Genomic DNA, 144,179 nt, shown 5'->3' with positions numbered 1-144,179 from the left:
GGGATTTAGATAAAGTTATAGGAGCATTACAATAGCTAGTATGTCTCAAAATTGCACTAAGATGTGGGTTTTTTATTTGCACCAGCAAAAAAGGAAAAAAATGTGGGCCATAGTTTGTGATTCAACTGTGATAAGACATTCAAATTGGGCCATCGTGAAAATGACCTGACAAGAACATGTGTTCACTAATACAACCCTTCAACTCATTTAATAAATGAGTTAGGTCAAATTGTGTGTGAATTGACATAGATAGCCAGTTAATACTATTCTAACTTGTTAAACCCACTAACATGATTTTAACTCATTACACCTATTAGCACGATTATAACCCTTTTAGCCTATATAAAATTTTAAATATATAAAAATATTATTTTTAAAATACTGTTCAAGTCTTTTAACTTTCATCTTTTAATTTAAAATTTTTTTAAATCTTAAGTAGTTTAATTATTTAATTTAAATTATAATATATTTAGTGATATAGAAAATAAATTTTAATTTTAATTTTACACGTGTTTATTATTTGATTTAATGGTTTAATTATAAAATATTTCTTTACAATGAAATAGTAATTTAGTTAGTTATTTAATTTTTTAGCTCTATGATATTTATAATTACAAAAGCATTTTAAATTTTGATAAATTTTAAATATATAAAACAAATGAATTTATATGAGTTGAACGGGTCATAAACAGGTTGGGTCATAGACAGGTTGGATTATAAACAGGTTATTTTGACACGATTAAGTGAATGAGTTAGACAACTTGAAGAGTCAAACCTGAGCAAGACCCATTCATTAAACAGGTTAACACAATTATGGCATGAACATGATTACACCTACCCTAACCCCCAAAATTAGCAACATTTTCTAGTTGTATTATATCAAACTTGTCATCCCTATGGTACAAGACATGTGTTCTCCACTGGTCCTTGGTTCATCAGATTCTCAACCCTGAGTCCTTCCTCTTGGATTATAACCAGTACTTTAGGCCTTCACATTCTCACTCAAAGCCCTTCAGCAAGTCAAGCACATGAACACACCTCCAGCAGTTGGGATCTGAATCGCAGACCATTTGGTACCTTGGCTTTCCTCTGTTTTTTTTTTCTTTCCCAAATAAGAGCACTGATCTTTCCAATGGACTACTATTTTCAAATTTATATAGTATATTTTAAAATGAGGGCAAGGGCCTCACCCTGCAGTGCCAATTCATATGATGGTATCCCTTCAATCTGTTTCCAAACCTTAAACCATCACCTCCATCTCAAAGTAAAAGCTAAGCTAAATAGATTAACACATTTTTTGTGCCAGTGTCCGGTTTACTGCTAGTAAAAAAGTGAAGGCTAATCAACACAGTACCAATATTCTGTGTTGCAAGCACAAACGAATGATGGCTTTCCAAGTTGTAGGATCTACTTTTGCGGCTTTGCCACACCCCAAAACAAGGAATTACTCTATAGAAGAAATATAAGTAACTACAATTTATATTTTTCTAATGTACCAAATAAGAAATACTAAAACAAAGAACGAAATAAGGATAATTCGTACCTTCCTTCCTAGACTCAAGTGACCGCCGTGATTCATGCAAGATCTAAAAGCCAAACTCAAGTTTCAGTATATAGTCAAAACAAGAGACGGAAATTCATGAACTTGCACATAAACCACATCCAATTTGCTTACAGCATCTGAGGCACGGAGCTGGAATACAAGGCAAGAAATCACCAGCAAAGGAAACTGCAGACGCACCAGCTTCCCTTCCATGAAAACAATTTCATAAACCCTAAAAGTAGAAACCAACAGCAACTAATAAGGTTGTACACGGAAAGGAAAATCAAATTTTCGGTAAGGATTAACAGAGAAAAACAAAAATAAAATTCTCAGTTCTTGCTGAGAACCAAGGAGATGAAAAAGAAAATGAAAAATTGAGCATAAATGTAGAAATGCCATTTCCTATTCTACTTTGAGCAGTTGATAAACCTAGAAGGATAAATATGGTTGATGATCGTACACAAACCCTAACACTCTTGTAGTTGTAGGACAATTTCTATCAGTTTTCACAGTTTTCTCGGAAAGCAAACGGAAAATAAAAGATGTGGTCGGGAACGAGTATTCTGACCGTGTAATGGCTCAGCCCGGTCTCATTCCTCTTTGGAATTCGGTGACCCTCCGACTTGGGGTCTTGACCAACTGAGTCACTCCCGCAAAATATATTTGCAGATGCTTCAGTTGAATTGGGCTGATCGAGGCCTATTTTTGTCTTCTTATTTTTCCTTTCCAAGCCCAAATCCACCCATCGAAAAGAGTCCGAAATCAGTTATTCAGATTGGTACCAACATAAATGTCCTCGTGTCAGCGCGTGTCAGAGTTTGGTGGTGAATATTTATTTAGAGGATTTCAGTCTTGTTTCGTAGGAAGAAAGGCTTTGGATTTACTTAATTTTTTAAAACCTAATTAATCCTTTTTTTTAATCTATTTTTTTAGATGACTTTATTAAATAAAAAAAGAATATAATTTTAATATAGAATTTACATAAAAAAAAATTTAAGAAAAACCATTTTTTTTTTTTACTTATTTTACCTTATTTTTGTTTTTTAAAAAATTTGAGGAATAAGGGTAAGAAAATATAATAGAGAGAAAAATAAATAAATAGATTTAAAGTTAATAAATTTACATATTTATTTCAAGTATATTTAATTTATTTTTCTTTTCATATAAAAATTCAATAATCTAAAAATATATAAATTTTTAAATAATTTTTATTATATTTTATTTTTTTGGTATTTTTAATGGTAAATCAAATATGAAAAAATAATTTTCTTTCATTCTTTTTTAAATCAAATAAACTTAAAGTTAAATTAGAAAAATTTTGGGAATTTTAAAAATATTAGAAAATTTTATTTATTTAGATTTCTTATTGTAACTAGTTAAAAGAAAAGGAAAAAAAAAGTAAGGTAATAAGAAAACCACTCCACGATGATAAAGTCTCATCTTGTGTGGTGGCCAAAGTGACAATAGTCACATTTGTTTCTATAATATTAATATTTAATCTTATTATGCTCATTTATTTTGATAATAAATAATTATTTGCATTCTCTATTTTGTTTAGATAACATTAATAAATGATATTACCTTTAGAAAATCCCTAAAATACCCTTTACTATTAAATGAAAAAGCTAACTAGTCATCCCACCTTTCTCATTCTTTTTTTTTTTCTCTCTCTCTCACCCTTCTCTCACCTATTTATTAATGGGACCAAGTTGAATCATTTTTCTCCATCAAATTGAATTTGAAAGATAAATGGTTAAAAATTATTATTGCGAAATGCATGTTTGAAGTTAATAAACTTTTAAATACCCCATCAAATATTATTCTTTTTTTCCAAACTTACATAATATATTAAATATTTTTAAATACCTTGGAAACTTTCATAATATATAATAAATATTGTTATTTATTTCAAACTTATATTATTTCTCGTATATATTAAACAATTTTTAAACACTTCATAAAATATTAGTATTCTTGGTTTGTTGTAATTTGCAAATTAGACATCATCAATTTTTTTTTTTTTTTTTTTGCAAACTTATAGAATATATAATAAACACTTTTTAAATACCTTAGCAAATATTTTTTTTGTTTCTTACTTATAAAATAATAAATATGTTGTAAATTATTTCTTATATATTAAATAATTTTTAAATACCTTAGCAAATATTTTTTTTGTTTCTTACTTATAAAATAATAAATATGTTGTAAATTATTTCTTATATATTAAATAATTTTTAAATACCTTATAAATTTTATTTTTTTTCTAACTTGAAAATTAGAAACAGTGTTTATTACTTCTCATATTATTTCCGTGTTTACATTATTTCTATGATTAATTTACCAACCTTCTAATAATTTTGAAAGTGTAAATAGAGTAATGACATAATTAAAGTACATTCAAAATTTCTCCATTCCAAAATTACTTCATTGCTCCCCACTAATCTTAAATATTTTTTAAATAGAGATTTAAATATTTAAAACCATTAAAATAAATATTTTCTTATTAAAACAATTTTTTAAAAGTAATGAGATAAAAATCATGAAATCTTCAAAACTATAATTACAACAAATATTTTTAATTTTAAAACTAATTTCATAATTTAAATCAATGATTTAAAAAAATAAAAATGTTACAAAAATAATTTTTGATTATTTTTAATTCCATTTAAATATGATTTTTTTAATCTCTATTGATAACAATAAAAGTATCTCTATAAAGATAAAATAGTAATATGTATACAAGTGTATAAGAGTGTACAACGCTTCTCATAGGTTTTATATGATTTTTAAACAACTTGAACTTGACATTAAGACGATTATTGATAGTATTTTTTTTTTTACCACCAAATTATGTCATTAAGATTTTCTCTAAAAAAATTAACACACAGGAAATAAAATTAAAATCAATCATGTTTGAATTGTTCATTATAAGTAAACTAAATATATATATATATATATATATATATATATATATATATATATATATATATATATATATATATATATAATGTCAAGCTCAAGTTGTTTAAAAATTGTATAAAACCTATTAGAAGCTTTGTACACCCTTATACACTTGACACATTTCCCTTTGGAACTAGAAGACGTCTTAACACAAATCTTTGGGAAAGTGGCCACAACAAACCAAGCCCCCAAACGGTTAGTGTAATACCCTTGTGTAGTAATGCAAATTTCATATCCCTCCTAAGTTTTGTGTTCATATAGATGTGTTAACCATGTTTTTAATGGTTTGGTCAAGAAAATGTTGGATGACTTATGATCAAATCTTTTTCCCCAAATGTCATTATTGAGGAAAGTACTAGAATTTTCATGTGGGAATTAAATATAGTGTATGATGTAGGTGTACAATCCTTGGGTAACAAGAAAAATAAAAGAGTGATCTAGAATCGATTGAAATATTTCACAAAGGGTAGTCTTGTACATCCTTGTACACTTAGTATATTTTACTTATACACTTAGTGTAATACCTTTATACAATGACACAAATTTCATATATCTCCTAAGTTATGTGTCTACTATTTAACCATATTTCCAATGGTTTAGTTGAGAAAATTGTGGATAACTTAGGGTCAATTTTTTTCCCCAAATATCATTACTAGGAAAGTATTTGAATTTCCATATGAGAATTAAATAAAACGCATGACATAGGTGTACAATTCGAGGGTGATAAGAAAAATAAAGGAATGGTTCAAAATCGATTGAAATATTTCACAAAATGTAGTTTTTTACATCCTTATACACCTAGTACATTTTCCTTTTATAGTTAGTGTAATACTATTGTACAGTAACGTAATAAATGAATTAATGAAATTTAATTCTTTTTATTATTTTAATATAAAAAATAGTACTAAAACAAGGTTTTCAATTTTCATTTTTAAAAATAGTTTTCATTTTTTAATTAAATGTATTTTAAAAAAGAGATAATATAGAAAATAAAAATTATTTTTAAAATAAAAAATAAAAAAATATTTTTAAACCAAATTCAAACATAATCTATATAATTTTTAACTACCTATTTTAATCTAAAATGAGTAAATAGACATTTGAACCCTTTTATATAAGAAAAATTCAATCTCTATCATGTATTGATATAATCTACTTCTAATACAAAAACATTTTAATCGGGTATTTAAAATAAAACTTTTCATCCGTTCTCTTTCTTTCTTTTTCTTTTTCTTATTTTAATAAAATTTCAATTAATTCAAATCATTAAAAAAAAATCCTTGGTAAATAAATTTGCAACATTTCATATAACTTATTACTAAAAGTCATGTTCAAAACATTATTAACATAAGGAATGAAGAAAAAATAAAAAAAAATAAACTTTTTATTTTATAATAGTAAAAAAAAAAAAAAAAACTTTAGAATACTTTTTAGTGTAAAAGAAAATAAAATAGTGAATATATTTATTTTAAATACTATTTTAATCATTAAATTATTTACTTCTAAAATGTAAAAGATAATTTTTATTTATTTAAATTAACATTTTTTTAGAAAGTATTTTCCAAAATAGTATTTGAATCATTAATATAATTTTTTTTATTTATAATTTAAAAATAGAAAATAATGTTGATTTTTTAATTATTTATAAAAGAGTTTTAAAAAACAATGAAAAATTAAAAAATGGTTAAATAAGAAAGAATTTGTTGGTAGTGGCATGTGAAGAGTGGTAGAATAATGACAAAAATAAGTCAAAAAGGGTATTTTGATTCATTACTATTTCATATCTTTGTAATCAATTATGAGTGATTGAAGGACCTTATCTTAATTATCAAGCTCAACATGGCTCAAAACACAATTTCCCCTTACTAAATAAATTAATAATAAAGCCATGTGCAAATATTACTAATAATAAATAATAAATAAATTAATATTAAGGTATCTTTAATAATAAATTATAAATAATAAATTCATATTAATGTATTTTTTGTATTAAATAAATTAATAATAAATTCAATCCATGTATCTTTGAATAATTTTTGTGTGGATATGGAAGGGTTAAAAAATATCAATTATATTTTAAATTTATGACTCTTATTTATTTACATAATATATATATATATATTTGATAATAAATAATTTTTTGTATTCTCTTCTTTTGGTTATATAATATTAATGCTTATTATTTTGTATCTTTAATAATGATTTTTTTTAAAAAAAAAGAATTAAAAAATATAGGCTCAAATAATTTTGTGCACTTTCTTATTTAGTTACAGACGTCATAAATGAAGTGGTAAATGCCACCACATTTATTATATTAAATGTTAATTAAATATTATTTATGATTATCATTAATATTCATTAATGGAAGCCATTTGGAAAGCCCGTAAAAAAACTTCCAATCCCCTGTGTAATAGGCATCTTGAGTAAGAAAAAAATCATTCTCTTTCTCTCATTTTCTCTTTCTTTCAACTCTCCTACTTCTCTTCTCTAATTCTTTCCTCCCCATTATATATTATTATTAAAGTAATATATAGTTGTCTTTTCTTTAATTGCCAATCTACTAGGTCAAATACCAATCAAGAGGTCAAAAACATGTGAACAACATCTTTAATGATTATTTGATCCTTATCTATGATTGTCATGCATTAAGACCCACTCTAAAGGTGTGACAATCATTTTACACCTTAAGCTTAAAGACTTAAAAGTGTAATTGATTCGAACAATCATCTTGTAATTGGATGATTATTAATTAACAAATTCTTGTTTAGAATAGTATAATCCTATAAACTTGACTTAAAAAAAAACTAACACATCAATTATTTTGCTATTGTCCAAATAACTTTAAACTCAAACAATTCAAACAGTAATTAATCAAATACTATTTAAATAATGTATCAAAGTAAAAGTTTAAACCAAAAATCCTAATAAGGACTAATTCCCAATCTAACCATAACTCATCTTCTAAATCGAGAGTATCTAAAAAAATTGTTAATAAGAGGAAATGAGCTCAAAGCCTTTCATGCAAAAATGTATTAGATTCGTGTAACTAAAGAACATTTTATATAATTTGAAATAATGTATAAAAGATATATTTTTTTTCTTTACAAAATTTGTATTAATTCCCTTACCTCAAATAAAATCATAAAAGAATTAAAACCTAAAGAGCTTAATCCATACCTAACACACACACACACACACACACACACACACACATATATATATATATATATATATATATATTATTACTATTGACTATTTCTCTAGAACTATAAATTGACATTCTTAAGAATTTTACATATTAATATTATTAATCCAAAATTACCAACATTAATTTGAAATTCTTCCCAAATTTGTTTTCTAAGAATATACTAAGTTGATTTGATTAAACTAAAATTTTATTTCATTTATTAACTTTGTTAGAATATGTGGTTAATTTTATAGATTTGATTTGATTTTTCTTTATTTATTATATTTTGTACTTTAAGCAACTCTTAGGTTTTGGAGTAATTTTAGGGATTGCATATTTTTAGGATTTGATTTAGTTTTCTAATTTTTTTTTTTTTTAACATCTTGTTTATATATTTCCTTATAATCTCTCTATTTTTGGAATGTGAATAATTTATAAATTTTGTTTTCTTTTTCATGGTATCAAAATCTAACAAGAATTTTGGATAATTTTCTCTCTTTGAAGAAAAAAAAAATCTTCTTTCTTAGTCTTCATTGCCAATATTAAATTTCTTATTTTCAACATTCATTGTCGCTAGTTTTTCATATCTTTTTTGTCTATTATCTTCCTTGACCATGCCATAAATATCTAAAAATAACCTTATTGATGTCTCTTCATCTCAAACTAAAACTATCACTCATCTAGACAATTCGATGTTGCAAGCTACAATAAAAAAATTGAATGAAGAAAATTTCTTTGAGAGGTCCCAATCAACGAAACTTTTTCTTATAAGTAGAGAAAATATGAAATATTTATGTGGTACCATTAAGGAACCAAAGAAGTTTGATTTATCTTATGAATCATGGGAAGCCAAGAATTCCATGATTATTTCATGGTTGTTGAATTCTATGTTATCAGAAATTGGGGAACCATTCTTATATCTATCCTTAGCCAAAGAAGTTAGGATGTCATCTTACAAACCTATTCAAAGAAAGAAAACACTATTCAAATTTATTAGTTGAAGACTATGATTCATAACACAAAGCAAAAGTATCTCACTGTAACAATCTACTACAACACCTTGAAAATCTTGTGACAAGAGTTAGATCTTCATCAACACTTTGAGATGGAAGTGTCATATTCTTATGTATGTAGTGAAGAAAGTAGAAGTGTCATATTAGTACCGAACTCTTAAGAGAATTTTGCCCTTAAAGTTGCTTAGGACAGTAACCCTATTAGTCCTATTGGTTCCTTCAAACCATGGTAAAAAAAGGTTGGACATAAAGATAATAGATAGTGTGATTATTGGCATAAACTAAGACACACAAAGGTGACATGCTGGATGTTGAATGGAAAGCCATCAGTTGGTAATAAAGGAAACAACTAGCCTTTTAAAAAGACTTATCAAAGTGTTATTGAGAACTCAAAACCAAAAAGTGCTACTCAATCCTTGGAGAAGGCTCTTTTCACTAAGGATCAATTAAAGCTCTTGTATAAGATGATGGGATATACTAAGAATTCCACTAACTTATCCTCCCTCCTCGCATAATTAAGTAATATCCATGCAACCCTTAATATTCTTGAAAAATCTCCATCTAAGCCCTAGACCATTGATTCGGAGGCTTCAAATCACATGACCAATGAAACACATCATTTTCTAACCTATAATCCATGCCCCAAAAAAAAAAGAAAAAAAAAGGTAAAGCCACGATTGCAAATGGATCTTCTATCCACATTAATGGCAAAGGTTCAATTTATCTTTCTCCTTTATTGCCTTTAAACTTTGTTCTTTATGTACCTAAGATTGCTTGTAATTTATTGTTTATTAGCAGGGTGACAAAGTCCCCTAATTGTTGTGTAACTTTATATCCCACTCATTGCATTTTTTCAAGGCCTAGCTATGAGGAAGAAGATTGATAGCGTTGAATAGAGAGAAGGATTGTATTACTTAAGTCCTAAAGCCAAGAAAACTACGTAGGTTCATCTTTCAAAGATTGCTAATAATAAAGAAAAATAAGTTAGGTTGTTACATTATAGATTTGGTCATCCAAACTTTATGTCTCTTAAATTACTATTTCCTCAATTATTTATTGATTTTGAACTTTCCAAATTTCGATGTCAAGTTTGTGAGTTGTCTAAGAGTTATCATGTTCCTTTTCCTTTGAGCAATATAAAATATGAAATTCCTTTCTCTATGATTCATAGTGATGTATGGAGACCATCTTGAGTTGTTTCTTATTTAGGCAATAAATGGTTTATTAGTTTTATTGATGATTGCACTAGAACGACATGGATATACCTTCTAAATGAAAATTAAAAAATTTCTCCTTTCTTCAAAACATTTCATAAGATGATCTAAACCCAATTCCATACCAAAATCCAAGTGTTAAGGATCGATAATGGCAAAGAGTATTTCAATACTATTCTAGATTCATATCTTCTTGAAAATAAGATTTTACATCATTCTTCTTGCAATGATACATCCCAACAAAATATAGTGGTTGAGAGAAAAAATAGGCATTCATTTGAGGTAGCTAAAGCTTTGATGTTTACAAGAAATGCACTCAAAATTTACTTCACTGATGTTGTGCTTATTGTTGTCTATCTTATTAAGCGTATGCTATCAAAGCCATAAACATGAAAAGTTTTATCGATGTTCTTAAGTGCCATTTTCCCGATGTTAATGTTTTTGGTTCTTTTCCTCTTAAAATATTTGGGTGTGCTACCTTTGTTCATATTCATAGTCGGAAAAGGTTTAAACTTGATCCTAGAGCTCTTGAGTGTATATTAGGCTACTCTCCCCTATAAAAAGGGTACAAGTATTTCCATCCTCCAACAACAACAACAACAAACATCAAGTGGCACAACATCCGTAACCGGAAGAACATGAATCACCCCATCGAAAACCAGTTCTCCTGTGGTTAAGCAAGAAACTTCCTTTTCACTGATCCCTATACCCCAACCGACATAAGCACTCATAATAACTTCATTTATAACATAAACACAAGTTTTTCCATTAGATATAAAAGTATATAAGAACCCTATCAAATGCTCCTGTTTACAACAACAACAATAATAATAATAAATTGTGACTATGGATGTTAAATTTTTTTGAAGATCTCTCATACTATCCTAGGATAGATCTTTAGGGGAAGAAAAGTGGAGTTGAAGATTTGCCTTATTCCTTGAGTCAACCCTCTTCATTTGTACATTTAGTTATACATGACTTTTCTCTTCCAAAATTTGACTAACCTAGCAGTAAAAAAGAAGCTAGCAATGAGTTAGAACAATAACAAAATGAAGGAAATGAAAATGGACAACAACAATAACAACTTGATTTAACCTTAGGGGTTGCTTGTTTATATGTAGAACTTGAAAAAAATGACAAAGTGATGGAGAATAACATTAGAACTAGAAAGACACCATTGGTCTACTATAGATGGAAATAGGATAATGTGATAAATCTCATATTTCTCTCTCTCTCTCTCTCTCATAGTCAATCTTCAACTCTAGAAACAGGTACTGCATGTCCCTTGCTTTCTTCAAGTTCTTTCTTTGAATCCGACTTAGATATTCCAATTTAAAACTTGTACTAAACACCCTTTGTTTTATTTTGTGTCTTATCTTCATCTTAGTCTTAGTTATAAAGCCTTCACCACTAATTTGATATTAGAATCTATCCTCAACAATATATAAGAAGCTATAAAAGACCCTAAATGGAAGGAAGTTACATTTGAGAAGATGAGAGCCTTGCATAAGAATGAGAGTTGGGAAGTGGTAGAGTTGCCAAATGGGGAAAAAAAACAGTTGTCTACAAATGGGAATTTACCATTAAGTACAAGGCTGATGGTTCAATAGAGAGACATAAAGCTAGATTGATAGCTAAATGGTATACAAAAACTCTTGGAATTGATTATCAAGAGAAATTCGTTCTTGTAGCAAAGATGAATTTCATTAGAATCCTTTTATCTCTCTGTGTTAATCTAGATTGGTCTCTTTGTCAATTTGATGTGAAAAATGCTTTTTTTGCATGGGAATTTAGAGGAAGAAGTATACATTGACCTTCCACTAGGATTTGAGAATTTGTCTAATGATAAGGTGTGTAGGTTAAAGAAGTCTTTATATGAACTCACGCAATCAGTTGGAGCATGGTTTGGGATATTCACAAAGTTCTTGAAAACATATGACTTTATTCAAAGTCCAGGGGATCTACTTTATTTGTTAAACACTCATCACTCAAGAAAATCACTATTCTTATTGTTTATGTAGATGATATCATTGTTATAGATGATATCATTGTTATAGATGATGATATAGAAGAAATTAAAAGTGTGAAATATCTTCTAATAAAGGAGTTTGAGATAAAGGATGAGAAATTTGAGATATTTTCCTAGTATAAAGGTAGCAAGATCAAAGCATAGTATAACCATCTCTCAAATAAAATATATGTTGGATTTGCTTAAAGAGAACGGGATGATAGGTTGCAAACCCATGAATACTCCTATTGATCCTAATCATAAATTAGGATTTAATCTTGATTTTAATCTTGAAAGAAGTCTTATTGATAAAGGGAGATACTATAGACTAGTGGGAAAGTTGATTTATTTGTTGCATACTAAACCCGTTATAGCATACACAGTAAGTGTGGTAAGCCAATCTATACATTTACCAACAAAATGCCACATGTATGTTGTTCAAGGGATTCTTAGATACTTAAAAGGCTATTCCTAGAAAATGATATTTATTTTAAAAAAAAATGATCATCTTCTTGTTGAAGCATACACAAATGCAAATTAGGTATGTTACAAAAAAGATTGAAGATCAACATCAGGTTATTACACTTTTTTAGGAGGAAATCCTGTGACATGGGGGAGTAAAAAATAGCTTGTTGTAGCTAGATCAAGCATTGAAGTTGAATTTTGAGCCTTAGCACGAGGCATATGTGAAGTAATATGGATTAAGATCCTATTCAAAGAATTGCATATGGAACTTAAAGACCCTACGAAGATTTATTGTGATAATAAAACAACTATTAACATTGAAGATAATCCAATTCAACATGATCAAAACTAAACATGTTGAGGTGGATAGACATTTCATAAAGAGTAAGATTGAAACTTGAATGATTTCTATACCTTTTGTGACTACTGAACAATAGTTAGCATATATTTTCACAAAAGGGATCTCAAGTATCACATTTAACTATTTTGTTGGCAAATTGAGAATCCATGATATCCATGCCTCAACTTGAGGAGGAGTGTTAGAATATGTCATTGATTTTATATATTTTATTTTATTTTTATTTATTATATTCCATATTTTATAGACAAATATTAGATTTAGGAATAATTTTAGAAATGGTATATTTTTAGGATCTGATTTAGTTTGTAATTTTTTGTACAATTTGTTTACATATTTCCTTTTAATCTTTCCATTGGAATGTGAATTAAGAAAATTTATTTTTCTTTTCAAACTTAAATCTCAATATTATTATTTTTTATTATTCCATCCGTTACTCCTAACAACCTTTGTACTAAATCTTCATCGATGGCATCAAAAACTCCATCAAGTTGAAACCTTCCTTTTATTTATTGCTTCCGTTATTATATTCTACAATCTCACACACACAACCGTGGAATACATTTTTTCCCCCTTTTTCTTTATTGAAATCTCACACATATAGCCATGGAACACATTCTTTATTTTTATTTTATTTTTCCGTTCACATTTTTTTCTACACCTAGCACTACCTATGCATCATGCCGCCATCCAATGAGCATTCATTTTTTTTTAAAATTTTTTTTAGGAATATTTAAAATTTTCCATTCTCCATCAATAAATTTACCCATCTTCATATATTTTTCAAATTTTTATAAAATAAATAAATTAAACCCTAATTCAGATTTATATTTTCCCAAAGAATATTTAAACTATTCAAAATTGTTTAATAAATCCAAACTACTAGTTTTAGAATCTTACTTGGAACAATTGATATTTAAATCCTAAACTCTCAAATCTTTAGTTCTCCATCCCTTTTGCCAAGAAAAATATAAAAATAGAAAATAGAAAATCTAATTTATATTTAGGGTTTTTAATGTGAAAAGACTTTTCTATCATTTTTCAATTAATTTAATTTATTTCTTTATTTATAATTTATGGTCTTACCCTTGAAATTAAAATTAGGGCATTACATCCTCCCCTCAAGTTTAGTTTTCTAAACTTCACATGCCTAAGTTTCAAAATAGGTGTGACTGCCTATCCCTCATCTCTTCCTCTAATTCCCAATTAGCCTCTTCAATACTATGATTACTCCACAAGACTTTTATTGACTTGACAATAGCATGACATAATACCTTGTCCATCACATTGATAATTTGAATGAGTACTTTTTCATAACTAAAATCCTTTGAATTTGGATTAAGCTCTAACTCCACGACATGAGAGAGATAAAAAAACATAAAGTTGATACATGGAAAACATTATGGATCTTAGACAAGCTTGGGAGTAAAGCCACTTTATACACCAAAGTGTTGATCTTTCTAAGATTTCAAACGATCCTACAAACTAAAGATTGAGCTTTTCCTTTCTCCTGAATTTCATTATAGACTTCATAGGTGAAACATTGAAGAAAACATGATTACCAACCTTAAATGTCAAATCTCGCTTGCAATTATCAATATAATGCTTTTGTCTATTTTGAACTACTTTTAATCTTTCTTTAATTAAAGTAACCTTTCCAATAGTCAATTGCACAAGTTTGGCCCTAAAGTTTTTTCTTTGACATCATCTGGCATGCCCCAAAACCCACTCTAAGGGTATGATGATCATTTCACACCTCAAGCCTAAAGGCTCAAAGTGGAAACAACACAAACATTCATATTGTAGGACAAACATTGGTAATTACCAATTACCAAATTCCTATTCAAAGTAGTAGGACAAAATTCTAAAATCTCCAAGTATCAACTTTTAAAAAAACTAATACATCAACCAAAGTGTTATTGTCCAAATAACTCTAAACTCAAAATAATTCAAACGAGAATTAAGTTTTAACATCTAAACAATGTCCAAAATAAAGATAGTTTAAACAAATGTCCTAATAAAGCCAAATTTCCCTCTTAACGGTCATTCATCACCTAAACTGAGGTTACCTGAAAGATTATCAACAAAGGGGGATGAGCTCAAAGCCCAATAAGGAACATTAATACAATTTCATGGATCAAACATTTTCAATCATACTTGCAAATAAAAGATATAACATATACTTATTTTCATAAAAACTTTTGAGTTTAAAATACTAATACATTCAATTTTTTCAACAAAATTTTTTCATATCCATTTCAAAACAATTTCTCGTCAAAACCAAATCGAATACATTCAAAATATTTTTACTTTGGTTATCGTATGACAAATGGTGCTCAATTAGGTGGGACTTCACAATTGAGTAACTAGTTTCAAATTTGTTTCATTTAAGATGAACAAAACCAAATATCAACAATTATAATCCATTGACTAGGGTCATAAGGTCAACTATTATAACCCGTTGACTAAGGCCATACAAGCATCCAAATCACACAATTATTATTATTATTATTATTAATACTAATATCATTATTATCATTATTCTTATTAATCCAAATGTCTTCTCTTAACAAAATATCCCATGTACTTTTAACAACTCCAACAACCCGACCAACTCTACTCATTATTATTATTTTAATTTATTCCACTACCACCCTTTGCCTCTCACGGTTATATATAATTTTTTTTTGTCACCCTAACACAGTGCCTCAAATCTAAAATCCAGAAACATGCAATTCTGCTTCTTATTATTTTCCAATCCCTTAAGCCACATATAATCATATATTTATTTACTCATTTAATTTTTAAAATTTCATTGTTTAGATCTATTCATCTAAAAAAAATTTCGAATTTCCCTATTTTCATCAATGAAACAACCTATATTCATAATTTCAATTTTTTGATCTTAAAATAAATTAACTAAACTAACCCTAATCTAAATTAAAATTTTTTAAAGAATATCTAATGTGTTCAAAACTAACTGACGAATATAATATATTAATCTAGGGTTAGAATATTACCTAGAAAAATCTAAACTTCAAACTTTAAACCCTCAAACCTTTAGCCTTACGTTCTTCAATTCTCTAATTTTTGGTTAATAGAGTTTTCTAAATAAAGAAGACAAAAGGAAAATCTAATTTATACCAAGGATTATTAATTATAAAATGACTCTTTTACCTTTAATGAGTTTCATTAATTAATTAATTAATTTATAATTTACACTTTTGCCCCTAAAGTTTATTTTGGGGTGTTACATCATCCCAACAAATAGGAGACTGACATTTTCTATCATACAACCCCTTAAAAAGTGTTATCTCAACACTAGCTTAAAAGCTATTACTATGGGCAAACTCTACTAAAGGTAAGTAATCATCCCAATTACCTTTCAAGTATAAAACACAAGCTCTAAACAAATATTCCAAAACCTAAAATTAAAAAAGAAAAAAAAAGTCAAAGTTGAAAAAAAAAAAAAAAAACCAATTACGTGGCATCATGACTTGCAAAGTTGAGCATCGAATATGTATTGGGAAGTATAGTTTCAGACCCTTGTAAGGGTGTCTAAAAATATAGTTAGGGACCCCTTAAAGATGTTCGGAAATATAATTTTGAACAATGTTAAACTTTAAAAGTATTATGGTTATTTCATTAAGGATTAATTTTATCAAAAAAAAAAAAAAAATCTAGATTCTTATCCATTCTATATTTGGAGTTCGCTTGATAGTGATTAAAGAAAGCACTTCCAATATTTTTAACACTTGAAAAATTTTATCTTTCAAGTATTAGAAAAACTAAAAATGCTTACAAGAATCACAATCAAACAAACTCTTAATGAATACAAATATAACCTCTCCTAAAAAGGAACTAAAAAAACACACACAAATGTTTGTTCAGACATTGCTCTTTGTGCATCTCATTATATACTCAGCTCTCTACTTACTATGTGTCTGCAATCGAAATATGCTGTTCAACAATAATATTGATTATGGCCTGTATAATAATTTTTTTAGCCTAACGCTCTATGAAACATGCTAATACAAGAAATTTAGCATTCCTCTGACACTATATTTAGGCAAGCAGAAAAGGAAAAAAGTTTGAAGATATAAAAAATGTCTGAGAAACTGTTGGTTTTTTAAAAGATCTTTACTTAATTTAAGAGGTTTTTGGTTTTTTGTTTAGTTGTCTATACCAAACTCAGTGACAGAATTTTTTCTTTTTAAGTTATTTATTTATTTGTGATTCGTAATTTTTTTTTGTCTTTAACTGGCTTTAATCCTCTGATTTATTGGAATCTTTTTATTGATTATTTTTTATATCTATTTTTTTTTCAGTTTTATTTGTTTTTGCTCACTTTATATCTATTTTATTTTCATTTATACTAACAAAATTCAAGAAGAGAGAATTTTATAATAATTTTTTATTTTTTATTTTAAAAAGGTCTCATATATTATACAATTTTAAATTCTATCATTTGCTGAAGACAGAGCTCTGCCCATTTGCTATAGCCTTATTCATGACATAATAGTAAAATTTGAGCTTGAAGTTTTCTTTTTTAATGGTATGTCATTATTAAGATGGGAACTCTGGTATTTTTCAATTTTCAACACATTGATCATCATTTCTATCCTCTTTGTTTTACAGATTCTTCTGGTTTCTGATTTTCAACTTCTATTTTTTCCTGTGTGTGCAGAAAATCAGTGGCCATGCCATTGTTTGTTTCATTTACTATAGCTTTATCAACATTGTTCTACCTAGAAAGCAATTAACATGAAATAGCTTACAAGTCCTTTACCTGCAAAACAAGGAAAACAAAAGGATGAACAAGAAATAGGTGATACAACATAGAACTTTATAGCTTACATGGCTAAGAATACAAAACCCAGTCTCATATGAACTCAAAAGAGGCTCTCTTCTTTTTACAAATATTTTTGGCCAGGATTGAGGAATTCAAGCTATGAGTTCCAAGTTGTAGAATTACACATCTAAAATAGTATTTATGATGCATTTAAGAACAGAAGGTCTATAAACAAAAGTTAGAAGAATATTATGGTATTACTATCAACCTTTATCATGATACAAGTTACCAATAGACATATAAACATTCAACAAAAAAAAAAAAAAGGGATGGAGAAAGGGAAAAAATCAGCTTCTCTAGATACATACAGAAAATACAATACCTTGATTAGCAAAATTTCCAGGGATGTTTGAGTAGGAAATGTTCAATCTGCTTTTCGATATGGAGGCAAATTCGCTGAAGATATCACAATCCCATCTGCTTCATCCATAAGGACCACTTAACAGCCTCTAAAAACTCATCGTTTTTGCGCAGTGCATTGATGAGATTAATGTAGGTTATTCTGTCAGGTTGGATCCCATTTTCTCTCATTTCCTTAACCAAAACCACAGCATCTTCAACCATTCCTGCAATTCCGTATGCCTTTATCAATGTGTTATAGCTGCACAAATCAGGTCCCAGCCCAGATTCTTTCAACTCTGTCAGAACATTAGCAACTTCTTCAATCCATCCTTGCTCTCCATAAATATTGATCATAATGTTGTAAGTATAGTGGTCGGATGCACAACTTGATTCCTTCATTCTCCTCAAGACACTTCTGAAACTCTCTATTTGGCCTTCTTTCCCGTAGGAATCCAACATGCAATTATAGACTTCAAGGGAAACTGAAAAGCCATTAAATTGCATTTGTCGAACAGTTGATAACATTTTCTTTAAGTCTTTGCTTTGCCCATAGGCAGCTATAATGGTATTGTAAGAAATAACATCAACCAAGCCTCGTTTTCTGGCCAGCCAAAGCACCTTCCTAGCCTTTTTGAAAAGCCTGGATTTTCCATAAACATCAAGCATAACATTTAAGGTAATGGTATTGGGAGCAAACCCATGTAAAAGCATCTCATCAAAAAGCCTGGAAAGTTCATCAACTGGCAAAGCACGTGCACAGCAGTTTATGACACAGTTGTACATTTCAGAATCCCAAGTGACTCCCGTCTTCAAGATTCTATAGTACAGATCTTGTAATTTATCCAACATGCCACATTGTTGATAAATTCGAAGCATATCACAAAACAGGTAGATATCTGGAACAATGTTCTTTTGTTCATCCATTGTTTCTAGAACGGAGCAAGCATCTTTCAAAGACCCAGATTTTACATACATCCTTACAACAATGCTAAAGGCAATCATGTCCAAGGAAATTTCTGAAGATTTCAACTTCAGATAGAGGTTCTCTGCATCAGAGAATCGACCCAGGGTGCTGTAAATGTCAATCATTGTGCACATGATGTGCAAGTTTGGCTTCTTGTTGGGCATTTGACTGTATATCTTAACAGCATTTTCAAGACGACCCAATTCCTTACAGGAGCAAATTACCAAATGGTACAAGTTATCCTCAAAGATGGTATCCTTCCACTGTTTTTCCTGTAGGACTTTTATAGCATCATCCACCAAACAGTGTTTCACATATGCCATGACAAGAATTGAGCACGATGTTTGATTAACAAGAACATACTCATAGAAGGAACCTTTCAAAATTAGAGGCACTCTGTCAATCCTTCCAGCTCTCTCATATGCTTGTAAAAGGGTACCGAGGACAGAAGAATACTGGCAACCTATCCTCTTCATATCATCAAGAGTTCTGGCAGCATCCTCTCCATCTGCATACTTGGCTTGCAAGTTTATCATTGTATACAAGTTTGATGAGTTAGGTTTGAATCCCAACCGCTTGAGTTCATTGTAATACCATTCTGCCTCCTTATAATTTTCAGCACGACCCCAACCTTCAATCATGGACCTATAAGTACTTTCATCAGGCTCTAGTCCAACATTTTTGAGGTTCCTGAATATATGTTGAGCAGCATCCATATTGGATGCTTTCCCATACCCAGTAATCAACATGTTGTATGCAACTATATTTGGTGAAAACCCAGCATTCTGCATTGAGAACAGTACCCTTTCAGCCTCCTGTAGCTTCCCTTGTTGACTATAAGCATTAAGCAAAACCAACCAATTCTCCAAATTCAAAATCACCTTATCTTCTTGTATGAAGTCAATAACCTCTTCTGCTTTATCATACAAACTCATTCGGGTGTAAATTGTTATCATTGCTGAGTATGCAGACTGACATGTAATTCCAAAGCTCCTCATTTGAGAAAAAGCGTACTCTGAATCCGCAACATTCCAACCCTTCTGGTACAAACTCATGACCATACCAAAGGTTGCAACATTAGGCCGAACCCCATTCTCCAACATCAATCTGAACCACTTGGTACCCAACTCCACATGCCCCTGTTTATAACAAGCATAAATAAGTGTGTTGTAAACTTGAAAATTGACTTGACAATCTGAATCACCATTCATTTCCCAAATCATCGTCTCTGCTGCATCCCAATCTCCTCTCCTACCCAACACCCGGAGCGCCAAATTATAAGCACTCACATTCCCTTCCAATTTTCCATTTTCCCTCATCCACTCAAAAAACTTCATGGTCTTGCTATCACTACACCTCTCTAGCCCTTTCAAGATGGCATTACAACGCTCAACGCTCAACTCCGGCCCAATACCATATTCATTCACATCTATTTCATCATCAAAATGATTCACAGATTTTTGCTCTTCATGTCCATTATCATTCCTTATAGACCTAAATTTTGAATTTGGGTCTCTTCTCCTTACTCTCTTCACACCCTGAACCCGCCTCCAGATGTCATTTCGAAAATTTGAGCTTTCCAGAATCAAATTCTCACTACCTGAATCCTTATTCCAAGTTTTTATATTATCAACAACGGAGTTAGAATCGGAAGTGTCCCAAGACTCGGCCTCTAACCGAGAAATATTGATGGGTTTAACCCTAGCGAAAGAATTGATAATGGGCAGAGATGGGTTTACAGAGAAATGAAACTTGTTGGAATCATAGGTATCAACAGAAACGGAAAACTTCAGGGAGGCCATAAATTTGGGTAATTCAAAGGAAATGAGAAGTAAATTCAGCAATTTAAATGCAATGATTTACATACCTAGGGTTCCTAGGTTCAGAAGATAACGGAGGTCTGAAGCAGTGGAGGAAAATTTTCAGCTTTGTCCCACTGTCTATCTTCCTAATTTAGATATTTAATGGTCCATTCCGGACTTTCGTAGATAATGTAATGTTTGTGTTAAATTATTTACACTGTTCTTATATTTGATTTCTTTTAACCTTTAAAAAAAAATTGAATTATAAATATCTAGTGAATAATAAGCTTATGCTTCTCATCGATTTTCGAACAATTTTTTATTTTAAAAAACAAAAAAGAAAAACATGTTTAATAATCAAAAAACTATTTTCTATTTTCTATTTCCTATTTTTAAAAATAGAAAATTGAATATTGAATATTTTTAGATAATATTTTTTATTGTTTTTAATTTTCAAAAACTGTTTTAAAAAATAATTATATAAACATATAAAATGATTAAAAATAAAAAGTTAGATGTAAAAATTAATTTTAAAGCATATTTAAAATATTAAAAATAGGTTTAAAACATTTCAGTTCCTAAATAGGTTATTATTTTATGAAACTTCAAAATATAATTTTAAAAAATTGGTCTCCAAAACTGTTTTTAGCACTGTTTTAAAAAACAATTGCTAAATATGACTGAATTTGCTCCAATAAAGTCTATTTACTTACAAATAGAATGAAGGCTTCTACTCCCCTATAACAAAACTATTAACTTTTATCAAGAAACTAGGTTTGCTTGAATACATTTATTTTTTATTTTAAAAATAAAAATTTATATAATTTTTTTTATTTATAAAAAACAACTTTTATGCACAAAAATACACACTTAACTTATGTGTTTACAAATTTTAAATTTTGGATAGTAAAATTTTATTAATATCTCAATATTTTTAATTATTTTTAAAAAACTACTATGTATTGCAACATAAGTTTTTAAGTACATTTTATGTAGAAGTTCTATTCAAAGGAAAAAGGGAAAAAATAGAAAGTGCATTTCAATAGATACTTAATATCGGGTAGTTTGTTAGCTTTACAAGACAGTAAGTTGGTGGATGATGGAGGAAAACAAGAGGATGAAATGAGAGAAATGAAAGTGCTCGATGACGACGACCAAATTTGTGATCATCTTTAGTAAAGCTCCTTTAATACCATCTTTTTCCTAATCATAGAATATTTTGTATTAACTTACAAATTGACTAGAAGAATAATTTGAGACAGAATTTAATAATTTCTCTCAAAAATCAAGGATTTTTTTTTTCAAAGAGTGACGTATAAAGTCGATGAAGTTTTTTTTTTTTTTTTTTTTACTGCCATGATAACATAAGGATGAATTATAAGTTTAAAACTAAAGATAAATCTTCTTAATTTTATGAACATATTCCCATAAATACCAGAATGAAAAACATATGAAAAAAATATCCAACACTTAAATGTCCACCAGGAATGTTTGAAAGTTGAAAGAGGAAAAGTTGTCCAACTCTTAAATTCCTACAAGGAACATTAGAGAGTTGAAAGAGGATGATGAAACGTTACTTGGTGAGTGTTTGAATGTCTTGAAGGATATTTGAACATCTTGATGGACGTTTGAACGTTTCCTTCGGGCATTTGAATCTTATCCCCACAAAACATTTGTAGACTTCGTTTTCTATGCATTTGTCCAAACCAAACCCAAGTTAGATTTTTTTTTAGTCATTCCTTAAACCTTAATAAGTCTAAATATTTACATACCTCAAAATTTATTAATTCCAAAATTTCTACAGTTGATTGAGAAAGGAAAAGACCCTTGGAAGAATGATGGATTTTTCACACTAGCAAATGGAACAAAATTGCTAACCTAAAACTAATGCATAAATTCTAAAGTAGTGTTTTAAACACTTCCTATGTAGCAAACTCTTATCACCTATAAGCTGCATACACATAAACAACACATCATGAAGGATAATGCATGAAAAGAGAAAAAATTCTCTACCTATAAGCTACACACACACACACACACACACACACACATGTAAACAACACACCTGCAAAAGGCAATCTATAGTAAATTCTCATATATTATATCATGTCATCACTATACCCCACCAAAAATGCTTAATAATGTCACAACATCCCTACTTCCCCTTTTGATCACAAAAATGACAAATAAGAAAAAGAAAAATTAGAAATCTATAATAGTAATGAAGAGTAAGACAAACAATAAAGGAAACTAAATAATATAGTATAAATGGAAAAATATCGAAGGACATCATAGTATCCAAATAAGCAAAATACACCACAAATAGAGAGAGTAAAAGACATCACTATGAAAAAAAATCTCTTTCACTTAAAGCAACTACATCAAAATATCAAATCCCCTATGCTACTTCTAGTGGTGGAAATGACCAAGAACTCGATCTAGGCTATGAAGCAACTCATGAATCAATCACAGTGAGGCATCCCTCCACACCTTTCATCTTGATCTCTATCGAGCCTAAATAGGAGTTAATGGAGGTTGTAGTAACAACAATAACATCCACTATGTGAACTATTGACATAGCATATCAAGGATGGAGGGATTCATATTCGATGATGTGGGAACTGAAACTAGAGCATTAGTAGAACTTAACCAAGTGAAAAAAAATACATTGCTCCTTGACCAAATCCTCCAGCATAAGCAAGTGAAGACCGAATTAGTCTATTAGAAGGTTATATCTCATTAGACCTTTCTTGACAACTTGGATCTCATCCTCCTCATTTGTCTTAGCCTCATGTGCACTATATGACTCAAATGCTTAGACTAAGAGATATGATTGATGTAGCTGGCGAAAAACTACTAGTTCATGTAAAAAACTCAAGCACATGCTCTAAGAGAATGTAAGATATCAAAATAAAAAAAAATGATAATCTACCAACACGAGCGTCTAAGTTATTTGACCCAATAACATCTAAAATAAATCACCCAATGTATGTCTCTCTCCTTATAAGAACATGGTGAATAAACCAAGCAACATGGCAATAAAACTTAGGTATAATGAGAATTATGATATAGGATATTGCACCCAAATGTACTTAAGAACTAAGCTAACTTGACCACATCAATCGAGGGAATATAAATAGGCAAGAGATGAACCTCCTTATAAAAAGAATGAGCCACAACCTCACACTTAGTGGGTGAGAGAGTTGAGACATGAAGAATAATGGGTGAAGGAATCCCTTGGTAAAGTTTAATGCCTAAGATCGAGTAAATCATCCATAGAGTCACTATGAAGGTTAAACTATACATTGAAATGCTAAATTGGACTTTGAGAATGTACTCATAGATTTGGCATAGAACATCTAGGTATAATAAGGTTACATAACCCTCGAATAAAAGTAAGGGGCTCCTACCATTTCTTATGATAATATAGGGAATAGTAGTATCCTCTACATAAAAAAATGTCATTTGGAACTCTCACTCATCATATTTCTTGAAGAACCAATCATAAAAAGCAGTCTTATACACTATGGAGCTAAATTAATGGATTGGAAGTGTTTGAATATCTCAAAAAATCCATTCTAAGCACTACATCACAAGGTTGTATGTAGTTATCTTCCTAGGGACACTAGATCTAGACAATAGAAGAATTTTTTTCAAAAATATTTTAGATCTACGTGCTAAAAAATATCACCTTTGATGTGAATGTTCTCAAATCAATTCCAATTGATGAAACGGATAAAGAGAATCTCGAATACCTTATGATCTTCCATTCAATGGTCTCTTTTGGACCTTAGTACTAGAGAATTATGGAATTCTCTTTCTAAGAATGGAGGCTCGGGCTTTCTTTCTAGAAGATGGAATGGTTGGAAGTCCTAACCCTAAACTCGAAGGGGTTTATATAGACATTTGTTTAGACTTAAGTGGCTTAAACCCATCTTACGCTTCGGTTACTTAATTTAGCCCATTAATAGATCTATTAGAAGCAACAAAGTAATAGGTGGAAGCAGGTCAAATTGATGGCAAAGTGTAATAAGCATCATCAGTGGAAGCAGACCTAGCTACCTTGTCATTCTTTTCCTGTTCCATTAGCATAGCTAAATTTGAATAGGATGACTCAGCGTCAGGAAAAGCCCTTGCCTTGATTTAATTTGGCTTCGCTGTGCCCTGAATCAATCAAAAAGCTTATTGATTTGATTCATCCCATTTCATTTGGGCGAGAGGGAGGCTGTGAGTCACCTGGGCTACGGATTTGTCTTCTAATTATTTAATTAGCTTTGTTATGCTTCAATGAACTAATTAGTTTAATCCACAAAGAGCATTCATAATTGTGAAACCAAGGTTTGGTTAATCTCAGTTTTGATGATAAGAAAATAAGGTTTGAAACTAATGATTATATTTCAAGTGTGATTAGGCAAGAAGATTTCCAAAGTGACAATCACAAAGACAAAATCAAGGTAAAAGGAAATCCATAAGAAGAAAAAGACTTTAAAGATAAGTATTTTTCAGGACCTTAGTTTCCTAAGCATCTCTTTGTAAGGTTGTTGGTGCACTAGGTTTTTCATGCACTACTTTATTCATTTATGCACCAAAATCATCTAACAATTATTTTGTTTTAAATCTTTTAAAATTAGATGATTTCATGTTTTCAACTAAAACCTTGTGTCAAATGTTTTTCAATCTTGTTTAAAAGGTTTTAAGTTGAAAAAGATGGTTGTTGAGCCAAAAATGTTTCAACCGATTAAACCGGATGAGGAATCGGTCGATCAGTTCAACTTAACCAGTTGAAGAGTGCAAAAACTTTCTCTATCTTCCAGAATGCTTGTTCAACTGGCCGAGGTTGAACTTCAACCGGTCAAGGGGCTGTCGAGGTCCAACAATCACCTACCAAGCATTAAATGCTAACGACTAGTCAACTGGTCGACCCCCAACTCGATCGGTCAAATCCCCAATGGCTAGTTTGGTTGTTTTCCTCTATAAAAAGGCTCTAATCTTCATTGTTTCAAGAGCTTAACCTTCATAAACATTTCTTGAATATATTTGAGCCTTGGGAAAGTGTTTTTGAGTACACTATTATTCTAAAACTTGCATATCTTTAGTGCACTATTCAATCCTAGTTTTTCTTATACATTTGAGTTTAAAGTTTTGAACTAGGATTTTGTGAGAATATTTCCTATCTTCATTTGTAAATCTTTGAGAAGAAAAGTCTAAGTGTGAGGTATCACTTAGGGAGTCTCAAGTGTGGGGTATCATTTGATTGGTCGTTCAAGAGTGAGGTATCTTTTGGAGATTGTAAAGGGTGTTTGGAGCCAAAAGTCTAAGAGGATTAATTTGAACCATAATCCAATTGTATTGCTTGAAGGATTGGGTTGGAAACCATGAATTAGTGGAACTTAAAGCTTGGGATTGAAGTTAGAGGAAAGTGGATGTAGGCCGAGTTACACTGGACCACTATAAAAATCTTGTGTTTGCATTCTTTCTTCCATACTCTCTTACTTTATATGCAATTGTTTTTATATTATTTTATTATATATTTTCATATAATTGTCTATTGCATTCACATACTTTAAATTTGCAAAAATAGACCATCACCCTATTCACCATTCCTCTAAGGTGATTACCTTAGGTTGGATTAACCTAATTTTTCTAACAATAAGCTCTTATGTAATCTTATAAATTTATTGAAATACCATTATACACACATATGAATAAAGAACTTATATATCTTTCAAATGATATGCCACTAAGGACGAGTAGGGACTACTAAGACCTGTAGGAAAATTCTAGCTTCCTTAGAATTTAATTTTGAAATTGACTCAACATTTTCCTATAAAAAAGTCAATTGCACTCCAATATCATATTCTATTAAATCAATATATAAAGCTTGAGTTTTTGACCTACTAACCACTACATGCAAGCTCCTCATTAGTTGGTGTCTGTAGTATTGGCATCTTAGATCTAAGTAACAAAAGTAATACTAATTTTCAAAATTTGATCTTTAGTGTTAAAATACTAACCTTTAGGTTTTGGATGTTTCCAAACCATAAATTGCAAGTGTTGAAGACGACCTTGAAGTTGTTGGAAGTCTCGTAAACCCATGATTTTCCGCCCGATGACTCAACCTTGTTCTTGGCACCCTTTCGGTGGGGAGGAAGAAGAATGAAGTCTATGGTTCTCTTTTTCTCTTTAGTTGATAGAAGACTAAAAGTGTTGGAAACCCTAACCTCTAAGGGGTATTTGTAGGGTTCCTAACTGGGCTTAAGTGACTTGATCCCACATAGGCTTTAGTCACTTAATCTAGCCTAAATTGAGTCATAATTGATTAATTAACCTAACAGGGCCTAACAATTAATCAATTAGTCTAATTCAAAGACCTTGTTTACTTACTCCTATGCAACCTAGCTAGCTTAATTATCAAAATGTCCTTATGCAGAAAAGTGAACCTAAAGCAAATCCGACTTTCATAACTTGTACTACAAGGTATGTGAGCTCAGAGCGGGGACCACTATGACTAATAGAAGTACTGGCTCCCTTAGAATCCAATTTTGAAGTTGATCCAATATCCCACTATAGAAAATCAATTGAACTCCAACATCCTATGTACATAGCAACGAGACACTATATGCTCAAGTTTGTGACTTACTATCCATTGCATTTAGTCTCACTATGAACTTATGTCCATAGTTAATAAGGTGAAAGTTATCAACCTTTCAAGACGACTTTTGTTATCCACGAGTTACAGATTTTCCTATTATGTGTTCAATTGACATGTCTTAGCTCTCAAAGAGCCTATATTAAGTTTCACTCAAGGAACTACTATGACCATAGTTTTCATGAACACACCTCCTTAGGATTTCCTAAGTGGACATTTTGTCTCAATCTCATGAGATATCATGGTGCCTCTATTGAGAATATCTATTGTTACCGGTTTCTATCAATAGTGACTTAATCCATTGGGAATGTGTGATCAACTTACAATCTCACCCGCAAGTCAAAACCATTAGTAACTTAACACAAACTCAATTTTTTCTCAAGGTTGAGAGAAACAACATAATGAAGCAGCTTGGTGAGGTCATGACTACTTGATAGCCTTAAGTCATGACTCACTGTAAGTCTTATCCAATGTGTAATAATACACATTAGTGCACTCACCATGGGAAACCTAATAGCCAAGATTAGTCATCCCTCAAATTAGGAGGTTGTGCATTACAGTCTCTAATGGGTTGCTTAGACCTACAAATCGGCTATGAGCAAGTCATCTATTTGTAAGGAACCTAGACTTGGATCTTCCATGCAACTCCTAATGCACCCAAGTCATGTATAATGCAAAAAATGCAGACAAGAATGCTTATAAAGCATAATGCATGAAATAAGGATAAATAAAAGGGAAACTGAAATATCATTAAATGAAGAATTCTAAATTTTATTACATTATGTCATACTTTTAAGAGCTCTATCCTAATACATAATTTAACGAGGTAAATGATATACACCTCTCAAGATTATCTCTATGACCTTTAAGTATCAAATACTTCATTATATAATCAATTTACATACTTTAACCCACTAAGAGCATATGATAAATTTAACCAAAGGAATTACTATGACCATAAATTTTACGATTACATGCCCATAGCATCACCCAAGGGGGACACATTGTCAAAAACCTATGAAATATCATGGTGTCTATCTTGAGAATTCTTGTTGCTACATGCAGTAATTAATAGTGACCCAATCCATAAGAATTCTCAAGATGTTTTCTCAAAGATCTTGAGAGGTGTTGAGTAATTTGTTGAATTTTTGGTTAAGTTATTTTGCTAACAAATTTTTTTGCAAACTCTCTTTGTTTTCTCAAAGATAAATTCTCAAAAGTAAATGGGAGAAATTAAATTCTTATCTTATTGCCATAGTCTCAGAGTTTGTATTATGTTTATTAAAGTTGATAAATTGTTGAAGATCCTTTTGATTTCAATCTTAAGTCTTCCACTCTAATCTTTTCACACACTGAACACATTAGATTCCAGTTATAAGATGGAAAACTTTCTCACCCCCCTAAACTTAGGAAATTTTCGACTTGGTGCCATTGACTTCATTCTATTAGTGTTGGGACACCTTAGAAAAGGCCAATGTGTCTTATGAATAATTTTTGCTTCACTTGCTTTGAAACCCGAGCAAGGTCCGAGGGGTATATGGTGAAAATCTTTAAAGCCTGGTGCCCTAAGCCTTTACTGGTTGGGAGTCACTGACCTCACTGTTCGTTACATGGGTGGATGAGTGGAGTCCCTAAAAAAAAAAAAAAAAAAAAAGGGTGCGTTCTTAGCCTTTTATATATGAGTTAGTGTTGCTAAAGTTAGAGAAAAACCTTAGTTGGGGGGAAGAATATAGTTTGACATACTATAACTGGAAACTAAGCACCTTAACACTTAGATTTTTGTGGAAGATTAAGAATTGATCCGTTGGGAGTGGAAATTATTTTGATACTCCAATTTGCATAATGCCCGCTCTTTGCAAGTTGTGATAGGTAAGTTATTTGATAACTCTTGTTGATGATTGAGTTTTATATCCTTGACTTGCCATGTGAGAGTTTGATCCAATCATGCCACTTGATTATTTTTTGGAGTGATCAGCATGATTTTGTAAATTATTTTATTATCTATTTTTCTTTCTTTTTCTCTCATTCATTGCTCAGGGACTAGCAATGTGTCAGTTGGGGGGAGTGATTACTACCCAAAAAGTGTTATTTTACACCTTTAAGTCATTATGTTTTAAGCACTTTTGTGTAGTAATTCTTCATCACTTAGATTTTTGTGGAAAATTAAGAATTGATCCGTTGGGAGTGGAAATTATTTTGATACTCAAATTTGCATAATGCCCACTCTTTGCAAGTTGTGATAGGTAAGTTATTTGATAACTTTTGTTGATGATTGAGTTTTATATCCTTGACTTGCCATGTGAGAGTTTGATCCAATCATGCCACTTGATTATTTTTTGGAGTGATCAACATGATTTTGTAAATTATTTTATTATCTATTTTTCTTTCTTTTTCTCTCCTTCATTGCTCAGGGACTAGCAATGTGTCAGTTGGGGGGGAGTGATTACTACCCAAAAAGTGTTATTTTACACCTTTAAGTCATTATGTTTTAAGCACTTTTGTGTAGTAATTCTTCATCTTTATTCCAATTGGCATGTTAAGGACCTAGCAATGACTCCTAATCATATTTGTGGCTAGTTTTAGTGTTTTTGACATCTTTTTAGATCATTAAGACAAGCCATCCAAAGGAGAAAAGCAAAGAAAACCAAAGAGAAGCAAAGAGAAGCAAGGAGGAAAATAGAGGACAGAAGCTGCAGTCTTCTTTGGCACTTTTGGAGAACTTCCCGAAGTCCATTTTTTACATGCTATATACCATTTCAAAGCTCAGGAAGTCAAGAATCTAACGCTTCAAACCGTGTACGATTTGGAGCTGAAACGAGGAAGATATGGCCTTCGGAAGACAACTGCTCCAGGTGTGCGAATGGTGTGCGAAATTTGCACACCCCCTTAGCTGTGCGAATGGTGTGCAAAACTCGCACACCCCCCTCAAGTGTGCGAAAATTCGCACACCCCATGCGTGGTGCGAATTTTCCTCTGTTTTTGCCGACTCCACTTTAGATATTTTCTTTTGTATTTTTTTGATGTAATTTCCTTTCTTCTCCTTGTAACAAGCCAATCACAAGCTTTGCTTTTGTAAAAACTATATAAGGGGTGGAAATCACCTCTTGGAAGAACACGCGTGTTATGTTTTACACTTAGAAAAATATACAAAGCTCTCTCGTTTTCCCTTTTCTCTTTACTATTTTATTTTTCTTGGAAGCCAAACAACTTCTGAGGATGTTTTCTCAGAGGATGAGAGGCTAAACTTTTGGTTTCTTGGAGTGATGGAAGCTAGGTGAAAAGTCCAGATGCAAGGTGGAAAACGCTCGTGCCTTAAATACAGGTAGTTGAAGTTCATAAATGGCTTTTAAATCCAAAGTTTTGCTTTAAATCCCTTAGAATCACTTTGAATGGCCAATACATGGTAAGCTTCAGGTCTCTGTGGATGCTTATTGCTAGATCCATATCAGTCCATTAGTTATCATGTACGAGCCATTGGAAAGTGGTTCAAGGTGAAGACCCATAGTGTCTAAAGCCATTAATGGACCTTGACTACCATTTCTATTGATTTTTATGGATTAAATCTTCATTGTTAAACCTATACCGGTTCGGGAAATAACTATAGGTTAAATCCCCAATGCGAGGAGAAAAATCCGGAATTTTCCACTTTGCATTCTAAACTTGATCCTAGCAATCCTGAGCTCCGGGAGACTTTCTTTCTTCCATTTTTAATTAGTTTATGTTAATTTAGTTTCAAACGCTTTCAAAACAAATTTTATTTTCTTTTAAACTCTAAGTTTTTGATAAAGGAAATCATTAAATTCAATTCCTAATCATGAGTATATCACTGGTAGAATGAAAACCCATCCCAGAGTTCGACCCTAGAGCCACTATACTATAGTAGCTTTGCTACACTAGTATGAGGTCATAGGTTTTATAAATGTTTTTTATTAAATGACCCGACTGGATTTACATACGCGAATCAATTAACAACCACACCATTTTATGAAACATTATATTCATTGTTCAATCTATTATGAGATTAGGACATGTTAGTAATGTACTTGATTGGCACACATATATGTTCACCATATTGTTGGGACTATAGATGAAAAGGTATGTGAGCAGGCAAAGGAATGGATCCTTGGTTCCTTATTGTGTGGGTTCTTATCGATCATATATTATCAGTTTTATGGCCAATGTGACTTTTGAGTATATCATAAAGTAGGGGGTTGGTGTATGCTATCTTGGTGAGGTCACTTGGTCATGAATAATTCGACCTAAAGGAACATGTTCGGAAAGCAATTAGACAAAAAGGCTAAATGACATGAAGGCAAGAGAACGATCATTTAGTAACAGATCCTAATCTTATGCTCATTGTCAACAATTATGTTACACCAAGGGTATTGCAATATATCATCATGAGCAAATCGTTGAATGCATGAATGAAATATTTTTTCAAATGGATCAAAAAAGATGTTTAATCCGGAGTGACTAAATAGGTGCAAGGCATAATGAGACTCTTTTTCAAATGAACTATATTGGTTTCATGAAATTTGGTATAATACTCCCACATCTGTATTCTCTTAGTAATTGTAAGTGGAGATGAAAATTGAATAGCTAAAAAAGATGCATGACATTATTGTGGCTACAATGAGGGATTAGAGACGTTAATGATCATATTTTGAAGGGACACTATTCTTAGTGAGAAAGTCACTGGTTGAGAGCCAGAAACTAAGTATCATCCTAGTTGGATGAGAGTCCCAAATTTAAAATCTTTAGATTTTTCTATAGATATTAGAGGTGGAGCTTATCAGGCAGTATTTGAGTATGTCATGAGAAGTTCATCCTTATTTCATAGGCTCTATAAATAGTAATCTCTCTTTCTCTCTAAAGCATGAAAAGCTGTGACCAAATAGAATAGCTAGCTTTAGGGGTGAGTCTTCAGCAAGAGAGTCCCTTTGTGATTTTCTTTGTGAGGGGGCTTTTAGGTGGTCTGAGTATTATTAACATCATTGGGAAAAGTTGCACAGACGGTTCAAATTCTAGGAATTTGCTTTTCTTAGAACCTTCCTTAGAACATTATGACTAGAATTAGAGATGATGCCAGAGGTGTACCTTGGTGGATGGATGATCTATTCAAGTTTAGAACATAAAGCTCAATATAATGTTTGCACAGCGCAGGACAAGTGAAATACCAATAGAAGCACGGAAGAAAGCATCATTTGTTGGCATGGGAAACTAAAATATAGACAAGACTAAGAAATTAAAATGGAAGTATATAGGGGCGGTGCATATGATTGAGATGATAGGAACATGCTAAAATCCTTCTTCCACATGATAGGATTTTTTGGGTTCCCAAGTCTTCCAAATCAATTTTATCATAATTGATTACAAACTTACAATTGTATCTTGGAGGATTTATCTTGAGGTTAAATGATGGACCTCACTTGAGAGTTGTACAATCTAAAATGCAAGTGAAATGATGAGATCTCAAAACAAATCTTACGTATCCAATACAATATAAGATTTGAGGGTAATTTCATATGAAGTTGCAGACAAATTTAACAGTCCACATGGAGGCGACTAGTATGAGAATCAAGCCCTAATCCAGTGAGATCCATAAGAGATGATGGGCAGAGATACAAAAATGCAAGGACAAAATTGGTCCTTCATGTCCTTCCCATGTACCCTTTCCAAAGTCAACGTAGTGGGTTTTAAATAAGAGAAACCATCCTAGCTAATTCAATGCTCATTAGAAAAATTATCAAAAGTCAATTGTGCAAAGTCAACCAAAAAAGAAAGTTTGGTTTTGAGGAGTTATACATCACAATCACATTAGTTACCAGATATTAAATATTTTTCTCTTCATAATTGACCTTTCAATAGCTTAAAAAAATGAAAAAGTCGGTCCTTAGTCTATTTGAATTCTAAAAAAATATAACCATAACAAGAAAATACATGAATTTGTCCAATAGGGGGAGTGTGGTCACCATGTAGTTGCCATTACTGATATATACCACCTTCATCCTCCTCTCTCTCTCTCTCTCTCTCTCTCTCTCAACCAGTTGACTTTATTGATGAATTTTGAGTAATTTAATAAAGAAAAAAATCAAAAAAGATAAAGAACCCCTGGTTTAATTATAAAGGAATCCTTTGAAGGAAGGATAGAGGCATGCCATGAAATCCCAGGGGACATGGAAGATCCCATGCCTTGATACGTAGACTTCAATAATTTAAACCTCCTTCAGTTCTTTCACGATTATAATGCAATTTAATCAAATGTTCTGTATAATGAATTGTCTTGAGAAGACAGTTATGTAAGTTGACTTTTTGTAGGTGTATATATATAGACATGTAATCAAAGAGAAGATTCATGTGTAGATGCTTGGAGTGTTGAAAAAAGAGAAACTGAGGATGAGGATGAGCAACGAGGTGCAGTTGAACTGTGGGATAAAAATACCCATCATTGGATTTGGCACTTACAGCTTCCACAATGATAGAGAGAAAACTGAATTAGCAGTCCATATGGCTCTCAAGGTATATAATCTCATACAATGCCTTCTTTTTTTGTCTGGGGATTTTTTTTTTTGGAATGAATGAAACTGAATATATGGTTGTGGCACACGTACAGATGGGTTACAGGCACTTTGACACAGCAAAAATATATGGGTCTGAACCTGCAGTTGGAAAGGCTTTAACAGAGGCGATAAGGGATGGAAAGATAAAAAGAGAAGAGGTCTTTGTGACATCTAAGCTTTGGGGAAGCGACCACCATGATCCTGTTTCTGCACTGAAGAAAACCTTAGAGTAAGCTAATGCATGCATGCATATGTATACATATATATTAGAGAAGTAAGAAGTAAGAATGGATGAAATTTACAAGATTAATTTAAATGTATGCGTTTGCAGGAGGCTGGGGATGGAATATTTGGACATGTACCTAGTGCACTGGCCAGTGAAGTTGAAGGAGTGGGCATGCTACCCTGTGCCAAAGGAAGATGACTTCGAGCAATTGGATTTGGAGACAACTTGGAGCGGCATGGAGAAGTGCTTGGATTTGGGATTGTGTAGGGGCATTGGTGTCAGCAATTTCTCCTCCAACAAGATCCAACGCCTTCTGGACTTCGCCTCGGTTCCTCCCGCTGTCAATCAGGTTCCTCCTCTTTCACATTTCATTTTAGCATGCATCAAGAACCATGCCAAATGATCCCATATAGATTTTTGTTCCATTCATCACGAATGAATTATTGTGAGTCTTTGAATTTTTTTTTTCCCTTATGGCTTTGTACATGCAAATAAATAAAGAAGCTTTAAAATTATCAAGGTCAATTTATAAATATAAATTAAATAATATTGAATTTGAAAATGACAATTTTAAAAATCAGATGTAACATAGGATGGTATGAAGCATTGACCAAGAGATAAGTCAACGGAAACGCCCAATGATGATAAATCACAAACCTTACGTTATATACATTCCCATTAATTTTTATGAATTGTCTTGATAAAGTTTCAAACTGCCAACTGTTCCTTCATGTTTGGTTACAAAACCACCTCTTCAAGCCAGCAAAGGTTAATGGCATGATATTGTTTATTATTTTTATAATCTTGGTGATAGAAAATATGATGATGAGATGAATTGAATAATAAAACAGGTGGAAATGCATCCAATGTGGAGGCAAACAAGGCTTAGAGAGTATTGTGCAGAGGAGAAGATCCATGTGAGTGCATATTCACCCTTGGGTGGCCCTGGCAATTTATGGGGTTCTACTGCTGTGGTTGATAGCCTCATTCTTCACTCCATTGCCCTCAAACACAATGCCACTCCTGCTCAGGTACTCTCATTACAAATTTACAATACAAGAAGATTTCATCACTCTTCAGTTCTTACTTACATCTCTCTTCCCTTCATCCTACTCCTGCATCTATGAAGGTTGCCCTAAAATGGGGATTATCTAAAAGGTCAAGCGTGATCGTGAAGAGCTTTAATCAGCAAAGGATGGAGGAGAACATGAAAGCCCTTGATCTCAAACTGGACGCCCAGGACTTGCTTGATATAGAGAAGTTGGAGGAGAGGAAGATCATGAGAGGAGAGGTTTATGTTAATGAAACAACTAGCCCATACAAGTCAGTTCAAGATCTGTGGGATGATGACATTTGATGACACAAACACCTGCTATTTCACCATATATTGTTTTCCTTTTCTTTCATGAACTTGTCATGTAAATGTGGTTTCCCATCCCAATCCCATTAGGTTGTGTTGCCTCTTAAGGCTGTAACTTTAACTACCCTTATTTTTTTTTTTATTCAAGTTATAATTAATATATAAATGGTTATCCCAGTGGCATGAACAATTATATACTTTTCCAACAAACAGGAGGAGGGTTACGGATTAAGAGTTGGATGTCTCATGGCATCTTTCACAATTACAGGGCTCTCCATGATTGCTTTCCTTATCCCTAAGAGATTGTGGAAGGATCCTCAGGCCACCATGGCAATGATGCATTAGAACTATTAGAAAAGCAAACACAAACACAAAATAACAAATTTTGGGATAACTGTTTTGAAAAATAATTTTGAAAAATGGTTTTTAAGAATAATTTTTGAAAATTGTTCCTTAATGTTTTGTAAAATAAAAATATGTTTGGAAACTTAAAATAATTTTAACTTGTGTTTTATTTTTAATCATTCTATTATAATTATTTTTTTAAACAACTCTTAAAAAATAAGTGAAAATAAATAAAAAATAATTAAAATATATCATCTAAAAACAACATGTTTTTTGTTTTTAAGAACATAAAATCGAAAATAATTTTTGGTTATCAAAGATGTTTTCCTATTTTTTTTGTTCTGAAAAATAGAAAACTGTTCTGTGTACCAAACAAGCCCTTAGCTAATTTCAAAGCTAACAAATGATATATGTGCATGTATGTAGGAGTAGCTAAACTAACCACAACTAACAAAGCAATAGCTTACTAAATTAATTCTAACTAACAAGCTGCCTTAACAATCCCCCTCAAACCCAGAGTAGATAAGCTCTGTACCTTGAGTTGGGCTCTAATTTTGTAATTTTGTAAGTGCATCAATGGTCTAATCAAGCTAAGGAACATGTCATATATCAATCTTTTTGTTTTTTGTTTTTTGTTTTTTTTTAATAAACTTTTCTCTCACAAAGCATAGGGTCCAGCTCCATATGTTTTGTTCTTGTACGCAACACTGGGCTTGGGTTTAAAGATTGGGTCTCAGGACCACATTACTGGTGGTCTTGAAATTGAATATTTTAATTCTGATAGCAAAGACTTCTGATAGTAAGACTTCAATATTTGGCGTCAGTGCCCAATCTATAGATTGTGAGCTACTTCTTAGAGTGCGAGGAAACTAGGTTTGAACCAAAATAAACACAACCTAATGCAGATCACCTATCATCTGGGTTTGAAGCTCAATCAGCATCACCAAACCCAGTAAGATCAATAATAGGTGATTTCCTAAAATGTAATCCATATTCCAAAATCCCTTCCAAGTATCTAAAGAGTCTTCTATTAACATTATATGCAATTTCAAGTCAAGTGATTGATGCATGATGAAATGCACCAAACATGGTCCTATGCAACCACACATCTTGTACTGGATCACTTCTAACAGAAAGTTTTAGCCCACTGATCATTGGAGTGTTGGGACCCCTTGCCATGAAGTGACTTTATGTAATCTACAAACCAGATGAGGTGAAGACGGATCAACAAACCCCTCTGGTTGTTCCATGGAGACCTCTTCCAGTAAGGCCTATTCAAGAAAGCATTGTTTACATAAAGTTGATGTATAGACCAACAGTGTGAAGAGGTTCAAGTCAACATAATTCTGATTATAATATGATTAACCATAGGGCTAAACATTTCATTAAAGTTGAATTTTGCTTACTGATGGAAACCCTTTGCGAAAAACCTTGATTTATACTTCTAAATTGGATCCATCTAAATTCTCGTTTACTTTAAACATCCATTTACTGCTTTTTTTACCAGGTGTGGAGCAACCAAAGACCAAATCTAATTTCATAGAAGAGCTAAGAACTCATCCATCACTGGAGCCCCCCAATGCTCTTGCTGCAAAACATAAGAAACACCTATAGGTTTTGTTGCTGCAAGTAATACCTTAGGCTTAAAAATCCCTGACCAAGATCTGGTTATCATAGCATACCCATTGGTAGTAGCAGCTTGGTTTTGTACCTTAAGATTAAGAGCTGATTCAATAGAGTCAGTAGCAAAAGTAGGAGGATCTAAAGCATAATGATCAGGAACAGAACTTATATGAACTGACATATTTTGCTATTAACGAACATATTGGACATTTTGACAAGGGAAGGGAGAGCAAATAAATCTGAAATAGGTGTTGTTGGAACATCAACAGATTGTGACTTGTGACCAAGATTTTCTTAGTGAAGCAACTAAGGTAGGAATAATAGTGGGTGGAACACCTGTAAGTCCAGGAGTAGTCATTGATGTATTATGAAAGCAAGACTGCGAATGTTTAACAAAAAGAAAATGAAAACTCATCAATATAACATCCCAAGATATAAATAAAACGACCATTAGGATCAAGACATCTATAACCCTTACAATTCAAAGCTATAACCAAGAAAAGTACAACAGACTGATATATACCAAAGTTTATGTTCATTAAAAGACCTAATACCAAGAAAGCAAGCACCCAAACACTTCTGAGCATCAAATAATACGGTTGTGTTTTGAATAAGACCTGCAGGGGAGACTTGTTACCAAGGATTGCTTTAGGAAGCCTATTTGATAGAAAAACATTGGCACGAGAACCCTCATTTTTAAATTTAAAAATATACATGCAATGACTAAAAGAGTAAGTCCAAATTCAACAAATGAGGATTGGGTTCAACGCCTTTTTGTTCACGTGCATGAGGACAGGAATTCCTATGTATAATGCCATGAGACTCTAGATAATCAATGAAAATATGATAATCAACTCTGAAATTAATTTGAATTGACTTGATTTTGAGGCCAAGCTATAACTCAACTTGAGTTTTGAAATTCACAAAGGTTCGAAAGGTGTCTAATTTATTTTGCAAGAGATAACCAGAGAAAGTATCAGTATAGTGAATTTTTGCAACTTGTAACCCTTAATTATTGCAAAAACTTGTCAGCACCAAATCAAGAAATTATTATTATCGAGCTTCACAGAAATAGAATGCATTAAGGAAAAACATAAACATAAAAGAACCTGAAAATGGACTTTTCATTGAATTGAAATACAGATTACAATCTGACCTTAAATAGCTCTTTCAGTTGTAACAATCTTTAACCAATTTCAAAGCTAACAAATGACATGCACATGTGGTAGTCGCTAAACTAACTCTTAACTACCAAAGCAACAACTTTCTAAACTAACTCTTAACTACTGCCTTTACAAGAACCATTGCCAAGAAGGTGGTCTGAGGTTCTTTCAGCCTACATCCCACTGCCAGTTTTAGGCATAAGGAAAGCAATTCTGAAGGTTCATTTTTGTGTCACATTTCAAATAACACCAGATGCCCCAAGGGCTAAAAAATGCTACGTCTTGAATATTGACTGATGTTAGAAGGGCTAACAACTTATACACCACTTTGAATCTCCTTTAGTGATAATGCCAGTGATTATAATTCTATATGTTTGTATAAATTACTAATGAAGAGTGAGCATAATAAAACTAAATGCATTTCAAGGAAAAATGCAACCAAGTCATAAACATAATATGAAGTTAAGCAAAAATGCAGTCCTTCAAAAAGTGATAATTTATCTATCCATATTCCTAGGTCTTCTAAAATCCCCCTGAAATCAGGGATTTGGTCTGTCGAATGCAGCAGGTGATAAGTTTGTGAAGTTTCAGGTTTTGCTGTTAGAATAGTATAGGGAACAATCAGTGTACAATGGTCTTGCATTATGGAACACTCCTTCCAAAAGTAGAGACTTCCAGTTGTACTATGGAAGTCAATCTTACAAGAGGCGCTGGCCTGGTCCTCCAGTTTAACTTGTTTGGGGATTGGCTTTCTGGCATTTTAATCCTTCACGGTTGAGCAGGTTCACCCACATGGTTGCTTTCAGCACCCTCACTGGTTTCAGAATACAGAATTCCAAAAGCTTATCTACATGGGGAGAAGGAAAATATCAGAGAACAGATGACAAGAAAGAGAATAAAATTTAAAAAGTTGGTGACATGCTGGCCTTGCCAAGTTGGATCATAATTAGATCATGTTGAAGATAGCATTGATAGCAAGATTGAGGTGCCCAATTTAAACAACAAAAAGCTGCACAGGTTGGTGGGTCTTGGTTGAAGGAAAAATAATGGTTCTGGTGTCCTGGTACAGTTTATTGTTTAGGCTCACTGAAGGGTGCTACTACCATCCTTTCATAGGTAATCTTTTCTTTCCTTTTTTTTTTTCTTTTTCTTTTCCTCTTTATCCCTTGTAACATGGGATTGTATATGAAAACTCCCTTGTCCCGAACCCAACCCCTTGCTTCTTGAGCCAGGCCTCAAGCTGCTGTCTGGCAACATGTCAAACCAAACATAGTTTCATGCTAACTGATGGGCCTGCTTAAATTTTCTTGTTCTTGTCAACTCTAATTAAATAACTACTATAACATAACATTCAGTAACATCATATTCAATAGAAAATGGGTCTTGTTGGTCAATAGCATAGATTTTAAACTCATAAAACATATTGTGTATCATTTTTCTATTTTTCCATATTATGATCTTATCATATCATGTATTATAAATGAACACACACACACACACAATGAAAAATAAATAGAAAAATTATGCATAACATTTCTCATCTTTCTTTCCTTACCGAAAAAAATCTGAAAAAACCTAATATATTAAGTAAATGCATTACTTACCATCATTTTCAATGCAACTTTTAAATTATCCCAATGATAATTCTCCAATATCGATTTTTAAAAACTGTTTAAAAATGGGGTAGTAAAAGATTTTTACTGCTTCTAATTTTAAATTTTTTTAAAGTAATTTTTAAGAACACAAGGTAAACTTATACTTTTTGTATAAAAGTTTCTACTTTTTATATAAAAGTTATTACTATTTTCCATTTTTAAAAACAAAAAACAGGAAGTGTATCCAATCAAGCCTTATTTTCAATATTTCATGTGATTTTAACAACAGGTATATAGCTTGTATGTAGGATTATTTGACCCTTCTCTCCATTTTATAATCAATTTCTAATCTTAAATTACATTTTAAAAATTAATATAATAATTCTTTAAAAAAAGAAAAAAATTGAATTTGGTTTTCTACATAAACCATGAAAAATAGTTAAAGGTGTATGTCTTATTATATCATTGCATTATTGTACCATGTATTGTACTGTATATCAAATGTATTGTAGATATGCTTTAAGATAAAATAGGGACTGACCACAAGTATTAATTTCCCTAAAAAAATGTATTGCACTATTGTATTATATCATATATTGTACTTAACAACTATGGTCCATATCACATAGTTTCTATGGTAGAGCTCATTTGAAGTTGTTTGCTTGGCATAAAAGGGTTTGATTTGAGCTTTCTTGTATTTTTTCCCTTTTTTCTGGTATGAATCCTCTTTTATTTATTTGCTATTTAAAAAAAAAAAAAAAAAACTAACATGCAGTCGTAAAGAACTTAGACTATGTTTGGTTGATGGGATAGGATAAAATAGGATATGTATATCCTAAGATATCATATCCCATTGGATAGGATATGCATATTCTAAGATATGATTTCTGTTAAATAGTATACAGTTATTTAGGTTATTTACTTTTCCTTTTTCTTTTCTTTCCTTATTGTATTGTGGGTCCCACTAACATGTATATATATACCCAAGTTTAATGTATATTATGAACTGTTTTTCAATAACAAAAATTAGGGATTCTCCCTTTTCTCTCTTTTCACATGATATCAGAGCCTAGGGAGAAAAAAACCCTAATTATTTCTGGTTTATCCGTGAATCCATTCTGGGAAATCTTTTAGTAACCGTGTTTCATTCCGGTCACCTTTCCCATCTCCTAAAACTTTCCGATCAATCGTATCGCTGTCAAAAAACCCTCACCGTCGGCGACTTTTCCGGCGAAGTCCTTTTCCGACACCGACCATACCATCAAGTGCGCAAGGAGGAGATCTTCAAGTTTTCTCAAAGCACCGGAGGGAGATTCTCAGCCATGCGTCGGCCACGCGAGTTTCTTCTCCGACGGCCTGAATCTCACACGCCGGCGCGTGGAGCACTTTCCGGCCACGTGCTTTCACCTCAAGCCTCGCCTGACGCCGTCTAGCCACTCTCCATCTGTGCTTGTGCCATCCGAGCCCTGCAAGTGCATTTTTTGGGTTTTCTTTGTCTTCGCCGGCCCTCTAAACGCCTTTCCGGTGACCTCTGGTGACTTCCTCTCCACCCCGAGCCCTGCACGTGTCTTAGGAAGTGTTCTTCTACCCTTCCAGTAGTGTCACATTTGTTTTTCTTTACTATTTGGTCTCTCACAACCGCGGATCCTCGGTTTTTCTTCTTTTAGCCGCGATCTGAAGTCGTATTAGGGCTCTCTTCGATCCAAACATATTTCGTTCTCCAGATAAGTAGATATGGCTACTAAAAGTTCCACTTTCTCCTCTGTCATATCTGGATCTCCTATGATTATTTCGGATAAATTGGTTGACAGTGAAAATTATTTGTCCTGATCTGCCTCTGTGGAGCTTTGGTTTATGGGTCAAGATTATGAGGATCACCTTGTTACGCAGGAGGCGGATATCCCTGAGGTTGACAGATTACAATGGAGGAAGATAGATGCACACTTATGTAGTGTGTTATGGCAATTAGTTGATCCTAAGATTCTGCTTCATCTTTGAGCTTACAAAACATGCTTTAAATTTTGGAATCAGGCGAAAAGGCTATACACGATATCCAACGTCTTTATAAGGTGGCTTCTTCTATTGTCAATGTCAGACAACAAGACATAGATTTATCTACTTATATTGGCCAGATTGCTTCTCTTAAGGAGGAATTCTTGACCGTGATGCCTCTTACTATTGATGTTGGGGATCAACGAACACAGATTGACAAGTTCTTCATGGTTCTTACGCTTATTAGCCTCCGTCTAGATTTTGAGACCGTCCGCGATCAGATTCTTGGCAGTTCCTCCGTTCCATCCTTGGATGATGTGTTTGCTCGCCTCCTCCGTATCTCTTCCACTCAGACTTTGCCATCTGATAACACTTCAGATTCTTCTGTGTTAGTTTCTCAACCTAACTCTCGAGGAGGACGCAATGGTAACCGAGGTAGAGGCCAACGTCCTCATTGCACCTATTGCAATAAGCTTGGCCACACTCGTGATCGGTGTTATCAGTTACATGGGCGGCCTCCCCGCACTGCCCATGTGGCTCAGTCATCTGATCCTCAGTCGCCTTAGCCTCCCAGTTTCTCCACATCTCAGGGTATTTCCCTCATTGACAGTGAGTATGATGACTATCTCCGCTATAAGGCCACCAAGTTAGCTTTTGTTGCTTCTGTTGCCCAGACTGGTAATGCTTCTGCTTGTCTTACCCACACATCTTCTCTTGGACCTTGGATTCTAGATTTTGGCGCTTCTGATCATATATCTGGTAATAAGGATCTTTTCTCTTTTATTACTACTACCTCTGCCTTACCTACTGTTACTTTAGCTAATGGTTCCCAAACTATGGCTAAAGGTTTTGGTTTAGCTCATCCTCTCCCTTCCCTACCTCTTCATTTTGTCCTTTATGCCCCTGAGTGTCCTTTTAATCTTATTTCCATCAGCAAAATAACTCGCACTCTTAACTGTTCTATCACTTTCTCTGATAAATTTGTGACCTTGCAGGACCGGAGTACGGGGAAGACGATTGGCATAGGACGTGAGTCTCAAGGCCTCTATCACCACACCTCGCCTTCAACTCCTGCAGTTTGCATTTCCACTTATGTTCCCCTCCTCATCCACAGTCGCCTGGGCCACCCTATTCTATCCAAGTTCCAGAAAATGGTCCCTTGTTTTTCATCTTTGTCGTCGCTTGCGTGTGAGTCCTGTCAGCTTAGGAAACATACTCGTGTCTCGTTCCCAAAGCGTTTGAATAATTGGGCAAAATCTCCTTTTGAACTTGTCACACTGATGTTTGGGGTCCTTGTCGGATCGCGTCTACTTTAGGATTTTAGTATTTTGTCACTTTCATTGATGACTATTCTCGATGTACTTGGTTATTTTTAATGAAAAATCGAGCTAAGTTATTCTCTATTTTCCAGAAATTTCATGCTGAAATCCAAACCCAGTTCAGTATTTCTATTCGTGTGTTGCGTAGTGACAATGTCAGGGAATATTTTTTTGTACCATTTACTTCATTTATGTCCCAACATGGGATCCTTCATCAGTCTTCTTGTGCTCATACTCCTCAACAAAATGGGGTAGCTGAACGTAAGAATCGACATCTTGTTGAGACAGATCGTATTCTCCTTCTCCATAGTAATGTTCCTTTTCGTTTTTGGGGGGACGCTGTTCTTACAGCATGTTATTTGATTAATTGTATGCCCTCATCTATATTACACGATCAGATTCCTCATTCCCTTCTTTTCCCTGACCAACCACTTTATTTCCTTCCTTCTCGTGTTTTTGGTTGTACTTGCTTTGTTCATATTCTCACTCCTAGACAGGACAAACTTTCTGCTAGAGCCACAAAATGCATCTTCTTGGGATATTCCAGACTTCAAAAGGGTTATCATTGTTATTCCTCTAAGACTCATCGCTACTTTCTCTCCGCTGATGTTACTTTCTTTGAGGACTCATCATTCTTCTCCACCTTTGAGTCTCTTCCTGTTTTTGAAGTCTTACCCTTTCCCATTATCTCCCAACCTGATGCAGTGCCTTCTTGCCCACTTCAGGTTTATCATTGTCGTCATCGTGTCGTTGTTCCTCCTTCTTTGGCCGAGGTACCTGCTGACTCACTTCCTATCCCTTCGGCTTCTCCTACCCCCGACTCTACCTCTTTCTGTTGACTTACCCATTGCTCTTCGGAAAGGTAATCGATCTACTCGTAATCCTCATCCCATTTACAATTTTTTTGAGTTACCATCAATTATCTTCACCCTATTTTGCATTTGCTTCTACTATATCTTCTATTTCTCTTCCCAAGAGCACCCCTGAGGCTCTTTCCCATCCAGGCTACCAACAGGCAATGGTAGATGAAATGGCTGCTTTACACTCCAATGGCACTTAGGATCTTATTGTTTTACCCTCTGGTAAATCTACAGTTGGTTGTCGTTGGGCCTACACAGTTAAGGTTGACCCTGATGGTCAGGTTGATCGCCTTAAGGCCCGCTTAGTTGCTAAAGGCTATACTCAGGTTTATAGTTCTGATTATGGTGACACATTCTCTCCTGTTGCCAAGATAGCTTCTGTTCGTCTATTGCTCTCCATGGCTGCTATGCGTTCTTGGCCTCTTTATCAATTAGATATTAAAAATGCTTTCCTTCATGGGGATCTTGCTGAGGAAGCTTATATGGAGCAATCACTTGGTTTTGTTGCTCAGGGGGAGTCTGGTTTAGTGTGCAGGTTACGCCGTTCTCTATATGGCTTGAAACAATCTCCTCGAGCATGGTTTAGCCGTTTTAGTACTGTTGTTCAGGAGTTTGGCATGTTCCGTAGTACAGCAGACCATTCCGTTTTTTATCATCATAACTCTTCGAGGCAGTGTATTTATCTGGTAGTTTATGTGGACGACATCGTCATTACAGGCAGTGATCAGAATGGTATTCAGAAACTAAAGCAACACCTTTTCACCCACTTTCAGACTAAAGACTTAGGGAAACTCAAAGTATTTCTTAGGGATTGAGATAACTCAATCCAGTTCTGATGTGGTTCTTTCCTAAAGGAAGTATGCTTTAGACATCTTGGAAGAAACCGATATGTTAGATTGTAAACTGATAGACACTCCTATGGATCCAAATGTCAAACTTATACCAGGACAGGGAGAGCCTTTAGGAGATCCTGGGAGATATCGACGACTTGTAGGTAAACTGAACTACCTCACCATTACTTGTCCAGACATTTCTTTTCCTATAAGTGTTGTTAGTCAATTCCTACAGTCACCATGCGATAGCCATTAGGATGCTGTAATCCGCATTCTTCGATATATCAAAAGCACACCAGGCCAAGGTGTGTTGTACGAGAACAGAGGTCATACCCAGGTTGTTGGTTACACAGATGCAGATTGGGTTAGCTCACCCACAGATAAACGTTCCACTTCCGGGTATCGTGTTTTTATTGGAGGTAACCTAATATCCTGGAAGAGTAAGAAACAAGATGTAGTGGCCAGATCTAGTGCTGAAGCCGAGTATCGAGTTATGGCTCTAGCAACATGTGAACTCATATGGCTGAAACATCTTCTTCGGGAGTTGAGATTTGGAAAGGATGAACAGATGAAGCTCATCTGTGACAATCAAGCCGCTTTGCATATTGCATCCAATCCAGTCTTCCATGAAAGGACCAAACACATTGAAGTTGATTGTCACTTCATTAGAGAGAAGATCGCATCAGGATGTGTAGCGACTAGTTTTGTCCATTCAAATGATTAACTAGCAGATATTTTTACTAAATCTCTCAGAGGTCCTAGAATTAAATACATTTGTAACAAGCTTGGTGCATGTAACATATATGCTTCAGCTTAAGGGGGAGTGTTAGATAGTGTATAGTTATTTCGGTTATTTACTTTTCTTTTCTTTTTTCCTTATTGTATTGTGGATCCCACTAGCATGTATATATATACCCAAGTCCAATGTGTATTATTAATAGTTTTTAATAACAAAAATTAGTGATTCTCCCTTTTCTCTCTTTTCACAATTTCCAATGGGATATAATATCATTGGATATACATATCCATTATATTTTAAAGTAGCATATCCAATAGGATATGTTATATTATCTTATATTTATATTTAATTTGTGAAATGAATAAAAAATAATTTGAAATATGTTGAAATAATGCCAAAGTTAGGACTTTAATTTAGGAATAAAAAAGGAGAGATCATTTAGGATATTTCCTTATGATTTAGTTTCCTAATTTTAGGAGAGAATTAAGCTAGATTGATTTTTTCTTATTTAGTCATTTGTGTATATATATGTGTATGGTGTGTACCGATTTATATCAATAAAGGAGTTCAGAAATTCTTCATGGTATCAGAGCCAGTTTTCTGAAACCCTAATCCCTTCAGGCCACCTCTTATTCAGGCCATCACTCATTCCGGCCAAATCTCTCTGGCCATATCTCAATCCGATCATCTCTCTCTCTCTCTCTCTCTCTCTCATTCCGGTCATCAGTCCCTGTTCTCAGAGCCAAGGGAGAAAACGCTTTCCAATCAGTCGAATCGTCGTCAGAAAACACTCACCGCCGGCGAACTTTCCGGCGACGGTTTTTTTCTACACCGCAAGGAGCGCATGGAGGAGATCTCCAATTTGTCCCAAAGCACCGGAACCAGAAACCCATCCACGCGCCGCCCACGCGCGTTTTTCCGACCGGCGACTGCATCTCACGCGCCGGCGCGTGAGGGCGCGTGAGCCACTTTCCGGCGACGCGCTTCCTCCTCCAGGCTCGCCTGACGCCGACCAGCCACCCTTCCTACCTGTTTGTGCAATCCGAGCCCTGCACGTGCCTCTTTTGGGGTTCTTTTGCTTCCGCGGGCCCTCTGATCAGATTTTCCGGCGTCCTCCGGCTATTTTTTCTCAACTCCAGTCCCTGCACGTGCCTTGAAAAGTGTTCTTCTACCTTTCCGGTCCATGACAAAATACGGAATGGCATCATCACAAGTATCCAGCGTCACGTCACCAGAATCAGGGGGCAGATCTGAAATTCCAAACCTTGGTGGCAATGATTCCTCTCCTATTCTCATCACAGGACACAAATTAAATGGCCATAACTATTTACAGTGGTCACAATCTGTGTTGCTGTTCATTTGCGGTAAAGGAAAGGATGAGTACCTCACTGGAGAAGCAGTCATGCCAGAAACTACAGAACCGGGTTTCAGGAAGTGGAAGATTGAAAACAGCATGATCATGTCATGGCTTATCAATTCCATGAACAATGACATAGGCGAAAATTTCTTGCTGTTTGGGACTGCAAAGGACATATGGGATGCAGCCAAAGAAACTTACTCAAGTTCTGAAAATACTTCAGAACTGTTTCAGGTTGAATCAGCTCTACATGACTTCCGCCAAGGAGAGCAGTCAGTTACTCAGTATTACAACACACTCACAAGGTATTGGCAGCAACTTGACTTATTTGAGACTCACTCATGGAAATGTTCGGATGATGCAGCAACATACAGGCAAATTATGGAACAAAAGAGACTGTTCAAGTTCTTCCTAGGACTAAACAGGGAATTGGATGATGTGAGAGGCCGAATCATGGGCATTAAACCCCTGCCAAGTCTCAGGGAGGCTTTTTCAGAGGTTAGGCGTGAAGAAAGTAGAAAGAAAGTGATGATGGGATCAAAAGAGCAACCTGCCCCAACATTGGATGCCTCTGCCCTTGCTGCTCGGTCATTTAATAGTAGTGGTGGAGATCGTCAGAAACGGGATAGGCCTTGGTGTGATTATTGTAAGAAACCAGGCCATTATAAGGAGACTTGCTGGAAGCTTCATGGCAAACCTGCTGATTGGAAACCAAAGCCACGGTTTGACAGAGATGGCAGAGCACACGTGGCTGCCAACTCTGAGAGCACCTCTGTTCCCGAGCCGAGTCCATTCAACAAAGAGCAGATGGAGATGCTACAGAAATTATTAAGCCAAGTTGGCAGTGGCAGTACTACCGGTGTAGCCTTCACTACTAATCGAGGAGGAATGAGGCCGTGGATAGTAGACACAGGTGCTTCTGATCACATGACAGGAGATGCTGCCATTCTTCAAAATTACAAGCCAAGTAATGGTCATTCATCCGTCCATATTGCTGATGGTTCTATAAAACTTACTAAAGACTTATATCTTGACTCTGTCCTCCATGTTCCAAACTTGGATTGCAATCTTTTGTCCATTAGCAAATTGGCTCATGATCTCCAATGTGTTACTAAATTCTATCCAAACTTGTGTGTTTTTCAGGACTTGAAATCGGGGAAGATGATTGGCAGTGCTGAACTGCGTTCCGGGCTCTACCTCCTTTCATGTGGCCAATTCTCAAACCAAGTCTCTCAAGCAAGTTGCGTACAGTCTCAGAGTATGTCAGAGTCTTTCAATTCTGTGTCAAATTCTAAGGTCAATAAAGATAGTGAGATTATAATGTTACACTATCGCCTTGGTCATCCTAGCTTTGTTTACCTTGCAAAATTGTTTCCCAGATTATTTATCAATAAAAATCCAGCATCTTATCATTGTGAAATTTGTCAGTTTGCAAAACATACTCGAATAGTATATCCTCAAATCCCATACAAACCTTCGACTGTTTTCTCTCTAGTACATAGTGATGTGTGGGGTCCCTCCCGGATAAAAAATATTTCTGGCACTCGATGGTTTGTGACATTCGTTGATGATCATACTTGGGTAACATGGGTTTTCCTTATGAAAGAAAAGTCAGAGGTCGGGCACATTTTTCAAACCTTCAATCTTATGGTTCAAAATCAATTCAATTCCAAAATACAAGTCCTCAAGTCAGATAATGCAAAGGAATACTTTACTAGTAGTCTCAGTACTTATCTTCAAAATCATGACATTATCCACATAAGTTCTTGCGTTGACACCCCACAACAAAATAGGGTGGCCGAACGCAAGAATAGACATCTCTTGGAGGTTGCCCGGTGCCTTATGTTTTCCTCTAATGTTCCAAACTATTTCTGGGGGGAAGCTATTCTCACAGCTACCTATTTGATTAACCGTATGCCATCCAGAGTGCTTACCTTTCAATCCCCACGTCAACTTTTCTTAAAACAGTTTCCTCACACCCATGCCGCCTCTTCTGATTTACCACTCAAAGTATTTGGTTGTACGGCATTCATTCATGTGTATCCTCAAAATCGTAGCAAATTTGCTCCTCGAGCAAATAAGTGCATTTTTCTAGGGTATTCTCCAACCCAAAAAGGGTACAAATGCTATTCTCCAACCAACAAAAGATTTTACACCACCATGGACGTCTCTTTCTTTGAACATGTCTTCTTCTATCCCAAATCTCATGTTCAGGGGGAGAGCATGAATGAACATCAAGTTTGGGAGTCTTTTCTTGAGGGTGTACCTTCTTTTCACTCAGAGTCACCAAATCCTTCCCAATTCGCGCCCACTGAGTTGTCCACACCCATGCCGCCATCAGTTCAGCCAGCCCAGCACACAAATGTTCCTTCTCCCGTGACCATCCAGTCTCCCATGCCTATTCAACCTATAGCCCCACAACTTGCTAATGAGAACTTACAAGTTTACTTAAGGAGGAGGAAAAGACAGGAATTAGAGCACGGATCACAGTCAACATGTGGCCAATATATTGACTCCAATTCAAGTCTTCCTGAAGAGAACATAGGTGAGGATAGGGCTGGAGAGGTGTTAATTCCCAGCATTGATGATTCTACTTTGCCAATTGCATTGAGGAAGGGTGTTAGGAGATGTACAGATCATCCAATTGGGAATTATGTTACGTATGAAGGGTTATCACCATCTTACAGAGCATTTGCTACTTCTCTTGATGATACTCAGGTTCCCAACACAATACAAGAGGCATCAAAAATTTCAGAATGGAAGAAGGCAGTACAAGATGAGATTGATGCACTTGAGAAGAATGGGACGTGGACTATCACAGATTTGCCGGTTGGGAAGAGGCCTGTGGGGTGCAAGTGGATTTTCACCATAAAATACAAAACAGATGGATCAGTCGAAAGATTCAAGGCTCGTTTGGTAGCTAGAGGGTTTACACAATCCTATGGGATAGACTATCAGGAGACTTTTGCTCCTGTTGCAAAACTAAACACTATCAGGATCCTTCTCTCATTGGCTGTCAATCAAGATTGGTGCTTGCAACAACTGGACATAAAAAATGCGTTTCTAAATGGGGACCTAGAAGAGGAAGTCTACATGGAAATACCACCTGGTTTCGAAGAAAGTATGGCAAAGAATCAGGTTTGCAAACTCCAAAAATCATTGTACGGCCTTAAACAATCTCCTCGAGCCTGGTTTGATAGATTCACAAAAGCAGTCCTGAAGCTAGGCTACAAACAAGGTCAGGCTGATCATACTCTATTTGTCAAGAAATCTCATGCCGGGAAATTGGCCATATTGATAGTCTATGTCGATGATATTATTCTATCTGGAAATGATATGGGGGAGTTACAGAATTTGAAGAAGTATTTGTCAGAAGAGTTTGAAGTTAAAGACCTTGGAAATTTGAAATATTTTATTGGTATGGAAGTGGCTAAATCAAGGAAGGGAATCGTAGTCTCTCAAAGAAAATACATACTCGATCTTCTTAAGGAGACCGGTATGCTTGGATGCAAACCGATTGATACTCCTATGGATAGTCAGAAGAAACTTGGTATCGAGAAAGAAAGTACACCGGTAGACAGGGGGAGATATCAGCGGCTTGTCGGGCGCTTGATTTATCTCTCACACACTCGGCCAGATATTGGCTTTGCAGTGAGTGCTGTAAGTCAATTCATGCACAGCCCCACTGAGGAACACATGGAAGCAGTTTACAGGATTCTTAGATATTTAAAAATGACACCAGGGAAAGGCCTATTCTTCAGAAAGACAGAGAACCGTGACACTGAAGTATACTCAGATGCGGATTGGGCAGGAAACATCATTGACAGGTGGTCCACTTCCGGATATTGTTCTTTTGTCTGGGGAAATCTTGTTACCTGGAGGAGTAAGAAGCAATCAGTTGTAGCCAGAAGTAGTGCAGAAGCTGAGTACAGAGCTCTTGCACAGGGAATCTGTGAAGGGATTTGGATAAAAAGGGTTCTTAGTGAACTGGGACAAACGAGTTCATCTCCAATTCTGATGATGTGTGATAATCAAGCAGCTATAAGCATAGCAAAGAACCCCGTGCATCATGACAGGACCAAGCATGTTGAGATTGACAGACACTTTATCACAGAGAAGGTGACTAGTGAGACGGTCAAATTAAACTATGTTCCTACCAAGCACCAAACCGCAGACATCCTCACCAAAGCTTTACCTAGGCCTAACTTCGAAGACTTAACTTGCAAGCTGGGATTATATGATATATATTCTCCAGCTTGAGGGGGAGTGTTGAAATAATGCCAAAGTTAGGACTTTAATTTAGGAATAAAAAAGGAGAGATCATTTAGGATATTTCCTTATGATTTAGTTTCCTAATTTTAGGAGAGAATTAAGCTAGATTGATTTTTTCTTATTCAGTCATTTGTGTATATATATGTGTATGGTGTGTACCGATTTATATCAATAAAGGAGTTCAGAAATTCTTCAAAATATATATTATTTTCAATGTTTAAGATAAAAATTATATCACATTTAAATATTTTTAATTTTAAAAATGAAAATTTGGTCATATTTAACAATATTCATGATTAAATTATTTGAACTTTACAAATAATTTTTTTATATTACATTATTTAATATATAAAAATAATTTATATATCATATATTAATATTTTTTTTAGTTTTTCCTTTTTTAATCATAAATTTAATTTGTAAAATGAGTATTTTAAAAAATAAAAAATTGATAAAAAAATTAATTTATCATACATAGGATATCTATCTCTCATATCTTACCATGAGATTAACATATCCCATGTAAAAGGGATAAAAAAAAAGAGGGTGGATAATATATCCCATCACTTATCTTATCCTATGTTTGGTTGAACATAGGATAGGATAAGTGATGGGATAACTTATCCTATCCCATCACCAACCAAACATGGGATAGGATAAAATATCTCATCTCTTATCCTATCCCATGCTATATCTGGCCAACCAAACATGGCCTTAGAATTTTTTCGTCCCTTGACAAAACAATCTAGTGCAATCATTTTAACAAATCAAAATATCCTCATCAACGTGCAGGAAAATCCATGCATCTGAACTAGCATGCTACCTTCCCCTATCCAAGATGTGATTGGAATAATGTAACATTCTCAGAGTAATCCATATTTATATCAGTTTTGGAGCCAATACATGTAATTCATACCTGTCGCTGATCAAGCTTAAACCTGCATGTAATCTAGGTTTCAGCTTGCCTACTACTTTCACTGGACTTGGATGAAATACCTTGCTCAATACACTGGATGGAGAAAACAAGTGCCAGGAAGAGTATGAGAATGATAATATCAGTAAGACTAAAAACAAAGAGAACGAGAGCACTAATATACACTCCGAAGCAACTGATAATGGTAAAGAGAGAAAAAAAAAAAAAACCAAAAAACCATAAGACAGCTCTGTTTATAAGAACAGTGCCATCAACAGCTAAGAAGTTACAAGTTTTAACCATTTATGATACCTCAGGGTAGTTCCTGTACTAAATATGAATCATAAAAGTATTTGTGGTTTTCTTGAGTTAAAAAATGCAATACAAGTATATTTTGTGCAGCCCGTTGTATGATTAAGGGGTGTGTTAGCTAAATATATGCCATAACAACTATTTAATGTAGAAGTTTTTCCCAAATGAAAATAATGATTCAGGGCGCACTACCATCTCTTCAAATCAATGGCTGGAAAATATAATGGCTAGTGTTGAGAAAGGAAGATCCCAATGATGACATGCATGATGCAACCCATACTTTTAAGATTCCTCAATAAGTCTTTGGAGAAGAAACTTTTTCCCCCTTTTCTTGACAACAGGAGTTTTTCCTCTAACATTACAATAGATTTGGGCTCTATAGCATAATATAAGAGCTCACTACCATGTTTTCATACCTTCTCCACAGTTTCAAACTTGACCACAACATCTTAATTTTCCCTGCCTTTTTTAAGGTCATAAGCATGTATGTGTCACCACAAGCGGGCATTCTTTCTATGCATGGCATGATGGCAATCAACATGGCAATGCAGAAACAATAGCTTACATGACCAATCTTTTACTGCATTTAAAAAATACACTGTGATTAAAGAGAATGCAACTGCTGAAAATCAATTTCTTTTCTTTTAGTATGCAAAAGAACCAGAGTGGAGGCAACCCATGGACATAGAAGTATATTTGAATCACACTAACAACTTCTAACGAGTGAAAGTTCCTAGCATAAAAGATTGTTTTTTCTTAAAAGGTGGATTCAGCTTAAATCTCCATTTGATGACCAACCACCACCTCCATTCCATAGACTACAGCTAACCTGAGGGACAAACTACCTGACACCTCCACTGTGCCAAAAAAATCCTACCAAAACTCATTAAATTCCCTCCATGAATTCAATACCCTTGAAAAAAGTGCTATCTCATGGTTTTCTTAACAGTATAACCATTGGACAATCTGAAAACCACAGCAGGCCAGATTCCATCTATAAGCCCAACACAGAACACATGTAGGCTATACTACTCCTTACAGCCCCAAAATCAATCACTCAATAAAACTTAATTAACTGTGTTTATAGCTGTACAAATTTGGTGAATCACTTCCCCTTAGAGCTGAGCCCAAAATCCACTTAATGTTATGTAAACCCCACCTCCTCCCTCACCCCATAAGAAATTCTACTGCATTTAACTAAATCCATAAAAAATTATTAAAACCCATTTGAGAGTGAGTCTGGTTAAAGCACTTTTTAATCTGTAGAGCTTTTGTTAGTAGTAATTCTATTATAAGTGATTTTAAGGAAAATCACTTAATATTTAGATATAAACAAAGCAAGTGCTTTGACAATATTTTTGATAATGTTATATAACCAAAAAAAAAAAAAAAATGATTTTTAGAAAAGTCACCTAACAAGTGATTGTCTAGAAATCACTGTAAGTGATTTTCTAGATTTTTAAAAGTTTTTCAAACACCTGATTTCTATAACAAAGCACTTCCAAACATTAGGAAGCAATTCTAACACTCAAAATCACTCCCAAACAAGCTCTAAGTTTCCCTACTAGTGGATTTCACAAGATTCCCTCACTTGATCAATTTTAATGATCAGTCACCACTTCTACAGAAGCAACAAAAGTCAATCTAGAAAACAAACTATCATATGCGCACCAAGAATCCTTCCAAGACTGATCTTCAATTCTATCCATGAATCTGTCCCCTTGAACTTGGAAAAAACATGGGAGAATCCAATAACCCACAGAAGGCCTGATTCTATGCTCAATAATAAATGTGTACACTCTTCCTATTTACCAAAGGATCAAAATAACTACTCAACAAGTCTGATGAACTACGCCAATAGCCCTAACACTCAGCCTCTTCCACTTGGAGGTGAGTTCTGATTCATTTAGTGTTATTTAAAACAAACGCCAAATAAAACCATTACTAACCACCCTGTCCATGCCAAATATTGGCAGCTATAATAATTGTCAACATTGGGATGTACAATGCAGAAAATATCCATGCAAACTTTTCCAATGGCTTTTGAAATTACTACATCAAATATTTCCCTTCCGAACAGTTTCATCCAAAATAATCGATTCTCATGCTATGAAACATTTTAAGGTTGAAACATGTGTTAGAAGATTTTCATAATCAACATTCAGACTGCTCTTTTTGCAAAGTCAAAATACATTCCAGAAAAGCAAAATTTGAGCCTCTTCTTCAGTACCAGGATTGATGTGAGGGCATCCACTCTCTGAGGAGGCACATCTTGGACACAAGTGTTAAACCAAACCACAATGTTTAGAAAAGAAGAGATACATGGAGTGTAAAGAAGTCACTGTGATCTTTGTGATTATTACTATCTGGAAGAAGAATAACTCCGTTCCATGGTCCCAGAGAAAGCTGTCATTTCTTTCATTCAAGGGTAGAGGACATGAATGAGAAAATAGAATAACTAATTATATTCACAGGAGGGTGAATGAAAGTAATGAAGATCTAACATTCTATATTTGTTTCCAACCCAGCACAACTGGCTTCTACTGTCTAGTGATGACAAACTTGGTTGGCTTTGTGGATTCTCATGTATAGGCACAGGTCTACAGTGTTTAGTAGCAGTTTTGTTCTTCTGTGTAGGCCCTGTTTAAACAAGGTGCATCAAAACACTGATGACCAACCCCGGGGGTGGGGCGTTGTTGCACAGAAGCATCAGCCACATGGCCTGGAACACACAGCATTATGGAAAAGTTATTAGAAGACGAGTATACCTGAAGAAGATAACTATGCAGCCAATCCAATGTTTGTGGGAATGTTGTTGCTGATATATTTACAACTGTCAAACCCTGTTCAACAACAGACCAAAAAAGAAAGAATAAAAATAAAAAACTTTATAAGTCGCACAAAGAGTAGCCTATTCTGTTCATTAATATTTCCTATTGAAAGGGCCTTTGGCATACATTGCCTAAATATGGCTAATATGGCAAGACATAACAAGACAATTTTTCTTTTATGGGCAAATTAGAGATGTATACTGATAAAAGAAGACTAGAAAAAGAAAAGTTGTAACCTTAGAACAAAGGAAATACACAGGGCACACTAAGAGCCAATAATAGAAACAAAAAGAAGCCATACAAACAGCCTAAAAAGACCTACTCCCCAAGCAATATGTAGGAATATTGATAGAATCATGACTTATTTCATTTTTCCTTAAACAGATTGTGTAATGGTCTACAAATTATTTTATATTCCTAAAAATCAGATGTAAATAGAATAGACTAGTTGCATTTCCTTTCTTTGGTCCAAAGAGAAGGCAACTCTGTATGTATCATATATGTGTACTATTCAGAGGAATGATAGACCAGTTTCCATTTTTCAGCCATTATGGTATCATAGCAGGTTGATACCTAAGTTTTTCTCTTCTCCATTATTGCTGAGAACACCTTCTCTGTGATTAGCCTTCATCATTGATCTAGTCCTTGGCCTTGATCACCATTTCATTATTAACCTGGACCTAATCTTCTCTCATGTTATCCCTTGAGAATGTCAGAAACCTCTGAAACAGTTACTTTCACCAATTCCACACTCAATCCTAAACTTTTTTTCTACTGGAAATCCTACTCTGAAAATTACAATTTCAAAATTGAATCAGTTCAATTTCATGACATAGCCCCAATCAGCCAAAATATTCTTGAAAAGCAAAAGGACAATGAACTACATATTGGGCAGCTCATTTCCACCAACTGATGATCCTTGGCCTGAGACCTGGGATGCAGAAAATTCAATGGGTGATGTTCTGGCTATTGCACTCTATTCAGCCTGAAATCAGTAAGACCTATCTCATACTAACATTCACAAAAGACATCTGGGAGGATGTCACTCATATGTGTTCTAAGAAGGCAGTTGCTAGAATTGGATCCATGAAACAAGGAACCAAGTCTATCACAGAATATTTCAATATTCAAAAAAGGACTTTGGCTAGAATTGAATCTTTATCAAGATGTGGAAATGGGGTGCACAAAAGATACAAAGAAGTTAAAGGATATGATGGGGAAAGAGGGACCTTCTTCTCTCTATGAGAGAGGTATTTGCTTACGTTTGAGGGGAAGAAGGCTGAAAGGGACTAATGCTTTGTAGACCTGAGAATCCAACCTCCGAAAGCTTTGCATTGGCAACCTCAAAATTTGCTTCATCTAATAGAAGGAAACCTAGAGACAAGGATGACCTTGGCAGCCTCAACAAACATCTATACTCAAGGAATCTCTAGAAACTTTCCTGAACAAAAATGATGTGGAGAGGTTGAAGAAGCGGTGATTCAGTTGGAAAATCCAAACTCAACCACAATTCCTATTCCATAGCCCAAGCCAAATAGGTAATATTTACACTTTAAATACCTCCAAAGCAAGTTGTTCCCACACTGGGATTATTGATTCAGGTGCCTTTAACCTACTCAAATTCTGCATTGTTCTATTGTATTTATCTCCTCTAGTCGTATAGCAACATTTCTAAGGCTTGAAACAATCACCAAGGGCATGGTTTGAAAAATTCCTCAAATCAATTTGCAAGACAGAATATGTTCAAAGCCAAGGTGATCATACTATGTTCTAAAAACATGTCAAGGGAGAAAATTACAGTGTATGTTGATGACATAAAATTAACTGGTAATTGACGCGGCTGAAATTGAGTGGTTAAAGAAGATACTTGCACAGGAGTTTGAAAAAAATTGGAGGACCTCAGATATTTCCTTGCAATTCAAGTCTCGATCAAGGGAAGTTTGTCACAAAGAAAGTATGTCTGAAACCCCTTGAAAGATGTAGGAATGTTGAGATGCAAGCTAGGAGATGCACCAATAGATGTAAAGGACAAAATTGGAGCATCAACAGAACATACTGCAGTTAATAAACTAGTTGGTAATTCAATTGGCACATACTAAACCTAATATTGCATTTAGTGTTGTAGTTAGTTCATGCATGCTCCAAATGATGAACACATGAATGTGGTGGTAAAGATCTTGAGATATTAAAAAAGGACTCAAAAGTGTCTTCACTAAAAATAGTCATCTAGAGGTTGAAGCTTACTATGATGCAGATTAAGCAGATACTATAAATAATAATAGATCTACTCTCAGGTATTGTACCTTTGTTGGAGGAAATTTGGTGACTTACAGAAGAAAAAAAACAAGTTGTGTTTAGATCAGTGTTGAAACAAAGTTCAGGTCTATGACATAAGGAATTTGTGAACTAATGTGGCTAATGTCTCTAATTAAGGAACTCAAAATAGGTAGTGTTGGGTCTATGAGGCTGTATTGTGACAATAAAGCAACTAATAACATAGCACACAACCAGGTTCAGCGTGATAGTACAAAACATACTGAGATCAATCAACATTTCATCAATAAAATGCTAGATAATGGCCTATTTGTATACCATTTGTCTCAATGAAAGAACAATTTAAAGGCTTTCTAAAACAATTATTTCAATCCATGATCACCAAGATGGGAATGATGGACATATTTGAACCAGCTTAAGAGAGTGTTGAGGATATTATGTTGATTCTGTTGAGAATATTGTGCTAATTCCTGCTGCAAATGAGAACTAATCAAAGATATTTTTGTGTTGTATCCCAGGAAATCAAAATGGAATTAGTATAGGCTAGATGTTTTTCCTTGTTTAGCTCTACTTAGTCAAACTATTCCTTATTATTTAAAGCATTGTACTCATTCAAAAAAGTTAGAAAGAATTTTTCCAAAGCTTTCTTCAATATGTTTGCTTGAATTCAATTAAACTAAAAAAATGACAGTATTATTTTTTAAAAGCAATAAAAAAGGAAAATGATAAATATTAAGAATTGATTTTTAAATAATAAAATGATTTATTTAATTTAAAATTGATTTTTATATAAGATTATTTAAATTTTAAATATCCATAATTTAGTCATTACACATGTTCACGGCAATGTAATAATCTGGTTTTGTCAAACACTTAACTGTTGCTTCTGAAACCATTATTTACCAAATGTTCAATTGTTTTTCATCACAGTTGATTTTTCATTTACCATAGCTAAAAGTGAATTCCTAAAAGTTGCAGCAATACCAAACTGAGCATAGCTACTAATTGTATACAACAAAAAACAGAAAACTTGATGACAACTCAACTTCCATTATTAGCTGAAAGAAATATCCATCAACAATGATACCTGGGACTTGAACGAACAAAGATAATCCTGGATTGTTTTTAAATTGCTTATTAGCTTATCCTTGTCCTGTAAAAGGCAAGAAAGGAAGTTACATTCTGGTTACATACATGTAAGTAATTGCGCAGTAAAGGAAAATGACATGTAATCAACAATGGAACGGACAAAATATGCTTGACTAAATATCCAACTCAGACATAAAGGAATATCGCATATAATCAACAACACAGTCAAATGAAATAAAAGGGATTGAAATAATCATCATAAGCATTCAACGGTAAAGGAAAACATCTCTGATGAGAAACAATTGTGTACAGATCTAGCATACACACAAAATTTGGAATGCAGGATCTAATGACCACAGGAAATCTTGTTATGAAAACACAATTGTCTAAAATACAAAAAACTGCAATAAAATTGTCTAAATTATTGAGAACTCCCAAAATTAACAAAAAAATTTCTCATTAAGCCACAGTTTGTTTCCATGTGAAGAAAGTTTATAGAGAATTGATAAAATAGCTAACTATATTTGTTTTCTCTCTCTTCAATCTGAAATAAGAAATTCGTTGAAATGATAATGTCTGATTGGTGCTTGATTTTGTTCACATTCATCACAGCTTTAGCATTAAGTTTGACCAATTAATCAAGAATAATTGAGCTTGTTGAGACTAAAATTGAGTAATTAATATTGTTCTATTGTAGGTTAATAGGTGTATAAGGCAGCCTTGCACCTATCTTGACAATGTTCATCACAAGAGATAATTCACGTTTTTCAGATCTTAACTCTTTAGTTACAAACTTAAAAAACAACCACAAGCAACAATATAGGGACCTGTTTCACGTAGCTGTAGCTTACAGTTGAGTGTTTCTTTGAAGAAGATCTATGTAAACGAGAGGTTCACATTTAAAATGTTAAAAATTTTGAAATTTGGAATACATACTAAGTATTCTTAAACAACGTCTAAAACTCAGCTTCACTGAAAGGATCTCTTGGGCTCCAATCTCATTTATTTTAGAGTACTTTCGGGTGTGAGGAAACATGGTGTAATTGACTTTAACAATCACAAAGAGCTTTTAGGTAATTAAAAACTGCATCAACCTTGGACTCATAATACAATTATACCCTTTTATTATAGAATCTATTGGATCCTAATATTTATTGTAGAATCACTTACAACTTCATTATCTCACCTGATGATTCTTATGCACACAAAAACTCAAAATAAAAAATGATATATTGAACATATAACAAAGTTCACATGCACATAACTCTGACCCTGCATCTAATTTTGGGAAGTTGCTGCTTCCAACACCACATGTCTATGTCAAAACATTGCACCTGAGCACATGTTCAAAAACACACCCTTTTACCCTCTCAACTAATGTTATGAAATGGAACCAAACAGGCTGACAAACTGGGTTAGATCAGCATTGACCATTTTCCTGCTTTTAATTGAACCAATAAGCAAAATGTGGGGTAAAAACCAGTTTAGAGGGAAAAAAATAAAAAACAAAAGTAATAATAATAAATTACAAAAAAAAAAAAAAAAAAAGAACAGGAAAGAAAAAACAGGCATACTGATTGAGCAGGAAATTTAAACAAGAGCATTTTGAATTTCATTACGAATGTGAAAAAATAAAATAAACTTTCAATTGTGAAATGAGGAAGATAATGTGTTTGCAGAACTTTATATAATTTCCAATCATAGCAGCTATATTTTGATTTGCGTGCTGGAAAACATTTCAAACCATATTTCAATAGTGGGAGAAAGCAACGCCCGCCCACCCCCACCAACACAACACAAGACCTACCACCACACACAAAAACTGGAAAAAAAGAAAAGGAGTGAAAAAAACCAAATGCCAAAAGCTTACAAAGCCCAAATCAAGTAATAAAATTAGTCTTAGTTAAATATCTAGCAGCAGCATACACCATAATAAGAAATTTCATCTGTGCTTCATTATTTGCTTAAATAAAGGTAAAATGATTTGCTTTAAAGTAGGAGGCCTGGGACAGATGTGTAATGCCTATAGGGAGTTAGGAATCAGGCTCATTGAGTGAAAGCTTATTTCTAACAAACTTTGGTAGAGATTGTTTTCCCTAAAAGGTATCCTTTCATTGGCTACTAGAGATTTTTTTTTTGGATAGGTAAATGAGAAAATATATTAAAAAGCACTAGCAAAAAGGCACAATAAAGTACATATCGAAGTATACAACACACACCAAAAGGCTAGCAAGAGAGAAAAGGAAAAACCAACCACCCTAAAACCAACCAAACCACAACATCCTAAAACAACTGGACTCTCCTTAGCAGGAAACAACAATGTTAAAAGCACAATCCACACCCAAAAAACCCCTAAAGCCTAGCAAGAAATAGAGAACGCATCGGAGACCTTCTAAAGCATAAAAACTGGAACCCAATTGGTATCAAAGAAATTGACCTCAAAAAGAAGAAGATTAGACCCCCAAAGCCCCTCCCCCTTACCTTGACCAAGACAGAAGAACAATCGTAATTGCCTGGGCATTCAAGTTTTAGGATCTCCCTCTCCAAATGAGTAGCCAAAAATGATTTCTTCTTTCCACCTACAACCTTAACCCCACGACCTTTTCTTGACTCTATTTTCCTGAGAAGGGAGTTAATTTCCTTTTCAAATCCCACCACAGGCAAGCCCAAATAGTTGTTGAAAGTAACTAACTTGTTGAGGAGGCTAATAGAACCGAGCTTCTCCTCCTCTTAAACCTTACCAGTTTGCAAAGCTTTGCTAGCCTCCAATTCCACTTCCCTAACTGCCAAATCCTTACCTAAGGAATCCTTTGCTGCACTTCTTGTGAAGAACACCAACCTCCCAACTTAAGGCATCAAATTTAGCAGTTGGAGGCTCGACCTCGGAGACCCCAAGAAGGCCTCACTATAGCATCACACTTTGCGCCGAGGAAAGGAGACCTAGTCGAAGGAGGAAGAGTGGGGGAAGATGTTGGAAAACAAAATCTTTTTAATATTTCTTTGAAAAATTAGTACAAATATATATATATAACTTTCAAACTTGTACATTAAATGGAAATAGAATAAGACAATTGACCTATTCCTAAAACTCTTCCTACAAATCCTCTAAATTACAACTTCCCTAATTTATATAGTTAACTAATTTAAATATACAGAAAATATGCACAAATTTAGGAATAAATAAGTCAACTCCATGAAATTAAGAATAATTATTGGATTCCAACACTCCCACTCAAGCTAGTTCAAAGATATCTTTTATTCCCAGCTTGCTAACCATAGAGTTGTATGTAGGATTCTAAACACCCTTTGTGAAGACATTAGCTAGTTGTAGTTTGGATGCAACAATTAAATTAAGAAAATAAAAAATTGAAAAATAAATATCCATATCATATTAACAAAAAATATGCACATGAGAGTATTTTTTATTTCTTTATTTTTATTTAGTAAAATTTTCATGTCAAAATAAAATATGTATTTTTTTTACAAAAAAAAACCAATGAGAGTTATGAGACAAGAACGGAAAAAAATGCAAAAAAGTGAAGAAAAGACAAAAATACCAAGGTCCTAGCAAAGGTACGTCCATTTTTCCTCCTCATCTTTGTCTTCTTCACATCACAGCGGAGGCTAGGGCAAAATTTGGGGTGTCTTCGGGTTGAAAACAACCAGAAAAGGGGGTTGGAATGAGATCTTCAACTGTATCGCCATTAGAAAACCCTCACCGCTGACGACTTTTCTGGCAACTCTTTTTGGCGACGTCCTTTTCCAACACCGACCATACCATCAGGTGCGCAAGGAGAAGATCTTCAAGTTTTGTCAAAGCACCGGAGAGAGAATCTCAATCACGCACCGACCACGCGAGTTTCTTCTCCGACGGCCTGAACCTCAAGCGCCGGCGCGCGAGGGCGGGTGGGAGCACTTTCTGGCAACGCGCTTCCACCTCCAGCTTCGCCTGACGCCGTTTAGCCACTCTCCATTTGTGTTTGTGCCATCCGAGCCCTACAAGTGCATTTTTTGGGGTTTTTGTCTCCGCCGGCCCTCTAAACAGCCTTTCCGACGACCTCCGGTAACTTCCTCTCCACCCCGAGCCCTACACGTGTCTTAGGAAGTGTTCTTCTACCCTTCCAGTAGTGCCACATTTGATTTTCTTTACTATTTGGTCTCTCATAGCCGCGGATCCTCGGTTTTTCTTCTTTCAGCTGCGATCTGAAGCCGTATTAGGGCTCTCTTCAATCCAAACATATTTCGTTCTCCAGATAAGTAGATATGGCTACTAAAAGTTCCACTTTTTCCTCTGTTATATCTGAATCTCCTATGATTACTTCGGAGAAATTGGTTGGCAGTGAAAATTATTTGTCCTGGTCTGCCTCTATGGAGCATTGGTTTATAGGTCAAGGTTATGAGGATCACCTTGTTACGCAGGAGGCGGATATCCCTGAGGTTGACAGAGTACAATGGAGGAAGATAGATGGACAGTTCTGTAGTGTACTATGGCAATCAGTTGAATCTAAGATTCTGCTTCATCTTCGGGCCTACAAAACATGCTTTAAATTTTGGAATCAGGCGAAAGGGCTATACACGAATGATATCCAACGTCTTTATAAGGTGGCTTCTTCTATTGTCAATGTCAGACAACAAGACATGGATTTATCTACTTATATTGGCCAGATTGCCTCTCTTAAGGAGGAATTTTTTACCATGATGCCTCTTACTACTGATGTTGGGGATCAACGAACACAGATTGACAAGTTCTTCATGGTTCTTACGCTTATTGGCCTCCGTCCAGATCTTGAGATGGTTCGTAATCAGATTCTTGGCAGTTCCTTCGTTCCATCCTTGGATGATGTGTTTGCTCGTCTCCTCCGTATCTCCTCCACTCAGACTTTGCCATTTGATAACACTTCAGATTCTTCTAGGTGAGTTTCTCAAACTAACTCTCGAGGAGGACGCAATGATAACCGATGTAGAGGTCAACGTCCTCATTGCACCTATTGCAATAAGCTTGGCCACACTTGTGATCGGTGTTATCAGTTACATGGGCGGCCTCCCCTCACTGCCCACGTGGCTTAGTCATCTGATCCTCAGCCGCCTCAGCCTCCGAGCTCCTCCACATCTCAGGGTATTTCCCTCACTGACAGTGAGTATGATGACTATCTCCACTATCAAGCCACCAAGTCAGCTTCTGTTACTTATGTTGCCTAGACTGGTAATGCTTCTGCTTGTCTTACCCACACATCTTCTCTTAGACCTTGGATTCTAGATTCTGGCGCTTCTGATCACATATCTGGTAATAAGGATTTTTTCTCTTCTATTACTACTACCTCTGCCTTACCTACGGTTACCTTACCTAATGGTTCTCAAACTGTGGCTAAAGGCATTTGTTTGGCACATCCTCTCCCTTCTCTACATCTCACTTCTGTCCTTTATACTCCTGAGTGTTCCTTTAATCATATCTCCATCAGCAAAATCACTCGTACTCTTAACTACTCTATTATTTTTTCTGATAAATTTGTGACCTTGTAGGACCGGAGTACGGGGAAGACGATTGGCATAGGACGTGAATCTCAAGGCCTCTATCACCTTACCTCGCCTTCAACTCCTGCAGTTTGCATTTCCACTGATGCTCCCCTCCTCATCCACAGTTGCCTGGGCCACCCTAGTCTATCCAAGTTCTAGAAAATGGTCCCTCGTTTTTCATCTTTGTCACCGCTTGCATGTGAGTCTTGTTAGCTTAGGAAACATACTCGTGTCTCGTTCCCAAAGCGTTTGAATAATTGGGCAAAGTCTCCTTTTAAACTTGTCCACATTGATGTTTGGGGTCCTTGTCGGACCACGTCTACTTTAAGATTTCAGTATTTTGTCACTTTCATTGATGATTATTCTCGATGTACTTAGTTATTTTTAATGAAAAATCGAGCTGAGTTATTCTCTATTTTCCAAAAATTTTATGCTAAAATCCAAACCCAGAAATCCAAACCCAGTTCAATATTTCTATTCGTGTGTTACACAGTGACAATACCAAGGAATATTTTTCTACACCATTTACTTCATTTATGTCCCAATATGGGATCCTTCATCAGTCTTCTTATGCTCATACTCCTCAACAAAATGGTAGCTGAATGTAAGAATCGACATCTTGTTGAGACAGCTTGTACTCTCCTTCTCCATAGTAATGTTCCTTTTCGTTTTTGAGGGGACATTGTTCTTACAGTATGTTATTTGATTAATTGTATGCCCTCATTTGTATTACACGATCAGATTCCTCATTCCCTTCTTTTCCCTGCCCAACCACTTTATTTCCTTCCTCCTCGTGTTTTTAGTTGTATTTGCTTTGTTCATATTCTCACTCCTGGACAAGACAAACTTTCTGCCAAAGCCACAAAATGCATCTTATTGGGATACTCCAGACTTCAAAAGGGTTATTGTTGTTATTCCTCTGAGACTCATCGCTACTTTCTCTCCGCTGATGTCACCTTCTTTGAGGACTCAGCATTCTTCTCCACCTCTGAGTCTCTTCCTATTTCTGAAGTCTTACCCCTTCCCATTATCTCCCCACCTGATGCAGTGCCTTCTCGCCCACTTCAAGTTTATCATCGCCGTCATCGTGTTGCTGTTCCTCCTTCTTTGGCTGAGGTACCTGCTGACTCACTTCCTATCCCTTCAGCTTCTCCTGCCCCGGCTCTGCCTCCTTCTACTAACTTACCCATTGCTCTTCGAAAAGGTAATCGATCAACTCGCAATCCTCATCCCATTTACAATTTTTTGAGTTACCATCAATTATCTTCACCCTATTCTGCATTTGTTTCTGTTATATCTTATATTTTTCTTCCCAAGAACACCCCTGAGGCTCTTTTCCATCCAGGCTAGCGATAGGCAATGGTAGATGAAATGGTTGTTTTACACTCCAATGGCACTTGGGAACTTGTTGTTTTACCCTCTGGTAAATCTACAGTTGGTTGTCGTTGGGTCTACATAGTTAAGGTTGGCCCTGATGGTCAGGTTGATTGCCTTAAGGCCCACTTAGTTGCTAAAGGTTATACTTAGGTTTATGTTTCTGATTATGGTGACACTTTCTCTCCTGTTGCCAAGATAGCTTTTGTTCGTCTCTTGCTCTCTATAGCTACCATGCATTCTTAGCCTCTTTATCAGTTAGATATTAAAAATGTTTTCCTTCATGGGGATCTTGCTGAGGAAGTTTATATGGAGCAACCACCTGGTTTTGTTGCTCAGGGGAAGTCTGGTTTAGTGTGCAGGTTACGCCGTTCTCTATTTGCTTGAAACAATCTCCTCGAGCATGGTTTAGCCGTTTTAGTTCTGTTGTTCAAGAGTTTGGTATGTTTCGCAGTACAGCAGACCATTCCGTTTTCTATCATCATAACTCTTTGGGGCAATGTATTTATCTTGTAGTTTATGTGGATGACATCGTCATCACAGGCGGTGATCAGAATGGTATTCAGAAATTAAAGCAACACCTTTTCACCCACTTTCAAACTAAAGACTTGGGGAAACTCAAGTATTTCTTAGGGATTGAGATAGCCCAATCTAGTTCCGGTGTGGTTCTTTCCTAAAGGAAGTATGCTTTAGACATCTTGGAAGAAACCGATATGTTAGATTGTAAACCGATAGACACTCCTATGGATCCAAATGTCAAACTTATACCAAGACAGGGAGAGCCTTTAAGAGATCCTGGGAGATATCGACGACTTGTAGGTAAACTGAACTACCTCACCATTACTTGTCCAGACATTTCTTTTCCTGTAAGTGTTGTTAGTCAATTCCTACAGTCACCATGCGATAGCCATTAGGATGTTGTAATCCGCATTCTTCGATATATCAAAAGCACACCAGGCCAAGGTGTGTTGTACAAGAACAGAGGTCATACCCAGGTTGTTGGTTACACAGATGCAGATTGGGCTAGCTCACCCACAGATAGACGTTTCACTTCCGGGTATTGTGTTTTTATTGGAGGTAACCTAATATCCTGGAAGAGTATGTAGTGGCCAGATCTAGTGCTGAAGTCGAGTATCGAGCTATGGCTCTAGCAACATGTGAACTCATATGGCTGAAACATCTTCTTTGGGAGTTGAGATTTGGAAAGGATGAACAGATGAAGCTCATCTGTGACAACCAAGCCACTTTGCATATTACATCCAATCCAGTCTTCCATGAAAAGACTAAACACATTGAAGTTGACTGTCACTTCATTAAAGAGAAGATCGCATCAAGATGTGTAGCGACTAGTTTTGTCAATTCAAATGATTAACTAGCAGATAGTTTTACTAAATCTCTCAGAGGTCCTAGAATTGAATACATTTGTAACAAGCTTGATGCATATAACATATATGCTTCAGCTTGAGGAGGAGTGTTAGATAGTGTACAGTTATTTCAGTTATTTACTTTTCTTTTTTTTCCCTTATTGTATTGTGGGTCCCACTAGCATGTATATATATACCCAAGTCCAATGTGTATTATTAATAGTTTTTAATAACAAAAATTAGTGATTCTCCCTTTTCTCTCTTTTCACACTTCTTATTAGGGAGCTTTTGTGTATGCCCAAGTACAAGTTTGTTTTTCCTTTTCTTTTTGAAAAGGAAATACCTTCCTTGCACACTTGTTTCCATATTATTTTATTTGTTAAAGAAAAATATTCATTGCAACCATTAGAACTTGATGATTCTGAATACCTGGAGCAAGCATTTATCACTGAATGTACGAGTTGAAATCCACTCCTCTAGCAATGCCTGCGCAAGATAGAAGCAACTCAATAAAATGTTTCAAGATTGAAAAAACACAAAAAGATATCAACGAAAGAATAGTATGTTATCCTAATAAAAAGAAACTATTTTAGCCCAGGTGCATTAAGAATATTGTGATTTTATATATAATTATGATTTTGTCCCAAAACCTTAAGCCTCAAGGATTGTTTTCGCTCATTTTCATTCCCTTACATTAGCTTTACTCTTTAAAAGAATAGAGGCAAGCAATATTGTCAACCATGGAGAAAGGCGTATATGGAATACTTTATCCTCTATTTTTCTTGTGCAAGTGAATAGAGAAGAAATAATTTTCTATAGAACAAAAAAGACAGATTTATAGATATGGACAACCCATTATTATTTGTTCTTAAATAAGTCTCGCCCCAAAACCCACTCCAAGGGCATGACAATCATTTCACACCTCAAACCCGAAGGATCAAAGTGAAAACGACACAAACATTCATTTTGTAACTAGATGGTTTCCAATTACCAAATTCCTATTCAGAGTAGTAAAATAAATAAATTCTATAATCCTCAAGTCTCAACTTTAAAAATTAACACATCAACCAAAGTATTATTGTTCAAATAACTCCAAACTCAAATAATTCAAATGGGAATTAAATTTTAACATATAAACAATGTCCAAAATAAAGTTTGAACCAAAATCCTAATAAAGAAAAATTCCCTAGCCTAGCCATCACTCCTCGCCCAAACTGAGAGAACCTGAAAAATTATCAACAAAGGAACATGAGCTTAAAGCCTAGTAAGGAACATCAATACAATTTCATGAATCAAATAGTTTCAATCATACTTATAAATAGGAGATATGGGGTACAATCATTTCCATAAAAACATTTGAGTTCAAATATGCTAATACATTTTAAACTGTTTAACTAAATATATTCATATATATCAAAACCATTTCACATCCAATCCAAATCAAATACATTTCAAATATTTTCGCTTTGGTTATCATGTAACAAATGGTGCCTAATTAAGTGAAACTTTACAAATGAGTAACTAGTTTCAAATTTGTTCCATTTAAGGTGAACAAAACCAAAGGTCAATAATTATAATCCATTGACTAAGGTCATAAGGTCAACTATTATAACCTGTTGACTAAGGTCATATAATATCAACTATTATAACCCATTGATTAAGGCTGGATATGTCAACAATTATAACCCGTTGATTAGGTCCATAAAAATGTCAACAATTATAACCCGTTGACTAGGGCCATATAATATTACCTATTATAACTTGTTGATTATGACCGAAAATTTCAACAATTATAACCTGTTGACTAAGGCCATAGAAACTAGAATCAAACACTTTATTTTATTAATTCAAACTCACAAAACAAAATTTCATATCTCCACAATTATGTTTTTTTTTCATAAACAAAGAAAATGATCAAACATATTTCCCATGCAACATAGAAATTAAAATAATATTTTTACACATTTCAAAATACAATATAAAAAGAAAATTATTTTCTTTCACAAAATTTGCATTAATTTCTCTTACCTTAAAGAAGCACTCAGAAACCTTAGAAAATTAATCCCGAAGAATCCACTCTTCACCAAACATTACATGAAAAAAAAAAAAAAAAAATCTATTACTATTAACTATTTATCTAAAATTATAGGTTCGAAAATCCTAATAATTTCCTATGTTATGTCACCTATATTATTTTTAACTTCTTAATCAATAAAAATTTAATTCGTGAGTTTCTAAATTCTTATAAAGTTGGTTTCTTTCCAAGATTTTTCCTAATATTCTATTAATTTATTATTATTATTATTTTTAAACTAAATCTCTCAAAAATATGTTTTTTCTATTTATTGCATTAAACTATTATTATTACTAATATTTCATTTATTAGCTTAAAACTAAATATTATTATTTTTATTAATTTTCATATTCAATGCATAACCAACCCATTACCCTTCTAACTTCACATTCTCTTACCTTTTGATTATTATTAATACTACTTTCCTCCATAATCAGTACACAATTTGGCTTTTGTTTATTATTAATACTATTTACTTCCTTTCCTAGGTCAACATGCAGGCCTTTCCTTGGCCTTTTTTTTATTTTTTATTTTTTTTTCAACATACCTAATCCTTCCTACCTACACACATCTTTCATCTGTTTTTTTTTTTTTTTTTCTCTTATCTCAAAAGTTCAAACTCTTAACCTCCATATTCATAAATTTTATGTATTTTTCACATTCAAAACTATATAATTTTTTTGTTTTTAATCTAGATCTATTCATTTGAGTAATCAAAATTTGTCAATCTCCATTAAACGAACGCTAATCAAAATTAAGATCCTCCAACAAACTTTTAAAATATTCACTATTTAACGAATAAAAAAATATTAATATAAGGGTTAAAATCTTACCTGGAAAACTGATATTTAACTCTAAACCTCTAATTCTTCAGTCCTACGCTACCCTACGTTCCTCGATCTTTCTAATCTCCATGTAAAAGGGTTTTCTAAATGAAAAAGATAGAGAAAATCTAATTTATACCTAGGGCTTTTAAAAGCGAAAAGACTTTTCTACCCTTTATTAAATTAATTTAATTAATTTAATTATTTTAATTCTTTTAAATTATAATTTTACCCTTAAATTGGGTTTGGGGTATTACATAAGCTGTCTCTATCAATCATTTATGAAGAAAATCAAATTTTCTCCTTTTAAATATGCAACACCATTTGTGCCTCTCTCTACCCAAGTCTCCATAACCATGTGTCTCAAAATATATCTCCATTTAAGTGCACCAATCTCCTGAACCCCAATTCCCAATATCCCTCCACATGATCTATATTGCTAAACCAGAATTGCCTCTACAACTCGTCCAATCAATCTGCAAAAGGAACTGGAGTGGTGAAGACTAATAAAACATAAATGATAGGCTAGAGACCTGTTTTTTGTAATGAGTCATTTCCCTCATTTTATAAATTCTATTTATCCCAAAACACTATCCTCTAATATAATATTTCAACAAAAGTCCAGCACCCACTCAGCCTTGAGAAATAAACCTAGTAACAAACCTAGATAACATAAGGAGAACCTCATACACACCCCAGAGGTGAATTTGCAAAAGAATGAAATGCCTAACCCCAAGAATCAAACTCATCCTCCCTAAGCCATAGGACTCAACTTGTCACCACCACCCCCATCCATCAATACACCACAAAAAAAAAAAAAAAAGCCGTAAATATCCACAAGGAATCCCACCTTCCTTTACCAAATAAAAATAATAATAATGATTAAAGAGATCTATTAACTAAAATGAAGAATCCAACCATGAAACTAAGTTTATTGGATTCAAATGTAAGTATCTAAGGGTCAGATTCTTTTAACTCTAAAATTTAGGATGCAAGAAATTGGCTAAAAAGGATCCAAAATTTAAATATGGATACAAAGACCTACAATAAACTTCAAGCAAGGTCAAAGATAGGTTTAAAGGGTCAAAGGACATGGAAGAGGATCATAATGAAATGGAGGATTTTTTTTTTATAGGAAACGACAAAGGAATATATTGATAAAAAGGATGTACAAGAGAAGGATAAGGAATCCTCCCACCAAAGAAAAACAAAACTATAAGGAATCAAATACAAGAAAATACAAAGTAAAAACAAGCAAACTCTCTAAGTTAGGCCAACCCAGTAGGATTACACACCCCTAACCAATCAAGTTGTAACACGTTAAGGGGAATCCCCTTAAAAACCTTAGAACAAAAAGCCCAAAGAGAAGCAAGGAAATGAATAGAATCCCAAAGGTTCTCTAAATTCCTTGCTTTATCCTCAAAAATCCTTGCATTTCTTTCCCGCCACACCACCCAAATTAAAGCAATGCACGCAGCTTGCCATAAAACAATCCCTCTCTTAGAAGATCCAAAACCGTTAAAATTGGTAGATAGCATGTCAAAGATGCTCCTTGGGGGAACCCAATCCATCTTTGCTAACTGAAATAATCTGTGCCACAACCCCGTCGTCAAAGAGCAATGGAGAAAAAGATGATCTATTGTTTCTCCATATTTCATGCACAACTTACAAATGTCAGGACTAAGTGCTTTGTAAGGTCTTCTCAACTATAGCAAGTCGTTAGTATTTACCTTCTTGTGTACCACTAACCAAACAAAGGACTTGACTTTGAAAGGGACTTGAGAATTCCAAACAAACTTAGTAGGGAAAACTGGAGGCAAACCAGAAAATTGGGATAAGGCAAAAAAGAAAGATTTGACTGTAAAAAGTCTTGAAGGAGATAAAGATCAGGATCTCATATCTGGAACCGAAGGTCATAAATGTAGACAATCAAGAGACCGCATGAGGCCTTCTAAATCTTCTATCTCAAAATCGGAAAGGTTACGACGAAAATTAAAGTTCCAAGAGAAGAGGCAAGTAGAGCCGAGAATTGAAGAAATATAAGTATTTGTATCCGTGACTACTCTAAGTAGTCTTGGATATTGGACCCCCAAAGGTTGGTCCCCCCACCACAAGTCTTCCCAGAACCGAATTCTTTCCCCATCTCCTACCACAAACCGAGTAAACTTGGAAAACTCTTGGGAGACTTGTGCAATAGCCTTCCAAAGACAACGATGTGACCATCTGACTATAGTGTTGGCATCCCAACCATTGGAGTGTGATCCATAAATGCTTAAAATAACCTAATGCCACAGAGCTAAACCCTTCCTACGATATCTCCACAACCATTTCCCTAAGAGAGCGAAATTCCTTATGGAAATCTTTCCAAATCCCAATACCCCTTTCGCCTTCGGATTATACACTACATCCCAGCTAACCAAATGATCTCTTTTGCCTTCCCCAACCCTTGACCATAAAAAAATCTCTTTGCAATCTCTCAATTTTTGTTGCCACTGAGGCGAGAATCTTAAACAAGGAGAGGAAGTAACAGGGCATATGGGTGAGACAAGATTGAATGAGAGTTATCCTGCCTCCAAAAGATAAATACGCCTTTTGCCACCCATCTAATCTTCTCGAGATCCTCTCAATCACAGGATCCCAAAAGCCACAAGCTTTGGGATTCCCTCCCAAAGGAAGACCCATGTAGAGTATAGGTCACCCTAAAGCCTTGCAATTGAGCAACTCGACCAACCTAGAGAGACGATTCTGTTCAACATTAATGCCATAAATATTACTTTTGTCAAGGCTAACCTTCAGCCCAGAAATATGCCCAAACACTAGCAAAACACTCTTGAGGACCACATATCCTCTTCTTGAGTGCTAGAAAAGAAAATGGTATCATCTGCAAATTGTAAATGGGACACCCTTGTCCTGTTCCTACCCACCCTAAAACCCTCCGAAGCATTTCTTTCCTCTGCTCTCAACAACATCCTGCTCAATACATCTGCAATTAAAGTGAACAAAAAAGGGGATAAAGGGTCTCCTTGTCTTAAACCTCTAGATGCCTTAACCCACCCTTTAGCGTTTCCATTCACTAAGACTGCAAAAGATATCGAGGACAAATAGCCTCTCATCCATTTCCTCCATCTAGGACTAAACCCCTTCTTCTCCAACACATGATCCAAAAAATCCCAACTCACATGGTCATAAGCCTTTTCAAAGTCAATTTTGAAGACAACTCCTTCCTCCCCTGATCGTCTTTTCTCATCCAGTATCTCATTGGCTATGAGAACTGCATCCAAAATTTGTCTCCCTTGAACAAAAGCTCCTTGAGTAGAATAGATAGTTTCATGAAGTACCCCTCTTAGACATCCTGCTAACACTTTGACTATTATCTTGTAAAGACTAGTGATCAAGCTAATAGGTCAATAGTCTGAGATTTTCTTTGACATGCTTTTTTTAGGTAACAGAACTATGAAGGAAGCATTAGTGCTTTGATTGATAATCCCGTTCCTATGAAACTCTACAAACACTCTCACTAGATCCTCTTTGATCACATCCTAATAATCTTGAAACACTGCAATGGTAAAGCCATCAGGCCCCAGTGCCTTATCCCTATCCAACTGAAAAATGGCCTTAGAAATCTCTTCTTTAGTAAAAGGGGATTCCAACCTAGACGCACTCTCTCCAGAGATAAGGACCAATCTAAGCCTTCAACTCTTCAAAACTCTTCAGAAGGGCTCGCGTAGAGCTTTTCAAAATACCTTAACATCTCATCTTTGATTCTCTCTGAATTATTCAACACTAGGTCTCTTTCATTCTCCAACACCTTAATATATTTCCTATTTTGCCTGCCATTAGCCACTTTATGAAAAAATTTTGAGTTACAATCCCTTCCTTAACCCATTTCACCCTAGCTTTTTGTCTCCAATGTATTTCTTCCCTCAAAATCAACTCCTCTAACTCCTCTTTTCTTAAAGCTCTCTAGACTAAAAGTTCAAGGGAGAGACCCCCTTCTTGCTCCAAGGTATCAAAGTTAGCTAAATCAAACAGGATACTTTTTTCCCTTTCATTTAGCTCTCCAAAAGAAGCCTTATTCCACTCTTTCAATTTGGCCTTAACAAATTGTAATTTCCTCATGAATTTGTGACCTTCCCACCTATTTCCTTGAAACTCTCTCCACCAACTTCCAAAGCGCTCCTTAAAACTAGGATGTTGCAACCACATATTCTCAAACCTAAACGGTGTTGGGCCCCACTTGAACGGATTGGTTTCCAAGACTATCGGCAATGAAATGGAGGATTTTCAGTCTACTATTAATGAAAGTGATGATAATTTGAATTTCAATGATATGATGATAAAGTCTAAAGCTTTTCGAGGATGTTCATTCTCTTGTTTTCTTTTTTATTTTGATTATTAGATGTTTGGGAAATTAAGATATGCATTTGAACAAAATGAATTTATGTAGAGAATATGATGCTTCTTATGATATGGGGTATCATTGTATTTAATATTTTGAACTATTATTACTATCTTGTTGATTATAGAAGACACCATGAGGGATGAAAAATTCATAGTTAATTGTTGAAGATTATCTTAAGTATAAGATTGGGTGACTAAGTACTAGGATTAGGTAAATATATGTATGCTCTTTATCACCTTGCTATGCTCATATTATTTCCTTCTTTTCCATTTTCAACTCAAGCAAAAAAGAGTCCTATCGCCTTGGCATGACCTTTTGTCTTTGACAACACAATATCTAGTGCAACATTTGAAAATCATATAACAATTTAGACATGGAGCTACATCTTGAGGTGATACAAGAACTGGATCTTTATTTCTTTTGACTAAGCATACACAACATCATTCTTCTTAGCATCCCTTTAAAACAACTTGGTAAGAATGAACAAAGGCTTTCTTTTTTAGTTTCAGCAACATTGTTTTGCTTCACTTAAGGATGTACCAACGTCAACCAAGTAAATATGTGCAAGAAGCATATGGATAGCATCACACCATATGAATCATTACAATGACCATGAGAAATAGAAACCAAATATTGGTTTGTTACCAAAATAGAAATACCATAATCCATGCTACCTTACAAGGTTAAGGATGTTGCTTCATGGGCAACTTGAAGCTTGCAATGGTAGCTTTGGATACTACATTTATGCAACTGCCCGCACTGATGGAGGTAAGCTACACATCTTCACTTTTTTGTTTTAATGCAGGAAGAATACGTCTCACCAGTTTGTCTTGTTTTTTTTTTTTTTTTCAATGAAGAAAGATCATTGCTTGCTTCTTGAAAATCATCAGTCTCTAAAAATATAAAATCCACAGAGGGGAATCCCCACAGTTTTGATCAGTCAATTCTGTTTTAGAACTCTAATAGTTTCTAGTTGCCATGGTAGGGTCCAACAACAAGTTCAATGCAAACAGTTAAATTTTTCAATGCTATATAAGTTCTTTTTTCTTTTTTTTTTTTTTTTTTTTTTGAAGGTAAATGACATAGCAATCACAAGTAAAAATGGAAATTGAAAATTGGGGCGAGAAAACATGAAATGTGCTGAAACTCCAAGAATATATTAAGGGACTTCTGAATGCCCTTCAGCATTTGAACGCCCCCACTAGGGGAACGTTGAAACACAAACCCACCCCACATGCGATTATTTTTTTCAATGAAATCACAATTTTTTTTTAAAATGCTTAAAATTCCTGTTTGGTAATTTTGCACTTCCCAAATCCACTCTGAGTAAGTCTTCTACAGTTTCTCTCATAAAACCCAGTTTTTGAACTTATAACATTGATGCATACATTGAAGATATAGCCATTGGTCCACCCCAATCTTTTAAATCTCAAATCTTTCAGGAACTAAAATATGTAAGTCCTTTCGGTGGAAAAGCAAGGTCTTGCCTCAATTTGCAAGCCTAAATATAGGATTGAGGTGATTTACCAAGGAGTATTAAGTGTTGCATCAAGAACATTAAAGAAGCATATAGGTACTGACTGGTATAAGATCCTAGGAATACATGCATCCAGACCAAATAAAACTGTGTACCCTCTTTTCATATTCAGTGGATTTCATCTGTGATCATTTGACCAATGGGTCTTACATCTGTAAGGTTTCTACCAAGACTTGTAGGTGGTCCATAGATATCTTGTATATATCATTTTAGGTTAATTTTCTTGACATTCCGATTATTCTTGGTTTGAACAAATTGATATTGAATTAATTGGAATACAAATAAATTGGATAAATTTTAAATTAGACATTGAAAAGCTTAGACTACCTATTCAACCTCCCCTTCCCCTCCTAATTCTCTAGGTAGTTCCGTAAAGAATACACTTTCAGAGATAAAAGAGATCAAGGATGCAAGAGAAAATAATTCTTGGCAATCACAATAAGATTCCTAAATAATCACACTAAGGAAAAGGAAATTACACCTTTCAAAGAAGCTAGGTAGCTACTAAAAACACTTAATAAATTTGAAAAACCTACAAAAGTTTATATAGACTTCAAAAAATTACATGAATTTATATAGACTTTTATTTATTTATTTATTATGTAATAAGACTAAGATGCATTTCCCAATGGGAATATGATTTCCCTCCTTAATTAGATTAGAATCTAACAAAACCATGTACTACTAATCATACTCTTCCAATAAGGGAAGTTCTATTTGTACACCTTTGAAGACTAAATCTATACCCTAGTTTTTTTATATGTATAAAAAAGAAAAAAGAAAAAGAAAGAGCATGTGAAAAGACAAGGTTGCCCTCTCCGCAAACCTCCACTTTCCCCACTCAATCTCTAACATTGCAGCCAACAAAAAGCAATGCTATTGCTCAAAGATGTACATGTTCTAGCACTTCTTCATCCAAGCAACAAAATACTCCTCCCTCAACCACATATTTCAAAATTTGAAACGGACTCCTCCCACCAAAACAACTCTCAACATGCAAGAGAATATCAATGTAATTAGAAGTTGACACCAAGTGCAAACTTTGGATCACCTATTAGATCTGCAGCGACCTGAGAAATCCTCCTACCTAGAAGCTAGAAGAAAATAAACAATTGTGGGTATTGAGGCCACCCAAAACATCCCTCCCTTCAAAGGCATATCACAAAGGTGACAAGACTTGTTACACTCTTAGTAAGTTCCATAGCAGCAGAAATCCTCCCCCACGAACGGATCCTGACATCACCCTCCTACTGCTATCAGCTCCTCTTTCAACGCCCATCATCATTTCATGCATAGACTCCTAGAAAACCAAAGTGAAACCAATTTCTGCATTTCTGGAAAGATGAGGAACTGAACAGCATCCCACCTCTCAATCTGTATTGGCATTCTACCATCTCCTTCCATACCTAAAGTTCTCACCATACCAGTGAGCACAAATATTTTTAACCATAACCAATATGCCAAACAAAACAAGAGGGACTAATAATGATTTTGTTACTAATGATAATGTAAGTGGGAAGAGGATATCAAGCTTGGTGATGGTCTTTCTAATTTTCTTATTTTTCTGATATCATCTTCTTTCCTCTCAATTTCTTTGTCCTGTCATGATATCCCTCTGTTTTAAAAACCCTGCTTTAGAAAAATTTAACTCTTTAACTTACCTAAGGAACTGAATGAAATGGAAGGATGAGTTCTCATTGAGCTCAATATGCTGTGTTCAAGTAAAAGCAACATTAAACAAACTATATACATCACAAAAGAAAATTGTTCAAGAATTTAACCAAACCTTATGGTCAAATTCAGCCATCTTCAGAACTATAGGTACAATTATTGGTTCAGCAACAGACTTTTCCTTCCCAGCAGGAGGATTTGTATCTGTCTCTGGATCTTTAACAGCTTCACCTACATGCCCAGAAATGCAGTTAAAGAAACAACCATCCTTCCAAGTTGCCCTCTCCACTGACTTTCTAGTCAAATGAGGTACAAAAAACAATTTCAAGGGGCTAGATGAAAATTAATGTGTTGGCAGAATAAAGAATGGAAGATACCTTTATTCTTAGAAACATGTCCTGTTAAGTTAATTGATTCCAAGAAATCTGAAACTTTATCCACTTGGTCAGCAGATATCTTGTCTTCTGCCTTTGTGTTCTCAGAAGCATCATTGCTATTTTTACTCTGTCTTGCACAAGCATTTTCAAAATTATTTTCCATTACCTTTGCAGTATTATCATCTGACTTCACAGATAGAGAATTTGGCTCTTCAACTTTTGTGGTCATGTTAGTTGATAATTTACTATCATCATCCATCAAGTAGATGCTTGGATCCAAATGTATTCCCTGCCATCATAACAAAACCAATCTGCATCAGTCTCAATAAGCACACAAGTTTCAACATATTTCTAGTATAGATTCTTTAAGACAAATAAGATAATGCAACAGACATCCTTTGATACTTGCAACACTGGTAAAATTAGATATGGTGATACAGTTTGCATACCCCCAAAGAATCGTAAACTTTTCTCTTCTAGGACAAGTTGTGAGGTTAGTGTTTTAGAGCTGGCTTGATGGCAACATAAGATGTTCTGTATTTGAAACCCAAAAAATAAATGACAGAGAAAAGAAGTTTGGTAACATGCTTTCAAAAATTGTTTTTGAAAACATTTTCTGAAAATGGACTATCTTTAGAAAACATTTCAGAAACACAAACACAGTAAATAATTTGAACACAATCCAAAAACAGACATATTCATTGTTTTCATTTTTGAAGATGAAAATGTTTCTCAAAAAACCATTCATATCTGCTACCAAACCTGCCCTTAATTATTTTCGCTTCTAAATTTAGAATTAGAGGAAGCTATCCCTTTAGAGCTGTACTTCCCATTAAATTGCTGAAGTCTGGCAAACAGCAGCCACAAGCTAGATGTATGCACTTCCTGCTTCAGCTCACTGAGTGGAGATTCTTATGTCTGAGTTTCCATATATATAACCAACTGGATGTCTTCTCATAGAAGGTTTTCCCTACCTGATAATTGAGATCTGCTGAGATTAACATTCTTTGTTTTATGTCTCTATATAATTAAACTTCTCTTGCTTTAGTGCAAAAGATGGCTGATATCATACTTTAGCTAGAACTTTCATGGCTGACTGCCTTTTAGGTTTATTATCTAACTAAAAAGAAAAGTACTAGTCAAGGACCAAAGCGTGATCTTTCACTTCTGCACCTACCCGGCATAGGAAGATGCATGATCTGGGCACAAAGGAATCTAGGTGGTGAATCAGGTTAAAAGTGAAAGTCATCAAAAAGTATTGGAATGCTCTCGAAACCAAATTATATTCAGCAAGACAAACGAGAGATGGAAATTTGTGTGTAGGGTGAAATATGGAGATCTACAAAGGAACACCAAAAGCAAAGGCAACTCTCTGTCTCCCAACCAACACTGGGGGGCATAAGCATGCGGAGCAAACAGGAATAGATACCTAATGACCCATGCCGTAAATGACAATTTTTTATAGTTGATCTATGCGAATCAGGGCCCAGCTAACATGTAATTAAGCAGCTACTCCTCCATAGGGTTGTAGAGGTGGGAGTTGTCACCAGCAACTGGTATGTACAACTAAGCCCACCCACCTCAACAAGCCCGGAACTCTAGTCACCTCCAACAATTTCTAAATGCTATGTTCAACTATGCCCACCCGCCTACCACAAGGAAGGGGGGATTTGTAGAAAGAGCTCCCTCTCTACCTGCCTTCAACGTGTGCCTCCAACAATTTCCAAATGCCAACTATGCCCACCTGCCTACCATAAGGGGGGATCTGTAGTAAGAGCTCCCTCTCTACCTGCCTTCAACATGTGTGTGTGTGTGTGTGTCTATATATATATATATATATATGTATGTATATTACATTGGCGATATTGCTCCAAATGCACTGGGCCCATTGCCAAATACTTCTACGGGACTTATCAACTTCAAAAATAAAAGTAAGACTCAAGGAAGTGAAGTAATTAAGGTAAATATTTTCTATTTATTCTCACTTTCCTAAATTTTAAGGACTTATAAATCTAGACTACCTAGGGTTCATGTGTTGATATAAAGATATATTTTAATTACATAAACACACAAGAAAAATATAATTTTCCCATTACTTTTTCTATGTTCCTAAACTCTCAAAACTCTTTTAAGTTGAATCTTGAAAGTTATTTTAATGGAAAGGCAAGATTGGTCTGTGGCATGCCTTTAGGATTGAGGTGGAATCCAATAAGGACAATGAGGTGCCTTGGAAGAAGGTTGCAACTAGGCCAAGTAAAATTGCCTACTTCTTTATTGGTGAATTTTACCAAGGCCGACTAGATTCATGGTTTTACCTTATGAAAGAATTTGAAGAGGATTTTCACATATATCACAAGTCATCTTCTTTGCCCATTGCAATTATTTTTCCTAATCATATGTGAACAAATCTGATTAATAATTGAACATGCTGGTAAAGATTAAAGTTTTAACATAATTCATTAGGAGTACTTATTCCACACCTCCTCCAACCCCCCCCCAATCTCCATAACACACACCCAAAGGCCAAAATGATTTTCTTTCCAAATACCAACAATATCTCTATTCTCTTTGCCAAGAATAAATCTCATTTCCTTCTTTACAAATATTAACAATATCTTGATTCTCTTTTCAACAGTAAATTAAGGAAGAGGGACCAACAAGCTACTGACAACTGAAAACTAAATAATGAACTAGACGAAACATCAATAAGAACCCTAACAGAGCACAATGTAATATAAAGCCATAATGCAAAAAATGAGGAAGACTAACTATACCTCAATGATAATCGGCTTTCCATCTTTCATTGCTTTCTTCAAATCACCAGCCAAACCTAGAAAAGAGGAGAAATCAAGTTCCAAATATTTTGCAAAACAAACTGATGAAAGATCAACACTTTTAACAGGAAAATGAGTAAAATGCAAGGAGTTTCATCTAGGTTGTTCATCTATTTGCAAGCACACAATGATGGGATTTTGGTGCCTAAGAGAGAAGAGGAAGGGGGGCTGGTCGAACAGTAGAGAGAGATAGAGAGAGATTTAGGGAAGGCGTCAAAAAAAGACTCTAGAGAGATTACACTCTTCCATTTCTATACTAACCTTTGCGAACAATTCTGCATTGTCTACAAAATTCAGTGATTAATTCCTCGGAGGAACTGAATTCTCTTGCCCATACAGGAGTAGATGCCAATGGTGCACTGAATTTAACATAAAGAATAACTTTTTCAGATTAATGCATCCACTACCACTAGCATTATTATCATTTGCCTACATTAATTATTACCAATAACTTTTTTCAAACACATCCATTAATTGCAAACATCCCTTACAGATTCTCTTAATAATAGTAAAGCTTAATAAGAGCTCATCTCATACCAACATGGGAACAAAGCTAAGTACTTCCTTGGTCATGTTTTTTCAGTTCAACATCCTTAGCAAGAAGGGAAATGTAGTTATTCATGCCAGTTATTTATATTTGGAAATCTAAATTTTATGAGTAATAAACTTCTTGTATTATAAAAAATGTATGTATGAAAGAAAGAAGCTAAGTTTGCTACATACTCTGTTGAGGTGCGCAGTAATTCATACACCATATCTGTCTGTAGAATAGAAAAAGATAGATGATAAAGGCATCAGTACAAAAATAAGACACAGCTAATAAATACACAGTGCATGCAAGCATGCACAACCACACACTCAAGGCAGACACACATTCACAGGATACGGGTGCAGGTGTGCACACACAGGCACACATGTACATTCACACAAGGATATGAGTGAGAGAGAGAGAGCATCGCTGCAGAAATATGTAAGACAGGCTCACCTGTAAAACATTCGGCAAGTTCAGCCTCTGAGCAAGTTGCGTAGCGATGGTAGACTTCCCAACACATGCAGTCCCACAAACGAGAATCACCAATGGTACTCTTTGATGATGAAATCTAATAGGAAATTGAAAAAGAAAATTCACATCAAAATACAATGCAGCATCTTATAGCTTTTCCTCATTTCCTTGTTGACCCTTATTGAGTTATTTAAAGTATAGATTAATTAAAAGAATAAAAAGACAATGTGGGTTTAAACCTCTTATGGACATTATGAAACTAAATCTACCGTTAATGACTTCCCACTTAAGAGCTTGTGGTTAGAATGCATAATATCTTGACCAAAATTACAAATCAAATCTATCTCTAAAAGTGCATGCTGGAGAAGACTCATTTGTAAAATCAACACAAAAGGGACACTTTCTCAGGTATGGCCAAATTCCACACCTTTCTTGATGGAAAAAGTTCCAACCTATTGGAAGGAATCATTTTGATAAAGACTTAAAGGTCCAGCTCTTCCAGGAGCCACTTCTGATCCTCCAAATGAAAGTTCATCTTGGACTTGTTCCAAGTATACTAATAACCACATTTCTAACACCAACCAAAAGAGTTAAGTTACATTCACAAATGAGTTCAAAGTTACAAACCCAACCCCCCCACCCCTATTTCATATCCTTTAGAGTATGATTCTCAAGAACGTATAAAGGATGGATGAGACAAATGATATGAACTAGAGCTATGGCACACTAAACCAAATAGTATCTAGGCCTGTTGTTGGGAATAACAAATTTGGATCTAGAAGAAAAAGGAGCAAGTGAAAGAAATAAAGGTTTAGATATCCCTACATCCAACCATACGTACTAAGGTCAAAGCCTATTCCAACATATGTTGGGAAAGACACCATGATGGATACATGGAATTGAAACTAAACAAATTGTAGGAGAGAGATGGAAAGAATACAAGATAAAAATTATTTTCCTTAACTTCTTTCTATACAGAGACTCACATATTTATATAAAAAAAATCCTAGCACCTATATAGGAACTTTCCTAACTTAATTACAACAAATCCCTGTGATCATGGGATTACCTAATTCTCTCTACAAAATGACAATTTCACTAACTTCATTCTTCCACACTCTCCCTCAAGCTGGTGAATAGATGTTTTCCATTCCCAGCTTAGATACACTTGATTAAAACTTTGTACTACTTAAAACTTTTGTAAATATGTCTGCAAGTTGGTGGTTGATATATAAATAAGGAGTACAGATCAATCCACCATCTAGTTTCTACTTAAAACTTTTGTGAATATCTCTGGGAAAAGGTCGGTGGGAGGGATTCAGATGGGATTGGAGTTCTGGAATCCAAGGTCTGGGTGTTTGGAGGAAGGGGAATTAAGGAATCAAGCCTGGGTGAGGATTCTAGGTCTTCCAATCTCGTTGTGGGTTCCGTCCATTTTGAGAAGAGTGGGGGAAGTGTGTGGTGGGTTCTTAGCCATCGACCCACTGACGGAGAAAATGGAGGAACTACAGTGGGCTCGGATTTTAGTTAAATCGAACGGCGAAGACTTGCCAAGCTCGTCGGAGATTAGGGTAGAAAAGGCGACCTATCACCTCTCCCTGTGGTGGGAGGTCTTGCCGTCGCTAAGGCAGAATACGAAGAACTGTAGTGGGTCGACTGATCGACCAAGTGGAGAGGTTAGGGGTGAAGTTGATGCACGCGTCTGCCCGCGAGTGGAAGAGATGGAAAATGCGCAGCTCGAGACGCAGTTCCAGTCAGCGGATGGAACTAGAGGGCAGGTGAACGGGGCAGGTATTGAAGCGATTGTAAATCGGGTCCAAAATGGGTCGATGACCCGGCCTTCGTTTAACTTTTCGGTTGCTGGGCCGTCTTCGGCTGGCCTTGTCGTGGGTCTCGAGGGCTCAAAGAGGGTTGTTGGGCCTAGTTCGCAAAGCCCATCATTAAAGGAGGATGTGGATGGGGGCGTTGGGCCAGCGTCTGGGCTGTCGTGTTCCAAGGGTAAGGGGTGGGCCGCCATTGAGGTGAACGCGTCGCCTATTGAGCCTTCTTTCCTGCTAAGGGAAAGCCCTGGCCAGTCCCAGGCCCAACTTACTGCAAGTGGGCTTTCTTTGAAGGCTCAGTCCTCAATGTGCAACTCGGAGCTTGAGTTTATTAAGATGCGAGAGAAGGAAGATTGAAGGAAGCAGCAGGTGGATTTTCACCCCACATTGACAGACCGTGCACTAGTGGAAGAAGCCTCAAGGTATGGGTCAGATTCTAATTCGTGGGGCTTAAGGGTATCGGGGTCTTCTCCTCCTAATTCTTTTTCTTTTGGTCGGACTCCAAAGGGGGAGTATTATGACCATTCTGGGGTGTTAAGGGAGGATATTCAGGAAGATAAATTGGTAAGCATCCCAAACGCAGATGGGCAAGATGAGAATGGCAATGGTGGTTGGAACTTGGTTAAGGTTAATTGTGTTGGATATTCGACAAGGGATTTGGAGTGGGGGTCAATTCAGTCTAAACCCCAGGAAGTAAGGGGTGAAAAGGAGGGTCATTAGGAGGAAAGCGGTCTGGCTAAATTCAGCCCTTTTTTGGGGTTCTCAACTGTATGTCTGGAGAAGGAAATCCTGAGTTTCTTGGTCAAAATCAGAAAAATGAGGGAAAGGATACACAGTAAAGATCTTTTGGAGAAATCAAAATTTGAAAGGGAGCTCAAGAGGCTGGAGTGTTCAATTAACTATGAGGGGGAATCTAGGAAGAAAGGCCCTCTTCAGGGCAGAAGGAGTCAGCTAGCAGATGTACAATGAAACTAAAAATTTTGAGTTGGAATGTGAGGGGAGCGAATGACAGTTCCAAAAGGAAGATAATAAAGTCTGTCATTAGAAAACAAAAAGTGGATTTGTTGTGTATCCAGGAGACAAAGATTCAAGTTATGTCTGAAGGGGTGGTGAGAAGCTTAGGATTGGGGAGATTTTTAGATTGGAGAACCTTGGATGCTACTAGGGTGGCAGGGGGAATTTTGATTTGTTGGGACAAAATATCTACAGAAATTTTGGATTGGGAGGTGGGCCAGTTTTCCATCTCCTGCAGATTCAGGAATGTGAAAGATGGTGTAGTCTAGGTATTTATGGGAGTCTATGGTCCTTTTTCCAGAGAAGAAAGGGAGGGCTTGTGGGAAGAGATTTGGGCGATTAGAGGAATTTGGGAAGAACCCTGGTGCCTAGGGGGTGATTTTAATATTATTATCTCTCAAAGCGAAAGGAGTAGACAAGAGAGAATTACTTCAGCAATGAGGAGATTTGCTCAGATTATAGACAAATTAGGGCTTGTTGACCTTCCGATGCAAGGGGGATTATTTACTTGGAGCAGGGGTCTTAATAATCAATCCTGAGCCAAACTGGATAGATTTCTCGTGACTCCCAGTTGGCTAGACCAGTTCAGTAGGGTACTCCAGAAAAGATTACCTCGGCCTACCTCGGATCACTTCCCAGTCCTTCTTGAGGGTGGTGGTCTAAGAAGAGGGCCCTCCCCTTTCAGGTTCGAAAATATGTGGCTCAAAGTTGAGGGGTTTAAAGATATGCTTCGTTATTAGTGACAGGGGATGGTGGTTAGAAGCAGTGTTAGCTATAGACTGGCTGCTAAGTTGAAGGAGATGAAACATAATCTAAGAATTTGGAATAGCAAGGTGTTCGGGAGACTGGAGTGTAATAAAGATGCAGCCCTCCAACAAGTGGAGCTCTGGGATCTGGTGAAAAGGGAGAGAAGTTTGACGGAGGAGGAAACAGTCTGTAAAAAGGAAGCCAATGAGGGATATGTTAAGTGGATGTCCATGGAAGAAACCCATTGGAGACGGTTATCAAGGGAATTATGGCTAAGGGAAAGGGATAGAAATACGGGTTATTTCCATCGAATGGCAACTGCGCATCAAAGAGTTAATTCCCTAGTCAGAATCAAGATAAATGGGGTGTGGTTATCAGAGGAACAAGAAGTGAGGGAAGGGGTAGCGAATGCCTTTCAGCAACTGCTCTCAGAAAATTCGGATTAGAAGGCGAATATAGGGGGATTGCAGTTAAAGCAAATCAGCCAGCAAGAAGCGGAGTTGCTGGAGCTCCCTTTTTCTGAGTCTGAGGTCCTTGCTGCTTTAATGGATATGAATGGGGACAAAGCCCCAAGACCGAATGGATTCACTGTGGCTTTTTGGCAAAGCTGTTGAGATTTCGTAAAGGAGGAAATATTGGATATGTTTAAGGAGTTTCATGAGTAGAGTTCTTTCCTTAGGAGCCTCAACAATACGTTTCTGGTATTGTTACCGAAGAAAGGGGGGCTGAGGACCTTAGGGATTATAGACCCATCAACCTTTTAGGGGGGCTTTATAAATTGTTGGCTAAGGTGCTAACTAATAGACTCAAGAAAGTGATAGGAAAAGTGACTTCCCCCTATCAGAATGCATTTGTCACGGGGAGACAGATTCTAGATGCCTCTTTAATTGCAAATGAGGTGATTGATTCATGGCTAAAAAGGGGAAAGAAAGGCCTAATTTGCACATTGGATATAGAGAAGGCGTATGACAGCATTAAATAGCAGTTTCTGCTAAAGGTTTTGCAAAAAATGAGGTTTGGATCGAAGTGCCTGGGATGGATGTGGAGTTGTATATCTACAACCAAGTTTTCAGTCTTGGTGAATGGAGTACCAGTTGGGTTCTTTCCAAGTTCCAGGGGGTTGCATCAAGGGGATCCTCTTTCCCCCTATCTATTTGTTATGGGAATGGAAGTGTTGAGTGCTCTAATTAGGAGAGCTGTTGAAGGGGGTTTTATGTCTGGGTGTAGCATACGGCGAGGTAGAAGACAAGATGTCAATATTTCACACCTACTATTTGCTGATGATACAGTCGTTTTTGTGAGGCAAAGAAAGAGCACATAATGCACTTGAGTTGGATTCTCTTTTGGTTTGAAGCTGCTTCAGGGTTAAGGATTAATTTGGCCAAAAGTGAAATTTTACCGGTTGGAGAGATAGAAGAGGTAGACGAGATGGCAGTGGAACTAGGGTGTAGGGTGGGATAGCTACCTGCAGTTTACTTGGGGCTGCCATTGGGGGAGCCAAATAAGGCCTCTTCTGTGGGATGGGATGGAAGAGAGAGTGAGGAGGAGACTGGCCCTTTGGAAACGTCAATATATATCCAAAGGTGGAAGAATTACTGTTATAAAGACCACGATGGCTAGTATGCCCTTGTATCAAATGTCCCTTTTCCGCATGCCAAAGATAGTGGCAAGGAGGTTAGAAAAGTTGCAAAGAGATTTTTTGTGGGGAGGGAGTAATCTGGAAAAGAAAGCCCACCTAGTCAATTGGGAGGTGGTTTGTGCGGATAAGGAAAAAGGGGGGCTTGGCTTAAGAAAGCTAGCCCTCTTGAACAAAGCCTTGCTTGGAAATGGTTATGGAGACTTACTTGTGTCAAGGAGGATCTTTGGAAGCAGGTGCTTATGGCAAAGTATGGGCAAGAGGATTTTGGTTGGAGGACAAAGAAAGCAAATGGGGCGTTTGGAGTAGGGGTTTGGAAGGAGATTATGAAGGAATCTGTTTGGTGCTGGTAAAATTTGGCGTTTAAAGTGGGAAAAGGCACCAAAATCATATTCTGGACTAATCTTTGGTGTGTGTGTACAGTGTTGTCTCAAAGATTCCTGCATCTTTATGCTATGGCTATGCACAAGAATGCCAGGGTGGAAGAGATGTGGGACCAGAATTTCAGCCAAGGTGGCTTGAATTTAAGGTTCCTTAGGGACTTTAATGATTGAGAATTGGACATGGTTGGCAATTTGCTTCTTGATTTGAGGGGTCATAGGATTACTATGGAGGAAGACTCAGTTTTTTGGAAGGAAGGAAGAAACGGGCAGTTAGTGTCAAGAAAGTGTACAGCCTGTTAGCAAGCCCCATTGCTGCCGTTTCTCCAAAAAGTAATGTTTGGGTGGATAGAATTCCAACCAAAATTGCGTTTTTTGCGTGGGAAGCCACTTGAGGGAAGGTGCTTACTCTTGATAGGCTTCAGAAAATAGGGTGGCAGCTTCCTAATTGTTGTTTCTTATGTGGGTGCGAAAAGGAAACGATAAATCATATTCTAATACATTGTACAGTGGCCAGAGTGCTGTGGGATATTGTTCTTGGTTTGTTTGGCGTTCAGTGGGTTTTTCCAGAAAATGTAAAGGAGGTTTTATTTAGTTGGAGGGGCTCTTTTGTGGGGAAAAAAAGGAAAAAGATTTGGAAATTCATTCCGTTGTACTTTTTTTTTACGGTTTGGAAAGAGAGGAATAGACTAGCTTTAAGGAGGGGGGGTATTAGCAATTCAGAAGCTTAAAAATTCTTTTGTTTGTAATTTATGGGGTTGGGCTAAACTGTATATTGGAGAGGGGTCGCTCTCCCTTATAAGCTTTTTGGAATGGTTAACTGAGTTAAGGGTCGGTGAGTTTTGCTTATCTTTTTTTGTTGCGAGGCCTTAGCCGCCTTGTATACTCTCTGTATGCTTTGTGGCCTTTTTGCCTCTTGTTAATACATGATGCGTTTATCTATCAAAAAAAAAAAATTGTCGTATCACAAATGTGATACAATTGTATTTCAGCTGCTATGGTTGTATTTCCTATTCTGATTTTATGAGAGACTCTCTCTCCTAAACTCAAGAATTAGATTTCTTTTTTAAGGAGATGGCATCAGCCATTCATGTATAAATATCGATACAATAATCAGTTTGAAAATAAGAGAAAAATAAAGAAGTATTTTTTTCTCCCTCAAATTTCTTCATAGGATAATCAAATTCTAGTTTTTCAAGAAAAATAATTTTTTGTCTTCATTTCATTCATTTTGAAGATATAAAATGTTTGTTGGAGCGTACATATATAAAATATTTGTTGGAATGTATCTACATAAAATAAACAATCATAATGTTTGTTGGAACGTATTGATATAAAATGTTTTTCCAACTTTTTCCTTTATAAAACAAACAATTAATGAAATTCATAAAAGGCCTATAGGTTATGATTTTAGTTTTTCATTTATCTTAAATAAGCAATGAGTTTTACAAAGGACCGGAAGGTAATGAACAAAAGTACATGAGATCATATTTTTTCACAATAAAGAATATTTTTCCAATAATTAATTTGATCCCCGGCACCTAAGGGTCTTCCTCTCATTGTTATTTAGCTTGACTAATATCCGGTGTGTAAGCCATAAGGCTTAGTTTTAGAGAGGAGAAGAGAATTGTTTCAATTTCTATTTTATAGAGGTGTGTTAATACTCATGGAGGGCTAAGAGGTTTTATGTTGTATATCCTCATATGGGTTCTATACGGATATATAGGTCATTTTAGTGTTTTGAAAAGGGTTTAATCCTCCATTTTTTATATCAGTTTTTATAAATTTTGGGAGGATTCCTCATCCTTCCCATGTAATTTCCTTTTTATGTTGTATATCCGTTAATACTCATGGAGGGTTAAGAGGTTTTATGCTATATATCCTCATATGGTTCTATATGGATGTATAGGCCTTTTTAGTGTTTTGAAAAGGGTTTAATCCTCCATTTTCCTAATCAGTTTTTTTGTATCTCTCTCTCACTCTCTATATGTGCGTGCTCGCATGTGTGTGTGTTTGGTCCCCACCATTGTTATGGATTACTAGAGAGTTTAATGCACTTATAAATCAATTGTATTTAAACATTTCACCTTACATAGATGGTTAAATAGTTAGGTAGCATTTGTTTCATTGTCTTAAATATTAATATACCTTAATTAAACTTAAATCTTAATAAAACTTAATATAGTTAATATTAAGTTGTTTGGTTTTATTAATGTTTGAATTCTATTAAGTATTAAATTCTTTATTTGTATTAATGTCCTAGTGTTGTTATGTGTTAAATAAATCATCTTTATCCTTACAAAAAATATTTATGTTTTTGTTATTTTATATAATTAACATAGGATACTTAAAGACTAATATTTTGAAAAGAAAAATAGTAATTTAGCATATTCCCAAATATCCCAAAATAACTCGATGAATTGCAATGATAGAAAAATTATAATAATGACTCATCTAAGTAGTTAGGAAATTGGTACAGAACAGTAATTAGGGTTTCAAATTATGTTTGGTTGTCAAGAAAATGTTCCAAATTTTTTTAGGTTAAATTTCATTGATTACGCAATAATTTCTATATGATACATATTTGGATCTATGAATTTATGATTAAAATATGTTAAATTAATTCATCAATTTTTGGATTTCCAGTCAGGGTAATTAAAAACATTAATTAATTTGCAGAGTTCCAATTAGGGAAATTAAGAACATCAAATTCTAACTTTTTTATTTTTCAAAATTAATTGAAATTGTTGATTGTAGTAAATATTTAAAAAAGTGTGAATTATACTTTGGAGGAGAAAATGTATTTGAGTTGATGATAATTGATTTATTCCATTTTTAGTGTATTATAAGTCTCACCTTTGAAAAAATGTAGTAAATTTATTTGTCATCCCAATTTTATGATTTTAATGTCGTTTTCTCCTGCAATTTATATTATATTAAACTATATATAGATATATATAATATTTAAAACAAAAAAGGTAGTTTGCCCCTGCAATTTTACCATACTAATACCCTTCAAGTCAGTAAGTAAATCAGCTAGGAGGAAAAAAATGAAGGCTTGATTTTAAATCAGTAGAACATATATTTAGTGATAAGGCATCCAAGTTAAATGAGACAACTTATAACAGGAAAAGGTCAAATTTATCCCAGAAATCTTACTGACCTGGTCATCATCCTATAACGGTTAATATACTCTTGTCCATAGCCACGTCGCTCCATCAGCTGCAAATAGAGTCCTATAAGGAGGCTTCTTGTAATTACTCATAAATTTTGGAAGTTTTCTAACGGTTTTCAGTGACATTTATTCCGTTGCAATCATATAAAAATAACACAAGCTTAAAGACTAAGCCACTCAGACAGACATGAAAGGTCAACGTTCTTCCATTTCAGAGATATCTTCACTTTTAGAGAGAGAGAGGGAGAGTGAGAAAGGGAGAGAGAGAAGGGGGAGAGAGAATCAATTGCCTAATGTGGTAACAATTGATCAATTAGAGAAGACATTGTTAAATAGAAGCAGTCAATGTGTTTTAAATCACTAATGAAATTGCTGACTCCAACACATGTCCTCTCTCAAACTTTACCTGCTAGGAACTCTAAGAGTTCTAACATCCTTTCTTAAAAGACAAAACCCTCAAGTAAATCAAACTTTGCAACATCTTGGAGAATAGATGATTTCCTCTCACCTAGGTCTCCAAACAAGATAATATTCCAAGACGTCAATTCAACTTTGACAAAGTTGGCTTTTGTATAAATTTATAACCTTCCTACCCTAATCCAAGCCTCATTTCACCATTTCCTTAGAATCTCCAAACCTAAGGTGAGATGAGTGCATGTATTCAAACCTGCAAGTCCTGGGGCCCCATCTGAGATTGCCACTCACCACAATAGGACGCAAGTCTAAATATGACTTCTTGAGTCATATAAGGAGGTTTTCATCATTGGAAAACAAAAATCTGTAAAGCCATATATACAAATTGAAGAAATTTTGACAATTGAAGAATTGTTTTCCTTGATCCTTATTCTCATCTTTAACTACCTGCATCAATTGTGCATACATTTATGCAAAACCATAAAAGCTCTATTTTCATATCCCAAAATTTATTTCTACCTTTAGGCCACCACCCAGACACCCAATACACTAAATTAGTTACTGTTAGGTGTTGATAGCCAAATAATAGGGTGACACCTAGCTATTACCAGCCAGCATGTGGCAAGGCAAAATTATCAAGGCAATTTGAAGTTCAGAAAACTATGGATCATTCATGAAATGAAATGTGGCCCACCAGGCATTTTACATAAAAATATGGCTAATAACCTATATTCCTCATGCATTTTGATGCTTAATACATGTCAGATCCTTGTTAGGGTTTAAGGATCTTGAGATATTCTAGAACCCAGTGGTAATTTTTCTAAATCAAGGCATAAGAAATTTGACACCCTTAATCAAGATGAGACAGTTTGAGTGTTTTGCCTTTGTGGGTTGAATGGGGGCTAACTGAAATGGTTGAATGTCCTGAGCAAGTACCTTCCCATGCAGTCTTCTAAAAGGGGAGCAAATCAAACAACAGCATATATCCAATCTTATATCTAATCAACCCTTGAGACATGTCAAAGCTCATTGGCTCATGCATGATCATCTTATCCTGAAGGAATCTCTTGGCAAACATTTCTTAACCTTTCATATTAATTGGCATATCCTCAAAGAGGAGAGACCTTTTAGAAGAACAATTTCCAAAGCCTAAACAATTTCTTGGAAAAACTGAGGGAAAAAAGGAAAAGAGATCTTAGTAGAACCCTATTAAAAAGACCCAAAGAGATTGTAAGGTAGAGAACTCAAAGATGGTTCAGAACTATCCTTTTTCATTAAACCTAGCCACCTAAAAGCTTGAAAAACAGACTAGAAAATTCTTCATAATCCTTTGTCCTCTAGCTATTGCCACCCTACATATCATGCTCCATTCAATTGCCTCACTCTCCAGACAAGCCAAGTATTCTCAACTCTCCAAGTCATCTTATCACCTCACTATCAAAGAGCTACATCATCACTGTAGTGCTAGGTCATCATCTCCCCACACTCTTAAAATTAACTGCTATATGTCAGCCTCCTCTAACAAAAGAACCCTTAATTCACCAGGAATTTCATAAAATTGTTTTTCAGAATTCCATTGACTATTTATGTTCAAAACCTTGTTGCATAAAACCCTAATAATTTTCTTCTATCTTTAAAATCATCAAAACCTTGGCATTCCCTAGTTCATAGATCTTAATTAAGTGATTGCAAACAGCATAATTCTAGAAGTTAAGAGTTGTTTTGAATCACCTCCCAACTTTGTTTCCACAAGCATTTGAATCTAACACAAAGGAAACGACCACAATATTATTGGTACATTAGGATATGCAATTTAAGACTAACAATTTTGTTTCATTCATTCTGACTTAGGATCTTTTGAGATTGTGTTTTACTTTCCATTGAAGACCCAAGTTTGCAGCATGATCAACCAAGATGACACAAGTAAGTATAGAAAGGTCCAAAAAAGGCAAATTAGGCTTAATAAAGCATGGTATAGACCAATGGTTTAAAATTTGAGCTAAAAGATTTTTAAAATTGTTTTAAAAATCTCCTCGAGCACTCTAGCACCAATGGTAGAATTCTCTAAAATTCTGGAGATTCATTTTTCCAATTTTTAAAAAGCTTTAGTTTTGGTAAAATTCCAAATCCAGCCCACCAGATTCTTTGGCCTATACCCTACCTAAAAAGGTTTTTGGTTTGATGCAAATCTTTTTAAAAACCTAATTTGTCTTCTCATTCCCGAAACTCTCATAGAAGATTGTTTTCGATTCTATTGGATTGAGAAGAAGATCTACATCCCCTCAAGCGCTAAGGTGAGATCCACTAGAAGCACATATGGTGCTGCATCACAGATTAAAAGTGTTGCGTAAGTGTTAGGGAGTAAGACATATGGATAGTTTTCTATAGGTAAAACTATGTATTGTACTTTCATATGATGGCTTAGTAATTTGAGATCTATAACCCCATGGTTTTTACATCTACATGTGGTGTAGGTGGTTTTCCACGTAAAAAATCTTGTCTCTTTTATGTTGATTATTCTTTGAGCTTCCCATAATTAAAAAGAGAGTTAAATAATTAAAGATATTAATTTTGGTTTAAAAAGGGTTCAAACACCTATTCACCCCCATCTAGATATTACTTAAACTAGATCTAATAACTTTCAATTGGTATCGGAACGGGAAAAATTATTAAAAATCAATTTTTTTTTCGATCCTACTAGATCTAGTTATGGAACAACAAAGGATAGGATCTTCCATTAATCATCTACCCTATTTTGATGGTAATAACTATCCCCAATGGAAGGCCCATATAGAATTGTTCTTGAAAATGAAAGGAGAACAAGTATGGAATTTAGATGGGGGCCACCATTAAAATTGAATGGAACTAGAAGAGCAATTAGAGAACTCAAGCTCAAAAAAAGAATAAGACAAACTAGATAATGAGGGCAATGAGGCTAATGCTCGGGCTCTCTACAACATTTTTAATAGGGTTGATCCTAATGAACTTCGCAAGATAACCACATGTAAACGTGCTAAGGAAGCCTGTGAGACATTCTCTCAGTAACCCATGAGAGCACTGAGAGAAGATACTTGAGTCGAAAGTTATAAGAAAGATTTAAAATCTCTCCTGAGAGATTTAGACCCAAGGACATGGTCATAGAGGAAAGCAAGGACATCAATTCTATGAGAGTTGATTAACTTGTAGGATCACTTCAGACCTATGAGTGTCTCTACTTTTTTTTAGATAAGTGAGCGCAAATATATTAAGGGGCGGAAAGCCACAAAACATACAGGAAGTATACATAGCAACCTAAGCAAAAACACATGAACAAAACACTCACCACCCCTTAAGGAACGGCAGCCATTCCAAAAAACCTAAAAGCGAAGAGGACTCCTCTCCCATATACACCCTAACCCAACTCCACAAGTTACAAACAAAAGAATTTTTCAACTTCTGTATAGCTAGAGAGCCCCCCCTCTGAAAGCTAATCTATTTCTTTCCTTCCAAATCGTCCAAAAAATACACAACGGAATGGAAGTCCAAATCTTTTTCCTCTTTTTCCCCACAAAAGGGCCCTTCCAACTAAGTAACATCTCTTTGACTGTCTCTGGGAATACCCAATTAGCCCCAAACAAGGTAAGGACAATCTCCCAGAGAACCCTTACAACTATACAGTGTAAAAGAATATGATTTACATTTTCCCCTTCACAACCACACAAAAAGCAACGATTTGGAAGATGTCAGCCCCGTCTTTGAAGCCTATCCAAAGTTAGGACCTTCTCTTAAGTAGCCTCCCAAGCAAAAAAATCAACTTTGGTTGGGACCTTGTCCACCCAAATACTCTTTTTCGGGAAGGTGATGGCACTAGGGACTGTCAGCAGCTTGTAAGCATCTCTAATCTGAAAAACACCGTGTCCCCCTCCTTTCCATATCAATGAATCCTCTTCAGGAGAAATCCTCAAGTCCCTCAACATATGAAACAACTCTCCTAAAGCGTCCAGCTCCCAATCGTTAGAGTTTCTAGAGAGTCTTATATTCCAACCTCCTTGGCCAAGGCTAGAATCCCACATCTCATTTACCGAGGCGTTCCTTTGGGCCGCCAAGGCAAACAACTGGAGGAAAGTTTGGGACAACGCCTCATTACCGCACCACTAATCAGTCCAGAAATTAACCTTGGTCCCTTCTCCCACCTTGAACTCTATATTATCCCAACACCAATACGACTCCTTCAAGATTTCCTTCCAAACCCCCACTCCAAACGTTCCACGAGCCTCACTAGTTCTCCAACCAAAACCCTCATAGCCATACTTCACCCCAATCACCTTCTTCCAAAGGATTTGTTTTTCAAAGGCAAATCTCCAAATCCATTTGCCCAACAAGGCCTTATTCAAGAGATCAATCTTCTGAATGCCTAGACCCCCTTTCTCCTTTTAGGTGCACACCACCTCCGAATTGATTAAATGGATTTTTCTTTCCAAGCTTCCCCCTCCCCAAAGAAAATCCCTTTGTAATTTTTCGAGCCTTTTTGTAACTAGCTTGGGCATTCGAAAGAGAGACAATTGGTAAATAGGTATACTGGCCAAAGTGCTCTTAATGAGGGTAATTCTCCCGCCCTTTGACAAATATTGTCTTTTCCAAAGGGCTAACCTTCTTCTCATTCTTACTTCCACCCCATCCCACATAGCCGTGGCCTTGTGATTGGCTCCAAGGGGCAGCCCCAAATAAACAATAGGAAGGGCCCCCACTCTACACCCTATCTCCACAGCCAATTCGTCGATGTCTTCAACCTCCCCAACCGGAATTATTTCACTCTTAGCTAGGTTTATTTTAAGACCAGAGGTTGCCTCAAACCACGCCAAAATCCAGCTTAGATAGGTAAGGTGATCTTGCCTTGCTTCACAGAAGATAATAGTGTCATCAGCAAATAGTAAATGGGACACATTCATCTCCATTCCCCCCCTTCCTCGAAGACTACAGCCGGAAATGAATCCCCCATCAACAGCCCTTCTTAAAAGCGCACTGAGCACTTCCATACCCAACACAAAAAGGTAGGGAGAGAGTGGATCTCCTTGGCGCAACCCCCTGGAATTGGAAAAATAACCTGCTAGCACCCCATTAACCAAAATAGAAAAATTTGCAGTTGAAATACACCACCATATCCACTCCATCCAACGAGCTCCAAAACCCATCTTGTGCATGACCTTCATGAGGAACTTCCAATTAATGCTATTATAAGCTTTTTCGATATCCAATTTACAAATCAACCCTTTCTCTTTACGTTTAGGCCAGAAGTCAATCACCTCATTGGCTATGAGCGAGGCATCCAAAATCTGTCTTCCCTTCACAAAAGCATTTTGGTCCGCAGAGACCACCTTGTCTAAAACCTTCTTCGGCCTATTGGCCAACACTTTGGCCAAGAGCTTATACAATCCCCCTAGCAAACTAATGAGCCTAAAATCCCCAAGGTCATCAACCCCCCCTTTCTTGGGGATGAGGACTAGGAAGATAGAATTGAGACTCTTAGCAAAGGACTTCTCCTCAAAAAACTCCTTGAACATATCCACAATCTCCTCCTTCACAAAGTCCCAACAAGATTGCCAAAAGGCCACCATGAATCCATCCAGACCTAAAGCCTTATCTCCATTCATTCCCATCAGAGCAGCATGAATCTCTTCCTCAGTGAATGGCTGTTCCAAGCCTTCAGCTTCAATATGGTTTAACCTTTGAAGATTCAGCCCCTCAATATCAGCTTTCCAAGCTGGCTCCTCTAACAACAGCTGCTGAAAAGCATTCACAACCCCTCTCTCACCTCCTGCTCCTCTTCCAGCCACCTCCCATTGATCTTAATCTTTTCCATGGAGTTATTTCTTCTATGGGCATTAGCCATCCGGTGAAAGAACCCTCTGTTCTTATCCCCTTCCTTAAGCCAGAGCTCCCTTGACATTTGTCTCCAATGCGTTTCTTCCAAAAGCACCCATTTTTTAAAGACTTCCTTAGCTTCTCTTTTCAACTCCGTCTCTCCTTCAGTCAGGCTCCTTTCACTCTCCAACCCATCCCAAAATTCTACTTGTTGAAGTGCTAAGTTTTTATTGACTTCCAACCTTCCAAACACGTCCCTGTTCCATCCTTTGATTTTGTCCTTCAAGACCTTCATCTTTGTAGCCAATCTAAAGTTGGCCCTCCCTCTCCCCCCCGCCTCCTGCCACCAACCCCGAAGAAGCTCCTTAAACCCGTCAACTTTGAGCCACATATTTTCGAACCTAAATGGGGAAGGGCCCCTTCTGATCCCTCCACCTTTCAGCAAGATGGGAAAATGGTCAGAGGTGGGTCTGGGTAACCTACTCTGGACAACCCCACTAAAACAGTCAAGCCACTAGAAAACGGTCCAATCTAACCCAAGATTGATTGTTCCTGCCCCCACTCCAAGAAGCCACCCCCCCTTGCATAGGAAGATCCAGGAGCTCTAATTCGTCAATCACCTAAGCAAATCTTCTTATGGCGCCAGTCAGCCTCCCCTGATTACTCCTTTCCCATTGGGATAGGGTAACATTGAAATCGCCCCCTAAGCACCAAGGGTCATCCCAGATGCCCCTTATAGCCCCTAGCTCTTCCCAAAGAATCTCCCTATCTTCTTTGGCGAACGGCCCATACACTCCTATGAAGATCCAGGCCTTCCCATCTTCTACATTCCTAAGCTTGCAAGAGATTGAGAACTGCCCCATCTCCATCTCAAGGACCTCCAGGGTTCTTTTGTCCCAACATATCAGAATCCCTCCTGCAACTCCCTGAGCACCCATGGCACCCCAATCAAGGAATCTCCCAGAACCCAAACTCCTCACCAAACCCTCTGTCATTGACTTAATTTTCGTTTCCTGGACACAAAACAAATCAACCTTCTGGCTTCTGATCATGGCCTTTATCACTTTCCTTTTAGAGTTATCATTGGCTCCACGCACATTCCAACTCAATAGCCTTATCTTCATTGGACTTCCATAATCTGGCACCCTCTTTCTTGCACAGTACACTTCTTCTTCTTCCCCCCCTCATAATTGACAGAACATTCAAGCTTTTTCAACTCCCTTTTGAATCTCGATATTTCCAGCAGAACTTTGCTGTGAACTCTTTCCCTCCTCTTTCTAATTTTGACCAGGAACTCCAAGATATCTTTCTCTAATCCCTCTGTCGAGAATCCTAAAAACTTACTGAACCTAGCCAAATCACTTTCCTCCCAGCTTGCTTCCACCCATCCTCTTTCTTCTTGTGGCATAGACCGGGCAAGGCACAAAGCCTCTCTGCTCTCTTCCATGCTGTCATTATTGACCTCTATCAATTCCCAACACTTCCCTTCTTCCTACTCTATAGACCCAAAACCATTGCACGGTCTATGAGTAACCCCCTGGGTTATGTCCAAGATAGCCCCAGAAAGGTCGTAAAACTCCCCTAAAGGAGTCCGACCAAAAATAGAAGAGGGGGAAGAAGGAGGATCAGAAACCACCATTCCAAAGGAGGAATGGGCGTTTTCATACCTTGCAACTTCCTCCAACATAGCACAGTTAGTCTTAGAGGTCCCCTCCGACTGAGTCTCCTCCTCAGAAAGCCTTCACAGACCATCCTTCACCCAGAATAGGGAAATACCAGCGTCTGGGCCCCTTATTGGGCTTTGGCCACTTACCAAAGCAGGATGGGCCTCCTCCACCTGGGCCTTAACCATAACTAAAGGAGATGGTCCTCGGTTGTCCAGCCCAACCCTCGCAGGAAGCCCCAAAGTCTTAGCCCGCTCAGTGGACTTCCAAAGCGACAACCCAGGATTAAATGGCCCATTTACATTTGGGAGGTCCGATAGAGGAGTGAGCCCAGTGGGCTCAGAAACCTTAGACCGCCTAGAGGGCTCTGCTAGGCCCAACAATGCAAGCCCACCCGAACCTTGTGGCCCACCCGGAGGCCCGTCGACGCTTCGAATAGGGTCCATGACTTGCCCCAACCCGCTTGACTAACCTTGCGTCCCATCGGCAGGCAGCAACAGGGCCTCAAGCCTCGAACCTTCCTTCGCCTCCATCATGCGCTTGCTCGCGCGTGTACATGCTTCACCCCCAACCTCCTCTCCCGTTGCGACGGTCTTCCCTCTCTTACCTGTCGTCATCACTTTCATAACTGGCCTGACCTCCCACCGTAGAGTTACCGAGTAGCATAGCTCTTCAACCCAGACCTCCACTGCATTGGGGAGTTCCTTGCCGTTCCGCTTCACCAAAAGTCGAGCCCACTATAACTCCTCCATTTTCCGTTTGGGAGTCGACTGCGAGAAATCCCCCGCACTCCTCCCCTATCCTCCTCAAAATGTCCCACTCCCATAAGGAAACGGGTAAGCCTACAACCCGCACCCAAGCTTCACTATTATTCTCCCTCTCCCTCAGGCATCCCGTCTCAGGCCTCCATTTCTCCAATCGAAGAAATATCCCCCCGACCGAGATACTTCCAAGTTTAGTGGCTTGCTCTACTTCTGTTAAAAGTTCAAACTCCATCAATACCTTGCCCCTCTCCATTTTTGCTAACCCTAGGTTGCCCTTCAGACTCCAGATTTTCGCTAACTGGATCCCCTAACCTCTGAGGTCGTCCCCCTTTGCTACGCTAGGGTTCCATGTCCCAACCATACAGTGATCTAGTTTATTTAAGTTCCGACCCAATTCCTTCTTTGTGACCTCCACCCTTACTGTTGCTCTCTCTTTACCCCTCAACATATTGGTCACTTCTGCAAATGTCTTCGCCATGTTTGGCTTCGAGCGTGGCCTTTCTTCCTTTTGGCTTGTCATTCCTCTGTCTGCACAGCCCAAACACCATAACGTCTCCACCATTGAGGCCCAACCACCCTTTGCTCCTCTTCCTTTGGGAATGAAGATGCTAAATCTCTTGCTCTCCAAATCCACAACACCCAGTCAGAGAAAGTACCCCCCTCTGTTATAGTCACACACCAGAGAGTAAGCCCTCCCATTTTCCTGCCACTTTCTTACCCATTTAGCCGTCCTCACATCCTCAATGCTCAGAACCAGGCACTCAAGGAATACCCCAAGACTCGCCGGTCCCAGCCTAATCCACGATGAAATCCCTCCTTTCCTTTCCACAATCGTGGCTTGCAGTCTACCTCTCTTCTCCTCCACCTCAACCTCAAACGATTTCGATTCCACTCCAAAGCCACCCTTCTTGACACTCTTCCCAAGCCTCGCATGAACCTCGCCCTCCACAATCTCGGTCGCTCTCAAGGAGTCTCGCACTCCTCCAACGCTCTCACTCTCTCTCATGCTCTTTCTCCCTCTAACCCTCTCTCTCTCCTCCATTGTCATTTAGAATCCTTAAAATTATGAGTGTCTCTACTTGATACTCAAAAGCCACAAGAAAACGCTTTTAAGGTTTTTATGAATGATGGAAAAGAGACTGAAAACTTTAAGTTTGTAAGAATGGAAGCACTTACTTTAATGCTTAAATGAATTAAAGATACCATGAGATTTCAAAGAAGGCTCTTTACGAAACAAGACTCAAAGAAGGAAAAAAGAGTTGAAAATTCTTTTTAAGGAAAAGGAAAAGGGCTCCTCTAAGGGAAAAACAATTGAATGTTATAAATGTGGTGCGCTAAGACTTGTTTCTTCTAACCATCCTAGCCCTAAAGATGTTAAAAAGTCTATACAAGCAACTTGGAGCAACACCGACTCAAATGAGAGCGATTCTTTGACCCCTAGAGACACTAGGTATGGTGAACAACACTACCTTGCTTTTATTACTTTAATTGGTTCTAATCATGATACTGATGGTGATTGTAATAGTGAATTTAATCATAATACCTCCATAACTAAAAAGTGGTGTGAAGAGTATCAGTTTTATTGAAGAACCGCATCAAAGTTACTGTAGCTTATGAACCACAAAAAAACTAAGCTTGGTGTGTTCAATGAAGAAAAACCGATTCAATTTCTTAAGATTGAACATAAATCCCTTCTTGAGAAAAACAATGCTCTAACTCAAGAGATTAAACACCAAAATAAAGTAGGTTCTTCAAAAAATGAGATCATTCACCTTGGGACAAAAATCTTAAATGAAATAATTGACAAATGGAAATCCTATGAAGATAAGAGAGGTCTTACCTACATAAACAAAAGCACTCTTGGGAATCAATAGGAATGAGGATCAAACCTCTAGGTTGGCATCAATGTTTGGTTACAACGTCTCTAACTGGCCTTTGTCCACTTAGGTCTTCCATCAGGTGGAAGAATAACTTCAATTCAATCCTATTTGTCTTATATTCCTAACTATTTCCTCTCTTTTTAAGATTTCATCATAAGTCATGTCTACAATTAAGAAATTGCAAAGGGATTTCATTGGTCAAGGGTGGGAAAGGGTAAGAGAGACCACCTCATCAGCTAAGACTTAGTATGCAAGCCAAACACAAAAGGGGATTTGGGCTTTGGGAGGATTCTTTTTAAGGAATTGAGCCCTTTTAGGGAAAGAGCTTTAGAGGTTTCCAAGGAAAAGTTCTATTGTTTGGCACTGGGTAATTTAAACATCTATGAGACAACCCAACAAATGGGATCCAACATTCTAGTCAAGTGGTCACACCAAACTCCCTAAAAGGCCATTGCTCAAATTTTTCATGATTTTTTTTCAGATTAACTCATTCTATAGCAAGTGATGAGGTAAGAATTCATTTTTGAGAAGATTTGTGGCAGGGAATCAACCATTGTGTTCTCAGTTTACTAGACTTTTCAGAGTTTTCATAGTTAGAAATCTTCCTATCTTAATTATCCTTAGTTTCTCTTCCCCTTTCCCTTGGAACTTAAATTTTTGTCATAACCCCAATGACTTGGAAATAAACGATCTTAAAAGACTCATGTCCTTTCTAACCTATGTACAATTGTCACCATTTGTTCCAAAATAGTTTGGTCATTATCTTCCTTAGGCTTATTTTCATAAGTCTTTTTTCTTAGCCTTGTCCAATTACAATTTCTTTCTTTACAACTAAATTTCTATAGAAATCTAAAGTCTCGTCTAAAGTCAAAACCTTTGTTTGCCTAGTGGCACATAAGAAGGTAAGCACTAATGACATACTACAATGAGGAAGACCTTACAAAACTCTTAGCCTTAAATGGTGCATTTTATGCTCAAGGAATGGAGAAACAATAAACAATCTCTTTTTACATTACCCGATGACTTTAGGCCAATAGTAAAGGCTATTCAAAAATTATACAATTTGGATTTGGTTCCTCCTAAGACCACATGTGATATGAAGACCATCTCTTATATGGGTTTAGGGAGCTCCATCAGAGGCAAATCCCTTGTCTTTGGTTGATATGGTCTATGTGAAGAGAAAGAACCCTAGGGTTTTTGTGAACAAGTGGAGAACTTCAGAGACAATTTGGATCTAATTTATTTTTGTTCGTCTTCAATGCCTCTTTATACCATGGAATTCATGGGCATTCCTCTCAATGTTGTTTAACTTGACTGGAATTCAACGTGAGTCATAAGGGGTTTGAATAATGAGGAAAGGAGATTTGTTCTAGCCCTATCCAATCAAGATGATGGTATTCCTCATGGATGTTAAGATGTATAAAACTTCATTCAATTGAGAGGTACTGTACTAATTTTTCTCTTATGGTTCTACATAAATGTACAAGTCTTACTAGTATATTGGAGTAGGTGAATCTTTCTTTTCTTTTCTTTTTTCTTTTGTTTAGCTTTTGTAAATTTGGGGAGGATTCCTCATCCTTATTATGTAGTCACTCTATCCAGTTCTAATACATTCTTGTTTCTAATAAAAAATAAAATAAAATAATAATAATAACGCAAGTATTAAAAAAATGCAAAAAGATCGCAAGAGTATACAGGTCATATACAAGTAAAACAAGCAAAAAATAGAAAAGAGGGTATAGAAAAATACTCCCTCCCTCACCCAATACCCAACCACTCTATGAAATCAATCAAATGTGTATACCCATCACCTATATACATCCTAACCCACGTCGAGAAATGGTTTAGGAATAAACTTTTTAGCCTTTGATTAGACGATTCCTTACTATCATAAAGTCTCCTATTTCTTTCCTTCCAAAGCATCCAAAAAATGCAAGTAGGGGCTGCTCTTCAAGCCTTATTATGCCTTTTCTCTATAAAAGTCTCATTTCACCCTAGAAGGGATTCCATAACTGTCTCAAAAATAACCCACCGAACACCAAAAATGGAGAACCCATCTGCCATAGTAATCTCGCCTTGTCACAATGAAGAAGGATATGGTCTATGGTCTATGGTCTCTAACTCTGCTTTGCATAAAGCACATCTATTGGCCAAAGTCCACCCTCTTTTTTGAAGTTGGTCCAAAGTCAAAGACTTTCCCCAACAAACCTCCCAAGTGAAAAAACTCACCTTTGATGGAATCCAAGGGTTCCACACTATTTTTAAAGGGAACAGGGTTGTACAACCATTCTCTAACACAGAATAAAGCCCCTTAACAGAGAAAACCCCTTTGTTCCCACTCTTCCATACCACTCTATCCTCTTATTCCCTTTTCACTGATCCTTGAAGTAAAGAAAGAAAGTGTTCCATGGCACCCAACTCCCAATCATTTAAGTTTCTAACAAAACGGAAATTCCAATTACCACCTTCTCCTCTATGCTCCCACAGATTAGCTACCCATGCCTCTTTGGAATTAGATAAGGCAAACAAGGACGGAAAAATCTCACATAACGGCTCCTCACTACACCACCTATCTTTCCAAAACTTCACCCTCCTCCCATTATCCACCACAAAGGAAATCATAGAATTAAAAAGCTCCCAATGCTTCTCAATCTCTTCCATACCCCAACTCCATAGGAATCTCTCACCACTCTTGCCCTCCACCCCCCTTCCTCCTCCCCAAACTTACCCTTAATGATTTTCTTCCATAAAGAATCTCCTTCACTTGCAAAACGCCAACACCACTTACAAAGAAGAGCCTTGTTGAACAACAAAAGAGAACAAACCTCAAGTCCTCCTGTTGACTTTGTCTTACAAACAATTGACCACTTGACTAAATGAACTTTCTCCTCTAAAGCCCCTCCTCCCTATAAAAAAAATCCCTCTGAATCTTCTCTAATCTCAATTTTACCAATCTAGGGATAGTGAACAAGGACATAAAATAGATTGGCAAACTGACTAAAGTGCTCCGAAGCAGAGTAAGTCTTCCCCCTTTTGAAAGGTAGTGTCTCTTCCATAACAAAAGCCTCCTTTGAAAATGTTCTTCCACAACATCCCACACTGCCACAGACTTATAAGAGGCCCCCAAGGGAGCCCTAGGTAAGAAGAGGGTAGTTTTCCCACCTTACAACCAATTTCTACAAGCCAACTCTTCCAACAAGTCCACCTTCCCTACTGGGATCACCTTACTCTTTTCAAAATTGATTTTCAACCCCGACATAGCTTCAAACCACATAAGCAACCAACACAAGTGGGTAACTCGCTCTTGAGAGGCCTCACAAAAAATAATAGTATCATCCGCAAAAAGGAGTTGAGAAATTTCCTCTCCATCACCCCCTCTTCCCCTAACCTAAAAACTCGAAATGAAACCACCCTCTTGAGCTTTCAAAATCATCCTACTAAGGGCATCCATAGCGATCACAAACAAGTAGGGAGAAATTGGGTCCCCTTGCCTCAAACCCCTAGAACTTTGAAAAAAATCCAAAAAGGGTTCCATTGATTAGAATAGAAAAGCTTGGAGAAGAGATACACTACTTTATCCACTTTATCCATTTGTGCCCAAACCCCATTTTAGCAAGGATTGCTACTAAGAAATCCCAATTTACATGGTCGTAAGCCTTTTCAATGCCAAGCTTGCATATTAAACCACTACCATTCTTCTTTAGCATTGAATCAATTACCTCATTTGCTATTAGCACTACATCCAAAGTTTGTCTTCCCTCCACAAAGACATTTTGAAAATCGGAAATCACCTTTCCCATTACTTTCTTCAGCCTATTGGCCAATACTTTTGTCAACCACTTATAGAGACTCCCCACCAAACTTATCGGCCTACAATCCTTGAGGTTGGCAGCCCCTTTCTTCTTGGGAATCAAAACCACAAAGGTCGTATTAAGGCTTTGAACAAATCTACCATGTTCATGGAACGTATTAAAAAAAATTCAACACATCGAATTTCACAAACTCCCAACTAAAACGCCAAAAAACCATCAAAAAGCCATTCGAGCCTGGAGCTTTGTCGCTATTCAATTCCAACAGTGCTCCCAGCACCTCCTCCTCCAAGAAAACCCCCTTTAAATTCGTCTCCTCCTCTTATTCCAACACCTCAAAAGATAACCCTTCAATATCAAGCCTCTAGCCCCCTTCTTCAGAGAAAAGAGATTTAAAAGCCCCCATTACTCCCTTTCTCATCTCCCTGTCACCTGTAAGCCATTCCCCATTCACTTTAATCTTGGCAATGAAGTTTTTCCTTCTGTGAGCATTAGTCATCTTATGAAAAAATTTAAAATTTCTATCCCCTTCCTTTAGTCATATTTCTCTTAATTTTTGTCTCCAAGAAACTTCTTCCATTAGAGCCCATTTTTTAAACTCCTCCCTCGCAAAATTTCTTGTTTCTACCTCGGTTGAAAATAAAACTCCTTCCGTTTCCTTTGCATCCTAGACAAGTTTAGGCGATTCCCTCTGAATCATCCCACTGAAATAGCTCTCCCAACCCTCAAACACTAGGAACCAGTCCAATCTTGATTTTGAGCTATTGTTTTGACCTCCACACCAAGTAAAAGAGCCCCCTGCTAGTGGAAGGTCTCTTAATTCTAATTCATTGATAACATCTAAAGCCTCCTCATTTCCACATTCAACCTTGAGGTACTGGTATCCTCAACAAGAAATCTTACTACATTGAAATCACCTCCTACACACCACGGATCATTCCAAAGCCCCTTGATCGCCCCCAACTCCTCCCAAAGACCCTCTCTTTCCTTCCCGAAACAAGGCCCATACACCCTTGTAAACACCCACACAAAATCATTCTCATAGTTCCTAAACCTGCAAAAGATAGAAAATTCTCCCACTTCCAAATCCAACAATTCTTAACACTCTGAAATCCCAAAACACCAAGATCCCTCTTGCAGCACCATTCATATTTACTGAATCCCACTTTAAGCAACTCCCCACACCTAGACTTCTAACAAGATTCATCGTCATTGTCTGAACCTTTGTTTCTTGCTGACAAACCAACTCTGTTCTCTAGGACCTAATCACTGACTTAATTAACTTCCTCTTCTCAGCATCATTTACCCTTCTCACATTCCAAGAAAGAATTTTAATAATCATTGACAAACTGACACCACAGCCCATCTTTCCTTCCCCCTTCCTCCTCTTTTAGATATGTTAACATCATACTTAATAGAGTTTTCCAACTTCTTAAATCCCCTCTCAAACTTTGAAGCAATCAAAACCTTTCTTCCTTTACCATACTCCCTTATCTTCACCTCTCTCCTCCGCTTGATTTTTTTCATTAGCTTCAAGATTTCCTTTTCAAAACCCAAAGTCGACATGCCCAAACAATTGCTAAAAACTGCCAGAGAGCTTTCACTCCAATCATCAATCTTACTTCTCCCCTTCGGCAAAACTTCAACTACAAGAGAGGCCCCAGTCGTCTTTGTCTTCCGCCAAAACCATACACAAAGGGTTCACCTCCAAACCTTCAGCCTCATGGAGACTCCCTGACAACCCAGAAGCCCTCGATCTTCCAACCCCACAATCAGTCAACAACCCACCCTTAGACTGAGAAGGAGAAGAAGAAGAGCCCCTTAAACCCAAAAGAGAACCAAGGCCAGAGGAGGTACCAAGAAATCTCAACGCTTCTTCTAGCAACACACCATCAGCTGGGGCAGCCATCGAACCCGATTCCCCCTCTTTTTCACTTAAGGCAAAACCAAAGAACCTGTCCTTTAACCCCAGAGAGCCCTTTTTTAAAGTGGGTTCTTCCACACAGCCCACAAACAGCCCCGTGACAGGCCCAAAAGACTGTACAAGGTTGATTTGGAAAAGACATGAAACACAAAATTACTCTACACCTCCCGTCCATGTGGGCATGTATGTTTCTAGACCCATGTTGTATGCTAGTCCTATGTTCCTGACCAAGTTTGACATTAAGAAGCATGTTCATACATATCCAAAGTGAAAAATATAGTCAAACAATAAATAGCCTAATCGAAAGGTCATAATTACAGTGTTTCCAATTTAGGTTACTACATTCTTTTTTCTTATTTTCGTAAGTCTTTTTTTTTACCCTTATCCAATCCTAAAAACACAATTTCTTTCTTTACAACTAAATTGACTCAAAACCTAAGTAAAACCAAATCAAATAATATGAAGGAAAAGGGGCTAGGGAGAATGGCAACACTTATGCAGCAACAAATACAGCATACCTTAAATAGATTAGCTTCCAAATCAGATTGAGAGCTGCAGAACAATCAAAATAACATTACTTGAAGAAAATAAACTAGTGAACATGCTAGATAAAATACTAATAATAAATATAAACTAACAAAGAAGAAGAAGAATGAGAGACAATGGCCTACACATCCAGAAGACTGTTGTCTATGAGCAGTTTTTTGAGTTCAAGAGCAATTTTAATGGCCACATGATTTGGGATCTGAAATCAACAAGTCATAATTACAAATTCAAACTCCACTCAGTAAAATATCATCTAGTTAAGCACAACTCATCAAAGCAAAAATTTTAAAATAAATAAATAAAAATGAAAATTAAATTTGTAAAAAGCCCATCCATCTTCACCCCGTTTTATCAATGGGGCACAAAGCAAATGAGGCATCTTGGTTAAAATTCATAACAGGAGACATAAAGAAAGAATACAACTCGTTCATTGCAATCAACTACATTTTAACTTTCTTATTCATAGAGCATCATATAGTGTAGCAAATTCCAAAGAAAATCCCTGTTTCATTAAAGACCCCACAAAGACGAATGACAAAAAGAAAAACTCAAGACAATCACCAAAGACTTGAATGCCTATGATTTAAGGAAGGATCATACCTAGATAAAGCAAGCAGCAGAAAGGGATGTCCAGCCAATCACAACTATTTTATATTTAAGGCTTCATTGAGTTAAATTGATTTCAATGAAAAGAGTTTAAGCCAATGAAACCTTTTTATACTAAAACACACCTCACATATACAAAATTTTATTTTATTGATCAACAGAAAAAGCTTATTTAAAAGAAAAAAAAACAAAAAAAAAAGACGTAACAGACCAAATCTCATCATTCATACTTAGACTTGGTAAAGGCTTAGAAACTTTATAGTCTAAGACATGACAACAAGTTTTCAAGAAAAATATGTAGATACATACACATATATGCACATATAGATTTCTTTAATGGGTACTTCAGTACTCTTCTCTTTGCTCACAAAATTTTCCTATTACCATTCTTCTCTTCATTTTCAAAAACAGCCTACCACTACGCTGCTTTCATTTTCAAAAATTGCCCCTTCAAAAATATCAAGACCCCTTGCTAATTGAATGAAAATACCTTCAGCAACTAGTCACCACCCAGAGCTTAGACACAGAATCAAACCAAACCAAATGCATACCATGTGGCACAAACCACGCAGATACATACATAATAGAATGTAAATATATACATTAATTTGAACAATGGGGGAAAAATTTTGAACAACTATATAATTCAACAGATTGAACCATACATCGGAAATAAACCAAATTGATCTACATATTTACAAAAACCAGAGGAAAAAGAACCAGTTACAAATTATGATGAAGGTGAGGAAATTTTGAATCGGAAATGATCGTACCTTAGTGACAGTCAACATTCTGCTAAGCAAAAATCTGGAGAGGACGTAGTAGTGATCAGCATTATCACCCAACCACACCTTCACCTGAAAAGACAATAGAAAAATAGACAAAGAAAATAAGAGAGGGCACTTGGTTAAGAAAAAATGATGAAGAATTGATTTTCTTTTTACCCTGGGTTTTCTGGGGAACTAAACCAGGTACCTTGACGAAATCGTATTTGGAGGAAGCGTTCCGGGTGGAGAATCGAACAGGTGGGAGAGAGGAATCAGAGATGTCTTCTTCTGGGGTGTTAGGGTTTGGAACTGCCACTCCTTTGTCCTTCTTCATCCCCCTCCGCTGTCCTCCCTCTGAGTCGAGCTGTAAATGGGAAGCCACCGTTTTATCTCTGTTTATTTGGTTAAATGGATGGCATAATCCACGAAACCTTTTCATTTTCTTGACCAAAAAAATATCCACTTTTAACAAAAATGCCTTCATTTATTAAAACAAATATTTATGTGAAAAATGCTTTTACTTATCAAATTCAAATACAAAAGTAATTAGATTTATAAATTTAAATTATTTGGTTCTTTTTAATCAATTAATTTTTATTTTTTAATTTCTAATCATTCCAAGCCTAGCCTAGCCTAAGCCTAGCTCATGATCACAAGAATGATTGAAAACTTTTGTGGGAAAAATTTGACCTATGACAAGTACCTCTTTCGGGTATCATGATGGATGGTTCTTTTCAGTGTTATCAAGTTTTGTACACGTGGAAGGTTAAAGAATAAAGGGAAACTTGTGTTTTAGGGTCCTTATTTATAAAAAAATATGATATTCAAACCCCAAGTTTTTGAAATATGGAAAGCAATCATTAATAGACAAAATAATATGAGATTTGTGCACTTTGTGTTGAGTCAATTTTATCTACCCAAATTGCCCTCGATGTCTTATGCATCAACAGCCAAATAGCCCCCATGTCATACTTTAAAAAAAAATTATGAAAATTGATAATTTCATAAAAAAAAAACCACCCAACCTGACTTTGGCTATCCCTTTCTCTTTCTCTCATTTTAGCAAAAAAAACCTTAAGTCAAGCAACATCTAACTTTGTTCTTAGAAATATCCATAGCCCTAAATCTACATTTTAGTTTGTCAACAACCAAATCTAATATTTTCCCTAAGCCGAAATCTCAAAAACTTGCCATTTCAGAAGGTCATTTCAAATTTGAATCGGCCAAAACCTTCACGTCCAACAAACCCAACTAATACCCATCTTCCCCGATTCTCATACTTTTCTGTTTTTCTCTTAATAGCCCGATTAGTTGAACATGTTTGTCTCTAAATGTATGGAGTAGCTGAAGCTGATATCCATCTTCCCAATACGTTGAAATAAACCGAACGGGAAACATATATCTTGTTTTTGCATCATCAAAGTTGGAATTTCGTTAAGGTTTCTCGAAATAGAATTGGAGTTTTCCCTCTTGTGTGTGTTTTTCGATTAATCAATCACATGTGAGTTTTCATTTACGGGTTTGTTTGGATGGTGCAAACATCTTAGGGTTTGAAGTGTTTTATTTTGAGGTTTCTTATATTTAACTTCATTTTCTATAGAATGAAATATAGGATAAATTATTTTTGGTTAAAGATATGTTCATATTTAGATAAAATAGATTATTATTATTATTATTATTATTTATTTTTTAATATTTTTTTTTGCTTTCCAAGAATTTTGTTGTCGTCAAATTTTAGGGAAATTGGTTCATCTCTATTACTACTAGTCGATGGAAATTTTCTTTCAATTTTAATGGTATATATGAGAGTTACTACTAGCAACTAAACAAGTTATTTGCTTGGTCGTTTGTCATTGTTATTGCTTTACTAAATTTCAATACTGATTTCATTGTTTGTATGTTGTTATTGTTATTGTTTTATGAATTTGATTTGAGACATGATAAAATGATAGCAGTAAGCATGTAAAAGATGTATGTTGATTACAAATTTGGGATGAAAAAGAAGTGACAGCTTTGTGAAATGTTGGTCATGCCTTAATTTATTTGCATATTTTATTTATTTTTGAATCGTTTAATGCGTTGTTGAGGTAAAAATTGGTATGTATTTTTTCTAAGTTATGTTTTCGGGACCATATTACATTCCTAAGTCTTTAAATTTGAGATGAGTATAGTTTTGTATGTCTTTTTATGAGTGGAAAATTGTATGGTATCTTTGTCAGAAAATTATTTCTGAAAACACTAACCAAACAGTATCTTTGCTTTGTGGGAAGTAAATGTTGATGACATGAACAAACTGATGATGGTTTATTAGGGGCAGTGATCATAATTATGGCTTTAATATATTCCACATGTGTTGCTATAATGTACAGTCAAAAAAAAAATGTTGGAGACTTGTTTTTGGGATAGGCAGATCTTGCAAGATGTAGAAGGCAAAAGAATTAAGACCACTAACTAAGGCATCCTTCAAATGAGAGTCTATACATCAAAAGGGAGAGTTCAAACAAAATTTAGCCCTCAATTTGTCAGAAAATGAAATCAAACTGGACAAATCAATAAGACCTCTAAAGCCATGTAAATTTATTAAGTAAATTACTAAGTTAAAGATATAGCGTAGTGGCATGATAGCTAGATATACAAGGAGGTCTCCACAAAGTGGCAAACAATTTCTAAACTATCTGATACAAAATACATCTTTCTCCCTTGCCTTTTTGGGGGTAAACAGTGTTAGTAACAAGCCAAGCACTGAAATTAATGCAAGTACAAATTTGAGTCATCAATAAGAAACTAAGGAAATAACCAATGAGACATCAGGAAATACCTGAAAATAACGTTCCTATTTGGGGAGCAGAAAGCCTTGATGTGCTCAACATGTGGTAGAGAGCAAACAACAAGAACAAATGAAAAATATCCCAAAGTGCAAGGCAGCCTTCGTGGCATCTTTGTGGGGTAAAAAAATGTGGTTGTCTTTCTCTAAGTACAGGTTAGAAGCTTAAGTGTTCCATTAGCTACAAAACCTAACACTAAGTTAAGCATATGAATCAACATTCATTGGCATAGGCCTTAGCATCTGGTCTGTAAAACCTAGTGGTGAAAAAATCAAGTCGAACCCACAACAGACAAAATAGGGTTGCTAAAATTAGAGACCATAGTATGACTACGGTGGGAATATTATGCTTCTAAACTAATAATCCCTTCGAGAATGGGTATAGGTGAACAATCACATTGGATGAGAAAAACAGTGGCCTAAAAGACCTATAACCATGGACAACTATTGAAAAGATCATAGAAACAACGACCCACAAGTTGATGAGAATCAATGTTGTTGGCAGGATCAAAAGTGATGTCCATTTGAATTTATAAAACTCGATGGCACTATTTTCATCATGTGTCTTCATCAATGTGCTTGACCTTGTATTTAAACCTAGCATGACCTTAAACAAACCTTGGAAAATAGCAAATAAATTGGAAGATAGATCAGCAATCACCCAACATTGTTGATTTCTCCACCACTCTTGAAGACTTACACCACTCCACCTAAGCTCGAGAAATCCATGTGTGAAAATAGACAATATGACAACCACGAACCAAATGCTTGCCTCATAAGTAATCTGCAAATTAATAATAAGAGGATAGCATGGTGAGGCATGGTTTGGCCTATGCAACCTCCCTTGAGGCATCTCAAATACTAGTTGCTTTCCCTATTTTTGGAAGATGAAACCCTTGTAGATTTTATTTAAACTAAAATTCACAAGTACAACAGTTCATTTCAAGTGCTAGTGGAAGTATATGGCTAAAATCAAGGCCTAAAGTAATATCCTATCTAAAGAGGAAGTTATAATATACCTTAATAGACTACTAGAAACCAAAAAATTATTGGAAATGAAACTAAAATCATTTGAAGACAAGTTGGACTTTGAATGGAAATTGAATGGCTCACTATGAAAACAATGTATCTGAAGGTGCATAGCCATCAACAGAAAAGTCATAAATGTGATTGTGAAAAAATAAAATAAAATCATCAGAAAGAATGACCTCCTTATATGAAATTGATCTATCCCTTCTAAACCTGGATTAAACACAAACAATGTTATGCTTTGTGCTTAATGGTTTGTTGTATCTTACTATTACTTTTGTCAATCGCTGAGGTTTATAGATGTTTATGATAACCATTATGTTCATTATGGCAATAAGGAATGGTCAATATTGAAATGGGTCTGAAAAATAATCTTCTAATTTTATTGTTTATGTTATTTCCATCAACGTAAGTTTGTCTGAAGTAATCACTGCTTTGTGCCCAGGTACTTTCATTTATATTGGAATGAGATGACTATGTTATGTAGAGCATAGAAGCAAAATTTAATCTATGAGATAACAGTGTGTTTGATGATAATTTTTTTTTTCCTTCTATTCAACCTAACAGAAGTACAGGCAGGTCGTAGGAGAATAATAAGGATAATTGGATGCATGTTTCCATGGTAGCAATTTAAAGTGCTTCTGGAATTTTTACAATAGTTTGTAATCTGAACCCCACGAAATGTGTAATGGAATTATGATGGACATACATTTAATAGTAGGGCATGACATGTAGTTGTTAATGGTGATAAAAAGCTTTATATAGTTGTCCAATTGGTGCATTGGAAATATTCCTATGCATGAATATTTACCTATGCAAAATATACATAAAGCATAAATAGGTTCTTGAGGATGGACGATGTTCATACATGATCGAAGTAACAAAACTAAGATAAATTGTTAGAATATTATTTTGTATTAAGAGGTAACACATTTGAGTTATAAAAAGCTTCCATTACTTCTTATATTGTTGTTAATATTTATCGAGTAATTGACGGCTTACTTACCAAGGAATTTGAGTTAGGTTATAATTAACTGTGTTGAAAACTAAAAATTAGTTAAACATAAACGAACAATTGAAAAATCAAACTAAAATTTCGAACAGAATGTGCAAGCTTGGCATCAATTTGGTAAATCAGTAGAAAAATGGTTACCACTTAGTATTAAAATTACAATTAGAGCCCAGTTCGCATTGATTATACTAAAAGGGTTTTTTTTTTGCAAAGTTTCATTAGGCAGTGTTGATGTGAATAACACTTATATGAGAATCAGGAAAATGATTCTAATATTGTTGTATAAAATATGTTGTATAAATATGCAAATATTTTTATTAGTTAATCACAGCAAAGGACATACAATTGTAATTACGAAAATGACAATAGTATGAAAAACGAAAAACTTTTTATTATAACACAACATAATATGAAAAACTCCTTTAGAGTATCCAATTTTTTAGCTTTTTGTGAGCTAATCAGGCATAAATGCAAGCAGATCTGGAGTAGAAGATGTTAGAGCGACAAAAATAATTGGAAGCTACTGTCAAGGTTCATGGAGAAGATGGCTTGTAATGATGATCTAGAAATTACTTGGCAGCTACATACCTAATAAAAAAGCAATTAACATTGGTTAAAGAAAGTTGCAAGGACAACAAGGGGACAAAAAATGAAACAAGGAAACCCAACAAATGTGGAGTTCAAACCAAAATGTGCATATATGGAAAAAAATTTCACAGTGGTGTATACCACATATATGTGTTATCGTATAAAATTATGTCATCATTATAGTACCAAATCATTGTATACATATCTTTATAGTAATAGAGAGATGTGGATGAAAATCTATATACAGGGACTACAGGCCATCAAAATTGGTTAGTCCATAATGCTTGGACATATATCTTTGTCAATGTGAAATTATGATGGAATTGAATGTCAAGTGTTGGTCTTATGGATCAGGAATGTGCTACCTAGGATTGATAAATAAAAAAAGTAAGGTAGTAGTCGTAAGGTTAACTAGGGTAGTCCCTAAGATGCAGGCAGATAGTACTTGTAAGGTTAAATAAGGTAGTACTTTAGACACATTAAGGTAGTACCTTAGGCACATTAAGGTAGTACCTTAGGCACATTAAGGTAGTACCTTAGGCACATTTAGGTAGTACCTTAACCATATCAAGGTTGTAACTCAGATGCCATAAGGTATTACTAGAGGTGAAAAAGATGGCTAACCTATTGCAACATAACAATGCCATTCTCAATTAAGGAAATTGTCTATTCAGTTTAATTGCTTGGTTTTTTTTTTTTAAACTAGGTGAAAATTGAATGCCGAAGCATACATACTAAGGTTGACCATGGTAGTACATTGGATTCACAAATTAACTACTGATTAGGAAACAAAGTTGTAGGAAAGTTGTGCTCGGTTGCACAATTCAGGTACTGAACTATGGAGAAAGTGTTATAATAAGGTCTTAAGGGACATTTAGGTAGTACCTATGATACATTGAGATAGTACGTAGGGTACATTAAGATAGTACCTTCACACTATTATGAGTAGATAATGTACAAAGTGACTAACCAATTAAGACAAAGTAATGCCATTATCGAATCTGTAATGGAATGAAAAAAATATGTCTTCAGTTCAAAAGTGCAACATTTCTCCAACATGCAATAAGGACAATAACCAATTGGACCTTACTACATAAAGAGTAGTGAGATGGCACCTATGATGCATTAAGGTTGAACCTAAAGTGGATGACGATAGTAAGTGAAGTGTACTAGGGTAGTACCTAAGGAGAACATTCTAAAAAATAAATTATTTTTAACTAATGCCAAGGACAATTCAGGACATTGTGTACCGAGGGAAGATGTTGGACATATATCCATTCAGCGTCAAATTAGGATGAATTTGAATGTCAAGCGTAGGTCCTATGGTTGAGGAAGGTGCTACCTAGGATTGATGAACAACCCAAGGTTCACGAAATCACGACCTAAGCTTCATTAAGTTAATAACTAAGGTTGACAATGGTAGTCCCTAAGTTGCAGAGGTTCAATAGGGTAGTCCATAAGTTGCAGTTAGGAAGTACTCCTAAGGTTCACTAAGGTAGTACTTAAGCTACATTAAGGTAGTACCTTAGGCACATTAAAGTAGTACCTTAGGCACATTAAACTAGTACCTTTGCCACTTTAAGGTGGTGCCTTAGCAACATTAAGGTAGTTAATCAGGTGTGTTTGCAGATCGGAGGGTTGGCCGCGTCCATCAACTCCCCTTGTGTTCGCCGTGGGCGATTGGGTGAATGCACTATAAGGCTAGGGTATGCGCCTTTCCTAACAGCAATTGATTTTAGGAGAGTTGGTAATGCCTGAGGTCTTACAAGTGGTATCAGAGTCGAGGTCATGGGTTCGAACCCCAGGGGTGTCGCTGGGGGGGAGATTGTTGGCAGATCGGAGGGTTGGCCGTGTCCATCAACTCCCCTTGTGTTCACCGTGGGTGCTTGGGTGAATGCACTATAAGGTTAGAGTATGCGCCTTTCCTAACAACAATTGCTTTTAGGAGAGTTGGTAGCGCCTGAGGTCCTACAAGGTACAATAAGGTATGAACTAAGGTGAACGGGATGCATAACCTATTACAACATAACAATGTCATGCTCAATCAAAGAAACTATCATTTTCAACCAAATGGCTTGGTTATGTATCAAACTAGGATGAAATTGAATGATGAAAATACATCCTATGATTGACCATAGTACTACCTAGAATTCACAAAGTAACTATAGAGTGTTTATGAAGCTAGTACCTAAGTTGTGCTCGGGTGCATCGTTAAGGTTCCGAAATGTGGAGACAATGTGGTATAGTCAGATAGTACCTAAGGGACATTAAGGTAGTACCTAAAGTTTATTACCATAGTACCTAAGGGTTACTAAGGTAGTACCTAAGGCTCAGTCAAGCAGTGCTTACATCTAAGGTGAACAAACTCACAAAAATTGCAAAACATGATGCCAACGCACGTTGCAAAGGTTCACAAAGGTTACAAGCCAAGGTAACATATACTCTGACTTTAAGGACAAATTTGGAGCACTTTCCAGAGTCCATTTTATACATACTATATATCATTTCGAATTTTGGGAAGTCAGGAGTCCAACGCTTTAAATGGTGTGCAAATTAGAGTTGAAATAAAGAAGTGATGGCCATTTGAAGACAATTGCGCAAAGCTAAAGGGCCATTTTGAAATGATTTCGAAATTCAACTTATTAATTTGAAATCAAACTTATGAATTCAAAATCCAATTTGAAATTATCCCAATTTCGAATTTACCCACTGCCACTTTGATGTTTCACCTCATCTACCTCGAGAATTGCATCTAGAACACTCCATCCACCCTAAGTGGGCCCTACACGACTAGAAATCACCATTTTATTATTTTTTTAGTCATTTTTAGGTAATTATTTTGTAATAAGTGGCCAATGAGAGTGTGCCACATGTTAGGTAATTGATGATATTATATGAACTCTCTTAGTTCTATGTTTTAAAGATCTTGGATATTTTTCCAAAGAGTTTGACATTGAAGGTGGAAAAAGACGAGAATTTTGATTTGTTTTCTTTTTCTTCTTTATTAAATATATTGTTTTTAGTTTTTTTTATGTTCAAATTATGGATTTTTACCCTATTATGGATTGTGAATGTGACATCACCCCCATGAGAGGCTAAGAAGCCAACTTGGGACTTGAAACATGAAAACCTAAGGTAGGAAACCTATAGGGACAATGGGTAAATTATTATAATAATGAGATTAATTATTGGTTAGGTGACAATTTATCAAATTTTTTTTATCCTATCCTTGTGAGTTAGTTTAGGGAATGATATAGCAGGTTATTACCCGATACTAGTGATTCTTGGTAATTCTTGATCATTAGTTATCCTGGTCTTTCCTATCGTTATTTGTCCCACAACAAAGCTATAAGGAGTAGGAAGGGTTAAAAAGTCAAATCTTAAACTGATAATCAATCTCATTCATTTGATGGTTTTAGGAATTCGTTTTAAAAAGGAAAAAAATTAGGTTTCAAATGCAATTTTGAGTTATAAAACTCAAGTTGATTGCGAACGACCAAGGATCCCATAACCCTAAGATCACTTTACTTAAGAAACTCTTGTTCTCTCTATTTCTATACCTTAAGTTGGATTGTGGAAAACCCCAAACTTGAATCAATTGAATTAAAAATCAATATTTGTTTTTTCATTTATTAATTTAGTTCTTTTGCTTAGTTTCACTTCATTCACATATTATTTTTCACTTTAAGATTTAAACAAAAGCAATTCATTTATTCTAATATTGACAATTTCCATAAGTCAGTCCCTAAGGACAATGCCCAGAGTACTACAAAATCCATAGTGACTCTTTCTCTAATTTTTCTTGGCCAAAGTTGCTACGTAAAAAGGTTAAGTAGTTTGGTACAACAGAGAAGCTCGATCATAGGTGCAGTAGCTTACTAGAGACAATACATCACACATGTTTAATCCTTGCAACTGCTTAGTAGGTGCAATAGTTTGCTGAGTCACCATGCTTAGGTGTCTAGCGATGGATGTGGCATAGTGTCCTCTAGGTTGCATGTATTTTGACACCTCATTCTTGGTTACATGCTTGAACACCTCATACTTGGTTGCATTCTTGGACACCTGATGCTTGGTTGCATGCCTTGGACACCTCGTGCTTGATTGCATGCCTTAGACACCTTATGCTTGGTTGCATGCCTTAGACACCTTATGCTTGGTTGCATGCCTTAGACACCTTATGCTTGGTTGCATGCCTTTGACACCTTGTACTTGGTTACATGCTTAGACACTTCATGATTAGTTGCATGTTTGGGACACCTTATATTTGCCTGCATGCTTTCGACACCTTAGACTTGCCTATATGCCTTCGACACCTCTTCTTTGCTACATACCTTCAACACCTCATATTTGGTTGCATGCTTTTGACACTCATTCTTAGTTGCATGCATTGTGATACCTTAAGCTTGGTAAGAGATAGACAATAAAGGGATGCTCTTGCTTGCTTAGTAAGAAAGTGGTTACAAAGAACTTCAAAAGTATTACTATTAAAAATTAGGATTATTACAATACAATTAGACAATTTTTATTTTTATTTAAAAAAATAAAATTAATTTATTAAGTTTTTAATATAGGATCATGCATCTACACTGGATGGATGACTATGTTCGATATGGATCATATTGTAGCTTCTAAATACAATGTTGTGCTTGTCCACATATCAATGCAACAATGCCTAGCATTCTTACCTCTTTAATCGACACCATTGTCTATACCTATGCGGAAGATTATATTAATTGGTTTTGATAATAAGAATCATCTTGTGAAGGTAATATCATGAATGCTAATATACTTTATTTGTAATACCTTAATCTTACTTAATCAAGTTATTTCTTGTATTATAAAATGATTTGTAGGTTTGGATGTGACTTGGAGCCTTAATGCTACCTATTGCGAGCAATTGGTATATGAGTTGATATCATTGTGTTCAAGATTGAGTGACTCCATATGTACCTGTAGGGAACCTTAGATCCATTCGTTCCTAAACCGTAGATTGAATAACTACATGCAATCAAACACTAGGCCTCTAGATCCTATGCAACAAAAACATTTTTCTCATTTTAAGATTTAAGTTGAAAGCATTAGAAAACTTTACCTCTGATTTGGACGTTCCCAAATCAATTCTACGTGGTGAAGATGAAGCCTAAAGAGTCTGGAAGTCTCATCCCCCTAGGATTTTCCACCTGATGACTTAAACCATGATCTTGGCATTGATGAGAAAAACCCAGAGCTCTTTGTTTCCCAAGCCCAAATTAGGTTAGGAACATGCATAACTATCCTAAGCTTTTTCTAAATCCTATGCACAATGGAAAAATAGCATTTTTAAACTTTAAAGTGATTAAAAAAAAGTGCTAACAAAAACCATACCTCAAATTCGGATATTCCCGAATCAAATCCATGTGGTGAAGATGAAGAACGAAATCACAAAAGTCTCGTAAACCCGAAGTTTTCCACCCGATGACCCGAACGAACCTTGATCTTAACACACTTCCAGTGAGGATGGAAGAAATGGTGGAGGCTCTGACTTTCTTTGTCTGGGGATGGAAGACGACTCTCTTGAAAAAACTATGGAAACCCTAACTCCTAAGAGGGTATTTATAGGGCTTGAGCCCACTAAGGGCTTGTCATTTAATCTAGCCCAAAATGATTCCTAATTAATTAATTAACCCAATAAAGCCTACTAATTAATCAATTAGCCCAATTTAGACACCTTGTTCACTTACACTTGTGCAACCTTACGTAATTACCAAAACACCCTTATGTACAAAAGTGAGCTAATAAGGTATATGAGCTCAAAGCAAAGACCATTGGGACCCATAAGAATATTGGCCCCCTCATAACCTAATTTTGAAGTTTATTCAACATCCCACTATAGAGAATCAATTGAACTCCATTATCTTATGTAAATAACAACGAGACACCAAGTGCTTGGGTCTGTGACATGTTCTCCATTATGTTCAGTCTCTCCATGAGCTGGTGTCCGTAGTTTAACAAGGTGAAAGACATCAGTCTTTCAAGACTACCTTTACCATCTTTGAGTTACATATCCTCTTATTGTGTGTTCAATTGACATATCTTCACTCTCAAAGATTTTATGTAAAGTTCCACTTAAGGAACTACTATGACCATAATTTCTGTGAACACATCTCCCTAAGATCACCCAAGGGGACACACTATTTCAATCCCAAGAGATATCATGGTGTCTCTATTGAGAATACCTATTGCTACCAACTTTCATCACCAGTGACCCAATCCATAGGGAATATATGATAAGCTTATGATCTCACTTGTAGGTCAAAGTTACTGCTAACTTCAGCACAAGCTCAATATTCTCTCAAGGTTAAGAGACAACATAATGAAGCAACTTGGTGAAGTCATGACTACTTGATAATCTTAAGTCATAACTCATCATAAGTCTTGTCTAATGTGCAACCATACACACTAGTGCACTCACCATAGGAAACTCATCCCAATAGCCAAGACTAGTCATCCCTCCAATTAGGAGGTGGTGCACTACAACCTCTAATGGGTTGTTTAGATCCATAAATCGACTGTGAACAAGTCATCTATTTGCAAGGAACCCATGAATTGGATCTTCTGTGCATTTCCTAATGCACCCAAGTCACGTACAATGTAAAAGATGCAAGCTAGAATGCTTACAAGATATAATGCATGAAAAAATGATAGATAAAAATGAACTAGAATTTTATTAAATAAATAATGAAAACCAAGAGTTTATTACATCATGTTATGCTTTTAAGAACTCTATCCTAACAGACACTCCAAAGCCCACACTTTTAGCTATAAAAACGTGAATGTCTTAGTTTTCTCTCTATCTTTCTAGAGGTGGAAGACAACTGTTAAAATCCCTTAGAAACCCTAACCCTAAGGGGGTATTTATAGGGTTCCTCTATTGAGCTAATGCAACTTTAGCCTATCAAGGCTTAGGTCACTTGATTTATCCCAAAACAGGTCTTAATTGATTAATTAACCACATAAGACCATCTAATTAATCAATTAGCTTAATCTAAAGAACTTTTCACTATCCCTTGTGCAACCTTACGTAATTACCAAAACATTCTTATATACAAGAGTGAACCTAGATCCAATCCAACCCTCATAAACCACGTCATCATGGTATATGAGCTCAAAGTAGGACCATTGGAACTAATAGTATTGGGATTGAGCCCCTAAAGGCAAAATATAAAGTAACAACATTAGACTTAACTATCCTCTTGCTATCCCTTTGGTGTATAGACATTGATTTGAGCATTCAACTCATAATTCTTACATTGTACATGACTTGGGTGCGTTAGGAATTGCATAGAAGATACAAGTTATAAGTTCCTTATAAGTAGATAAGTTGTCCATAGTTAGTTCATGGATTTGGGCAATCTAGTAAAGACTGTAGTGTACTACCTTCTAATTGGAGGGATGACTTATCTTGGCCATCAGGATGGGTTTCCTATAGTGAGTGCACTAGTGTATGTGATGCACATTGGATAAGACTTATTGTGAATCATGATGCAAGATTATTAAATGTCATGATTCACCAAGCCACTATACTGTATGGACTCTCAACCTTGAGAGGATATTAAGTTTGTGCTGAAATCAACAGGAGACTTTAAACTATGGGTGAGACCCTAAAGTGGTCATATATCCCTATGGATTATGTCACTATTTATGAAGACTTGTGACAATAAGTATTCTCAATAAAGGTACCATATCTCATGGGATTGAAATAATGTGTCCCCTTGAGTGATCCAAAGAACATATGATCATGAAATCTGTGACTATAATAATTCATTTAGTGGAATTTGATATATGTTCCTTACAGTTAGAGTACGTCAGCTGATCACATAATAAGTAGGATCTGTAACTGAAGGATTTGAGAAGTAATCTTGATAGGTGGTAACACTACCTTGTTAGATTATAGACACTGGTTCAAAGGGAGTTTACATGTAGTGGATAGTAATTCACAGACTCGAGCTTCATCTCATTGTTATTTACATAAGATACTATAGTGTAGTGTATTCTCTTTATTGGAATGTTGAATCAACTTCATAATTGGATTATGAGGGAGCTAGTACTCCTATGGGTCAAGTGGTCCCTGCTCTGAGCTCATATTCCATGATGACATGGTTTATGAGGGTTGGATTGACTTTAGGTTCATTCTTGTGCATAAGGGTGTTTGGATAATTATGCAAAGTTGCATAAGGGATAATAAATAAGGTCTCTCTGTCACGCCCCAAGACCCACTCCAAGGGCGTGACGGTCATTTCACACCTCAAACCCGAAGGCTTAAAGTATAATCTGACTCAAACAGTCATATTGTAACTGGATGTTACCAATTACCAAATACTTGCTCAGAGTAGCGGAAACAAAATCTAAAATCCTCAAAATTCAATTTCCAAATAACTTCCAAATACCAAATGATCCAAAATAACATAACTAATAGTTAAACAAAATCCAACATAAAATCCTAAGTCAAATCCTAATGATGACCATTCCTCAGCCTAGCCATCACTCCTCACCCGAACTAAGAGTACCTGAAAAATTTTCAACAATTGGGAATGAGCTCACAGCCCAATAAGGAATATTAATGCAATTCATGGATCAAATATTTTCATTTCAAATGGGAGATATCAATTTTTTTTTCTCATCAAATATCAGAGTTTCAAAAATACCAATATATTCAAAATTCAACCAACCAATTTCACATCAAATTCAAACACTTTCACATCAGACTCAATCAAATCCATTCAATTTTTTTTTTCATTACTCTAGTTATCAAATATCAAATGCCCAGTTAGGTGGGACTTTTCAAATGGGTGGCTAGCCTCAAATTGTTCTTGGTGGACGGAACCAAACACTACTAGTACTAGTAACCTCTAACCAAACCCCTAGAGGCTGGGGTCCAAATCAATTACATTCCCACCATGAAATGTAAAGGTCAACTATTATATCCCGTTGACAGGGCCGAATAGTCAACTATTATATCCCGTTGACAAGGGCCAAATAAACCAGAGTGATGTTTTTGTTCAAGTATTCAAATTTACACAACATAATATCTCCATATTTTGTGTCATAAATAAAACAAAATATTCCAACATAACATTTAGTGCAAAACAATTTGATCCATGCATGGTAACAAAATATCATTTTCTTTTCCACAATTCAAAATAATATATAAAATAATTTAATTTTATAAATATTACATTAACTTCCCTTACCTCAAAAGAAGTCCTTGAAAGCTTGGGAGAAGAATAATTCTGAAAAAATATAATCTACTCTTCACCTAATATAACATAAGAGAAACAATTATTACTATTTATTTATAATTTAACTAATCTATTCCTTATTTAAATAAAACTAATAAATTCCCAATTTATTTCTAATAACACACTACTAATTTAATTAAATTACAATTTTATTTTATTATAAAACTCTATATATATATATATATATATATATATATATATATATATATATATATATATTTTGCTAAATCTATTATTACTATTATCTTAATTATAAATCTAAAACTAAATATTATTATTTTAATTAATCAATTCAAAAGCCACCCAACCATTCCTCATCTCGGGTACACACCAAAAAGCAAGTTTTTGTTTGTTTTTTTTTTTTTTTTGTTGCCTAATGGTTCATTATATCTATATCTATATCTATATATATCTATATATATATATATATATATATATATATACAAAAGCCTCCATAGCATTGCCACGCCCCACCTGGAGTTTTTTTTTATTTTATTTTTTTTATTTTTACCATGCTTCCAGTAGCCCAGTACGCGTACGCCCCCATTATTATTATTATTTTTTTTTTCCTTCCTTCCTTCCAGTGCTGTGCTCACGCGTTCTTCTTCTTCTTCTTTTTTTTTTTTTTAATAACCCTAACCTAAAATCGAAATATTCCAAGGAATTTTTTTTTTTTTTAATAAAACTTAAGATCTCCCAAATTCCAATACTAAAATCAAAATATTAATTTTTCACTATTTGATATTAAAACGAATTAAAAAAAAATAATCTAACCCTAATCTAGATTTGGGGTTTTCCAAAAAATATATCTAATGTATTTGAAATAGATCAATGAATCTAAAATATTAAACTAGAGGTTAGAATCTTACCTATAGAGATCTGTTCTTCAACCCTGAAATCTGACTCCAACCTTACGTTCTCTGGAATTCTGCGAACAGGAACTCTATTCAGAAAAGAAGGGAAAGAATAAAATTTCTAATTTATACCTAGGGTATTTATTCGTAAAATTACACTTTTACCCCTCTTCCACTTTATTAAATTAATTAATTTAATTAGTAATAACAATTTCCTAAATTACCCTTAAAAGAAAAAGCCCGGGTGTTACACTCTTGATTGAGCTAATTGATTAATTAGATGACTCTATAGGACCCATTTTGGGTTAGATTAAGTGACCCAAGCATTAATGGGCTCAAGTCAATTAAGCCTAGTGGACAAGCCTATAAATACCCCCTTATGGGTTAAGGTTTCCTTATGGCTTTTAGTTAGTCATCTTCAACCTCTAGAGAGAGAGAGAGAGAATGGGTCAAAGTTTTCTCTCTTCCGTTACCCACACTTTGGAGTGCCAAGATCGTGGTTTAAGTCATCGAGCATAAGATCTTGGTTTATAAGACTTCCAAATTTTTTAGACACGTTCTTCATTAGATAGATTTTGCTATGAGAACATCCAAATCACAGGTATGAACACTTTTTTCTTTAGATCTTTATCCTAATATGGTTTTTATGGCCATTTGTTTTCATTGTGTTAGATCTAGAAAGCATTAGGGATAGCTGCATGCATCTTACGAGATCCAAGGGTAGGGAACAAAGTAATATGAGGTTCCCATCACATAGGAGTACTACTTCCCTCATAATCCAATTTTGAAGTTGATTCAATATTTCACTAAAGAGAATCAACTGCATTTTGACACCTTATGTAAATAACAAGACAAAATTCGAGTTCACAACCTACTATCCACTGCATGCAAACTCCTCTTGAATTGATATTTGTAATATAATAAAGTAGTGTTATCACCTATCAAAATTACCTATCCAATTCTTGAGTTACAAATTTAACTTATTATGTGATCAATTGACATACTCTACTTCTAAGGAGCATATGTCAGATTTCTACTGAAGGAAATGTTATGATCATAGTCTTCTAAATCACATGTCCTTTGGATCAGTTAAGGGGACACATTGTCTTAATCCTAGATATCATGGTACCTCTAATGAGAATACTTGTTGCCACCGAGTATGCATGTCCTTTGATGTATGACTTTTTAAAGTTATTGAATCCCATGACTTTTTAATATTAATTAAATCAATTTTCAGTTTCAAATAATTTCTGAAAATTTAAAAATTTATTATCAAGTACAAGTTTGATTTGAAATTTATTTGCTTAATTAAAATTTTTTGAGAAGTTAAAAAAGATTTAAGAAAACATGTGCAATTTAAAAGAATATCATATTTGAAGATTTTTTGTCTTGATATTAGATTGTGAAGAGAGAAATGGAATGAAATCATGTTCGATTTTATCTATTTTTTTATGGGTTTTTAAAAATTTTCTATGCTTTTCTTTTATTTTTAAAAACTAGTAAAAACAACTTTCACTTGTTTTATAAAAATTGTTCTCTATTTCACTTTATTTTTAAAAATGGTTTCCAAATAACAACGGGCAAACAATGTTAAGAATTTTTAAAAACAATTTTCCCTTTTTAAAAACAAAAAATGATTTTTAAATCGAACATCCAAACAAACTATTTGTTTTTAAAAATAAAAACCCGTTTTAAGATTACATGGCTAAATGGGCTCTTTACTCGAGCAAGACATGCAGCCAACTCTCATGTTTCGTTGATTTCTACTACAACAATCTTGCAAATGATACGACAATGGCATACTTTGTGATGGATGAGATAATGTTTTTACTTTGCCTTAAACCAAAGGACCATGGAAGAAAATTCAAGTGTAGCATCATTCTTTCAACATACAATGAAATTTATGGCACCATACTTGTAGGGTATGTGGTATAAGGAGGTATATGACTTTAGCCTTCAAAAGCTAAGCAGCGATAATAGGAGTGAACACATCTTTTCATTGTGGATCAATGGTGTGACTACATTAATCAATGCTTCATTTCCTCGGTAGACAGGAAGCAATTCTTCAAAAGAAAAAAGTACTATGTAGAGTTATGCTTGAGCATATTCCATTAAGGCACTCGATGTGCATTGAGAAAGGAGTGCAGAAAAGATTGGCATTTTACAACAATTGTATAAGGCTCCCTCTATGCAAATAGGAACATCCAACATGGGGAGAGAATCAGGCAGTCTGAAACAAATAAGAGCATAAGAGCCTCAGATTATAAGAATCAGGCAGGCACTTCAGGTCTCATATCTTCCTGAAAAATTTACTGCCTCTTTTGCCCATGCCACTCTCCACAAGGCTCGATGAGAGGAGAGACCTTGTATCAGGCCTCCATTGTAACTCCTTCAGAATCGAGAATAAGGTTGAAAGTGCGGGGGAGACTTCACTGTCCTTGATATTCTTACATGATACTACTCTCAGCTTTTGAAGATCTTTCCAGGAAAGCACGGCAGACTCCAGACCTTCTGTTGTTAGCAATGAGCATCCTTCTAAAGACAACAACTTTACCCTCCTGTGAAGAAAAACCCAATACCCATTAAACTTCCATTCCAAAAGAAGATTTTAATTTCAAGTGCAATTGTTTTAACTCTATATATCACCTTAGTTTAGGTCGCCAGCATGGCATGATCTTCTATATGATCACCATTTCTGATTCCTTACCATAGTTCAATAGAAATAACTACTGCAATGGGGCTTCTTTTTTTCTGTAATCCATTAACTCCTATTATTATTTTTTTTGATAGGCAAGGAATGTATAAATTAGTGATACAAAATGGTACACCATAGTACACAGGATTAGCTAGAAGCAATTAGTACTAAATAGGTATGTAACCATAAATTTCTATTATAAAAGCAAATCTACCATGATGAGCCAGTGTAAACTATAGGTATAAGCCATTGGCACTTTTGGTTTGTGTACTACAATTATGTAGTCCCAAATGGTCTTTATATACAAAGCCATACAATGATTTCACTATCACTTCAACTTCATTAGCCTAATAATATCTATTATAGGAAATACGGGTTGAAATGCAATTTTTCTCATCAGTTTTATTCATCCACATAATTGTGTTCTTTCAAATGTCAGTCAACACATAGCAACAAGAGTAAGCAAATAGAGTTGAAGAGCCAAATACCTGCAAGTAGTTGCTAAGCCCAAAATATCATTGTCAAGTCCCCAACAATCCTGAATAACAAAGTCTCTCACTGCCCCAGAAATCATATACAATGCTCTCATACTCAATTTATCCCGCAATTGACACTTGTGCAAATGTAATCGCTCAAGAGTTGGACAAGAACCCAAATACTCATCAAGCCCTGGACAGACATCGATCCTTCTACATGACTGAAACCTCAAAGTCTTCAAATTCTCACAATAAGATAGAGCTGACAGCCATCCACCATCGAGCCTATGATCAGACAGAGTCAGTTCTTCGAGCATTTGGCAGCACTGCCCAATTGCCTTGATCCCATCATAGCTCCCCTCACACCCACTAAGCTCAAGCTTCACCAACCTCGTACACCCTTGTGCCAAAATCGTCAATCCAACATCCGAGACCAAAGACTTGTAAAGCCCTTCAGCATTTCCAATCAATTTCAAGATCTGCAAATTCCCAAACCCGGAAATCGCCCTCAATGTGGCATCACTACACTTATGTAACTCCAATTCTTGCAGTGTAGAACACTCCTCAGCCACACTCAATAAACCCAACTCACTTGCCCCTACAACCGCGAGTTTACGCAAATTAGGATACCCACTGGCAAGAAATCTCAAACCTCTGTCAACAACATTAGAAGCTAACACTTTTCCATTCTCAAGAAACCCGTTTTGTGAAACTTCGGAATCTACAGGAACTGAAACAACTCTGTGATTCAACAAAACGCCACAACTTCGAGGCCAGACAATGCAGGCGTGAACCAAATCAACACGGGTGAGATTCGGAAATCTCGAAACGAGTCTACCTGATTCAAGAAAGTCCCATTCCAGAAGCTTCACGGATTGAACGAGTCGACCCTGAAGACTCAACCAACGCTTGCAAACAAGGGAGTTGGGCTTCCTCTGCGATTCAGGGAGTTTCTGGAAGACCCGTAGCAGAAGCTCATCGGACAGGAGCAGCGTTCGATCGAAGATAAGGGCTTTGTGAGGTTGAAGTTGGTGTTTGGTGAGAGACTTGAGGTGCATGGTGAAAACCACATGGTTTAGGGCTTTGTTGGGTGACTTGAACCAGAGATTTGACCAACTTGACGGAGACTTCTTCAACGGCAGATAAGGGTTTTGCTTCTCTGATGAGTACGAGTACGACATCTGGAGATTAGGGTTTTGTTTCAGTTTTCCCTCACTCCCCTTTCAATTTTCTCCCACTCTTCAACTTTCTCTCTCTTTTCAATTTTCTCTCACTTTCTTTTCGATTTTAGCTGACATTCTCTTCCATTGAGACGCTATCCCCGACCCTGCAATTTTTTCTCACTTTCTCTTCTGCTGTTCCTCACCTTCTCTCTGCAATTTTCTCACATTCACTTCAAATTCGTCACTGTTTCCAACGGAATTTTCTAGGAGTGGGGCACAGAGCTGAGTGCCCTCTCTCGGTCTAACTTTTTGGTCTAACGGATATATCGTAGTGGGCCCCGAACGTCCCCGTTTTACAGTCATTTAATATTAGTTGTTGTAGCTTTCTGTTCATCTCAAAATTTTGAAATAAGATGATCAGATTCAGATTTGCCGGAAAGAAGACGGAGAAAAACCGTGCTTGTGGTACATTCAAAACAAATTTTAAAAATGGTCCTTTTTCTACTTTAGTTTCAACTTTTTTTTAAAAAAAATAAAATTTATTAGAAGTCGCATAATCAACCAGCCCGTGATTCTAGGATGTCGTTTTTAATCTCAAAAGTGTTTTTGAAAAAAAAAAAAATTGATAAATTTTAGAAAAAACTATTAAAAGACTTGAAAAATCACTTGTATTTTTTGGAAAAACACTTGGGACTTGTTTGGTTGGTGTTTTGGAAGATTGTTAGAATGGTTTCTGGTGTTTTTAAAAACAAAATTGTGTTTGGTAACTAAATTGTGAAGAACAATTTTTATCCTTAAAAATTATAAATAAGTTTGGTTGAATTAATAAAAAAGATACAATTGAAACTTGAAACTAAATAAGAACAATTGAAAAAAAAATACAAATTTAAGACCACCACAACTCAAAGACACCAAGACCCTCATCAAATGAGAAAGTAAGAACTAAAATTCATCCAACAAACCAATAATCTCTCTTCCCTTCTATGTGTATACTTAAATTATTTAGCATATAAGACATCATTCTACATACTTTCACAAACTAAATTAAGGCTTATCACATATCATATTAGAATATATTAAATTGATAGACTTCATGAATTCAATTTAAAACCAAACCATTAACTAATTTCAACAAATTAAATTGAGGCTCAAAAATAAAAATAAAAACTATAAAATAGAGATGTTGCGGTGGGGTTGAACCCAATATGGTATCTTCTCCATAAAATAGAGAGGATTTTGAGTATTATATGCAGACATGTTCTATTATCCTTGGCTGCAATAGCAAGAAATCAATCATAGACGTTGACCTCTCCAGCATTGGTGGTGGTATGAACATTTTCCACAGCGGTAGTGTGCATATATTCTCTAAACATGTTCTTAGGATTTGCTCAAGATTGGGGATACTAAATTCTATTTTCTATTGACGATGGGGAGCATTCTCGGGAGTATTGGTGGTAGCATGCACCACCACCACACATCGACCCTGCTTCATCTGTCGCCTTTGCCTCTTACTCTAATTTTGGATTTCGGTGATGGGTGGAATTGGGGAAAGGAAAGAGAAAGGGGGTAGGGTTTTGAGTGAATATTTTGATGATGATTATGACGATAGGGAGGACAACAATGGTGGGAAGAAGATGCAAACATGTGTTGAAATTATAATTTGACTTAAAGTCAAATTAGAATAAGTTTAGGAATTGGATAAATATTAGGAATTGTTATTTATTTAGGCTTCCTATGTTAATTAGGACTTTTAGTCTAACAGGAATTAGAGTCCTATTAGAAGTATAATTAGTTTATTATAAATAGGCTTGTTATTATGTTGAAAAATAGAATGCAATAAAATATTTTTTAACAAAAATATTATCAATACCCAATTGTGTGGGTTCCAACAATTGGTATCAGAGCCAGAAGATCAGAGAAGGTAAATGTCATATCAGAGCTAAAATGCGAAGGAATGTGCAAAATCATAAGAAAGTTGCAATCTTGCTAATGAAATTATGGCTACAAATAATAACTCAATTCATCCTCAACTCCTAAAATTCATAGGTAAAAATTTTGATAATTGGTGTATTCAGATGTGTGTCTTGTTTAGATCTCAAGATTTATGAGATCTAGTGAATAATGGTTACAATGAAGTTATTGATTCAAAAGAATTTGAGGCACTATTAAAGGAGCAAAAATATTCATTGAAAGATTCTCGAAAGAAAAATAAAAAACACTCTATGCAATCTTCCAAGCATTGGATGAATCCATATTTAAGAAAATCTTAGAGGTGGAAACAGCAAAAGAGGCATAGGTTGCTCTACAAAAGTTATACAAAGGTGATGAACGTGTCAAGCAAATGAAGTTGTAAACATTAAGAGGTGAATTTGAGTCTCTTCGCATGAATGACTTCGAATCTATCTCAGATTATTTTGATCGGGTACAAACTATTGTTAACTAGATGTGGGTTAATGGTGAGAAGTTTGATGATCAACGATTAGTAGAGAAAATTATGTGCTCTTTAAGTGCAAGATTCGACTATGTTGTTGCAGCAATTAAGGGAGGAAAAGACACTTTTACTCTCACAGTTGAAGGGTTGATGAGTTCATTGTGTTTGCATGAACAACAAATGAATCAAAGAATCAACTTAACAAATTTGAAGTAAGCCTTGCAGAGTAGAGCATCTATTGGAGGTCATGGTGGCCAACAAAGTGGCAAAGGTCATGGTCGTGGTGAAGGTAGAGGAGGAAACAACAACTTAAATAATAAAGATGGAGATGGTGACACAAATTCTTCTAAAGAAAGGGACAACACTTTTAAACCTAAAGATAAGTCACACATACAATGTTTCAGATGCAAAAAGTATGGACATTATAAGTCAAAATGTCGAACAAAATTGCAGAATGAACAAGATGAGCAGGTAAACATTGTCGAGGTAGAGTGGATTTTGGTATTGGCTTGCAATGTGGCAACATCAAATGTAGATCGACAAGATGCGCAGTATCTTGATACATGATGCAGTAATCACATGTGTGGTAAGAAAGAATTGTTTTCACAATTAGATGAATCAATATGAGGCAATGTTAATTTTGGAAACAAATCCAAAGTTTTGATCATGGGAAAAGGTAATGTTAAAATACGTTCTAAAGATGGTACTAATTTTACTATAGTAGACATATTTTTTTGTTCCAGATCCTTTTTGGAATTTGTTGAGTATGAGACAATTAACAGAAAAATGGCATATTATTAATATCTCTAATGGAGTTTGCACCATTATTGATAAAAATACGAAGATCATTGCAAAAGTGTAGATGAAAAAGAATAGGATATTTCCTATGTTTCTTCAGGCAGAAACTTTATTTAGTTTGAAGGCAATAATAGAAGATAACAATTGACTTTGACATCTTCGATTTGGTCATCTCAATTTTCGTGGGTTGAAGTTGTTAATGCAGAAGAACATGGTAACAGGATTACCTATGATTGATATTCCAGATCGTGCATGTGAAGGATGTCTCATTGAGAAACAATATAGGAATTCTTTTTCCAATTAGAAGATCCAAAAGAGCTAAGAAACCTTTGGAGTTGGTGCATACAAATATATGTGATCCTGGTGAGGTAAGATTTCTTGGTCATAACAAATATATTTTGACCTTTATAGATGATCTTACAAGAAAAACTTGGATTTATTTGTTAAAAGAAAAATATGAGGCTTTTAACAAATTTAAAGAATTCAAAGTTCTTGTTAAAAGACAAAGTGGTTGCAATATTAAGATATTAAGATTTGATAGAGGAGAAGAGTTCACCTCTAATGAATTTTATAATTATTGAAAAAGTCAGGGTATTTGACGACAATTGACAACTAGTTATACACCTCAACAAAATGACATAGTTGAAAAAAAAGAACAAAACCATTGTTGAAATGGCAAGAAGCATGTTGAAGGCCAAGTCTCTTCCAAAAAGTTTTTGGTTGGAAGCTATTACATGTGCAATGTTCTTATTGAATAGGTGTCCTATTAAAGCAGTCTTTGGAAGAATACTTGAAGAAGCTTGGAGTGGTCATAAGCCAGAAGTTTTTTTTTTTGCGAATTTTTGGGTGTATTGCATATTCCTACATACTTAAGGAGCATAGAAAAAAGTTTGATGATAAAAGTGAGAAATGTATTTTCATTGGTTATAATGATGTAACTAAAAGTTATAAACTGTATAATCCAGAAACAGGGAAGTTGATTGTGAGTAGAGATGTTCAATTCTTAGAGAATGAGAGTTAGACATGGACTCAAACACAAAGTAAGGAAAAAGGAGTTGTCCTTGAAGAAGACTTTGAGATTCAGAAGAATTTTACAACAGATATTTCTACTTCAAATACTCTTTCTCCTATTAGAAGTTCTCCTATGCAAACAAAAACATTGCGGGACTCTAAATCACAAGGTTGCACAAAACGTTCTCATATTATACCTGCGCATCTAAAGGATTATGAAGTCCTGAAAGATATTAAAATTACTGATGAAGGTTTAGTTAACTTTTGTCTATTTGCAGATTGTGATCCTATTTCATATGAAGAAGTAGCAAGTGATGAGAAGTGGATTTAAGTAATGAATAAAGAAATTCAATCCATAGAGAAGAACAATACATGGGAGCTAGCTTCTCTTCCAATTGGAAAGAACCTATAGGTGTTAAATGGGTTTATAAGACAAAATATAAACCTGATGATATTGTTCGCATGATAATTGCACTTGCAGCTCAAAAAAGGTGGAAAATTCACTAAATGGATGTGAAGTCAACTTTTCTTAATGGTGTACTTGAAGAAGAGGTTTTTGTTGAACAACCACCGGGGTATATTAAGAAATGACAAGAGAAATAGGTTTAAAAACTCAATAAGGCATTATATGGGTTAAAGCAGGCATCGCGTGCTTGGCACACATGGATCGATACTTATCTATTGCGACATGGATTTCAAAAGAGTCATTTTGAGCACACACTTTACATCAAGTCAAATTCTAATGGTGATGTAATTATTGTATGCCTCTTTGTGGATGATTTAATCTTTATAGGAAACTGTCAATAGATGTTTGAAGATTTCAAGGAGGCAATGAAAAAATAATTTGAAATGACAAATTTGAGATTAATGTCTTATTTTCTTGGAACTAAAGTCTAACAAACAGATGATGATATCTTTATCTCGCAAAAGAAGTATGCTTTAGACATTCTAAAGTGTTTCAAGTTGGAATCATCATCAGCAATCTATACTCCTATTGTAGAGCAATTAGAGATGAAAAAGGAAGGCACTGGAGAATTAGTAAATCCCACATATTTCAAGGGCATAGTAGGAAGTCTTCGTTATTTAACTTTTACTAGATCAGATATTGTTTATGGAGTGGGAATTATTAGTTGATTTATGAAAACCCATATCAATCACACTTACAAGTGGCAAAGTGAATTTTGAGGTATGTAAATGGTGCTTATGATCATAGAATCTTCTGCTCCTACTCAAACAACTTCAATTTGGTGGGCTACATAGATAGCGATTGGGGAGGTGATGTAGAGACTAGAAAGAGTACTATTGGATATGTTTTTTTTTTTCTTGGAATAGGAGCATTCTCATGGTCATCAAAGAAACAACAAGTTCTAGCATTATCAACTACAGAAGCTGAATACATGGCAGTTACTTCCATGGCATGTCAAGTAGTTTGGCTTCGCAGGATGCTTAGTGAATTGAAGTATGAACAGAAGGGTCCTACAAAGATTTTATGTGATAATAAGTCCGATGTTTCATGATAGAAGCAAACACATAAGCATTAAATTTCATTATATTTGGGAACTTGTGAAAGTCAAGAAATTGAATTTGAGTTTTGTAGATAAGAAGATCAAGTTGCAGATATTTTTACCAAGCCATTAAAGACAAATGTGTTCGAGAAGTTGAAGATGATGCTTGGTGTGATTGACTTTACAATTCAAATTAACGGAGACTATTGAAATCATAATCCGACTTAAAGCCAAATTAGAATTAGTTTAGGAATTGGATAAATATTAGGAATTGTTATTTATTTAGGCTTTCTATGTTAATTAGGACTTTTAGTCTAATGGGAATTGGAGTCTTATTAGAAGTATGATTAGTTTATTATAAATAGGCTTGTTATTTTGTTGAAAAGTAGAATGCATTAAAATATTTTTTTTTAGCAAAAATATTATCAATACCAAATCATGTGGGTTCCAACAACAGGGAATGTGAGAATAAGGAGAAGAACTTTGGGAAAAACACAGAGAGTAGATATGCCTTTTTTGTTCTCTAAACAGTACAAAAAACAAGCAAAACAAGTTTTTTTTTTTTTTTTCTCTAAAAAGAAGCATTTTGAGAGGATGGGAAACATGAAAAACAAAAATCGTTCCCTTTACCAAACGAGTTTTCAATGTTTTTTTTGTTCTCAAGAACAAAAAATAGTTCTTGAAAACACTAACCAAATAGGCCCTTAGAGTCTGTTCTAAGAAGTGTTACCTTCTAATGCTTGAAAGACAAAAAAAAAAAAATTAAGTGTTAAATAGGTTAAAAAAGTTTTTTAGAATCACTACCAAACAGGCTCTTAATCGATGATTCTCTCAAAATTATTTTTAAAGAAAACACTTTTATTGAAAACATTTTGAGTAAACAAATTACCAAACACACTCTTAGAACGTGTTTAATAGTGATTTTAGGAAGTGTTTCTAACTTTTCTAATACTTGAAAGATAAAAATATTAAAATTGTAGAAATACTAAAAACATTTTCTAAAATCACTCTTGATGTATTCAATTTTTTTTCAAAAACACTTTTCAAATTAAAAATGTTTCATAAACTCACTGCCAAACTCTAAATATGAAAACCAAAACTTAAAATTGTAGCTTTAATATGTATTTAAAACCCAAATTTTGAAACGACGATTTTTTATTTCTATAAAAATCCTATGTTTAAAATATTAAATTAATTTTAAAAATAATATAAGGTAGAAAAAACTACTTTGAAGGATACATTGATAAGATTCCTATCATTTAGGTTTAGTTTGATTATGGGGATGATGTGACCTAAAGTTGGAAAAACTGAAAATAATGATCATTATGACATTGATTATTTTGAAAATTACAAATGAATACAACAAATTTATAAACTGATTTCAATGTTTCCAAAAATGGTTTTAGTACTTTTTTATTTTTTATTTAAAGAAAATAATGTCATTTTTTTCTAACTTCAGTTTTATTGCTTCAATTTTTTATTTAAAGAAAATGATTTTACTTTTAATTTTAGAAAAACAATGATTTTCAGGTTTTAATTAAAAGATGGTTTAGTTTTGATATTCAGAAAATAATTTCAATAAAAAAAAAGATCTAAATGAATAGAGGAGAGATGAGATGGTGTTTGTACCCAAGGTTGTGAGTGTTGCTATTTCTGAGGAAGATCCACAATGGTGCTTCAGATTGGCCATCTATTTTGATGGCAACTTCTCTCTCTCTCTCTTCTTAGAAAAATATCTGTCCTCAAAAGATCTTATGTTGTCCTCTTATATGTGGAGCTCTCGATGGAGAGGATGACAACGCTTAGCTCTGTGATTTCTCCACGTGACCTCTCTTGCTCTAAGCCTAAGCAACTTTGAAGGGTTGATCAACTGCTGACATGTAGCTCTCAACAATCCTGAGGTTGATCTACCTTTAAAAGGGTGGTGATTATAGGATGAGGTTTGGTAATATTGATTTTAATGATAACAAAATAAAATTTAAAAGTAATAAAAATATTTGAAATGTGATTAGGTAAAACAATTTTCAAAGAAGCAATAAGTTAGATACATAAACTGGAAATCATTAATATAAAAAAGAATGAGAATACCTTAAACAAAAGATTAATCAAGACCGTATTTCTAAGATCTATTTCTAAAGTTGTTGATGCACTAAGTTTATTGCATTTACATTATTATTTTAAAAGCACCCTATTTCATCCAATTTTTCTCAAATTGGTTTTATCTTTTACAAATTGAAAATCTCATTTTTGTGGAAAAAAACTAAGCTTATATTTGGTTAAAGTTATCTTAAAAAGTTTTCTAAAAGGAAAGGAGTCTTGTTGTAGTTTTATGGGCCTGACATGGTTTTAAAACTTGTTTTTCCAATTCAACCACACTTCTCTTGTGCCTAGACCATTTTTGGAGAGGTAAGGTGGAAGACTATTGGGTAAATGGGATATATGATGTCTTTTACAATTTCGGATTCTTTAACACTATATTATACATTTATAATTGATATGAGAATATCCAAATCCAAGTGTGTTTTCATTATTATCTAAATCTGATATCATATTAGTGTTTTGAATGTCATGATTCTGCTTTGAGTAAGATTTAGAGAAGCCTAGGGTAGATACATTCACCTACAAGATCTAGGGCTATGGAATGGAGCAATTTAGGATATCAAAGCCCTAGGGTAGTTCTTGTATATTAGAGCTGCTCTAGGATATGCTAATTTTGTATTTGTAAAGTTTTTTCATTCATCCCATGACCTTAGGGATGAATGTTTATTGTTATTCTTTTTTTTAATATGACAATTATACTTGTGATTGTATGTTTTTTCTCCTAGAATGGGTTGTAAGCTCTGTGTTTAGGAGCATAAGATTTCCTTTGATTGTAAAAATCTTTTTTTTTTTTTAAAAAAAAAATTCCTAGATTAATTGTACACTCTATTTTTGAGGAGTATAAGAACTTATGTAAAAAGTTCATGTTTTTAATTAATATTGTAACCTATGAGAAGAAAGAAGACATTCATGAGAAAGATCCTTAAAAAAAGAGGGCAAGAATTTATGTGCAATTCTCTTACAGTCTATGCTTGCAATCCACATGTAGTCTACATGCAATCAACATGCAATTTTTTTTTTTTTTTTTTGCAATTTTAGGTTTTGCTAAATTTTAGGGTTTATTATTATTATTTTTTGATTTCTAATCCTAATTTTTGGTTGTAGGATTATTATGGTAATTTTGGTAAATTGGATTTTATCAAATTTAATTACTAAATATGTAATAGAATAATAAAATAACAAGAATAATTTTTCATGAGAAGTAATTTTTCATTATTATTTTCTTAAATTGGTTGTTGAAAGTTATATTGCTATTCCTTTTTAGACTATTTACTTCGATTTGGATGGGTGGTTCTCTAGACTTTCCTCCCTTAAGAGAAGGAGCATGATACCTATGATTCTACTCTAGGCTTCCCCCATCCCAAGAGAAGAAGAAAACCACCATTTCCTTTAGAATAAGGAATTCTATGTATATGGATAATCCAAGGATAAAAGAATAAAAGAACAATTCTTTTAGCATAGGAGTCCTAGTTTAAGAAGTAAATAATGAATTCGGAAATTCTCATGATAGAGAAAAAATTACTCAAAGTTTCTTTTTTCAAAAGATCATGTGAGAAAGGGGCTTAGCAAAGCCAACGACCTCCATGGTCAAGCCCATCTTGATTTAGGTTTATCACCGCCCCACTGGGATATGAGCTTTCTATTAGGACAAGACTAGATATGTCTATAGTGGGAGCAACCACCTCATTGAAGGGGTTCCTTACTTGGTGACATTGATAATACAAGAACAATGATTATACACTTAACATTATATTTGCACCTATAGAAATGCTATAGTAGACACTAGTGGAGTTAGTAGATTAGGTGTCATTTCAGATAACATAGGAAAGGTGAATTTATGAGATTTCCACCATTTCAAAATATCAAAACCTTGGATTTCATTAAGGGTTAGGTATGAAGAGTAATTAATATCTAAATAGTTTGAAAGTTTAGACTTACTTAAAGTAACTATTTGTCGCTTTCCTTTAACTAATTGCATAAAGAATGAATTATTTCCAAATGTGCATGAAGTTATAGAACTTGAAGAGGTACCATATTTAGTCTCATAATATTTATATAAGGTGTTTAATTGTTCATATATCTTACCCTCTAGTTGGGATGGTTGGTTTATACAAGTAGCCATAAAATTTTAAATGTTTCTTATACTCTCAACTTTAACTATTAGATCCATACAAATAACTAAACAAAAAGTGTTGGAATATTATCCCAATGTTTCAAATTTTTTTTTGTAAGCATACTTCACTAAAGGTGAGATACTTGCTATATTTCTAAAACAAGGTAATAGTATCACAAGCTCTTGCACACTTACACTATTCTTTCTTTATCCCTAGTCACAATATATTATGATACCTTACACAAGATGCTAACATTAAGTAAGTAGAATTCCAATAGTGATTGACATTACGATGAAATCTTCTCTTCTTCAAACCAACCATTTTACATAAAGCATGAAATTCTTGAATTTTGTATAATGTGTTGTCACACATGTGAAAGCCCCATTGATTTGACTAATCCATATATCCGAGGTCATAGAAATAATACCACTATGATGATCAAATTCTTGAATTATTAACTGTTTATAATCCTTACAACTTTTAAGTATATCACCATGACAAGTATTCCTAAGAACTCTTTGAAGGGCTGGTTGGACATACTATTGAATGCAATATAAAAATCTAGGATATTTTTCAAATGTGAATGGTAGGTTTTCACTAGCCACAAATCTAGCCAACCGTTCTCTTATTCTTTATTGAATGAATATGAAAGATGGACATTGATGATGTACTAAATACTATTTTAGTTGACCCATTTAGTATTGCTTAGGGTCTAATGCACCATATATTTTGATACATTGTTCCACATGTCTTTTAAGATGATCTATGCCACTAGATGCTTTGTAACTATATGTTTTTTTTTTTTGCTTGTTTTTTTGTAATATTTACATTGTGCTAAATTTTAGATTTTTTACCTCTCCTCTTGTATTTTGTCTATTTACTCTAGTGAAGTGATTCCTTACTGTAGATGTACATCTACTAACCCTAAGTCTTTCACCTATAGGATTGGTTGAGGAAGGTTAGAGAGAGGGGTGCTTGTGGAGGTGGGGTTCTCCTCATTCTCAAAAGGCTCAAAATTCATTGAATTCATCAACATCATATTCAAGGTTTTCAACATCTAGGTAATGGGAATTCATTTTTAGTTTCAGAGCAAAATAATAATAATAATAAAGAAAGGTAGAAAGAAGGTAACAATTGAATAAAAATATAGAATTAAAAAAGTAAAATACAATAAGTAAATATAAGTACCTCAATGTTATGATAATGAACACTTGTAGAGTTGTAAATGTCTTTAGTACAAAAGAATTTGTAAATAATGAACACTTGTAGATGTAAATAACATGTAGCCTTAAATTGGAGAACTTGTAAAGAATTGTAGAAAAAGATATTAGAGAGAATTATAAATAATGTAAAGAGCGAATAAACATTTGTCTAAAAAAGAGTTAAAATAAGGTGGTATTTATACAATATCATTGATGAGTTATTTACTTATTTACCCCTAAAATTAACTATTATATAATTATTATGAGGGGTGTTATCGACATTTGACATGAATAAATACTAACAATGAATGATTTACTTATTTATTTTTTAAACTAACTATTATATAGTTGTTGAGGAAGGGTAATTTAGACATTTGACATAAAAAAATAGTTAGAGGAATGTGGGTTGGTACGATGGGCCCACATTGTGGGTTGTACTTAGGCCCAACATGACCCAAAGAATTGGGCTAGGCTGACACAACCCACCATAGTAATGGGGTTGACCCGACCCTAGCCCAATTGGGCAACCTAGTCCATTTGACACCTATATACCAAAACAAGATAACCTAAAGTTAGAGAGTAAAGAGAGAAAATGGTTGAAAGATAACAAATTTTCTAATATATAGCTCAAGATAATTCAACCTACTACTTTAATTAAATTTGTACTAGTAAAATATATTTCGGTAATAATAAATTAACTAATCACAACAAAGACTATTAAGACAACTAAATAAACTAATAATTATAACAAATTGTACAACTCAAACTTAATTGAAACTCAACCACTAAGATGACAACACTCTGCCTTGACATACAGAATGTGTAACTTTATTCTCCAAGTTACCATTTCGATATATTTTAATGGATTCTTGTGAATGTTCCTCAAATGTTTTCACCAAATTCTTTGTCCATAAATAAGATGAACTTCAATTTTACTTGTCTCTTCAACTGCCTGAATAATAAGGAAAGACATCATTATTGGAAAAAATTCCAAGACCCATTAAATCGGTTTCTAGCTGCAGGGCTAGTGTTAGTGGGAAAAATTAGTTTTTTAATGATACAATTATCTGTTTAGTTAAAGATTCATAATTATATTTTAATACATGTTACTTCAATTTAGTAATAAAGTTTACCAAATATTCTTTTTGTAGACCGTTTTCAATTTTTACTTTCAAAGAAATAAAAAAATTAAATTTGAAACCAATCTTCAATACATCAAATTCATTTTTATTTTATGAAAATAAGTTTTGTTGTGTCTTTTTCTCATGATTTGAACCACACATGAGAAAGAAAAAGAAACAAAATTTATTTTCACCAAATAAAATAAAAAGAAAAATAAAAATCATTTTCATACCTGCTATTTTATTAATCGACAACACTGGTGGTAGATCCACAAAGTAAACTCCTAGTTTGCCTGATATGTTAACAAACCCCAAATATCGTACTAATTATCATAATGGACCTTGATGTAACTCAAGAAAATTTGAAACTTTTAAGGAAAATAGGGAATACAAAAAGTCCAAAACTATTTGTGCTTTTTCTTAAAAGGTGAAAAACCCAAAATAAAATAAAATAAAAAACAACTATTTAATTGGTAAGATATGTAACATGCATCTTCAAAAATATTATCTTTAAGATTTTGTTTGGTTCTTGAAAAATTAAAAAGAAAATAATAGAAAAAATAGTATAAGAAAAAAAATATAAAAAAATAATTTAAAATTAATAAATTATTTTTATATATTATTTTAATTTCTTTTTTTATTTATTTAATAATTCTATATAAAGATTAAATAATTTAAAAATATATAAATTTTTTAATAATTTTAATTTAATTATATTTGATTTTCTTTCATATTTTCCACGACAAAACTAAATAAAAAAAAATCATTTTCCTCAAACAATTTTTTTCTTTCCCTACCTGATAACCAAACGTAGCCTAAGATTCCATTTCCATTGAAACATGACCAAAAATCTTAAGATAAAAAAAAAAAAAAAAAAAAAATCCTGTAGCAGAAAACATATACAAATATTTTGGATCTAAAGTCAACACTGGTTTCAAGTAATTTTTCCGACGAGATGTGTTTTCGCAAGTCTCGTGATTATCAGATGAGCAAAATTACAGCTACATCTCCAACTGGCACGCCTCTTACTCAACTTACATCATTTTATTAGAAACATTTCTTTTTATTGAGAATGTATAAATAAATAAAAAAACTTTTAATAGCATTTTTGAAAAAAGAAAACAAAAAAACAACTTAAATGATCTCTTAAATTTTGAGAAGTTTTATGAAATGGCTAACTTTTTTAAGGAGTGGGCTTCCATGCATTAAGAGAGTGTAGTTGAAGTAGTAGGGGCTAAACATGTGTACGTTTTTCTGAGGGGCTGAAATCCTGTATGAAACAAAATGGGCTAAGATCAATTTCCATACATTTCTCATATACAAGATCCATGGCTGGTCAGTATCAATAACTTAGAATCTAAATTAGATTCATGTGAATTGTAAGTCAGCGAAATAGAGATGCATATGGCAACATGATTCAACTTAATTCCAAAAAGAGGAAAGATCAAACCAAAGTCTAAATAGAAGATGTGGTTAATATGTGACTGAAGAGACATCTCATCATCAACAGAGAATGAGGATGGAAACGATCAAGAACGAGGGGCTGCCATTTGCTGCTTCTTTATCCTCCCCTTGTTTAACCATACTGAATCATGAGCACCACAAGTTAAGAAAGAGTTAGTATCACCATCCTTATTAATCCCATATGCACATGCAAATATCTGGTTTTCAAAAATTTTTCCAGCTTTTATAGATCCAGAAAAAAACATACACGCTTGACTGCTGTATTTGGTGCCATGTGGAACATGAAATTCAGATATTAAGATGAAAATTGTCATGGCTCAGCATCTTTCATATATGGTTGACATCTCATTAAATATCAGTACATCGCAAATGGTCCATCATCTTGGATTATGAGAAACCTAAGATGTGACTGCCAGACTGAACAGTCAAACCATATGGCTGATCTACAGGGTAGATCTGAGTGAGATAATTGTCACACTAGAGTATCAATGAGCCATTTGAATTAACCAAGTTTCAAGAAGCAATTGGACCAGATTAACAAATATTGCTAGTGCTGTCAACAGTTTGGGCAAATCACCCAAATGACAGTTGAACACCAATGTATCCTCACCATAAATGGGCTCAAAACCTTGAACACAAAACAAGCCCAAATGCCAAGTAAGCATAAGAACATTAAATAAGAAATACAATATCAAATCCAATATAGCACCTATGGGTTCATAAGATTTTGAGTTGTGATATTTGGGATCCACTTTTTGACCAATCAAACCTGCTTGTATTCATGTTTTCCCTTGCACTCAAAAGTGTGGAGTGCAGAACAAATGATGCTGCCTAAAATGTACTTATTATTAACTTCAAACATGTCAAACAAAACACTAGATCTAACTGCAGAATCCTGAAGAAATAAAAGAGACAGGCAAGAGTTCATGTGGTTTGGCCCCTCTGTAGATGGAAGAGATGATCATTACCTCCAACATCAGGATCACAATGGCCCCTCTGTATATCAAGTTTTTTTCAGGATCTTGTTACAAGAGTGAAGATTGGTCTTGGTAGAGAGAAAGGTGGTCTATACTAGTTGGATATGAATTGGCAAGATTTGGATTTGACACACAAATCACATAGCGGGCAGGCCAACATCAGAAGAACAAATTTGGTTATGGCACTGAAGATTGGGACATCTCTCACTTAGCCATTTGCACAAATTGTTTCCATCCTTATTTTCCATGGTTCAAGTATCTAATTTTCATTATGATAGTTATGTAAGCCAAACATCATCAAACTTCGTATTCTTCAAGATAAAAAAAAACCTTTGATGCCTTTCTCAATTATTCATAAATGTGTGGGGACCATCTTGTGTTATTAATTATTTAAGCCTTAAGTGGTTTCTTTTTTTATTGATGAGGTGGTCTATACTAGTTGGATATGAATTGGCAAGATTTGGATTCAACACACAAATCACATAGCGGGCAGGGCAATATCAGAAGAACAAATTTGGTTATGGCACTGAAGATTGGGACATCTCTCACTTA

The 144,179-nt window shown here is 35.1% G+C and overlaps 5 protein-coding genes and 1 long non-coding RNA gene across 6 annotated transcripts in view; 1 reads left to right on the top strand and 5 right to left on the bottom strand.

Annotated features, from left to right (window-relative positions):
• The window catches only part of LOC100245331 (C-type lectin receptor-like tyrosine-protein kinase At1g52310), a 7,731-nt gene extending 5,385 nt beyond the window's left edge, over window positions 1–2,346 (bottom strand). The window contains exons 1-3 of the mRNA XM_002263776.5: window positions 2,112–2,346; window positions 1,676–1,775; window positions 1,544–1,586 (exon numbers count right to left, since the gene is read on the bottom strand). Coding sequence (XP_002263812.1) covers window positions 1,544–1,586; window positions 1,676–1,756 — 124 coding nt within the window. The 5' untranslated portion in view covers window positions 1,757–1,775; window positions 2,112–2,346. The remainder of the gene's footprint in view (window positions 1–1,543; window positions 1,587–1,675; window positions 1,776–2,111) is intronic.
• Window positions 2,347–17,720: 15,374 nt separating this feature from the next.
• On the bottom strand, window positions 17,721–20,875 carry LOC100267412 (pentatricopeptide repeat-containing protein At4g30825, chloroplastic). Its single transcript, XM_003633974.4, has one exon. The coding sequence runs from the start codon at window positions 20,707–20,709 to the stop codon at window positions 18,007–18,009; it is 2,703 nt and encodes a 900-aa protein (XP_003634022.1). The 5' UTR covers window positions 20,710–20,875; the 3' UTR covers window positions 17,721–18,006.
• Window positions 20,876–33,475: 12,600 nt separating this feature from the next.
• Window positions 33,476–35,639, top strand: LOC100262253 (non-functional NADPH-dependent codeinone reductase 2). Its single transcript, XM_019226144.2, has 5 exons — window positions 33,476–33,877; window positions 33,972–34,147; window positions 34,250–34,493; window positions 34,996–35,175; window positions 35,274–35,639. Exons 1-5 carry the CDS (start codon window positions 33,722–33,724, stop codon window positions 35,499–35,501), a joined length of 984 nt encoding a protein of 327 aa, XP_019081689.2. The 5' UTR covers window positions 33,476–33,721; the 3' UTR covers window positions 35,502–35,639.
• Window positions 35,640–39,032: 3,393 nt separating this feature from the next.
• LOC100257148 (uncharacterized) lies at window positions 39,033–109,401 on the bottom strand. The gene is made up of 16 exons (XM_002263897.4): window positions 109,191–109,401; window positions 108,989–109,072; window positions 107,735–107,808; window positions 107,582–107,615; window positions 90,756–90,814; window positions 81,978–82,092; window positions 81,716–81,753; window positions 81,254–81,351; window positions 80,933–80,988; window positions 78,159–78,447; window positions 77,897–78,012; window positions 67,703–67,759; window positions 59,020–59,085; window positions 55,596–55,670; window positions 52,519–52,611; window positions 39,033–39,482 (listed from the first exon to the last, which is right to left on the bottom strand). The coding sequence occupies exons 1-15, from the start codon at window positions 109,314–109,316 to the stop codon at window positions 52,552–52,554; spliced, it is 1,347 nt and encodes a 448-aa protein (XP_002263933.2). The 5' UTR covers window positions 109,317–109,401; the 3' UTR covers window positions 39,033–39,482; window positions 52,519–52,551.
• Window positions 109,402–122,807: 13,406 nt separating this feature from the next.
• On the bottom strand, window positions 122,808–124,731 carry LOC132252698 (uncharacterized). The gene is made up of 3 exons (XR_009464468.1): window positions 124,586–124,731; window positions 123,669–123,733; window positions 122,808–122,984 (listed from the first exon to the last, which is right to left on the bottom strand). It is a non-coding gene; the product is annotated as an uncharacterized LOC132252698 (long non-coding RNA).
• A 1,818-nt stretch (window positions 124,732–126,549) lies between these two features.
• LOC100252021 (F-box protein At5g07670) lies at window positions 126,550–129,234 on the bottom strand. Its single transcript, XM_002263933.4, has 2 exons — window positions 127,754–129,234; window positions 126,550–127,128 (listed from the first exon to the last, which is right to left on the bottom strand). Exons 1-2 carry the CDS (start codon window positions 128,920–128,922, stop codon window positions 126,861–126,863), a joined length of 1,437 nt encoding a protein of 478 aa, XP_002263969.1. The 5' UTR covers window positions 128,923–129,234; the 3' UTR covers window positions 126,550–126,860.
• Between the last annotated feature and the right edge of the window lie 14,945 nt (window positions 129,235–144,179).

The sequence above is a fragment of the Vitis vinifera genome, chromosome 16, assembly GCF_030704535.1.
Source record: "Vitis vinifera cultivar Pinot Noir 40024 chromosome 16, ASM3070453v1".
Classification (NCBI taxonomy): Eukaryota; Viridiplantae; Streptophyta; class Magnoliopsida; order Vitales; family Vitaceae; genus Vitis; species Vitis vinifera.
The sequence above is the reverse complement of the archived record's forward strand: the minus strand, read 5'-3'. Positions and strand labels throughout refer to the sequence as shown.

Bases quoted from the DNA above. Each gene is read 5' to 3' on its own strand.
- LOC100267412 (XM_003633974.4), bottom strand. From the start codon at position 20,709: ATGGCCTCCCTGAAGTTTTCCGTTTCTGTTGATACCTATGATTCCAAC.
- LOC100262253 (XM_019226144.2), top strand. From the start codon at position 33,722: ATGCTTGGAGTGTTGAAAAAAGAGAAACTGAGGATGAGGATGAGCAAC. The intron at 33,878-33,971 runs GTATATAATCTC...GCACACGTACAG, and splicing joins CAGTCCATATGGCTCTCAAG to ATGGGTTACAGGCACTTTGA. The intron at 34,494-34,995 runs GTTCCTCCTCTT...ATAATAAAACAG, and splicing joins TTCCTCCCGCTGTCAATCAG to GTGGAAATGCATCCAATGTG.
- LOC100257148 (XM_002263897.4), bottom strand. From the start codon at position 109,316: ATGAAGAAGGACAAAGGAGTGGCAGTTCCAAACCCTAACACCCCAGAA. The intron at 81,754-81,977 runs GTGAGCCTGTCT...TCTATTCTACAG, and splicing joins ACTTGCCGAATGTTTTACAG to ACAGATATGGTGTATGAATT. The intron at 80,989-81,253 runs GTTAGTATAGAA...CCTCTTTTCTAG, and splicing joins ATGCAGAATTGTTCGCAAAG to GTTTGGCTGGTGATTTGAAG.
- LOC100252021 (XM_002263933.4), bottom strand. From the start codon at position 128,922: ATGTCGTACTCGTACTCATCAGAGAAGCAAAACCCTTATCTGCCGTTG. The intron at 127,129-127,753 runs GTATTTGGCTCT...TTTTCTTCACAG, and splicing joins GGCTTAGCAACTACTTGCAG to GAGGGTAAAGTTGTTGTCTT.